Source organism: Oncorhynchus mykiss, chromosome 28, assembly GCF_057628025.1.
Source record: "Oncorhynchus mykiss isolate SJ-2025 chromosome 28, ASM5762802v1, whole genome shotgun sequence".
NCBI classification, from domain to species: Eukaryota; Metazoa; Chordata; class Actinopteri; order Salmoniformes; family Salmonidae; genus Oncorhynchus; species Oncorhynchus mykiss.
In genome coordinates, this window is record NC_143049.1 from 21,396,731 (window position 1) to 21,537,279 (window position 140,549).

The following is a 140,549-nucleotide window of genomic DNA, read 5'->3' on the forward strand; positions in this document are numbered from 1 at the left end:
CTTGAAAGTCAGGACAATCCTTGTCCTAAAAATAAATATAATTTTTATACTTATGCAAAAAATTATTTTGCAAGCAGTAGGCATTTTATAATGAAATGTGTAGTTGAGCTTCATAGTTACACACTGACATCACGTAGGCTACCTTCAAAATGATTCAGCAATCATCATTTATTCGAAAAACAACGTTTCCATCATCATTTAGTTAAAATAAAAAAGTTCGACACAAAAATAATCCACCGCTGTCAAATGGATACATTTTTTTGTCGATCATTAGAAAGTTTCTTCTACATCTGTCGCAATTATTTTTTGTTTTTGCGACATTGCTTTTGTCGAATTAACCCGGGTCAACCTGCCTTATGATGGTCTCGGGTCCCTCTAGTGATAAACGAGGGGACTTGGTCACCCACTCTATATGAGCAGTACAGTATGAAGGAGGTTTGGCGCGGGAGCTGTCCATGGTGCTGAATTAACCGTTTTATGCACTTTAACCAGCATGGATAAATAGCCTACATATATGAATAGTGAAATAATTGACTACTTAACCACAAATCAGCATGTGCTATTGGGTGCGTCACTGCTCCAGTTATTCATCGCTATTGTATTATCTCATTGTGACAGCACGGAAGCCCTATTCCCTCTGGATTAGGCTGTTGTATTTTGAGCATCGTTGGTCAAGTGTATAGTCGACCTGACATATTGGCTATATGCCTACAATTCGTTTTATTGTAGTCCTCTGTAATACATTTTTATCCCCGCACATTTTCATACCAGGTCAGTAAAAATGAATAATATTTTATATATTTCTTTGCCTATTTGGATTAATCGGGCCTGTCAAGAGTGAATTGTAATATGCTGTAGTCCTATTGTGGCTATTGGTGAGAATAGTGAGGTAAGGAGCGATTGTGAAAGAGTTGCAAAGCAATGATGTCATAGTTTTAAGTATGTGCCATGGGAGAGCATATGGTTCGTACCCGCTGCCGAACGGCAGTGTTGCTTTGTTATGAACAGGCGGCGCTGTAGCTGGCGGAAGAGTAAGTCGCCCAGCCCAGTATATCTTCGCCTGGAAAATAGAAGCCGAGGGGGAGACGAGAAAACGGGAGGAGAAAATACAGTGTTGGCAGGAGGAGAAAGAGAAAGCTACGATAATGGCCGCTAAATCGGATGGGGTATTGAAAATGAAAAAGAGCGATGTAGCTTTCACGCCTTTGCAGAATTCGGACCACTCGGGCTCAGTACAAGGACTCGTTCCAGGATCGCAGCCGGATTCGGGAATTGGGGATGGGGACTTCGTGAATGGAGAATCTCGGTGCTGTGGTTCTAAATCGACATGTCTTCGCCTTGGCAGAGAGCAGCAAACTAAATACACGATATGGGACTGTCTATGGATCCTCGCCGCAGTGGCGGTGTATTTCGCCGATGTAGGCACCGATATTTGGCTTTCTGTCGACTATTACCTCCGTCGCGAGTACTGGTGGTTCGGACTCACACTATTTTTTGTGGTGCTGGGGTCGTTCTCCGTCCAAGTCTTCAGTTTCCGATGGTTCGTCCACGATTTCAGCACCGAGGAGAGCTCAAATGCCGCCGGTGCGGCAAACTGCTCATCCCACATGGACGGGAAGCTGCTGACCGGTTCTGCTTCACATGGAGACGTGGGCGCCCAACCGTCCACACCTCAAAAACAGGCATCCACCGCCAGCAAGAGCAACACCACAAGCAACAGTAACAGCAGCACGGCAACCCGGACTAATAAGCAAAGGTCGGCGTCCTGTTCTGTCTTTATCTGGTCCGCGCAATCCGTCATCCACATCTTGCAGCTTGGGCAGATTTGGAGGTAAGCGTTTTATATGCTATTATGAATGAATGGAGTAGCTGCAGCCAATTAGCCTAGTAAGCCTACCTATGTTCTCCACGTAGGCCTACACATTTGGTACACTTGGCTCCCATCATGCCCAAGAGGGTCTATCATTCGTTTTTAGGCACCACCTGCCATTGAACGTATAGCATTTCAGCTTTTACGCGCACTGTAAAGCCCTTTGGGTGCGCTGAGTAGACTCTTGGTGCGGTGATTGGTGTTATGTCTTGAATAAACAATAACTGGGAGAGAAAATAGTCTGTCGTAAAACAAAATGGGATCATAGATCATGATGTGATATCTTTGTGAATGTGCTTGGTCAAATGGCGAACTCAAAGTTGTGTTTAAGTAATTGAATTCCTCACAGCTTAGTGTACAAATGTGTTACTCATTACAGCTAGGCCTATTATACTGGGCCTATTATTTACAAACAAGAAACAGTGTGTGTAAGGAAACCAACAGTAACAAATCACATTGATCTCCCAAAATTAATAATATATCAAATATATATTTTAGACATTTGGGTTCTGAACATTGAGGATGAGGGTATGCTGTGTGCTATATAATGTGTATGTGTCAAGTAGACCTCAACACATGAGGATTAGACATCAATACTGTTCCCCAACTGGTGGTTTAATTTGGTTTTCTGAGCAAAACATATATGTATTATACACTACCGTTCAACAGTTTGGGGTCACTTAGAAATCTCCTTTATTTTTGAAAGAAAAGCCATTTTTTTTGTCAATTTAAAATAACATAACATTGATCAGAAATACAGTGTAAACATTGTTAATGATGTAAGTAACTATTGTAGCTGGAAACATTTGACTTTTTATGGAATATCTACAAGGCATAGAGAGGCCCATTATCAGCCTTCTATGCAGAGTTGCAAAGACAAAGCCATATCTCACAATGGCCCCCAAAAAATAAAAGATTAAGATGGGCTAAGGAACACAGACACTGGACAGAGGAACTCTGCCTAGAAGGCCAGCATCCCGGAGTCTGCTCTTCACTGTTGATGTTGAGACTGGTGTTTTGTGGGTACTATTTAATGAAGCTGCCAGTTGAGGACTTGTGAGGGCCTCTGTTTCCCAAACTAGACACTCTAATGTACTTCTCCTCTTTCTCAATTGTGCACCAGGGCCTCCCACTCTTTTTATTCTGGTTAGAGCCAGTTTGCGCTGTTCTGTGAAGGGAGTAGTACACAACGTTGTATGAGATCTTCAGTTCCTTGGCAATTTCTCACATGGAATAGCCTTCATTTCTCAGAACAATGTTCTCAGAACAATGTTCTCAGAACAAAGTTCTTCAGAACAAAGTTATTTGCTTCTTGCCATTTTGAGCCTTTAATCTAACCGTCAAATGCTGATGCTACAGATACTCAAATAGTCTAAAGAAGGCCAGTTTTATTGCTTCTTTAATCAGTACAACAGTTTTCAGCTTTGCTAACATAATTGCAACAGGGTTTTCTAATGATCAATTAGTCTTTTAAAATGATAAACTTGGATTAGCTAACACAAGGTGCCATTGGAACACAGGAGTGACGGTTGCTGATAATGGGCCTCTGTACACCTATGTAGATATTTAATTTTAAAAAACTGCCGTTTTCAGCTACAATAGTCATTTACAACATTAACCATGTCTACACTGTATTTCTGATCAGTTTGATATTATTTTCATAGACAAAAAATGTGCTTTTCTTTCAAAAACAAGGAGATTTCTAAGTGACCCCTAACTTTTGAAAGGTAGCATACGTAACACCAGCAAATCAGCTCCAAGTTATTTTAAATTTTGGAAATCTGTTCCAAAGTATTGCCACTCAAGTATGTGTGTGTATATATATATATATATATATATATATATATATATATATATATATATTTGATTGAATACAAATGTAAGCAAGGTTTGAAATGATTATGTTTTAGTCAAATATTATATCTGTTTGGGCTTCTTGCGGTCAATTTGCAGTCTGCAAATTATTTGTAATTTTGTTCCGGACCCTGATCATCCGCTCAATAAAAAAATTGGCCCGCGGCTAGATCTAGTTGATGATCCCTGCTGTAGAGACATTAAACCAGCACCTAGCGACCTCGTCAAGGGGTTTGAAGTTCTTGGCGTAATGGTTAAGGTTTTGACTTGACAGTCGCTGTCCCTGGGTTTGAGTCCCAGTTGGGGCTACCCACTGAATTCACTAAATTTGGTGTCAGAAGTGGGATGGCTCAAGGGCAGCCATTGGAGAGGCGTCTACACGTGAGAGGGACATGATATAGAGAAGCATTGGGACCGACACGCTCTCCCGAAGTAATGGATCATGTAGCGATCTTAACCCAACACCTAGCAACCCTGTCAAGAGTTTTGGATCTCTTGGCATAACAGTTGGGTTTTTTGCTTGACAGTCGCAGGACCCAGGTTCGAGTCCCGGTTGGGGCTCCCCCTGAATTTGCTACAATACACACTCTTTGCAAAGAGCACATAATGTCAGAATAAATGTATTGTCATGAAAATGTACCCACATTAAATTCAAGTTCAATACCTAAATAGAAACTTATACTGATGAAGTGGTGATATTGAATAAAACCACATTGTAAATCAATTATTAATGAGATTGAGCTTTAACTTTGAAATGCCCTTCATTAAATAGAGGGGGCGTAACACGCTATTAGTGGATATTGCTTCCATTGTCAATGCAATTTCTCCCTGGTGGCATTCTATTTTGTGCATCCATTGTGTTCCAGTCACACACAGCTTACAGTAGGCCACATGTTATCTGCTATCTGGGCCAATTTATGTGTGTGTGTGTGTGTGTGTGTGTGTGTGTGTGTGTGTGTGTGTGTGTGTGTGTGTGTGTGTGTGTGTGTGTGTGTGTGTGTTTGTGCTTGCAATGCCAGGGTTTTGTGTACTTGCAACGCCAGAGTCAGTTACTTGTTACTCCAAGGGCCAGCCGTGCTGCCCTGTTCTGAGCCAATTGCAATTTTCCTAAGTCCCTCTGTGGCACCTGACCACATGACTGAACAGTAGTCCAGGTGTGACATAACTAGGGCCTGGAGGACCTGCCTTGTTGATAGTGCTGTTAAGAAGATAGAGCAACACTTTATTATGGAAAAAATTCTCCCCATCTTAGCTATTGGTGAATCAACATGTTTTGACCTTGATAGTTTACAAGGGTTACTCCAATCAGTTTATTCACCTGAACTTGCTCAATTTCCACATTAAATATTTTTAAAATTTAGTTGAGGTTTAATTAAATGATTTGTCCCGAATACAATGATTTTAGTTTTTGAAAAATTTAGGACTAACTTATTCCTTGCAACCCATTCTGAAACAAACTACACCTCTTTAAGTGTTGCAGTCATTTCAGTCGCTGTAGTAGCTGACGTGTATAGTGTTACGTCATCTGCATACATAGACACACTGGCTTTACTCAAAGCCAGTGGCATGAAGTTAGTAAAGATTGAAAAAAGTAAGGGGCCTAGAAAGCTGCCCTGGGGAATTCCTGATTCTACCTGGATTATGTTGGAGAGGCTTCCATTAAAGAACACCATATGTGTTCTGTTAGACAGGTAACTCTTTATTCACAATATAGCAGGTGGTGTAAAGCCATTACACATACAGTGCCTTGCGAAAGTATTCGGCCCCCTTGAACTTTGCAACCTTTTGCCACATTTCAGGCTTCAAACATAAAGATATAAAACTGTATTTTTTTTGTGAAGAATCAACAACAAGTGGGACACAATCATGAAGTGGAACGACATTTATTGGATATTTCAAAGTTTTTTAACAAATCAAAAACTGAAAAATTGGGCGTGCAAAATTATTCAGCCCCTTTACTTTCAGTGCAGCAAACTCTCTCCAGAAGTTCAGTGAGGATCTCTGAATGATCCAATGTTGACCTAAATGACTAATGATGATAAATACAATCCACCTGAGTGTAATCAAGTCTCCGTATAAATGCACCTGCACTATGATAGTCTCAGAGGTCCTTTAAAAGCGCAGAGAGCATCATGAAGAACAAGGAACACATCAGGCAGGTCCGAGATACTGTTGTGAAGAAGTTGAAAGCCGGATTTGGATACAAAAAGATTTCCCAAGCTTTAAACATCCCAAGGAGCACTGTGCAAGCGATAATATTGAAATGGAAGGAGTATCAGACCACTGCAAATCTACCAAGACCTGGCCGTCCCTCTAAACTTTCAGCTCATACAAGGAGAAGACTGATCAGAGATGCAGCCAAGAGGCCCATGATCACTCTGGATGAACTGCAGAGATCTACAGCTGAGGTGGGAGACTCTGTCCATAGGACAACAATCAGTCGTATATTGCACAAATCTAGCCTTTATGGAAGAGTGGCAAGAAGAAAGCCATTTCTTAAAGATATCCATAAAAAGTGTAGTTTAAAGTTTGCCACAAGCCACCTGGGAGACACACCAAACATGTGGAAGAAGGTGCTCTGGTCAGATGAAACCAAAATTGAACTTTTTGGCAACAATGCAAAACGTTATGTTTGGCGTAAAAGCAACACAGCTCATCACCCTGAACACACCATCTCCACTGTCAAACATGGTGGTGGCAGCATCATGGTTTGGGCCTGCTTTTCTTCAGCAGGGACAGGGAAGATGGTTAAAATTGATGGGAAGATGGATGGAGCCAAATACAGGACCATTCTGGAAGAAAACCTGATGGAGTCTGCAAAAGACCTGAGACTGGGACGAAGATTTGTCTTCCAACAAGACAATGATCCAAAACATAAAGCAAAATCTACAATGGAATGGTTCAAAAATGAACATATCCAGGTGTTAGAATGGCCAAGTCAAAGTCCAGACCTGAATCCAATCGAGAATCTGTGGAAAGAACTGAAAACTGCTGTTCACAAATGCTCTCCATCCAACCTCACTGAGCTCGAGCTGTTTTGCAAGGAGGAATGGGAAAAAATGTCAGTCTCTCGATGTGCAAAACTGATAGAGACATACCCCAAGCGACTTACAGCTGTAATCGCAGCAAAAGGTGGCGCTACAAAGTATTAACTTAAGGGGGCTGAATAATTTTGCACGCCCAATTTTTCAGTTTTTGAGTTGTTAAAAAAGTTTGAAATATCCAATAAATGTCGTTCCACTTCATGATTGTGTCCCACTTGTTGTTGATTCTTCACAAAAAAATACAGTTTTATATCTTTATGTTTGAAGCCTGAAATGTGGCAAAAGGTCGCAAAGTTCAAGGGGGCCGAATACTTTCGCAAGGCACTGTACGTTTTCCAGCAGCAGACTATGATCAATAATGTCAAAATCTGCACAGAAGTCTAACAAAACAGCCCCCACAATCTATTTATCATAAATTTATCTCAGCCAACCATCAGTCATTTGTGTAAGTGCTGTCCTTGTTGAATGACTTTCCCTATAAGCGTGCTGAAAGTCTGTTATCAATTTGTTTACTGTAAAATAGCATTGTATCTGGTCAAACACCATTTTTTTTCAAAACTTTACTAAGGGTTGGTAACAGGCTGATTGGTTGGTTATTTGAGCCAGTAAAGGAGGCTTTACTATTCTTAGGTAGTGGAATTACTTTTGCTTCCCTCCAGGCCTGAGGTCACACACTTCTAGTAAGCTTAAATTGAAGCTATTGCAAATAGGAGTTGTAATATCGTCTGCTATTATCCTCAGTAATTTTTTTATTAACTAAGTTGTCAGACCCTGTTAGCTTGTCATTGTTGATAGCCAACAATACTTTTTTCACCTCTGACACTCACTTTATGAAATTCAAAATTACAACGCTTGTCTTTCATTATTTGGTCAGATATACTTGGATGTGTAGTGTCAGTGTTTGTTGCTGGTATGTCAAGCCTAAATTTGCTAATCTTGCCAATGAAAAAATCCTTCAAGTAGTTGGCAATATCAGTCGGTTTTGTGATAAATGAGCCATCTGATTCAATGAATGATGGGGCTGAGTTTGCCTTTTTTCCCAAAATGTCATTTAGGGCGCTGCAAAGCTTTTTACTATCATTCTTTATGTCATTTATCTTAGTTTCGAATAGTCACATGATTTCTCAATTTGCAGTATGTTTGCCAATCAGTTGTGCAGCCAGACTTATTTGCCATTCCTTTTGACTCATCCCTCTCAACCATACCCTTTTTCAATTCCTCATCAATCCACAGGGATTGAACAGTTTTTACAGTCATTTTCTTAATGGACACAGGTTATTAGTAACTGGGATGAGTAAGTTAAAAAATGTGTCAAGTGCAGTGTCTGTTTGCTCCTCATTACACACTACGGACCAACAAATATTCTTTACATCAGCAACCTAGGAATCACTACAAAATGTATTGTATTACCTCTTCTACACTATATTAGGTCTAGCCTTTGGAACTTTGGTTTTCCTAGATATGGCTACTATATTGTGATCACTACATCCGATGGATCGGAATACTGCTTTCAAGCTAATTTCTGCAGCATTAGTAAAAATGTGATCAATACTTCCCTGTGCTGTTTGTAAGTTCCCTGGTAGGTTGACTGATAACCTGAACCAGGTTGCAGGCCCTGGTTACAGTTTGAAGCTTTTTCTTTAGTGGGCATCTTGATGAAAGCTAGTCAATATTTAAATCACCCAGAAAATATACTTCTCTGTTGATATCACATACATTATCAAGCATTTCATACTGACTGTAAGCACTTGGTGGTCTATAGCAGCTTCCAGCAAAAATGGGCTTTAGGTGAGGCAGATGAACCTGTAGCCATATTACTTCAACAGTATTTAACATGAGATCCTTACATGAATGTGGTTCTGAATATAAACAGCAACAACTCCACCATTGGCATTTCTGTCTTTTCTGTTAACTTTGTATTTCTACCACTATATCATCAAAGGTATTATCTTAGTGAGTTTCAGAGATAGTCAGAATAGGAATGTCATCTGTTACTAGCAAGTTACTTATTTCATGAACCTTGTTTCTTAACCTACATATGTTATCATGGGCTATTTTGAGCACTTTTCTGGGATGCTTGGTTGTTTTCATTGCTTTACTGGGAAGCTTAGCAGCAGTAGATATTCTCATGTTATTTATGTTAGTGCAGGGTGAGCTGCACACAGTGGACTCCCTACTAGGACACACCGCCTCAGTGCTAACAGCATATATCTGGTTCATAGGCACATGATTGCTGCATACAATAGCTGTAGGATCAGCAGTGGCATTCAGGGCAGTTAGAGGGACACCAATTAGGTTACTTACATTGTCTACCAACGCCCCTGGTATAATGTACATTTACTGAGGCATTATGACATCTTAGCGACACAATGGTAGGGATTAACTGAGCTGGGCTTACAAACTCAGAATGCTCACGAGCAGCCGGCTATTACAGCCGATTGGCTTGTGGCTGCCGAGTTGAGGGGGCAAGCAGTGTTACACACATCCATGCCACTACCCCGTAATCAGTCTCTAATCAAATCAAATCAAATCAAATGTATTTATATAGCCCTTCGTACATCAGCTGATATCTCAAAGTGCTGTACAGAAACCCAGCCTAAAACCCCAAACAGCAAGCAATGCAGGTGTAGAAGCACGGTGGCTAGGAAAAACTCCCTAGAAAGGCCAAAACCTAGGAAGAAACCTAGAGAGGAACCAGGCTATGTGGGGTGGCCTGTCCTCTTCTGGCTGTGCCGGGTGGAGATTATAACAGAACATGGCCAAGATGTTCAAATGTTCATAAATGACCAGCATGGTCGAATAATAATAAGGCAGAACAGTTGAAACTGGAGAAGCAGCACGGCCAGGTGGATTGGGGACAGCAAGGAGTCAACATGTCAGGTAGTCCTGGGGCATGGTCCTAGGGCTCAGGTCCTCCGAGAGAGAGAAAGAAAGAGAGAAAGAGAGAATTAGAGAGAGCACAATTAAATTCACACAGGACACCGAATAGGACAGGAGAAGTACTCCAGATATAACAAACTGACCCTAGCCCCCGACACATAAACTACTGCAGCATAAATACTGGAGGCTGACACAGGAGGGGTCAGGAGACACTGTGGCCCCATCCGAGGACACCCCCGGACAGGGCCAAACAGGAAGGAGATAACCCCACCCACTTTGCCAAAGCACAGCCCCCACACCACTAGAGGGATATCTTCAACCACCAACTCAGCCTTGTCTCTGGATGGTGAGTATAGCCCACAAAGATCTCCGCCACGGCATAACCCAAGGGGGGGCGCCAACCCAGACAGGATGACCACATCAGTGAATCAACCCACTCAGGTGACGCACCCCTTCCAGGGACGGTATGAGAGAGCCCCAGTAAGCCAGTGACTCAGCCCCTGTAATAGGGTTAGAGGCAGATAATCCCAGTAGAAAGAGGGAAACCGGCCAGGCAGAGACAGCAAGGGCGGTTCGTTGCTCCAGAGCCTTTCCATTCACCTTCCCACTCCTGGGCCAGACTACACTCAATCATATGACCCACTGAAGAGATGAGTCTTCAGTAAAGACTTAAAGGTTGAGACCGAGTTTGCGTCTCTGACATGGGTAGGCAGACCGTTCCATAAAAATGGAGCTCTATAGGAGAAAGCCCTGCCTCCAGCTGTTTGCTTAGAAATTATAGGGACAATTAGGAGGCCTGCGTCTTGTGACCGTAGCGTACGTGTAGGTATGTAAGGCAGGACCAAATCAGAGAGATAGGTAGGAGCAAGCCCATGTAATGCTTTGTAGGTTAGCAGTAAAACCTTAAAATCAGCCCTTGCTTTGACAGGAAGCCAGTGTAGGGAGGCTAGCACTGGAGTAATATGATCAAATTGTTTGGTTCTAGTCAGGATTCTAGCAGCCATATTTAGCACTAACTGAAGTTTATTTAGTGCTTTATCCGGGTAGCCGGAAAGTAGAGCATTGCAGTAGTCTAACCTAGAAGTGACAAAAGCACGGATTAATTTTTCTGCATCATTTTTGGACAGAAAGTTTCTGATTTTTGCAATGTTACGTAGATGGAAAAAAGCTGTCCTTGAAATGGTCTTGATATGTTCTTCAAAAGAGAGATCAGGGTCCAGAGTAACGCCGAGGTCCTTCACAGTTTTATTTGAGACGACTGTACAACCATTAAGATTAATTGTCAGATTCAACAGAAGATCTCTTTGTTTCTTGGGACCTGAAACAAGCATCTCTGTTTTGTCCGAGTTTAAAAGTAGAAAGTTTGCAGCCATCCACTTCCTTATGTCTGAAACACATGCTTCTAGCGAGGGCAATTTTGGGGCTTCACCATGTTTCATTGAAATGTACAGCTGTGTGTCATCCGCATAGCAGTGAAAGTTAACATTATGTTTTCAAATGACATCCCCAAAAGTCTCTAGGCTTCATAAGATACCAGAAAAAGAGCTGTCTGACTCCATCTCAGTGCATTCCATTTCTGGACCTCGAGCTAGACTCACTCGCGTATCACGCGTTTCTATCCCCACGGGGTGTGTCCGGGTTCCGGCTCTGCTTCCAAGTTCCGGCTGGGTCACAGAGTGTGTTTTCAACAATGCCTATGCCAACTGGGGAGGATGGCTTCTATGATGGAAGCTGTTATGGTGGGGCTATTGTTGATACGACCCTTCCAATGCTGAGTGCCAGCCGCACCCCTGGGTGCATCTCGCAGCCTAAGCCGGTCGCTTCGGGTGTCCCTGTCAGGCCCACAGGCCATGGCCCATTGGTGGGACCCTCTGCTATTTTAAGGGGGCTCCCAGGGGCTGAGTTGTATCCACAAGGTGATCACGACAGACACGTCCCGTCGAGGGTGGGGCGCACTGTACGATGGCAACTCAATTGGGGGGTATGGACACTGGTGCAGAGTGCAATGCATATTAATTACCCAGAGTTCTTAAAATTGTCAGAGACTCCAGTCACCCAAGTCATAGACTGTCTTCTCTGCTACCGCACGGCAAGTGGTACTGGTGCTGTTTATTATCGCTGTTTATTATCTATGCATAGTCACTTCACCCCTACCTTCATAAACAAATTTCCTCAACTAACCTGTACCCCCGCACATTGAGTTGGTACTTGTACCCCCTGTATATAACCTCATTATTGTTGTTTTATTGTGTTACTTTTTATAATTTTTTACTTTAGTTTATTTAGTAAATATTTTCTTAACTTTTCTTGAACGGCATTGTTGGTTAAGGGCTTGTAACTAAGCATTTCACTGTAAGGTCTACACTTGTTGTATTTGGCGCATGTGACGAACAAAGTTTGATTTGATTTGTATCTGGCACTTGGCACTTCACCCTGCTTTTGTTGGGCCGACTTGTGCTGGTCAGAACCGAGAGTATGTCAGTAGTTGCGTGCATCAACATACAGTGCCTTGCGAAAGTATTCGGCCCCCTTGAACTTTGCAACCTTTTGCCACATTTCAGGCTTCAAACATAAAGATATAAAACTGTATTTTTTTGTGAAGAATCAACAACAAGTGGGACACAATCATGAAGTGGAACGACATTTATTGGATATTTCAAAGTTTTTTAACAAATCAAAAACTGAAAAATTGGACATGCAAAATGATTCAGCCCCTTTACTTTCAGTGCAGCAAACTCTCTCCAGAAGTTCAGTGAGGATCTCTGAATGATCCAATGTTGACCTAAATGACTAATGATGATAAATACAATCCACCTGTGTGTAATCAAGTCTCCGTATAAATGCACCTGCACTGTGATAGTCTCAGAGGTCCGTTAAAAGCGCAGAGAGCATCATGAAGAACAAGGAACACACCGAGATACTGTTGTGAAGAAGTTTAAAGCCGGATTTGGATACAAAAAGATTTCCCAAGCTTTAAACATCCCAAGGAGCACTGTGCAAGCGATAATATTGAAATGGAAGGAGTATCAGACCACTGCAAATCTACCAAGACCTGGCCGTCCCTCTAAACTTTCAGCTCATACAAGGAGAAGACTGATCAGAGATGCAGCCAAGAGGCCCATGATCACTCTGGATGAACTGCAGAGATCTACAGCTGAGGTGGGAGACTCTGTCCATAGGACAACAATCAGTCGTATATTGCACAAATCTGGCCTTTATGGAAGAGTGGCAAGAAGAAAGCCATTTCTTAAAGATATCCATAAAAAGTGTCGTTTAAAGTTTGCCACAAGCCACCTGGGAGACACACCAAACATGTGGAAGAAGGTGCTCTGGTCAGATGAAACCAAAATTGAACTTTTTGGCAACAATGCAAAACGTTATGTTTGGCGTAAAAGCAACACAGCTGAACACACCATCCCCACTGTCAAACATGGTGGTGGCAGCATCATGGTTTGGGCCTGCTTTTCTTCAGCAGGGACAGGGAAGATGGTTAAAATTGATGGGAAGATGGATGGAGCCAAATACAGGACCATTCTGGAAGAAAACCTGATGGAGTCTGCAAAAGACCTGAGACTGGGACGGAGATTTGTCTTCCAACAAGACAATGATCCAAAACATAAAGCAAAATCTACAATGGAATGGTTCAAAAATGAACATATCCAGGTGTTAGAATGGCCAAGTCAAAGTCCAGACCTGAATCCAATCGAGAATCTGTGGAAAGATCGGAATACTGCTGTTCCCAAATGCTCTCCATCCAACCTCACTGAGCTCGAGCTGTTTTGCAAGGAGGAAAGGGAAAAAATGTCATTCTCTCGATGTGCAAAACTGATAGAGACATACCCCAAGCGACTTACAGCTGTAATCGCAGCAAAAGGTGGCGCTACAAAGTATTAACTTAAGGGGGCTGAATAATTTTGCACGCCCAATTTTTCAGTTTTTGAGTTGTTAAAAAAGTTTGAAATGTCCAATAAATGTCGTTCCACTTCATGATTGTGTCCCACTTGTTGTTGATTCTTCACAAAAAAATACAGTTTTATATCTTTATGTTTGAAGCATGAAATGTGGCAAAAGGTCGCAAAGTTCAAGGGGGCCGAATACTTTCGCAAGGCACTGTAACTTTGGCTCACTCCCTATTGCTGGTGAGCAGTGAGCATTATACCAGCAACAGTGTGTGAAAACCTTACAGAAAACATTTGACCTCTGTCATTGCCAACAAAGGGTATACAGTGGGGCAAAAAAGTATTTAGTCAGCCACCAATTGTGCAAGTTCTCCCACTTAAAAAGATGAGAGAGGGCTGTAATTTTCATCATAGGTACACTTCAACTAAAATCCAGAAAATCACATTGTAGGATTTTTAATGAATTTATTAGCAAATTATGGTGGAAAATAAGTATTTGGTCAATAACAAAAGTTTATCTCAATACTTTGTTATATACCCTTTGTTGGCAATGACAGAGGTCAAATGTTTTCTGTAAGTCTTCACAAGGTTTTCACACACTGTTGCTGGTATTTTGGCCCATTCCTCCATGCAGATCTCCTCTAGAGCAGGGATGTTTTGGGGCTGTTGCTGGGCAACATGGACTTTCAACTCCCTCAAAAGATTTTCTATGGGGTTGAGATCTGGAGACTGGCTACGCCACTCCAGGACCTTGAAATGCTTCTTACGAAGCTACTCCTTCGTTGCCCGGGCGGTGTGTTTGGGATCATTGTCATGCTGAAAGACCCAGCCATGTTTCATCTTCAATGCCCTTGCTGATGGAAGGAGGTTTTCACTCAAAATCTCACGATACATGGCCCCATTCATTCTTTCCTTTACACGGATCAGTCGTCCTGGTCCCTTTGCAGAAAAACAGCCCCAAAGCATGAGGTTTCCACCCCCATGCTTCACAGTAGGTATGGTGTTCTTTGGATGCAACTCAGCATTCTTTGTCCTCAAACACAACGAGTTGAGTTTTTACCAAAAAGTTATATTTTGGTTTCATCTGACCATGTGACATTCTCCCAATCTTCTTCTGGATCATCCAAATACTCTCTAGCAAACTTCAGACGGGCCTGGACATGTACTGGCTTTAGCAGGGGGACACGTCTGGCACTGCAGGATTTGAGTCCCTGGCGGCGTAGTGTGTTACTGATGGTAGGCTTTGTTACTTTGGTCCCAGCTCTCTGCAGGTCATTCACTAGGTCCCCCCGTGTGGTTCTGGGATTTTTGCTCACCGTTCTTGTGATCATTTTGACCCCACAGGGTGAGATCTTGCGTGGAGTCCCAGATCGAGGGAGATTATCAGTGGTCTTGTATGTCTTCCATTTCCTAATAATTGCTCCCACAGTTGATTTCTTCAAACCAAGCTGCTTACCTATTGCAGATTCAGTCTTCCCAGCCTGGTGCAGGTCTACAATTTTGTTTCTGGTGTCCTTTGACAGCTCTTTGGTCTTGGCCATAGTGGAGTTTGGAGTGTGACTGTTTGAGGTTGTGGACAGGTGTCTTTTATACTGATAACAAGTTCAAACCGGTGCCATTAATACAGGTAACAAGTTTTCTACAATGTAGAAAATAGTTTAAAAAAGAAAGAAACCCTTGGATGAGTAGGTGTGTCCAAACTTTTGACTGGTACCGTATATATGCAATCTCTGTATACGTTTACTCTTATTTCACTCATGTAATATAATATTGCTTTTCTGTAAGGGTTGTCGTTTTCAATTGCACCTGTGTTGTTTATAATATGGCTGTCAAAACCTCTCCATACAGTATGCCAGATGTGTTTACAGCACATCTTTGGATTGACACATATCTCATTATAGGGTTTGCAAATGAGCAGCCTGGAATCGACCCCACAGTGTTGACCTTGCATTCTAGACCAGGTGTTGCATACATCTCAATGATGAAGAAAGTATTTGCACAACCACAACTGTGAATGCACAGCAGCTGGGCTCATAATTGTAATTCATACTCCTAACGAACACGGACTAAGAGTGTGCACTTAGTGAATTACCTCAGACACACCATCAATTATGGTTCTTCATGAATGCCATAGTGTATTAGTTAAATGAATGGTACTCACATATAACAAATACACTCACCGGACAGTTTATTAGGTACCCATTCCCTAATCTCTACTCGGTAAAGCCCCACCTTATCTCAGCTCACTGGTCACCATAGCAGCACCCACTCGTAGCACGCGCTCCAGCAATTATATTTCACTGGTCACCCCCAAAGCCAATTCCTCCTTTGGTCATCTTTCCTTACAGTTCTCTGCTGCCCATAACTAGAACGAATTGTAAAAATCTCTGAAGTTGGAGACTCACATCTCCCTCACTAGCATTAAGCACCAGCTGTCAGAGCAGTTTACAGATCACTGCACCTGTACATAGCCCATCTGTAAACAGCCCATCTATCTACCTACCTCATCCCCATACTGGTATTTATTTATTTATTTAGCTCCTTTGCACCCCAGTATCTCTACCTGCACATTCATCTTCTGCCGATCTACCATTCCAGTGTTTAATTGCTATATTGTAATTACTTCACCACCATGGCCTATTTATTTCCTTAACTTACCTCATTTGCACTCACTGTATATATACTTTTTGTTTTCATTTGTTCTACTGTATTATTGACTGTATGTTTTGTTTATTCCATGTGTAACTCTGTGTTGTTGTATTTGTCGGATTGCTACGCTTTATCTTGGCCAGGTCGCAGTTGCAAATGAGAACTTGTTCTCAACTAGCCTACCTGGTTAAATAAAGGTGAAATAAATAAATAAATAAATTCACGAAAATGGATTGCGCCAACAGACAGTGAGTCACGTGGCTTGCTGTATAAATCAGGAATCAAAGCATTCAGTTACTGTTTGATTGAATGTTTAGAATGGGAAGAACCTAGAATGTTTAGAACCTGTGACCTATGCTACTTTGAGCGTGTTACGATGATGAGTGCCAGTCTCGCCAGATTCAGTATCTCAGAAACGGCCACCCTCCTGGCTTTTCACGCACGACAGTGTCTTGTTGATGAGAAAGACTTTGAAGGAGAATGGCAAGAATTGTGCAAGCTAACAGGCAGGCCATAACTAGACAAATAACTGCGCAGTACAACAGTGTTGTGCAGAACGGCATCTCGGAACGAACAACTGGTCGATCCTTGTCACGGATCGGCTGTTGCAACAGACGACCAATCTGGGTGCCACTGCTCTCAGCTAAAAACAAGAAGAAGAGGCTAGTTTGAGGTCCAGTTTGAGTGTTTGTTACAGCTGCAGCGACCCAGGGATGTGTGTGCTTTGGGGACCTTTAACAGAATGTGACTGGCAGGACGGGTGTTGTATGTGGAGGATGAGGGCTGCAGTAGGTATCTCAGATGGGGGTAGTGAGGCCTAAAAGGGTTTTTATAAATAAGCATCAACCTGTGGGTCTTGCGACGGGTATACAGAGATTACCAATTTTTAGAGGAGTATAGAGTGCAGTGATGTGTCCTATAAGGAGCATTGGTGGCAAATCTGATGGCCGAATAGTAAAGAACATCTAGCCGCTCGAGAGCACCCTTACCGAACAGCTGGTCGATCTATGAATTACATATCCATAATCTATAATCTAGCATGGTCATCTGAATCAGGGTTAGTTTGGCAGCTGTGGTGAAAGAGGAGCGATTACGATAGAGGAAACCAAGTCTAGATTTGACCTTAGCCTGAAGCTTTGATATCTCAATTATTACTAGATTGCTACAGTAGTTGCCATGGTAACCAAACAAAACAACTTGTTAGTATAGCTAACCAAACCATCAGTCCTAGCTTAGTATTATGAAAATCGAATTCAACAATACCAATAATATTTTCAATTCGGTTTTTGCTGTCAAAAGCCGCTCAAACATAGAACATATAAGTATGAACTATAGCCATTGAATTCTACCGTGCCAATATTCTGTGCGTTATTTAAGCAATAAGGCTCAAGGAGGTGTTGTATATGGCCAATATACCACGGTTAAGAGCTGTTCTTGTGCACGACGCAACACTGAGTTCCTGGACACAGCCCTTAGCCATGGTATATTGGTCATTATACCACAAACCCTCGAGGTGCCTTATTGCTATTATAAACTGGTCACCAATGTAATTAGAGAAGTAAAAATAAATGTTTTGTCATACCCGTGGTATATGATCTGATGTACCATGTCTGTCAGCCAATCAGCATTCAGCATTCAGGGCTCGACCCACCCAGTTTATAAATGGAAATAATGCACATTCTAGAATGCCTGTCAAACCAATCAGAAATGAGTATTCAACAATGCTATAACATTGTTGAATGTTATAGATGGACTACATACATGGTATAATAGTGTTTATTAGTTTTATAGCTTAACTAGCCCATGACCAGGCTTCTGCTATACATATGCTGTGACTTAAAAAATGATTTATACCCCTTCACTTATTCTACATTTTGTTGTGTTAAAGCCTGAATACAAAATGTTTAAAAATGTTTTTTCTCTCACCAGTCTACACACTATACCCCATAATGACAATGTGAAAACATGTTTTTAGAAATGTTGGCAAATATCTCACTCCCCTGAGTCATTACTTTGTAGATGCATTTTTTGGCCACGATTAGAACAGTTTTTTGGGGTAAGCCTTTGCACACCTGGATTGTACATTATTTGCTCATTATTCTTTTTCAATTCTTCAAGCTCTGATAGATTTTCAAGCTGATTTAAGTCAAACCTGTAACTAGGCCGCTGAGTGTCGTCTTGGTAAGCCACTCCAGTATAGATCTGTGTTTTAGGTTACTGTCCTCCTGAAAGGTAAGTTTGTCTACCAGGTTGTGCGCTCGAATTTTGCTTGTGCTTATAGCTGTATTTATTTTTATTAGAACAACTCCTTAGTCCGATGACGAGCATAACCATAATATAATGCAGCCACTACCATGCTTGAAAATATAAACAGTGGTATACAGTGATGTGTTGTGTTGGATTTGCCCAAACCAGTGGAGGCTGCTGAGGGGAGGATGGCTCATAATAATAGCTGGAACAAAGCGAAACCATGTGTTTGACATTGGACGTTGATACCATTCCACTGATTCCGCTCCAGCCATTATCACAAGCTCGTTCTCCCCAGTTAAAGTGCTTCTACCCCCAAGCAATAAGACTGCTGAACAATGAATCAAATGGCCACCCGGACTATTTACATTGACCACTCCTTTGTTTTTACACTGCTGCTACTCGCTGTTTATTATCTATGCATAGTCACTTTACAAATTACTTCGACTAACCTGTACCCCTGCACATTGACTCGGTACCAGTACCCCCTGTATATAGCCTCGTTATAGCTATGTAATTTTTACTTGTATTTTTTATTATTATTATTATTATTTTTTTTTTTTTTTTTTTTCACTTTAGTTTACCTTTATTACTTTATTTACCTAATATTTTCATAACTCTATTTCTGCATTGTTGGTTAAGGGCTTGTAAGTAAGCATTTCACTGTAAGGTCTACCTACACCTGTTGTATTTGACGCATTTGACAAATAACATTTGATTTGAAAAAGTACCACTTTTTTTTACAGTATTACTTAAGTACCTTGTTGCAAACAGGATGCACGTGTACAGAATAAAAATATTCCAAAAGTCTTCCTTCTTTTCACTGTCATTTAGGTTGGTATTTTGGAGTAACTACAATATTATTGATCCATACTCAGTTTTCTCATCATAACCATAACTGTTTTAAAATCCTCATTGGCCCCCTGAGCAGTTTCCTTCCTCTCCGTCAGTTGAGTTAGGAAGGACGCCTGTATCTTTGTAGTGACTAGCTGTGTTGATACACTGTCCATAGCCTAATAAATAACTTGCACCATGCTCAAAGCGATATTCAGTGTCTACCAATCGGTGATCTTCTTTGCGAGGCATTGGAAAAACCTCCCTGCTCTTTGTGTATGAATCTGTGCTGGAATTGCGCTACTCGATTGAGGGACCTTACAGATGGGGTACAGAGATGGGGTAGTCATAAAAAATCACTCATTGAACACAGCGTCCATGGAACTTATTATGTGATTTATTCATCCTTAAGAGTCTAAGTAACATCATTTTAAGATAGAGATATGTCAGTTTAAGCTGGAGATATGTTTATTTGCATGGGCTGCATCTCAATCCACCGCATCCACCTATGTTGGCCGAGCTGTTTGTCAAAAGTTGAGACATCGTTGGTCTTCTCACCAAAATGTCTGTCGCGTCTGAACGGTTTGGTCTACAAACTAATGTGACCCCACTATGGAAAGAGAGATTCTCCGTTTTGCTCTACGACCCCCACAAGTGTCACGGGACTCGTCTGAAGGTAAAACGGTACCGGTTTTTAAAAAATGAATGCAAGTATGGAGATAGTTTTGTGCCAACAAAATAAAAGGGTCACATATGTGTCCAAAAAACACAAATATGGTATATCTCCTAGATATAGGAAAGACACTTCAAAACCTTATTCCTTATGACTTATTTCTGTTTTGCCACTTATGAATGTCTTACTCAATTTCAATACATTTCTATGGGCTATAGTAGTGAAGGCCAAATTCAATATTTTCTTTAAATCAGTAATGATACCTACAGGGGTCCTAAAATTCAAAATCAGATCGCTAAATAATCCATGGTAAGACCATCTTAAGACCATCTTAGGCTTTGACCATCTTAGGCTTTGACATTTTTACTCCTGAACTTATTTAGGCTTGCCATAAATCATTTATAAAATGTTCTACAAACAAAATTCCACTTTGACATTATGATGTATTGTTTGTAGCTCACTGACGCAAAATTGAAATGTTATGAATTTTATATTCAGGCTGTAACAAAATGTTGAAAAATGAAGGTAATCTATTTTAAATTCAGGCTGTAACACAACTAAATGTGGAAAAAGTAAAGGGGTGTGAATACTTTCTGAAGGCGCTGTATTGTTATACAACTCTGTAACTCTGAGTCAGTCCATTATGTAGAAAACTATTGTGCTGTATTCATTATAATGCACATAACACTCTTAATTGAATCCATTACATTCTCTACCTGCATCCTCATTCTGTCAACCACTGTGTGCATGACGAATGTATACTGAATGCTGTCATGGAGACGTTGCCTCTCCTTGGATACATCCCAAATAGCATCCTATTCCCTATGCAGTGCACTAATACCCCCATGGGCCTTGGTCAAAATAAGTGCACTATATAGGGAATAGGGTGCCATTTGGGGTGCAGACCTTGTCTTCTGTTTATGAGGTATGATTGCCAGGATGCCGTGTGTGCATTATGTGATTTATGGCAGGGTAGCAGTGTATCCTCAAGCTGTACTACAGACTCAATGTTGTATAGGATGACGGTAGTAGGATACATTGAGCCTTTCTGTTTTTCTGTGGAAGACTGTCATATTTCTAATCTGTGCAAAGTACGCATTGCGGGTTGTCCTCAATGGTGGTAGTTTTCTGTTGTACAACAATATAATGTAGGACTCATCAGGGGTTACCCCTATCAATAAAGATAAGGTTTCCTCTCTTTCATTTCCACTTCATGTTTTGTTTAGTCCTGTTTTGGACTTTTTATGGACTGTCGCAAGATACATTTCTGTGCTTGTGATTATGCATTATGTACTTCTAGTGCAGCTGTTGAATTTCATTATTGTTCAGTGTCTTTTTGCTGACTATTGGTTGATGCCCTCCCACATACTGAAGTATTCCTGAAGATGCACAAACTGTCTTTCTGTTGTGTAAGATATAGTACAGTCTGTGTCAAACCTATATTACAGAATATCAGTCCATGCCCACTCAATCCCAGCAGACCACACATTATTGTATTTAATTACCTAGGTGTATAGCAATAACATCAGAGCACCATTCTAGAGGGTAACTTACAATACAATGCTGTCGAGGCAGTGAAAACGAAAAGTGTCTGAGATCCACGTGGCTAGTTGAGAGAGAGAGAGAGAGAGAGAGAGAGAGAGAGAGAGAGAGAGAGAGAGAGAGAGAGAGAGAGACACTACTCATATTGCCCACCCAGTGTCAGGAAACAAAAACCCAAACAACTGGTGTCGCTCTATCCTAATTGCCCCATAGTGAAACAGATTGTTTGCACTCCCTTCCAGTACTGCTGTTTGAGGGCCTTTCTTTTAATTAAGGTTGCAAAATACAATTATAGATGGAGAACATGCCTCATTTAACAAACAACATAAAAGTGAATCAGAGCTGCTATGGTGCGATGTGCACATAATAATGTGTATTTCTTCACTGCAGACCCCCAACCTTCCTAGAGGAAGTCTTACCAGGCAAATGTCCTGTTCTGTCTGATTTGTATAGGTCAGCATTTTGACAAAATGAGGATGACAAACCTATTTACCTACCACCTGTGTATTATATTCTGTCATATCCCTGCCTATGTCGGTCATCCTAGATCTACAGAGTGAGGTTGATACAGTACATTGAATGACAGACTGACCTAGTGGGGGCAACATAATAACACCGCAGGTTAACTAACCCTTAATGTGTGTTCCATATTGATCTTCATTTGAAATCTCTACTTAAAGAGGAGCTTGGTCCTGAATGTTTGTGATGCATTACATGTTTGTGATGCCATTGCAGCCCTCTTTAGTGGTTCTGATGGTTTATTGGCGGTTGAATATTTCATTTCTGGATAAGGTTATTGCGCCTGAAGTGTACTGTACAAGGTGGACTATAAAGTATGATTGCTCTATTGACTTCCCTTGTGGGAGTCGTCAAACCCTAGGTGGTGTAGCAATTGAGCAGGGAATGGTTATTCTGTCTATGATGCAGTTGTAAGTGAACTGTGGGCAATAATGAAAACAATATTATACCTCTCCGACATATTAAACCACTCTTTCTTTAACCATATTTGTTTGAATATGGTGTATTGAATAATAACTTGTGTAATTAAAAAGTAAATGGATGTAGATTCAATTTAGAATCAGTACACAAAGGAAAATCCCTAAGTGCTGCATACATCACATAGTAAAGCTGTTTTCTTAAACATAATAAAATAGGCACATTTTAAAAAGACTGTTTCTTATGCCAGTGAATGGCCCAACAAGTAAGCCTCCTAAATGCATTGCTGTGGTCATGAGTGAAGCAGCTAGGCTTTAGCAGCATGGGGGACTGATAGCTGCTACAAACTCCCCATTCAAGGAGTAGAAGGATCTTGTAGGATTGTAACCTACTGATTCAGTCAATAAAAAGCGTGAGCAGGCAGCACACTCCAAGTCCCATAATGCACAAGGCTCCTGGCTGGAGTATACCATCAACACTACTTCTTCTCCAACACCCCCCCCCCCCCTCCCCCACCACTTTACTTACTCCCATGTCAGTTTTTTTTTCACCCACCAGCCAATGAAACACAGGGTTACATAAAGATTACCAAAGTCTATGATGTTCCTTTTCCTCCATTTCCTATAATCAGATCTTACATGACTGAGTCAAAGAGAGTGTGGCGGAGGAAGGAAGGTGGACGCATTTGTTGGGTCATTCTCTCCCACTAATGACATAACACAGCAGAAGAAGAGCTTTAGAGCTCCTTCTTGTTCCTGATGGAACCACAGAGAGAGGAGAGTCTCCATCCGGGAGGGATGCCCACCTTGGATTAATATTTAACCAGGTTGCATGCTGCTGTCTCTATGTTGCCACAGAACTCCATGCCTCCTATTTCAGGGATGTGTGTGTGTGTGTGTGTGTGTGTGTGTGTGTGTGTGTGTGTGTGTGTGTGTGTGTGTGTGTGTGTGTGTGTGTGTGTGTGTGTGTGTGTGTGTGTGTGTGTGTGTGTGTGTGTGTGTGTGTGTGTGTGTGTGTGTGTGTTTGTTTGAGGGTCTTCGTAGGCTCTCATGTTCACATGTTCACTGAAAAACCATCTGACAAAATCAGGAACATTGGTCTGGATGGCGGCTCTTCTGCTCAGGCTTTCCACTCCTTAAAATAGAATGTTTCTGCGATAAACTTAACACTAAAGCAGCTAGCCCCACACTGCTAACCCCTCTCTCTCTCTCTCTCTCTCTCTCTCTCTCTCTCTCTCTCTCTCTCTCTCTCTCTCTCTCTCTCTCTCTCTCTCTCTCTCTCTCTCTCTCTCTCTCTCTCTCTCTCTCTCTCTCTCTCTCTCTCTCTCTCTCTCTCTCTCTCTCTCTCTCTCTCTCTCTCTCTCTCTCTCTCTCTCTCTCTCTCTCTCTCTCTCTCTCTCTCAATTCAGGGTGCTTTATTGGCATGGGAAACATATGTTAACATTTCCAAAGCGAACTGAAGTAGATAATATACAAAAGTGAAATAAAAATTAACAGTAAACATTACACTCACAAAAGTTCCAAAATAATAAAGACATTTCAAATGTCATATGTATATATACAGTGTTGTAATGATGAGCGATCAACAGTTGATTCTAAGATTTGTATTTGATCATGTATGTTTTTGCTGTTTGTTCTTTGTTATAGAGCAAAAAAGATTGGAGATGTGTTTTACCCATACATCTCCATTTTGAATAGATCATTCTTTGTGTTGTTGTTTGTTTAGTGTTTTCCAATTTAGCCCCACACTGCTAACCCCTCTCTCTCTCTCTCTCTCTCTCTCTCTCTCTCTCTCTCTCTCTCTCTCTCTCTCTCTCTCTCTCTCTCTCTCTCAATTCAGGGTGCTTTATTGGCATGGGAAACATATGTTAACATTTCCAAAGCGAACTGAAGTAGATAATATACAAAAGTGAAATAAAAATTAACAGTAAACATTACACTCACAAAAGTTCCAAAATAATAAAGACATTTCAAATGTCATATGTATATATACAGTGTTGTAATGATGAGCGATCAACAGTTGATTCTAAGATTTGTATTTGATCATGTATGTTTTTGCTGTTTGTTCTTTGTTATAGAGCAAAAAAGATTGGAGATGTGTTTTACCCATACATCTCCATTTTGAATAGATCATTCTTTGTGTTGTTGTTTGTTTAGTGTTTTCCAATTTTCCCAGAAGTGGTTAGAGTCTATGGATTGTTCAATTACATTGAGCTGATTTCTGACGTGATGTTCCTTCTTTTTCCATAGTGTATTTCTGTATTGTTTTAGTGATTCACCATAGTGTAGACTCAGGTTTTCTGGGTCTCTATGTTTTTGGTTAGACAGGTTTCTCAATTTCTTTCTTAGGTTTTTGCGTTCTTCATCAAAACATTTGTCATTGTTGCTCATTGTTTTCTGTTAGAAATGTTTTGATTTGATAGAGAAGTTGAGAGGTCAAATATACTGTTTAGATTTTCTACTGCCAAGTTGACACCTTCACTATTACAGTGGAACGTTTTGTCCAGGAAGTTGTCTAAAAGGGATTGAATTTGTTGTTGCCTAATTGTTTTTGGTAGGTTTCCACACTACATTACTTCCATCTATAGCATTTCTTAATATTACTCAGTTCCTTAATATTACTCAGTTGGCTTTAATGCCTCATGATTGAGTATTACTCTGTTCAAGTAGACTGTGTGATTTTGTTGTGATCTGATAGGGGTGTCTGGGCTGACTGTGAACGCTCTGAGAGACTCTGGGTTGAGGTCACTGATAAAGTAGTCTACAGTACTACTGCCAAGAGATGAGCTATACAGTTGAAGTCGGCAAGTTTACAAACACTTAGGTTGGAGTCATTAAAACTAATTTTTCAACCACTCCACAAATGTCTTGTTAACAAACTATAGTTTTGGCAAGTTGGTTAGGACATCTACTTTGTGCATGACACAAGTAATTTTTCCAACAATTGTTCACAGACAGATTATTTCACTTATAATTCACTCTATCACAATTCCAGTGGGTCAGAAGTTTACATACACTAAGTTGACTGTGCCTTTAAACAGCTTGGAAAATTCCAGAAAATGAAGTCATGGCTTTAGAAGCTTCTGATAGCTAATTGACATAATTTGAGTCAATTGGAGGTGCACCTGTGGATGTATTTCAAGGCCTACCATCAAACCCAGTGCATCTTTGCTTGACATCATGGGAAAATCAAAAGAAATCAGCCTAGACCTCAGAAAAAAACTGCAAATGCTTGAAGGTACCACGTTCATCTGTACATAAATAGTGTGCAAGTATAAACACCATGGGACCACGCAGCTGTCATACCGCTCAGGAAGGAGACATGTTCTGTCTCATAGAGATGAACGTACTTTGGTGCAAAATGTGCAAATAAATCCCAGATCAACAGCAAAGGATCTTGTGAAGATGCTGGAGGAAACAGGTTCAAACGTGTCTATATCCACAGTAAATCGAGTCCTGTATTGTCTTAACCTGAAAGGCCGCTCAGCAAGGAAGGAGCCACTGCTCCAAAACCGCCATTAAAAAAGCCAGACTATGGTTTGCAACTGCACATGGGGACAAAGATCGTACTTTTTGGAGAAATGTCCTCTGGTCTGATGAAACAAAAATAGAACTGTTTGGCCATTATGACCATCGTTATGTTTGGAGGAAAAAGGGGGATGCTTTCAAGCCGAAGAACACCATCCCAACAGTGAAGCACGGGGCTGGAATTCTCATGTTGTGGGGGTGCTTTGCTGCAGGAGGTAGATGGCATCATGAGGCAGGAAAAGCATACTTCCAAAGTTGTGGCAAAATGTCTTAAGGACAACAACGTCAAGGTATTGGAGTGGCCATCACAAAGCCCTGACCTCAATCCTATAGAACATTTGTAGGCAAAACTGAAAAAGCGTGTGCGAGCAAGGAGGCCTACAATCCTGACTCAGTTACACCAGCTCTGTCAGGAGGAATGGGCTAAAATTCACCCAGTTTATTGTGGGAAGCTTGTGGAAGGCTACCCAAAACATTTGACCCAAGTTAAACAATTTAAAGGCAATGCTACCAAATACTAATTGAGTGTATGTAAACTTCTGACCCGCTGGGAATGTGATGAAAGAAAAGTAACAAAGCCTACCATCAGTAACACACTACGCCGCCAGGGACTCAAATCCTACAGTGCCAGACGTGTCCCCCTGCTTAAGCCAGTACATGTCCAGGCCCGTCTGAAGTTTGCTAGAGAGCATTTGGATGATCCAGAAGAAGATTGGGAGAATGTCACATGGTCAGATGAAACCAAAATATAACTTTTTGGTAAAAACTCAACTCGCCGTGTTTGGAGGACAAAGAATGCTGAGTTGCATCCAAAGAACACCATACCTACTGTGAAGCATGGGGGTGGAAACATCATGCTTTGGGGCTGTTTTTCTGCAAAGGGACCAGGACGACCGATCCGTGTAAAGGAAAGAATGAATGGGGCCATGTATCGTGAGATTTTGAGTGAAAACCTCCTTCCATCAGCAAGGGCATTGAAGACGAAACGTGGCTGGGTCTTTCAGCATGACAATGATCCCAAACACACCGCCCGGGCAATGAAGTAGTGGCTTTGTAAGAAGCATTTCAAGGTCCTGGAGTGGCCTGCCAGTCTCCAGATCTCAACCCCATAGAAAATCTTTGGAGGGAGTTGAAAGTCCGTATTGCCCAGCAACAGACCCAAAACATCACTGCTCTAGAGGAGATCTGCATGGAGGAATGGGCCAAAATACCAGCAACAGTGTGTGAAAACCTTGTGAAGACTTACAGAAAACGTTTGACCTCTGTCATTGCCAACAAAGGGTATATAACAAAGTATTGAGATAAACTTTTGTTATTGAAATACTTATTTTCCACCATAATTTGCAAATAAAAAATCCTACAATGTGATTTTCTGGATTTTTTTTCTCATTGTGTCTGTCATAGTTGAAGTGTACCTATGATGAACATTACAGGCCTCTCTCATCTTTTTAAGTGGGAGAACTTGCACTATTGGTGGCTGACTAAATACTTTTTTCCCCACTGTATATCTCACTAGGTCAGGGTATTTAAGTCTCCATATATCCACTAATTCCAATATATCCATGACATTCATGACATTCAAGTGCCCGAGGGTGATAGTTTGTAGTGTGATTTCCTTTCCGGTCCCTAGAGGTATTTAAGACCGTATTAAAATCTCCCATCATTATAATAGTCTAGTATCTAGTGTTGCTTGTAGAGTTGATCAATTATTATATATATTTTCTAAGAAGCTTGGATCATCATTATTTGGACCGTATAGGTTAATAGGCCATATCTGTTTATTGTCCAATAACATATTTAAAATAATCCATCTACCTTGATGATCTGTTTGGACAATTTGCACATTTGGCTCAAGATTACTGTTAATTAAAACCATCACCCCTTTTGAATTTCTTTGTCCATGGGATAAATATATTTTGCCCCCCCCCAGTCCTTTTTCCACAAAACTTCATCAAAACTTCATCAAAATTGTTGAATGAGTTTCCTGTAAACAATAGATATTATATTCCTTCTCTTTTGGCCAGGCAAATACTGATCGTCTTTTCTTATTATCTGCTAGGCCATTACAATTGTAACTGGCTATACTTATTTCACCACCTGCCATAATGAGACACAACTTTCAATTCTATTTATCAAAATATATGTTTGTAAACATACCATTAAAAAGTAACATGATGGTGATATATAGCTGTACCATGATATTTGCATTGCTACTAAGTAAACCTCCAATTGGTCCCCACTATTCCACCCGCTGAAAGCCCTCCTTATCCCGAGTTGGGTTGTCATCCCAATGCCCGGCAGACCACCCCCGACCCCCCCGTATCCCATAGCCCTGAAAAGACTGGGATCCATCCTTCGAAAAGAGCACACAGTGCCATTTACAGAACAGAAGTTAACAGAACAAAACTGCCAAATGCATTTCCTTCGCACTCACCTCGATTTGTATTATATATAGCCATCAAAAAAAATATATTTTAAGAATCCTGTTTCTTATATTCCATAATTAGCTATTAATATTTGTAGTAATGTAGGCAATATATGAAAATGATTTTTACCTCTCACCAGTCTCGCCATTACCAAAATTACATTATTACAAGCAATTATTATATTGGCAAACAATCGTTGTGAATCATCCTCTATTGTCCCTAACATCTTTTACTCCTTCGCAACAGTTGTGGGATGCACACATACACCCACACACTCATACACACTCAACCCTTTCCCCCAACACAACCATAGGCTCACATTATCAACAGTTGCGCAGTTGCGCATTCCAGAGCCCAACTCAAGAAAGGTCTTGATTTACAAATGCATATACAGTTGCAGCTGTATGAGAAGGCCTGCAAGACCATGCAAAAAAAATGGGCAGAAATTGAGGGATTTTATTAACCATTGTCACGTCCTAGATGATGGAGGTCAAATGTACACATTTCCCTGAAACACCCACAACACGGTCCCCTGTATTGACCATATTCCCAAGCATCTCCATGCAGTCAGACGTTTGATTTTGTGCCACCAGGACCACAATAATATACCCCCTCTGTCAATGTCCGAGTGTTACCCCTCCCCATGGGTTACTGCAGCTAGTGTTGCCAGCACTGCCACTGCCTGGGTGGGGGCACCCCACCGGAATCCCCACCGGCTAGGTACAAGGGTGTCAAGGTTCTCATTAGAGGCTTTGAGAATTTCCTTGTATAGTATGCTCTCCCTTTAGGGGGCTTTGGCTTTGCAGGACCAACCCTGCCAAGCAGGCTCAGAATCTTGAGGGGGCGGTGCTGCTCTAGGTCTCTGACCGCATTTTGTCTGCATACAGACCGCTTACAGCAGGCCCATAAAACAGTTAGGGTCTTCTCCTTAGTATCTGGGTCTTTCAGGTGGGTGTCTAGGGTAAAGGGTTGTGGACCGTTCCATCAATATAGGATCGTAAATAAATAAATGAAATGTGTTTTATAAATGTGAAATGTGTTTTATTAGGATCCCATTAGCTGTTGTAAAAGCAGCAGCTACTCTTCCTGGGGTCCTCACAAAACATGAAACATAATACAGAATGACATAATACAGAACATCATTCAACAAGAACAGCTCAAGGACAGAACTACATACATTTTTAAAAAGGCAAACAGCCTACATATCAATGCATACACACAAACTATCTAGGTCAAATAGGGGAGAGGCATTGTGCCACGAGGTGTTGCTTTATCTGTTTTTTTTAAACCGGGTTTGCTGTTTATTTGAGCATTATGATATGGAAGGAAGTTCCATGAAATAAAGGCTCTATATAATACTGTACGTTTTCTTGAATTTGTTCTGGATTTGGGGACTATGAAAAGACCCCTGGTGGCATGTCTAGTGGGATAAGTGTGTGTGTCAGAGCTGTGTGTAAGTTGACTATGCAAACAATTTGGGATTTTCATCACATTAATGTTTCTTATAAAAAGAGGAAGTTATGCAATCAGTCTCTCCTCAACTCTTAGTCAAGAGAGACTGGCATGCATAGTGTTGATATCAGCCCTCTGATTACAATTAAGAGAAAAATGTGCCGCTATGTTCTGGGCCAGCTGCAGCTTAACTAGGCCTTTCCTTGCAGCACTGGACCACACGACTGGACAATAATCAAGATTAGACAAAACTTGAGCCTGCAGAAGTTTTTAGAGTGTGGTGTCAAAAAAGCAGAGCATCTCTTTATTACGGCTAGGCCTCTCCCCATTTTTGCAACCATTGAAACTATATATTTGGATCATGATAGTTTACTATCTAAGGTAACGCCAAGTAATTTAGTCTCCTCAACTTGTTCAACAGCCACACCATTCATTACCAGATTCAGCTGAGGTCTAGCACTTAAAGAATGATTTGTACTAAATACAATGCTTTTAATTTTAGAGATGTTCAGGACCAGTGTATTACTGGCCACCCATTCCAAAACAGACTGCAACTCTTTGTTAACGGTTTCCGTGACTTCATTAGCTGTGGTTGCTGATGCGGATATGGTTGATTTATCAGCATACATAGACACACATGCTTTGTTTAATGCCAGTGGCAGATCATTGGTAAAAATAGAAAAGAGTAGAGGGCCTAGAGAGCTGCCTTGCGGTACACCACACTTTACATGTTTGACATTTAAAGACGCTTCCATTAAATAAAACCATTTGAGTTCTATTAGATAGATAGCTCTGAATCCACAATATGGCAGAGATGGAAAAGCCATAGCACTTACGTTTTATCAACAACAGGATATGGTCAATAATATCAAAGGCTGCACTGAAATCTAACATTACAGCTCCAACAATCCTCTTATTATTATCAATTTCTTTCAACCAATCATCAGTCATTTGTGTCAATGCAGTACGTGTTGAGTGTACTTCTCTAGAAGCATGCTGAAAGTCTGTTGTTAATTTGTTTACAGAGAAATAGCATTGTATTTGGTCAAACACCATTTTTTTCCAACAGTTTGCTAAGAGCTGGCAGCAAGCTTATATGTCTGTTGTTAGTACCAGTAGAGGCCACTTTGCCACTCTTGGGTAGTGGAATGACTTTGACTTCCCTCAAGGCCTGAGGATAAAGACTCCTCTAGGCTCAGATTAAAAATATGACAGATAGGAGTGGCCATAGAGTCAGCCATCATCCTCAGTAGCTTTCCATCTAAGTTGTCAATGCCAGGAGGTTTGTCATTATTGATCGTTAACAATAATTTTTCCACCTCTCCCACACTAACTTTACAAAATTCAAACTTGCATTGCTTTTCTTTCATTATTAGTTTTTTATGCATGAATATAATTGCTCACTGTTTGTCGTGGACATTTCCTGCCTAAGTTTGCCCACTTTGCCAATGAAATAATCATTTAAATAATTGTCTAAATCAAATGGTTTTGTGATGAATAAGCCATCTGATTCGATGTAAGATGGAGTTGAATTTGTCTTTCTGCCCATAATTTCATTTAAAGTACTCTGTTTTTTCCATCGTTTGTTATATCATTGATTTTTGCTTCATAATCAAGTTTCTTCTACTTTTTGTTGAGTTTAGGCACATCATTTCTCAATTTGCAGTAAGTAAGCCAGTCAGATGTACAGTCAGACTTATTAGCCACTCCTTTTGCCCCATCTCTTTCAACAATAACGTTTTTCAATTCCTCATCAATTCATGGAACCTTAACAGAAATACCTTAAAGATCAGTTTAACAGTTCAGTTTATTAGTAATTGGAAGAAGCAATTTCATAATTTCACCAAGTGCAACATCCGGATGCTCCTCATTAATCACATCAGACCAACAAATATTTGTAACATCATCCACATAAGACTCTTAGCAAAATCGTTTTTTATGATCTCTTGTACACTATTTTAGGCCCAGCTGTTGGAACTTGGGCTTTCCTGGATACAGCCACTGTATTGTGATCACTGCATCCAATAGGTACGGATATAGCTTTAGAACAAAGTTCTACAGTGTTAGTAAAAATGTGATCGAAGCATGTAGATGATCTTATTCCTGTAGTGTTTGTAAACACCCTGGTAGGTTGATTAATAACCTGAACCAGATTACAGGCACTGGTTACAGTAAGAAGCTTCCTCTTGAAAAAGGCTTTAGATGTGCCAGGTGAGCCTGCAACCATAACACTTGAATAACACTTGACATAAGATCTTCTCTAAGCATTACAGGGATATGGCACTGAATATATACAGCAACTCCTCCCCCATAAGCATTTCTGTCTCTTCAATAAATGTTATATCCTTGCATCAAATTAATTATCTAAGTGAGGGGGAAGGAATGCTGTCACCTCCATGCAGGTGTTTGTCCCCCTGTGTGCTGAGGGTGGTCAGGTTCTTGTCCGGTTCTGGCAATTAGGTTGCCATAGACTTGTACATGTCCCGGGGCCTGGAAATGATAGATTCTCCATCCTGGAGGGAGAAATCAATCTTCATTAAAGTATGGGGATTCTAGTGGGGGGATAGAAACTGTCAACTGCGTTTATTTTCAGCAAACTTAATATGTGTAAATATTTGTATGAACATAACAAGATTCAAAAAATGAGACATAAACTGAACAAGTTCCACAGACATGTGACTAACAGAAATTGAATAATGTGTCCCTGAACAAAGGGGTGTTCAAAATCAAAAGTAATAGTCAGTATCTGGTGTGGCCACCAGCTGCATTAAGTAGTGCATCTCCTCCTCATGGACTGCACCAGATTTGCCAGTTCTTGCTGTGAGAAGTTACCCCACTCTTCCGCCAAGGGTGCCTTGCAGGTTCCCAGACATTTCTGGGGGGAATGGCCCTAGCCCTCACCCTCTGATCCAACAGGTCCCAGACGTGCTCAATGGGATTGAGATCTGGGCTCTTCACTGGCCTTGGCAGAACACTGACATTCCTGTCTTGCAGGAAATTACGCACAGAACGAGAAGTATGGCTGGTGGCATTGTCATGCTGGAGGGTCATGTCAGGATGAGCCTGCAGGAAGGGTACCACATGAGGGAGGAGGATGTCTTCCCTGAGATTGCCTGCAATGACAACAAGCTCAGACCAATGATGCTGTGACACACTGCCCCAGACCATGACGGACCCTCCACCTCCAAATCGATCCCCCTCCAGAGTACAGGCCTCGGTGTAACGCTCATTCCTTCCACGATAAATGCGAATCTAACCATCATCCCTGGTGAGACAAAACCGCGACTCATCAGTGAAGAGCACTTTTTGCCAGTCCTGTCTGGTACAGCGATAGTGGGTTTGTGCCCATAGGCAACGATGTTGCCGGTGATGTCTGAGGATCTGCCTTACAACAGGCCTACAAGCCCTCAGTCCAGCCTCTCTTGGCCTATTGTGGACAGTCGGAGCACCAATGGAGGGATTGTGCGTTCCTGGTGTAACTCGAGCAGTTGTTGTTGCCATCCTGTACCTGTCCCGCAGGTGTGATGTTCGGATGTACTGATCCTGTGCAGGTGTTGTTATACTTGGTCTGCCACTGCAAGGACGATCAGCTGTCCGTCCTGTCTCCCTGTAACGCTGTCTTAGGCGTCTCACAGTACTGACATTGCAATTTATTGCCCTGGCCACATTTGCAGTCCTCATTTCCTCCCCAGTGGAGGTTCCTCGCGGCGAGGCCCATCCGTGCTGCTAGTTGAGTGCTAACGCTGGACATCTGGAGGTCTATGGAGCCCAGAGGGGCTTCTGCTGCTCCAGAAGGCTTCAACACTGCCTAGCTTCCAGACCGGCCATTTAACATCCCCATTACAGCGCTTTCAGAAAGGATTCATACCCATTGACTTATTCCACATTTTGCTGTGTTACAGCCTGAATTCAAAATGGTTTAAATATTGTTTTTCACCCATCTACACACAATAGCCCATAATGTGAAAACATGTTTTCAGAAATGTTTTCAGATTTATTGAACATGAAATACAGACATATCTAATTTATATAAGTATTCACACCCCTGAGTCAATAATTTGTAGAGGGACCTTTGACAGCGATTACAGATGTGAGTCTTTCTGGGTAAATCTCAGAGCTTTCCACACCTGGATTGTGCAACATTTGCCCATTATTATTTTTAAATTCTTTAAGCTCTGTCAAATTGGTTGCTGATCATTGCTAGACAACCATTTTAAGGTCTTGCCAAAGATTCTCAAGTAGTTTTAAGTCAAAACTGTAACTTGGCCACTCAGGAACATTCACTGTCGTCTTGGAAAGCAACTCCAGTGTAGATTTGGCCGTGTGTTTTAGGTTATTTTCCCGCTGAAAGGTGAATTTATCTCCCAGTGTATGATGGTATGCAGACTGAACCAGGTTTTTCTCTAGGATTTTGCCTGTACTTAGCTTCATTACGTTTCTTTTTTTATCCTGAAAAACTCCCCAGTCCTTAACGATTACAAGCATACCCATAACATGATGCAGCCACCACTATTCTTAAAAGTATGGTCAGTTCTACTCAGTAATGTGTTTTACTGTATTTGCCCCAAACATAACACTTTGTATTCATGACAAAAAGGGAATTGCTTTGCCACTTTTTTTTGCAGTATTACTTTAGTGCCTTGTTGCAAACAGGATGCATGTTTTGTAATATTTTTATTCTTTGCAGACTTCCTTCTTTTCCCTCTGTCAATTAGATTAGTATTATGGAGTAGCTACAATATTGTTAATCTGTCCTCAGTTTTCTCCTTTAAGAGCCATTACTCTGTAACTGCTTTAAAGTCACCATTGGGCTCATGGTGAAATCCATAAGCGGTTTCCGTCTACCAATACGTGGCCTTCTTTGTGAGGCATTGGAAAACCTCCCTGGTCTTTGTAGTTGAATCTGTGTTTGAAATTCACTGCTCGACTAAGGGACCTTACAGATAATTGTACGTGCGGGGTACAGAGAAGAGGTAGTCATTTAAAAATCATGTTAAACACTATTATTGCACACAGAGTCCTTGTAACGTATTATGTGACTTGTTAACTAAATGTTTTACTCCTGAACTTATTTAGATTTGCCATAACAAAGGGGTTGAATACTTACTGACTCAAGACCTTTCAGCTTTTCATTTTTAATTCATTTCTAAACATTTCTAAAAACATAATTCCACTTTGACATTATGGGATATTTTATGGGGTATTGTGTGTAGGCCAGTGACAAAACATCTCAATTTAATCCATTTTAAATTCAGGCTGTAACACAACAAAATGTGGAATAACTCAAGGGGTGTGAATACTTTCTGAAGGCGCTGTATATACAGAAACTACTACAGCTACTTCTCCAAAATGGCCTCCCAGAGAAGAGCCAATAATAGAGCAGTTATGGTGCCAACTGGCTCTTCAGGCTGGCCAGCAGGTTGCACCTCTCTCAAAGATTAGCACCCCCCTCCCAGGCTCACACACTCACATATATTGTGTGTGTGTGTGTGTGTTTGTGTGTGTGTGTGTGTGTGTGCGCGCGCGCGTGCGTGTTGGTCAGTGTGCCAGACAGACCCGAGTCAGTGTCTCTACAATCTGCCCACCATGTGGCGGGATGTTGGGATCTTTCTCCACCACCTGGATGTTGAATACACACCAGGCTTAGAGCTGACACAAGATAGTCAGGATGACGTATTTCAGGAGCTTCATTATCTATTAATAAGTGCACACAGATTTTCTGATTATGGGCCTTTACAGAATTGATCAGCTGCAAGATTATTTTAACCTATGTACTGTATTATATTTGCAGTGTACAGATCTAGTGAGGATACAGTGTTCTTTACGAAAAATGAATGAATGAAGTAAAAGTGAATACTTTTACTTAAATATGTCAAACACATGAGCGACACAAATTGGTCTTTATACCTATTACTTATATACTATAGTTTTGGCTATGTGAAACTACTCTTAATTTGGCCCCATGAAACTGGTTGGCTGACATTCTGCAAAAGGAATGCCCTACAGTGTGTCAGGTTAAACCTGCAATGGCACTATAGCTGGACATCTTTATTTAGACTTCCTGGCTTTCTGTAAATGTTTAGTGGTCTCATCATAAAGGGATTTTGATCAAATGGGCTACGTCTCTCCCTGCTGGACATTATGTATTCCTATGGGACTTTACAAAAATTGATGTGTACAGGGCAGGTTTCATGTTACATTTCTTAAAAGTGAAGGGCCTCCCGGGTGGCGCAGTGGTCTAGGGTCTGTGCCACCAGAGACTCTGGGTTCGAGCCCAGGCTCTGTCACAGCCGGCCGCGACCGGGAGGTCCATGGGGGAACGCACAATTGGCCTAGCGTCGTCCAGGTTAAGAAGGGTTTGGCCGGTAGGGATATCCTTGTCTCATCGCGCACTAGCGACTCCTGTGTTGCGGGCCGGGCGCAGTGCACGCTAACCAGGTCGCCAGGTGCCCCAGTATGACCCAATCATATTATATATAATTGTAATCAGTAGACTTCAAGGAACACTTACAGTGCCTTCAAAATGTATTCCTAACCCTTGACTTGTTCAAAATAAATTGTGTTACAGCTTAAATTAAAAAATGAACAAATAATAATTCTCCCCACCTACACACAATAGTCCATAATGACAAAGTGAAAACACATTTTTAGAAATTTTTGAAAATGTTTTGAAAATGAAATAAATGTATATCTAATTTTCATAAGTATTCACACCCCATTGCTATCACACTCCAAATTGAGCTCTGGTGCATCCATTTGACAATGATCGTCTTTGAGATGTCATACAACTTGATTGGAGTCAACCTGTGGCCAATAAAAAATTTTGGACACGATTTAGAAAGAAACACCCCTGTCTGTATAAGGTCCCACAGTTGTCAGAGTAGTATGTCAGAGTAGAAACTATACCATGAAGTCGAAGGAACTGTCCGTAGAGCTCCAAGATAGAATTGTGACGAGGCATATATCTGGAAAGGGTATGAAACAATTTCTAGAGTGTTGACAGTTTCCAAGAGTCCATCATTGGGAAATTGAATAAATATGGATTTACCAAGTCTCTGCCTGGAGCTGGCCATCCAACCAAACTGAGCAACCAGGAAAGAAGGACCTTGGTCAGGGTGGTGACCAAGAACCTAACAACCACTCTGACATAACTACAACTGTACTACAGTTCCTTGGCTGAGTTGGGAGAACCTGCCAGAAGGAAAAGCACTTGACCAATCTGGGCTTTATGGGAGAGGGGCTAGACTGAAGCCACTCCTGAGAAAGAGGCACATAACAACACGCCAGGAGTTTGCAAAAAGAAATGTGTAAGACTTATACTGGGGAGAAGATTTCCATTCCAGCAGGACAATGACCCCAAGCAATACTGAAATGGCTTCAGAACAAGAATGTGACTGTCCTTGAGTGACCCAGCCAAAGCCCAGACTTGAATCCCATTGAGAATCTGTGGAAATAATTGCTGTTCAAAGACACTCCCGTTCTAGCTTATATTTTCTTTAACCTTTATTTAACTAGGCAAGTCAGTTAAGAAGAAATTCTTATTTACAATGGCGGCCTACTCAGGCCAAACACAGACGACACTGGGCCAATTGTGCATCCCCCTATGGGACTCCCAATCACGGCCGGATGTGATGCAGCCTGGATTTGAACCAGGTACTGCACTGAGATGTAATGTCTTAGACTACTGTGCCATTCTGTATGAATACTTTCAGTGTAAATTTTACTTTTGCATTTAATACACCACATTAAAAGAGTTTTCTGATGGCTTTTCATAATTGTTGCGATCATAAAGGACAAAACAAAGACCATATGATTTTGGTTGTTGATTAAATGTGTTCCCCAAACCAATTTTAAACTATTTTGTGGCCATGTAGACCCAACACAGGGGAAGCCATGACCTAAAACATAATTACAGGTATTTTTATTTTCACAATTGACCTTTAGGGGATGCTACAAGCTGACCTGAGGCTTTGCTGAAATGGCAGTATATCAGGTTTTGTTCAGCATGGAAAATGTTATACATCTTGTGCCAATTTTCACACCTCTACTGGACTATATCACATTTATTATCATGAACTGCCTGCATATAGAAGACAGATTTCAGATATTTATATAAAATAAGATGTTTTATTACAGAACTGAGGGGCACGGGGTTGTGCGGTTGGCAGGCTTCTCTCCTGCACACCTCAGATTATGGTCTTTAACATAGGCTTCTACTGACTTGATTGGTTTCCATGGCGATGGAGGAAAATACTTTGATGACATAATGCCTGTGCCTTTTCTTTGTCTTTCTTTCATTCTTCCATTTCTGAGAAGTGAACCTGGCAGTGAACCTGTCAGTCTGTCTGTCGTGTTGGTCTCTCTCTGAGGGCCAATAAGTATTTTATTTATGAATAGTATTTTATGGCGGTAGAATGACATTAGCAGTGATTGTCATCACACATTGTCTGCCGTTTGAGCAATGGTGACAGGATGAAATTTGAGAGAGAAAAAAAATCACAGAAAAGTACAATCACAGATGTCGACAGTGGCTTGCGAAAGTATTCACCCCCTTGGCATTTTTCCTATTTTGTTGCCTTACAACCTGGAATTAAAATGGATTTTTGGGGGGGTTTGTATCATTTGATTTACCCAACATGCGTACCACTTTGAAAATGCAAAATATTTTTTATTGTGAAACAAACAAGAAATAAGACAAAATAACTGAAAACTTGAGCGTGCATAAAGTCAATACTTTGTTGAGCCACCTTTTGCGGCAATTACAGCTGCAAGACTCTTGGGGTATGTTTCTATGAGCTTGGAACATCTAGCCACTGGGATTTTTTCCCATTCTTCAAGGCAAAACTGCTCCAGCTCCATCAAGTTGGATGGGTTCCGCTGGTGTACAGCAATCGTTAAGTCATACCACAGAATCTCAATTGGATTGAGGTCTGGGCTTTGACTAGGCCATTCCAAGACATTTAAATGTTTAGCAGTATGCTTAGGGCCATTGTCCTGCTGGAAGGTGAACCTCCGTCCCAGTCTCAAATCTCGTTCCCTGTATTTAGCACCATCCATCATTCCTGCCGATGAAAAACATCCTTACAGCATGATGCTGCCACCAACATGCTTCACTGTGGGGATGGTGTTCTCGGGATGATGGGAGGTGTTGGGTTTGCGCCAAACATAGCGTTTTCCTTGATGGCCAAAAATCTCAATTTTAGTCTCATCTGACCAGAGTAGGTTCTTCCATATGTTTCGGGAGTCTCCCACATGCCTTTCGGTAAACACCAAACATATTTGCTTATTTTTTTCTTTAAGCAATGGATTTTTTTCTGAACACTTTTCCGTAAAGCCCAGCTTTGTGGAGTGTACAGTTAAAGTGGTCCTATGGATAAATACTCCAATCTCCACTGTGGAGCTTTGCAGCTCCTTCAGGGTTATCTTTGGTCTCTTTGTTGCCTCTCTGATTAATGCCCTCCTTGCCTGGTCTGTGAATTTTGGTGGGCGGCCCTCTCTTGGCAGGGTTGTTGCGGTGCCATATTCTTTCAATTTTTTAATAATGGATTTAATGGTGCTCCGTGGGATGTTCAAAGATTCAGATATTTTTTTATAACCCAACCATGATCTGTACTTCTCCACAACTTTGTCCCTGACCTGTTTGGAGAGCTCCTTGATCTTCATGGTGCCGCTTTCTTGGTGGTGCCCTTTGCTTAGTGGTGTTGCAGAATCTGGGGCCTTTCAGAACAGGTGTATATATACTGAGATCATGTGACAGATCATGTGACACTTAAATTGCACACAGGTGGACTTTATTTAACTAATTATGTGACTCTGAAGGAAATTGGTTGGGTCCAGATCTTATTTAGGGGCTTCAAAGCGAAGGGGGTGAATACATATGCATGCACCACTTTTATTTTTTTTAGTAATTTTTAAAATTTCATTTAACCAATTTGTACTATTTCGTGTATGTACATTACATGAAATCCAAATAAAAATCCATTTAAATTACAGGTTGTAATGCAACAAAATAGGAACAATGCCAAGGGGGATGAATACTTTTGCAAGGCACTGTATGCACTGCTATTCAACAGCCACACACATTTCAAGCTCACAATAGCAATAATGCTCTCCCTCTGATATATCTTCTTGCTCCTACCTGAGACGCAGATGTCTCATCTAGACACCTGGAAATGCAAATGCGCTACGCTAAATGCTAAATGTACTCGTTAAAACTCAAACGTTCATTAAAACACACATGCAGGGTATTGAATTAAAGCTACACTCGTTGTGAATCTAGCCAACAAGTCAGATTTTTTAAATGTTTTTCGGCGAAAGCATGAGAAGCTATTATCTGATAGCATGCAACACCCCAATATACCTGAAGGGGACGTAAACAAAAGAATTAGCGTAGCCGGCGCTACACAAAACGCAGAAATAAAATATAAAACATTCATTACCTTTGATGATATTCTTTGTTGGCACTCCTATATGTTCCATAAACATCACAATTGGGTCTTTTTCCCGATTAAATCCGTCCATGTATGCCCAAAATATCCATTTGTATAGCCTGTCTGGTTCAGGAAAAAAGCTCCCTTCCAACACGCAACGTCATTTTTTAAAATTATATAAGTTGCCTATATTCTTTGACAAAACACTTCAACCTACTTTTGTAACCCAACTTTAGGTATTTGTAAACGTTAATAAGCGATCAAATTGATCACTGGGCGATCTGTATTCAATAGCAGCTACTCAAGAAAACGATGTCCTTTGTCTCTCTTCCAAAATCGATTGCTGTATGCTGGACGAAATGAAGGATCTATTTGTCATTACACAAAGGATTTTTGTCAATGAAAATGACGTTTTTGGCGACATCGTGTGGAAGTTGTAGGAACTGCAACCTCCCTGCTATATATTTTTGCTTGCAATAAACAATTCAGAGACTGGCGGATTAATACTTTTCTGTGGTTTTTGTGACCAGGTTTTTCTTGGGATTTCGCTTGCTGTTCACGTTCTGTTATAGCCACAGACATTATTTAACCAGTTTTAGAAACTTCAGAGTGTTTTCTATCCACACATACTAATCATATGCATATACAATATTCCTGGCATGAGTAGCAGGACGCTGAAATGTTGCGCGTTTTTTAACAGAATGTTTGAAAAAGTAGGGGGTAGACTGAAGAGGATTAAACAGTACCAGTGAAAAGTTTGGACACACCTACTCATTCCAGGGTTTTTCTTTATCTTGACTATTTTCTACATTGTAGACATCAAAACTATGAAATAACACATGGAATCATGTAGTAACACAAAAAGTGTTAAACAAATCAAAAGAAGCTAAAGCCATGACATAATTTTCTGGAATTTTCCAGAAAACCCCCAGTCCCCTAGGACCCCGTTCCACTAGCGGAACCCCTCGCCAACAGCCAATGATATTGCAGGGCGCCAAATACAAATCAACAGAAATCTCATAAATCAAATTTCTCAAACATACAAGTATTAGGCACCATTTTAAAGATACAATTCTCATTAGTCCAGCCACAGTGTCTGATTTAAAAAATGCTTTACAGCGAAAGCTCCACAAACGACTATGTTAGGTCACCACCAACTCAGAAAAACCCAGCCATTTTTCCAGCCTAAGAGAGGAGTCACAAAAAGCACAAATAGAGATCAAATGAATCACTAACCTTTGATGATCTTCATAGGACTTCATGTTACACAATACATGTATGTTTTGTTCAGTAAAGTTCATTTTTATATCCAAAAATCTTATTTTACATTGGCGTGTTGTATTCAGTAGTTCCAAAACATGCAGTGATATTGCAGAGCCACATGAATTCACAGAAATACTAATTGTAAATGTTGATGAAAATTCAAGTGTTATGCATGGAACCTTAGATACACTTCTCCATAATGCAACCGCTGTGTCAGATTTTTTTTTTTACTTTACGGAAAAAGCATAATCTGAGAACGGCTCTCAGCAAAAAGAAATATCCGCCATGTTGCACAGTCAACATTAGTCATAAATAGCATTATAAATATTCACTTACCTTTTGATGATCTTCATCAGAATGTACTACCAGGAATCGCAGTTCCACAGTAAATGCTTGTTTTGTCCAATAATGTCCATCATTTATGTCCATTTATGTCCAAATAGCTTCTTTTGTTAGGGCGTTTGGTAAACAAATCCAAAAGCGTGTTCAGGTCCAGTTGGACGAAAAGTTCAAAAAGTTATATTACAGGTCGAAGAAACTTGTCAAACTAAGTATAGAATCAATCTTTAGGAGGTTTTTATCATAAATGTTCAATAATGTTCCAACCTGAGAATTCCATTGTCTGTAGAAAAGCAATGGAACGAGAGATACCTCTCATGTGAAATGCACGTGACTGAGAACAAGGCTGCTGGCAGACCCCTTAGTCAAACAGCTCCAATCCGGCCCTCCTTCACACGAGAAGCCTGAAATAAGGTTCTAAAGACGGTTGACATCTAGTGGAAGCCTTAGGAAGTGCAAAATAACCCATATCCCACTGTGTATTCGATAGGGTCTGAGTTCAATAACTACAAACCTCAGATTTCCCACTTCCTGTTTGGATTTTTTTCTCAGGTTTTTGATTTAATGACTCCAACCTAAGTGTTTGTAAACTTCCGACTTCAACTGAAGATAGATTTTACATGGCCACTTCATCAGCATACAAACTCTACACTTTCTCTCATTCCATTCGTTACCTGTACTAATGTATGAGGTGTTCATGTGTGTGTGTGTGTGTGTGTGTGTGTGTATGTGTGATAGATGCTCTCTAAAAGATGTCCTGTGCTATCATGCGTTTTGAAGACTCTCACTCACTGACTCCTCAGTGATAGTGAGGCTGCTGTGTGTGACTGTGGCTGTGTGCAGGCCAGTGAACAGTCTAGTGTGTAATGGTGCTCCTAGCACTAACCTACCCCCCTGTGTGTGTGTGCGTGTGCATGTGTGTGTGTGTTCTTGGACGCACACTTTTCCAATATATTAAACTGTTATATAAACAAATAATTCACATTTCTAAAAATGGAAATGTAAGATTGGACCAGTGTAAAGAAAGAAACTAGCACACCTGCACCACACTCCTTCCATTATCAACCAATAGCAGGCGAGTGACAGGGGCTCTGTCACTGCTGCAGTAGTCTAGTTTGCTGCTGTCACTTCTCGTTGATTGTCCCCAGGCGGTGTAGAGGCATGCCGAATCTCACCATGACAGTTCTACAGAGGTAGCTCTGGGTTTGATTATTCAGGCCAAGGCTTTGATGTTGATACATTCACTTCCTGCTAATCCTGCTGCTGCATTCCGACCTCCTCATGCCTGCCTTAAAACCACTTACCCCTACTTCTCACAGTAAACATGACTTACCAAGAAGGGTTCGGTCAATATGTGTATGTAGTGAATCGATAGGCCCTAGTGCTTATTTGATGGATAACGATGAGTTTTCATTGTGAATACAGTGCTAGGGGACGAAGCTCTTTATCTACAATAACAAATGACTTAAACAGAGTGCTGATTCGATGTGATTTTGTTGAAGAGAGAAGGTTTATTCCTTACCTAGCTGAGCCTGATTCACAAAATGCAGTCAACATACCTCAGCTGTCCCTCATATTTCTCGAAGCAATGTACAAGACACTGTCTGTCGTTTACACATGTCCAACAGTCCCCTTGACTAAAACCCATTATCAATTGCAACAACTTTTACATATTATCAAACGCAGCATACTGTAAATACAGTATCTCTCTCTGACATTAAAAGGAAATCTGGTGTTTGGGATTCCTCCCAGACCTAGTTTAATCCCTGTCTTGAGAAGCATTCATATCCCTCAAAGTTTGTCACCACCACGTCGCACACTGGTTAATAAACGCTGCCTGGAGAAAATAGTTGTGAGAGAAGCTTTGAATTGTTTGCTGACAGCCATATCCGTCTCAGGATGACACAAAACCACTATCTTTTAATTCATTTATTATTTATTTGTTTTATCCACGGGAAGGAGGGTAGTAAACTACTTTATTCTACCTCAAAAACATTGAATAAAACTATTTTTCTGGCAACCTCACCCTACTGTAAGTCTAGTTTAGTCAAGTCTTAGGGCTGTGACGATCATGGAATTTTGGATGGCTGTAATATGCCAGCCAAATTACCGTGGTCTCCGTAATAACCACTTAGTTTTTTTTTTTAAATGCAAATGTTTTCCTCTCTTAAAAATAATGGTTATGGCGGTTATTTAATTTTCATCACAGTCTTGATCCATAACCGTCGGTTACACAGTTATACTTAATTGGTCCAGCAATACTAAGGATGCAATACATTTCTCGATTGGCAATTTCAAAGCCATGGACAGCGCCTCATATGTTCCATGGTTCATTGAAAACAAACATCTATTGAAATGTTTAATCTCTCAATTATACGGTTCATGGAATTGTGTACTGCTTCCCTTGAACATCCTTACCTACCCTATAGCTACAGTTAAAGTCGGAAGTTTACATACACTTAGGTTGGAGTCATTAAAACTCGTTTTCAGTCGGTTAAGACATCTACTTTGTGCACAAGACAAGTACTTTTTCCAACAATTGTTTACAGATTATTTCTGTAATTCACTGTATCACAATTCTAATGGGTCAGAAGTTTACATACACTAAGTTGACCTTGCCTTTAAACAGCTTGGAAAATTCCAGAAAATGATTGCATGGCTTTAGAAGCTTCTGATAGGCTAATTGACATCATTCGAGTCAATTGGGGGTGTACCTGTGTATTTATTTCAAAAGAAATCAGCCAAGACCTCATAAAAAAATGTTAGTGCTCCACAAGTCTGGTTCATCCTTGGGAGCAATTGCCAAACGCCTGAAGGTACAATGTTCATCTATACAAACAATAGTACGCAAATATAAACACCATGGGATCACGCAGCCGTCATACCGCTCAGGAAGGAGACGCGTTCTGTCTCCTAGAGATGTACGTACTTTGGTGCGAAAAGTGCAAATCAATCCCAGAACAACAGTAAAGAACCACAGTAAAATGAGTCCTATGTCGACATAACCTGAAAGGCCGCTCAGCAAGAAAGAACCCACTGCTCCAAAACCGCCATAAAAATGCCAGACTACGGTTTGCAACTGCACATGGGGACAAAGATCGTACTTTTTGGAGAAATGTCCTCTAGTCTGATGAAACAAAAATAGAACTGTTTGAACATAATGACCATTGTTATATTTGGAGGGAAAAGGGGGAGGCTTTCAAGCCGAAGAACACCGTCCCAACAGTGAAGCACGGGGGTGGCAGCATCATGTCGTGGGGGTGCTTTGCTGCATGAGGGACTGGTGCACTTCACAAAATAGATGGCATCATGAGGTAGGAAAATTCTGTGGATGTATTGAAGCAACATCTCAAGACATCAGTCAGGAGGTTAAAGCTTGGTCGCAAATGGGTCTTCGAAATGGACAATGACCCCAAGCATACTTCCAAAGTTGTGGCAAAATGGCTTAGGACAACAGCGTCAAGGTATTGGAGTAGCCATCACAAAGCACTGACCTCAATCCCATAGAAAATTTGAGGGCAGAACTGAAAAAGCGTGTGCGAGCAAGGAGGCCTACAAACCTGGCTCAGTTACACCAGCTCTGTCAAGAAGAATGGGCCACAATTCACCCAACTTATTGTGGGAAGCTTGCGGAAGGCTAATTTTTACTAGGATTAAATGTCAGGATTAAATTGTAAAAAACTGAGTTTAAAGGTATTTGGCTAAGGTGTATGTAAACTTCCGACTTCAACTGTACAGCTACAGAATCCTCAGATTACCATCAGTAATGTTCTGAATAGAACTGAATCCTGAATAGAAGTGGAGGTAGCAAGCTTGCTTGTTGTCGTTGTGGAGTATTCTCCAAATACAACTTTAAGGACTTTCGCTAAAATCAATCCAAATCCAATGTTTCGCATTTTTTTCTTCACTCTTTTCTATGTGTTGGTAGCACCGTTGATCATCTTCGGTCTGGGTGTGTAGCAAGCGTGCATTAGAGAGGTGATGAATGTTCCCAAACAATCTTTGGCAATAAACAGATATTGAGTGATACCCTTACAGTGTTACAGCCAAGTCAATGGGGAATCTGTTCTTCAACATTGATCTATAGCTGGAGCAAGCTGTATTTAAAGTTGCACTATGCAGAAATCGCTTTTCCACTTCCTGGTTTCTAAAACTTTAATGGTTGTCCTAATTTCAGTTTTTGTGACAAAATAAACTAATATTGTGTGTAGATAATTATTGTACCATCTAAACCGGTGTGAAATATATTTTCCATAACCCCAAATATGGTTGTTTCAGCTGTTTGAAGCTGTTTGAAGCATATAAATAAAGCACATAGAACATATCTACTGCTTCTTAGACTTGCTTTCAAGTTGAATGATAGCTCTAGAACTCACATTTCTATGTGAATTTGGTCAGGTCGCCCAAAAAGTTACATACTGCCACTTTAATTGAAACTGGAGGGCATCATTATATTTCATCCTGTCATGATGGGGCTCAACTGACTATGGGCCTGTATCTCGGTCTGTAGTACTCCTAATCACTGTTTCCCTAACCGCAACGGTCCTCCACTGATCTCAGATCATCTGACCCACGTCTATTCATTTTGATCCAGGAACTTTCGCTACTCACCACATATGTTCAATTGATGTTCTGTTGTGTATCTTTGTTCCAAAGAAAACACCAAACACATTGCCTCTCTCTGTCGTACGACCATAACCCACACTCATATATCATGCACATAATACAGTATATGTAAGCTGTCTGGCGAAACTGGCAGCCAACTGCAAGTGTTTGTAGTGTTGTCACAATGCCAAGCCTGCCCGCGGAAAGGATCCCATGGTGATAGCACATTTTATCAATGCGCTGCTGAAGGGCACTTAGTGTTACGCCAGGCAAAATCCACCCAGGGAAAGTGCTTACAACAAGGAAATATTGTATGCCAAGTGCCTTATGACCATCTAAGGCCATCTCCTCAATGCCTTCTCACAGATTTAATTTTCAAATACTTTATCGACAAGGGAACTTAATTTCATGTCCCATTAGGTTTATATTTAATGAGAATGAAGTGGAGTATTGATGATATTTCGGAGCGTAACCTTATATGGCCTTTGAAGCTTAAATGGCTCTGCTGCAAGGAAATATATGGGCGAAAGAGTGGGAAATTGAAGCAGAATCTTTAAAGCCGTATGTTCCATTTGCCAAACGTTTCATTGCCTTTGTCTCTACAAAATGTCAGTAGCCTTTATCTATCATCTGTAATTAGACTATCAGTCATGTAGACAGAAATGCAGCATTTGAACAGGTATAATGAACATAAAGGGACCAATTTGTCTTAAGACACTCAGTATCAGGAGTTTTCCCCCTGGTAAAACAAACTGAGATATTCCTATAAGAGAGACCTAGTTGGCATGCTATATGCTTATGATTGTTGTTTAAACGATGTATCAATCAAAATATAGTTCCATTGATCAAACAGGACTAAGTTGCCTACAGTGTCACTTTGTGATGGATGGACCTTGTGGAGGAGCACTGGGCACAGGGACCAGGCAGTGATGGGCCTCCTGTGCAAGACTGGGACATCATCGTCTGGGATCGATGGTCGGAGACCGCTGCTGTAATGTCCCCCAGGGAGGGGAGACTAAGGAGGGAGGGAAGGGGGATGGGGAGGGACAGTGAAATGGACAAATGGAGCGGACGGACCAACATCCTCCAGGGGACCAATCCCTCCCATCCTCTTGAGCTGCTGTAATTTCCCCCAGAGGAGGGCCTCAGCCCAGCCTGTGTGCCGGAAAGGGAGGGGAGACAGAGGAGGGAGGAGAGGAGGGAAGGGAAGGGGGATGTTGGAAGGGCAGTGAAATGGCCAATGGGGCGGACTGACCAACATCCTCCAGGGGACCAATCCCTTTCATCCACTCAGCCACTCCAGCACACACACGTGCGCTCACATACGTATGCACACACACATGCACACACACACACACACACACACACACACACACACACACACACACACACACACACAACATATGACCACTGTAATGACAATGACGTTAGAATGAGATCAGCCCTCGTGGGTGGCCCCATCCGATCACATCTTCTGTCACAGCCGATGGACAGACACCACAACCTGATGTATGAAAATACACTCTGTTTAAAGACATGCACGTCAATGTCATTGTCACCGTATCACTGGTCCTGCAGACAGTATTGAATTTGTGTCGACCTTTGTTGTGCCAGGACAGGAGGGGAAATAATCCATTTTACTTTGTAACGTATTATCTTTCAACAATGAATGGAATTTCTTTGTCTCTGGATAGATTATCTATTAGATAAGCTGCACAGCAAGTATGTACTTTAGCTTGTTCTTTGGCTATGATTGCATTTCGTCAGCCTTTTTAAGATAAATTATACTTAGCAATACATGTACTATATAGACACTGCATGATGTATTTTATTAAAGACCAACGTTCCTTCGCAAGGTAGTATATCGATACTTAATGTTTGGAGGGCAGCACTACATGTTATGACGAAACTTGTTCAATGAAAGATTGATTGCATTATTTTATTACAATACCTGTCCTCAGCCACCCATAGCAGCGCAGGCACCAAAAGGTGTTCTCATCCCTTTAATCTCTATCATTACCATCCAGAGGAAGTGAATGGCTCTGATATCTCATATCTGTGATTATAATGATACTTCAAGAGGAATCGAGTCATTCTGTCTGGGGTTAATAAGCATTTTTTATTCAGTTGACCAGCCATAAGCATGCACAAAACAATGCCAGTGTCCATATTCATACATGACTGAATGTTAAATGCATTATACTGTACCAAGCATGAAGATATTATACAGTAGGCCCTTTGCGGTTGGTATTTCCATTTGGATACAATAACACTCAAATCCATTAAATGCACTTCATGTAGAGTGGAAATCCTGGCTTTAAATGCATCATTATTGGGATTGAGTTAACAAAGGTTAATGCGATGGATTTGGATAATTAAGGGTTGTAATATTAGAATATATGTACTGCGGCATACAAACAGATGCTCTCAGTGATTACAAACATTGAACTCTTGAGTCCAGTAGTACTCATAAGTCACATGGGATACAGAGTAGTTAGTCTATATCATATAGTGTTTAATGTAGTCCTATTGGAAGATACTCAAATTAGCTTTAACCAATAGTTATTAGTTAGTGGCAAAATCAGGAAAGATGGAAGAAACAATGATTTTTTTTCTTTGGTTTCCAAACTCAGATTCTGCAGTTTGCGCCAAAATCTCTCAATATACCCAAGCTATTTGTCATGAAGCCAGTTCCACAGTTACTGATTTGGGCCATCTGTTACATTGCTTTTGTGATACATTTCCCTCTGGTTTTAGGTGTCATTGCTTGCACAGCATAAAAGTGCTTTTCAGGAAGGGCTGTTTGCCATAAATGCTTCTAATGGAAACTGTGGGTGTCTCTACTTGACCCTGAGAACCTACTTTATGTAGTGTTCTCTGTAATGGCTTTACAGTACAGTACTACTACCACAGGCATTAAGCTCCTCTATTTACTACTGTATATTCTATCTCTGCATGAATTTTAACTGGGAATTTTTATCTTCACCAATCTTCTAAGTGTCAAATCTACTCTGTTATGGCCTAGAAAATAAGAAAAGACGTTAACCTTGCGTAGTGCAGACAGGCAGGCTTGAACAGAACGGCTCTCGTGAGAACATCTTTGGCTCCTTGAGGGTGAATCTCAGAGGAACCACAGGAGAGAGGGGGGCTTATGGCTGCTGGACATGCCTGAATGTCACTACGGTCTGAATGTAATCTAGGTTACTCATGTGTGCATTGCTCTTGGTGCATATGCCATGTGCACACTGCCCCTCGCACAGCCAGCCATTTTGTTTCAGGGATTTTAATTGGAATGATAACATGGAGAGAGAGGAGAGGGTTTTGGAGGGAAATTCACAACCACACATCTCCTTTAATGGCATAAAATACTACCGCAGAAAGAAGAAATCTCAAATCTGTATCAGCTGAGAATCGTTATGGTTGAATGATGTCATGCTATGTATGTATATATTTACTTGTGTGTCTCTTCAGCTGCAATGACATAGACATACACTGAAGGAGCATAGTAGCTGTACAGAGTGATAATGTGGCCCATACTGTATAATGATGATGATTGTGCTCCAGATGTGTGCTGAATCACACATAGTTCACACTCAGCAGTCTGGGCCTGAGGGGACAAGCTCACCATGTGCCTAATGAGGGACACATTAACTGGGGAGGAAGGGGCCTTATACAGCTGTGTGTGTGTGTGTGTGTGTGTGTGTGTGTGTGTGTGTGTGTGTGTGTGTGTGTGTGTGTGTGTGTGTGTGTGTGTGTGTGTGTGTGTGTGTGTGTGTGTGTGTGTGTTGAATCACTGTGTCCAGGATGAAGACTGATAGTGGCTGGGCTAGGCTGTTGAGCTAGGCTGGGCCTCTATCTGCCTCACTGGAGAGTGTCAGTCACATGCCGTGCTCTCTGAGTACAGTGTAGACTGAGTTTTACGCGCTGTGACATAGCAGTGACATCCGTGGGTTCCGGCATGCAGCACAGCCTGACAGAAGCACAGGCAGCCTAGCCAGCTCTCTGACTGACAACATGGCTGCCTGTGGCTTCATGGCTACTGCCTCCTCCTCCTGTTTGTGGATGAGACACATTTGGACAAAAATGAAAATGCTGCAGACTACTGATCTGGAATACTGGTGGGAATAGTGTTAAGAATTATTCATCATGGGCAGGAGGCAGGACTGGACTGGGCTGGGCTGCATGCTGAGGAGGCTCTGCCTCTGGCTATGGTTGTGGCTCCAGACTGCAGTGTGTGGAGAGTAGTAACAGCACCCCATAGCCCTGCCTGTCTGTCTGATATGGGCCTCTAAGGGCCAGGCCCAGTGGAACCAAGAGGGCCACACACACACACACACACACACACACACACACACACACACACACACACACACACACACACACACACACATGCCACTTCAAAGATGAGTAGTATTAGAGGTGCAGTATTTCTGTGGTCTTCTAATTGACTGCAGTGGTCACAGTCTCTTTGTGGTGTCTCTTTGGTGAATCTCTCTGTGATATTCTCTGATTGACAATGAGAATGCAGTAATTAGCAGGTTCAGTTGGTCAACTGTGTCCCGGTGAAGCTATGATTTACTGTGAGAGATTGACATTCCATTCACGTTTCTCCTCCTGGCAGTATGGCAATGTAGTTGCTGTGGTTACCAATCAAAATGGTACCATTTGACTCAAGCCCATATTTGTGATGTTTGTTTGCTGTCTCCTCTATGTTCCCACAAGGGTTTTGAGTGGATGCATGAAATCGTGCCTAGGGATCACTATATAATCCACTATAGACACACAGACGTCTAGAGAGAGGACACATACATGCACCTAATGGTGATGGTGGTGCTTATCAATGTGCTTAAAGAACAGGTGTTTTCTGGCACTGCAGCCTCAGCCTATGTTCCAAATGGCACCCTATTCATTTTATAGTATACTACCTTTGAACAGGGCCCATAGGGACATGGTCAAAGAAGGTATTGCACTATAAATGGAATAGGGTGCCATTTGGGAAGCATCCTGTTATGTTACTCCATGGTGAGTCTGTCTCCCAAGTCTTGTAGCCCGTCTCTGTCAGACAGCCTCAGAGCCTGGCTCTTTCCACCTCAGTCTCCCCCATAAAAGCAAAGGCTTGTTCCACTGACCAGTCACCTTTCTCCAGCGACCACTAGCAGGTCAAGTGCTCTCCAACTGTAAAAGATGAGTTTCACTAAATGCTAGAGTGTTGTATAGATAGAATTTCTAGTGAAAATGTCTCAGTGGCTTGATTTCACATAATAAACACTCACATACATACATACATACATACATACATACATACATACATACATACATACATACATACATACATACATACATACATACACACACACACACACACACACACACACGCACAGGCGGTATAAAGTTATCATAGCTGTTGGTCTCTGGTCTGGCTCTTTTGGAGGTGAATCACAGAACCCAGTGCTTGGAGAATATATAAGGCTTTGGCAGCTTTGGCAGCAGAGAGATACAGTATATTGGTGAGGAGAAAGTGCGTACGTGCGTGTGTGCACGAGTATGTGTGTGTGTGTGACATGTCAGTAGGAGCAGGAGTGTGTATGTGCGGGGGAACAAGGTAATAACCACACCGGGCCACTGATGGGAGGGAGGGAGGGAGGGAGGGAAATGACACAGTGATGAAGGGGACAAGGCTGGACCCTACAGTATGATGCCAGAGTGATGTGAAGGATAGAGCCATTGGGAGAACAACTCTGTCACAGAGAGACAGAACAGAAGAGCCATTGCCACTGGCCCCAGAACCCACAGAGAAACTGCACAGAGCCACGGAGGGAGTCGACAGGCAGGACAGAACAGAGCCAGTGAAGGAGTCAACAGGCAGGTAGAACAGAACAGCGCTAGATGCCCAGGCCAGTAGCATGACTAGGAACAAACTGGATGCCCTTGTGAGACAAATTCAAGTAGGACCTCCTCGGTTTAGAAATGTTTTCTCCTGTGTTGTGCCGAATGAGCACGATCATGGTTTACAGACGATGAGAGACATCGAGAGACAAGTGTTCGATTATGCATTTGCGCTATTGTGTTTGAGGTAATTGTGTCTGTGTTTGATCATTGTTTATTCTGTGTTTCAGGGACTGATAGAAACATTAAACAGACAACTAGGTGGTAATTGTGTGACTTGCTTCAAGTGGCAGTGGATAGGATAGCCTGAACATTTGAAAGTTGGTTTGGTGTCTCTAGTTTGAACGGTTCAAGAGTTACTGTTGGCGGGTTATTTTATTCTATTTTATGCTAATTTATGTAGTTATACTGTAGTTAAAGTTTTAAAGAATTTGAAGTTAGGATAGCCTGAACATGTTGGTTTAGTATATCTAGCTTGAAGCGTTCAAGAGTTACTGCTGGTGTGTTTGTTACGTTCCCCAGTTTCTGTGTTGTAGTTTGTGTATTTGAGTGTGTGTTTCAGGAGATGGCTTCCTGAAACCCCCCCAAGCAGCTGATTAGTCGACTCCATGGCTAATTGGAGCTGACCCCGCCCCCTCAAGTTACAGCTGTATCCCATTAGACTCCTTCTGAAGCTATATATGTTGGTTGTGTTCTCAGAGAGAGAAGATGGCAGAAAGATCATTGCTGAGAGAGGAGGCTGAGGGTGATATACTGTGTTGGTTGTTCTCAGAGGGAGATGATTAGTGTGTCCTGTATTGGTTGAGTGAGAGTTGATTGGTTATGTCTGTGTGTCAATAGGACGCAGTGTTTTGGTTATTGAAATTGTTTGTGTTATTCTGTTTCATTTGTACCCGGGGGGGGAAGGGGAAGGCACCTAGGGAGTGCTTAGGCAAGAGACCCGCGGGCATCCATATACCCGTAGTATATTCACTGTCTAGGCACACTAGGTAAGACCTGGGCGGACCACCCCCTGTATTTTAGGGGACCAGGTGGTGCTAAATTAGGTAAGTAGTGGGTAGGCAGGTTAGATAGGAGAGGGGGCTTTGAGATTTACTTTCTTTGCTTTGGTTCCGTCACAGCCCCTTTTCCCCATATTACCGTGTGAAGGAATAAATTCCTAGTAAACGGTAAATTCTCTGCCTTTTGTCATCCTTACTCGCACCTACATTCCATACCTCTTTCACTTCATGGGGAGTTGAGTTGTAGCAGGGTGTTGTGTTCCCTCTTCACAGAGGCGTGCGTAACAGTGTTATTTTATGCGAGTGTAGCATATATTAGTTAAAGTTGATAAAAGGTTGTGTCCAGTATGAAGTTAGAGGTACTCTATAGGTATCTGTAACAGATACCAATTGACTGCCCGCCATTGTGCTAATGCAAGTTAGCATTGGCTCGTGAAACTACCTCTAACTTCCTTAATACTGGACACAGAGTATTAAAAATGGTGTCCAAGAGTTCATTTGACTGGGGAAGTAGATAAGGGCCTCATTGCCAAAATCCAGAAGAATCCCTTTAAAGTATGAAAAATGTTTTTATCTTAAACACTGTAAGAGTAGCGTTGTAAAGAATAATGACTAATAGTCAGAAATCATTTTCACAATATCTAGTGTGGCTGCTGTCACAAGCCACATTAATAATGAAATAGTTGCTTGTGTCACAGCAAATGCAAATCTCTAAGAAATATACAGTGAGCTCAAAGTATTGGGACAGTGACACATTGTTTGTTGTTTTGGCTCTGTACTCCAGCACTTTGGATTGGAAATGATACAATGTCTATGAGATTAAGGTGTGGAATATCAGCTTTAATTGGAGGGTATTTTCATCCATATCGGCTGGACCGTTTAGAAATTACAGCACTTTATGTACACAGTCCCCCATTTCAGGGGACCATAAGTATTTTGACAAATTCACTTATGTGTATTAAAGTAGTCAAAAGTGTAGTACATGGCCCCATATTACTAGCGCGCAATTATTACACCAAGCTTGTGACTCTACAATCCGTAACCATGGGTGTAGGAGCTAACAGACGTTTTTAGGAGTGTCTTAGGAAATCCTACTGATTTGACATATGGTGAGCCAAAGTTCTGAGCCTCACAAAGTCAGTCAGTCAGTCACATAGTCCACATAGTCATAATCACTTTCTCAGGCTGGTGCAATTTGGACAATGTCAGTGTTTGTTATGAGAACAACTTGGGGCATAAGCCCTGTCTGTGCTGTAGCTCAGCCCTTCCCTCTAACATAGACGCAGGTCTATTTTGTGTGTATTCACCTATTTGAATGAGTGTGTATATTATGGGTTTCTACACAGGCAGGCATGTCGTGTGTACAGTAAACTATGGGCCCATCCACAGGCATTGTTGCTCTATGCACGTTTCTTGAGCCACTCTTCAGACTGGCATTGGCTGAGCTGTAGAAATAATCCCATTTCAGGGAAGGAAGCGCAACATCTGCCTAATCCCATTTAAAATGCCGATTATCACCACACCATGCAAAGCCCTGGCTCTCCACTGCAGCATTAACATCATCCAGAGGCCAGTTACCCATCCAGTTATCCATCCAGTTACCCATCCAGTTATCCATCCAGTTACCCATCCAGTTACCCATCCAGTTATCCATCCACAACCAGCGCTGCGCATACTGGGGGGCTTGGTGCTGTGGATGATATGAAATAGGTAGTTAGTTACCATGAGGGGGAGATGTTTTCAAAGGAAATTAGTCATAAGCAAACAAATGATCCTACTGACATCCACTGATTCAGTACTGCAGTATTATTGGCTTTTATGGTATTGCACAGTATTTCATCATGGTAGTATCCTGGTTCAACCTGGAAGATTAGCTTTGTTTTTTTAATCATGCGAGAACATGTGTGGTAATCTGGGAAGATGATCTCTGGGTTAGCTTTGACAATGTGGAGGAGCAGTGAGTGAGTGAGGAGGGATAGTGTCCTGTCTGTCTTCATGACCGTGTTAGGGGGGTGGGATGGGGTGCATCATTATGTGGTTCAGGGCCTGGAGCCCATTCAGTGAGAAAGTCGGGCAGGAAGATCCCACTGAGACTCTGCTGCTTCCCCAATGCAGACCTGGACCTGGACCAGCACACACACACCTGCCTATCCACTGGCCTGAAGACAGAGACAGACCTCAAGCCCATGAAGGGATGGGGTGTTTATTGTTGCTGTTATTTGTGTGTAGTTTTTTTATGTCCAGCTTTTGGGCAGTAAGTGAAGTCAAGATATTTGAAGCATTCCTCTTTTGATTGATCAATCTTGAATAGGTCGGGCCTCCCGGGTGGCACAGTGGTTAAGGGCGCTGTACTGCAGCGCCAGCTGTGCCATCAGAGTCCCTGGGTTCGCGCCCAGGCTCTGTCGTAACCGGCCGCGACCGGGAGGTCCGTGGGGCGACGCATAATTGGCCTAGCGTCGTCCGGGTTAGGGAGGGATTGGTCGGTAGGGATCTCCTTGTCTCATCGCGCATAAAAAAAAATCTTGAATAGGTCATTTGATCATTGACAGCGCAGGACGGAAGTATCCTTGTGGTTTGCATAATACTTTACCACTATCATAATCATGCTTGTCTGTAGATTTGTAGAGCTTCCATGCCAGACATACTAAAGTCTAATAAAGTCTAGTGCATTCAGACCCCTTGACTTTTTCCACATTTTGTTATGTGTAGATTCCACACCAATCTACACACAATACCCCATAACGACAAAGCGAAAACACCTTTTTGCAAATGTATTACAAATAAAAAACAGAAATACCTTATTTACATAAGTATTCAGACCTTTTGCTGTGAGACTTGAATTTGAACTCCGTGGCATCCTGTTTCCATTGATCATCCTAGAGATGTTTCTACAACTTGATTGGAATCCACCTGTGGTAAATTCAATTGATTGGACATGAATTGGAAAGGAGCACACCTGTCCAAATAAGTTCCCACAGTTAACAGTGCATGTCAGAGCAAAAACCAAGCCATGAGCCTCCGAGACAAGATTGTGTCAAGGCACAGATCTGGGGAAGGGTACCAAACATTTCTGCAGCATTGAAGGTCCCCACAAACACAGTGGCCTCCTTCAATCTTAAATGGAAGAAGTTTGGAACCACCAAGACTCTTCCCTAGAGCTGGCCGCCAGGTCAAACTGATCAATCGGGGGAGAAGAGCTTTGGTCAGGCAGGTGACCCGAGATCTTGGTCACCTGCTCTAGAGTTCCTCTGTAGAGATGGGAGAACCTTCCAGAAGGACAACCATCTCGGCAGCACTACACTAATCAGGCCTTTATGGTCGTGGCCAGACGGAAGCCACTCCTCAGTAAAAGGTACATGACAGCCTGCTTGTAATTTGCCAAAAGGCACCTAAAGACTCTCAGACCATGAGAAACAAGATTCTCTGGTCTGAAGAAACCAAGATTGAACTCTTTGGCCAGAATGCCAATTTTCTGGAGGAAACCTGGCACCATCCCTACGGTGAAGCATGGTGGTGGCAGCATCATGCTGTGGGGATGTTTTTCAGCGGCAGGGACTCGGGGACTAGTCAGAATTGAGGCAAAGATGAATGGAGCAAAGTACAGTGCTGAAAACCTGGTTCACCTTCCAACAGGACAACAACCCTAAGCACACAGCTAAGACAATGCAGGAGTGGCTTCGGGACAAGTCTCTGAATGTCCTTCAGTGACCCAGCCAGATCCCCGACTTGAACCCCATTGAACATTTCTGGAGAGACCTGAAAATAGCTGAGCAGCAACTCTCCCCATCCAACCTGACAGAGCTTGAGAGGATCTGCAGAGAAGAATGAGAGAAACTCCCCAAATGCAGGTGTGCCAAGCTTGCAGCGTCATACCCAGGAAGACTCAAGGCTGTAATTGCTGCCAAAGGTGCTTCAACAAAGTACTAAGTAAAGAGTCTGAATACTTATGTAGATGTGATATTTCAGTTTTTTACACTTCCGGTCAAAGGTTTTAGAACACCTACTCATTCAAGGGTTTTTATTTGGTGTTCAACACCATAGTGCCGTCAAAGCTCATCAATAAACTAAGGACCCTGGGATAAACACCTCCCTCTGAAACTGGATCCTGGACTTCCTGATGGGCCGCTCCCAGGTGGTAAGCGTAGATAACACATCCGCCAAGCTGATCCTCAACATGGGGGCCCCTCACGGGTGCGTGCTCAGTCCCCTCCTGTACTCCCTGTTTACTCATGACTGCATGGCCAGACACGACTCCAACACCATCATTAAGTTTGGCTATGACAGGTAGGCCTGATCACAGACACGACAAGACAGCCTATAAGGAGGTGGTCAGAGACCTGGCCGTGTGGTGCCAGGATAACAACATCTCCCTCAGCGTGATCAAGACAAATGAGATGATTGTGGACTACAGGAAAAGGAGGACTGAGCATGCCCCCATTCTCACCGACGGGGCTGTTGTGGGGCAGGTTGAGAGCTTCAGGTTCCTTGGTGTCCACATTACCAACAAACTAACATGGTCCAAGCACACCAAGACAGTTGTGAAGGGTGCACGACAAAACCTCAGGAGACTGAAAATATTTGGCATGGGTCCTCAGATCCTCAAAAGGTTTTACAGCTGCACCATCGAGAGCATACTGACTGGTTGCATCACTGCCTGGTATGGTAACTGCTCGGCCTCCGACCGCAAGGCACTACAGAGGGTAGTGTGTACGGCCCAGTACATCACTGGGGCCAAGCTTCCGGCCATCCAGGACCTCTATACCAGACAGTGTCAGAGAAAGACCCTATAAATTGTCAATGACTCCAGACACCCTAGTCATAGACTGTTGGTACCGGAGCGCCAAGTCTAGGTCCAAGAGGCTTCTAAACAGCTTCTTCCCCCAAGCCATAAGACTCCTGAACATCTAATCAAATGGCTACCCAGACTATTTGCATTTCCCACGCCCACCCCCCCCCCTTTTATGCCGCTGCTACTCTGTTATTATCTATGCATTATCTATGCATAGTCACTAATAACTCTACCTACATGTACATATTACCTCAATTACCTCGACTAACCGGTGCCCCCGCACATTGACTCTGTACCGGTACCCCCTGTATATAGTCTCGCTATTGTTATTTTACTAGTGCTCTTTAATTACTTGTTCCTTTTATTTCTTATTCTTATTCATATTTTTTACTGCATTGTTGGTTAGGGGCTTGTAAGTAAGCATTTCATGGTGAGGTCTACACCTGTCTACGCGCATGTGATTAATACAATACAATTTCATTTGTTTCTTTATTTTTGCTATTTTGTACACTGTAGATTAATAGTGAAGACATCAAAACTATGAAATAACAAATCAAAATATATTTTATACTTGAGATTCTTCAAATAGCCACCCTTTGCCTTGATAACAGCTTTGCACATTCTAACCAGCTTCATGAGGTAGTCACCTGAGTGCATTTCAATTAACAGGTGTGCCTTGTTGAAAGTTAATATGAAGAATTTCTTTCCTTCTTAATGCGTTTGAGCCAATCAGTTGTGTTGTGACAAGGTAGGTGTGGTGTAATAAAGATAGCCCTATTTGGTAAAAGACCAAGTCCATATTAGGTTCTCTTCTCCATACATCTCTGTAATAAGAACGTTTGTGAAAGAAGCTTTTTAGTTATTCTATAAAATAATTGCCTAAAGGACAAAGGAGGTTAGATGCTTGGCTTGTACCTAAAGCAATGGTTGGAACACTTGTTTTATAGCTTATTTAAAACACAACACAGCATCTTTTGATGGGGTTTTATAGAGCAAATGCTCCAATTAGAGAGACCCCAAAGCAAGTATTATGGTAGATCCCATTGTCACAAATTGGCTGTCCTTGTTGTACTGTAGTACAGGCCAGTGGTTGTGATGAGTGGCTTCCTAAAGGGAGAGGCAGGTAGTTCTTGAGGGGATAAGGGCCTCTTTCCTCCTTCTCAGGAAATGAATGGAGGAAAGGAACTAGCATGATGAAGTCCCCTAGATTTCACCTTCTATTGAGAGACAAAGAAGTGCTCAATTTGCGTGTAGCTGGATTCATCATGGGTAAGCTTGGTGGCAATATGTTTCATGAGTTTAGAGATGATAAAATACTGTAGTCTTGTTGTGAGGAACGATGTGATACTCAGGAATTAAATATAATCCATTAGTTTACATCATTGTACAAACATCAAAATAAAATCATTAGCTCAAAAACCATCCTAGGGAATATTTTCACTCAGTACTACAACCATTGTAAACAAAGATGTATGGTCGCTAAAGACTGACACGAAACGTGTCTAGTTAAATAAAGGTTAAATAAATAAATGAAATTAAATAAAAAATGTATGTCATAAAACAAGGGGCTGGTATGGATTTGCCTGACCCATTTAGTGCAAGTCATTGTTGGTTCACCTCTCTGTTGCTTGTGAGTGCGAGTATGCTGCTTTGGTTGGCTGGGTGCCTTGGTGGGTCACGGGGATAATGTGTCTGTGTGAGGCCCCCAGAGACACCCTGGGAATGGGTAATCTGGCACTAGAGCTGGCAGGGTCATATACATTAGGGAACAGTTAGCAAAACTTTTTAAAACGTTCTTCAATCAAAAATGGAAAACATTGGACAAGTTGGACAAGTATTGGGCAAGTTCAGGTTGTCCCTCCCTGTTTCAGTACTTCTATCTTTCATTTGTTGCCAAATGAATACAACGCAGGTGCCAGTAGGCAGGGCCTCTGTTGGAAACTATTTCCAGGGCCTACAGCAACTGCTTCCTGACAAAACAGCCAGTGTAACAATTCACAGTCTGGCATTTCAATTGGGCCATATTCAGTCATTGACCTTTAGCAATGACAGTCAACCTAGTCAGAATTGTTGTTTATAGATCAAATTTTCCTAAGCATCCTGTCTTCGGGGGTTGTTTTGAAATGGGAAATGGGGTTCTTAGAAACCTCTGAAGTGTAGTTACCATAGTGATCCTTAGCTGACCCCAGAGACTTTAAGACAAAAACAGAGTCACAGAAAGTTGAACTCAGCTCGCAAACCTTGAATTCATATCAATGAAATGCATAATGCTCACTGTTTGTATTTGGTTTTTACTAGAGAAACATAAACACGGTATGTTCACAGGTGAGAAGTTGTGATAAGTACAAATCGATAAACAAAATATACAGTCGGAAGTTTACATACACTTAGGTTGGAGTCATTAAAACTAGTTTTTCAACCACTCCACAAATTTCTTGTAAACAAACTATAGTTTTGGCTAGTCGGTTAGGACATCGACTTTGTGCAACAGAATGCATTTAGCAGTAAGAGGCTGCCTGCTGTTGTGTTGTGTTATCCTGTGTGTTAGGTATGCCTAAGGATGCACATGGATTTGGTGTGAATTATGTAGTGCTATTGCAGTTGATCCTGTGAATACTGACAGAGTGTGGCAAGAAACAAACACAGAGACAGTGATGTGATTGTTAAGTCAATTTAATAATGTTTTGATAAACACTACTGTTCAAAAGTTTGGGGTCACTTAGAAATGTCCTTGTTTTTGAAAGAAAAGCCATTTTTTTGTCCATTAAAATAACATAAAATTAATCAGAAATACAGTGTAGACATTGTTAATGTTGTAACTGACTATTGTAGCTGAAAACGACTGATTGTTAATAGTAGATCTACAGTTGAAGTCAGAAGTTTACAAACACTTAGGTTGGAGTCATTAAAACTCGTTTTTCAACCACTCCACAAATTTCTTGTTAACAAACTATAGTTTTGGCAAGTCGGTTAGGACATCTACTTTGTGACACAAGTCATTTTTCCAACAATTTTTTACAGACAGATTATTTCACTTATAATTCACTGTATCACAATTCCAGTGGGGTCAGAAGTTTACATACACTAAGTTGCCTGTGCCTTTAAACAGCTTGTAAAATTCCAGAAAATGATGTCTTGCTTTAGAAGCTTCCGTTGGGCTAATTGACATAATTTGAGTCAATTGGAGGTGTACCTGTATTTCAAGGCCTACCTTCAAACTCAGTATCTTTTTTGCTTGACATCATGGGAAAAACAACAGAAATCAGCCAAGACCTCAGAAAAAAATGCTAGTGCTCCACAAGTCTTGTTCATCCTTGGGAGCAATTTCCAAGCGCCTGAAGGTACCTTGTTCATCTGTACATACAAACAATGGTACGCAAGGTCCACACAGCCGTCATACCGCTCAGGAAGGAGACACGTTCTGTCTCCTAGAGATTAAAGTACTTTGGTGGGAAAAGTGCAAATCAAAGTGCAAATCAATCCCAGAACAACAGCAAATTAACCTTGTGAAGATGCTGAAGGAAATAGTTACAAAAGGTGTATACAGTGCCTTCCGAAAGTATTCGGCCCCCTTGAACTTTGCGACCTTTTGCCACATTTCAGGCTTCAAACATAAAGATATAAAACTGTATTTTTTTGTGAAGAATCAACAACAAGTGGGACACAATCATGAAGTGGAACGACATTTATTGGATATTTCAAACTTTTTTAACAAATCAAAAACTGAAACATTGGGCGTGCAAAATTATTCAGCCCCTTTACTTTCAGTGCAGCAAACTCTCTCCAGAAGTTCAGTGAGGATCTCTGAATGATCCAATGTTGACCTAAATGACTAGTGATGATAAATACAATCGACCTGTGTGTAATCAAGTCTCCGTATAAATGCACCTGCACTGTGATAGTCTCAGAGGTCCGTTAAAAGCGCAGAGAGCATCATGAAGAACAAGGAACACACCAGTCAGGTCCGAGATACTGTTGTGAAGAAGTTTAAAACCGGATTTGGATACAAAAAGATTTCCCAAGCTTTAAACATCCCAAGGAGCACTGTGCAAGCGATAATATTGAAATGGAAGGAGTATCAGACCACTGCAAATCTACCAAGACCTGGCCGTCCCTCTAAACTTTCAGCTCATACAAGGAGAAGACTGATCAGAGATGCAGCCAAGAGGCCCATGATCACTCTGGATGAACTGCAGAGATCTACAGCTGAGGTGGTAGACTCTGTCCATAGGACAACAATCAGTCGTATATTGCACAAATCTGGCCTTTATGGAAGAGTGGCAAGAAGAAAGCCATTTCTTAAAGATATCCATAAAAAGTGTCGTTAAAGTTTGCCACAAGCCACCTGGGAGACACACCAAACATGTGGAAGAAGGTGCTCTGGTCAGATGAAACCAAAATTGAACTTTTTGGCAACAATGCAAAACGTTATGTTTGGCGTAAAAGCAACACAGCTCATCACCCTGAACACACCATACCCACTGTCAAACATGGTGGTGGCAGCATCATGGTTTGGGGCTGCTTTTCTTCAGCAGGGACAGTGAAGATGTTTAAAATTGATGGGAAGATGGATGGAGCCAAATACAGGACCATTCTGGAAGAAAACCTGATGGAGTCTGCAAAAGACCTGAGACTGGGACGGAGATTTGTCTTCCAACAAGACAATGATCCAAAACATAAAGCAAAATCTACAATGGAATGGTTCAAAAATAAACATATCCAGGTGTTAGAATGGCCAAGTCAAAGTCCAGACCTGAATCCAATCGAGAATCTGTGGAAAGAACTGAAAACTGCTGTTCACAAATGCTCTCCATCCAACCTCACTGAGCTCGAGCTGTTTTGCAAGGAGGAATGGGAAAAAATTTCAGTCTCTCGATGTGCAAAACTGATAGAGACATACCCCAAGCAACTTACAGCTGTAATCGCAGCAAAAGGTGGCGCTACAAAGTATTAACTTAAGGGGGCTGAATAATTTTGCACGCCCAATTTTTTAGTTTTTGATTTGTTAAAAAAGTTTGAAATATCCAAAAAATGTCGTTCCACTTCATGATTGTGTCCCACTTGTTGTTGATTCTTCACAAAAAAATACAGTTTTATATCTTTATGTTTGAAGCCTGAAATGTGGCAAAAGGTCGCAAAGTTCAAGGGGGCTGAATACTTTCGCAAGGCACTGTATATATCCACAGTAAAACTATATCGACATAACCTGCACATGGGGATAAAGATCGTACTGTTTGGAGAAATGTCCTTTGGTCTGATGAAACAAAAATAGAACTGTTTGGCCATAATGACCATCGTTATGTTTGGAGGAAAAAGGGGGAGGCTTGCAAGTCGAAGAACACCATCCCAACCATGAAGCACAGGGGTGGCAGCATCACGTTGTGGGGGTGCTTTGCTGAAGGAGGGACTGGTGCACTTCACAAAATAGATGGCATCATGAGGCAGGAAAATTATGTGGATATATTGAAGCAACATCTCAAGGCATCAGTCAGGAAGTTAAAGCTTGGTCGCAAATGGGTCTTCCAAATGGACAATGACCCCAAGCATACTTCCTTACTTGTGGCAAAATGGCTTAAGGACAACAAAGTCAAGTTATTGGAGTGGTCATCATAATGCCCTGACCTCAATGCTATAGAAAATGTGTGGGCAGAACTGAAAAAGTGTGTGCGAGCAAGGAGGCCTACCAACCTGACTCAGTTACACCAGCTCTGGCAGGAGGAATGGGCCAAGATTCACCCAACTTATTGTGGGAAGCTTGTGGAAGGCTACCTGAATCATTTGACCCAAGTTAAACCATTTAAAGGCAATGCTACCAAATGCTACCAAATGCTAATTCAGTGTATGTAAACTTCTGACCCACTGGGAATGTGATGAAAGAAATAAAGCTGAAATAAATCATTCTCTCAACTATTATTCTGACATTTCACATTCTTAAAATGAAGTGGTGATCCTAACTGACCGAAAACAGGGAATTTATACTGGGATTAAATGTCAGGAATTGTGAAAAACTGAGTTTAAATGTATTTGGCTAAGGAGTATGTAAACCTCAGACTTCAACTGTAAGTATTCAAACACAGTCCTTTCAAAGTGGTGTTGCATATAAAGCCCCACAGTGGCGGTGTCATACCCATAAAACCTAGCGGTGAAACAGGGAAATGGTTCCAATCATTTTTCTATCATTCATTTTTTCCATAGGTTATTTTAGAAACACTTTAAACAAGGGCTGTGTTTGGTGCAGGCTTACACTGGCGTGACGTGTTGATAACTATGTACATATGTTTTGGACAAGGGGACTTTTATCAACATATTCGACTCTATTTACTCTGAGATTCCAAAATGCTAATTTGCATCAGACATCATGCAAAACTACAAATCCTTGCATGCTCCCGTCATCTCTAGCTGACACCTTTACCAACAGCTATTGTGTCAATTTAAAGCTTGCACAAGACAGTTCACATAATTGTCCATTTTTAAAGACATGTAGCTAATGTTTTCATGACTCCATTTAGCTAACATTAGATAGTTGATCCAGATATTCTTACCTTTGCCTCGATTCAGCAGTCTCGTCAAGATCATCATGGCATTTGTAGTTCTTTATGATAGCCACATTAGCAGCTAATTAGCATTTAATTTTGGGGGGGTAAATACAGGCAATTATATGTTGATAAGAGTCACTTTTACACGGTTATCAGAACATCAAACCAGGGTAAGCCTACACAAAACACAGCCCTTATTTTAAGTGTTTCTAAAATCTCCTATGGGAAAAATTAATGGTGGATAAACGATTGGAACCGTTTCCCTGTTTGACCGCTAGGTTTTATGGGTATTATGACTCATACTGTGGTACTCTATAACACACATTTACAAATGTAGGATCTTAATTTGAGCCAGTTTCTTATAGCAAGTTCGAAATTTGTGGAAATTACTTTTGGAATTATTTGTGAAATTACAAACTTTAGAAGCCTTTTTATACCTCATACACTACAAGGTTAAAATGTCCTGTGTTGCAGGATAGTTCTACTGCAACAGTGTGATCAAATTAAGATCCATCCTACATCTGTAATGAGGCACATATAAAACATTATTTGTGACAAAATGTGCGTAATATCACTGCTCTTGATTTAGAGACGTACCAGAAATTATACAGTGCATATATTCAGTGGGCAGAATGGGCACCAAAACACAGACTAATTAGTTGCGAAGTTGGCATCCCCTCAACATATTCTCATGTGATGGAGTAGTAGATGCAGTACTGAAATTGCCCCAGGGTGAGACGGTAGATTCTGGGAGGTTATGTTTGGAACGTTGCCCAGACTACCAGTGGAGCATAATATTTTGTGTATGTGTGTGAGAATTTAAATTAATAGATTGGTGTAGATGTAGTCAATAGCTCATATTCATTCTGAACCTCTCTCTCTCTCTCTTTACCTTTAAAAATGTATGTTTGAGAAAAAAGCTCTTTCAAGCCATTTTGTTTAAATAGTTAATTAGCTGGGAATAGCTAGCAGATTAGAGTGGACTCCATCAACTCAAGGGCTGAGTCCCAAATAGCACCCTATTCCCTATATAATGCACTACTTTTTACCAGAACCTTATGGGTAGCCTAGAACAAGTGAACGGACATCTGGTTTCTGTCCGGGGGGAGAGAGATGGAGGGAGAGAAGGGCCAATGCAGAGGTTAACTCATCTTAAGTGCCATTTGAGACATTCTTACTGTGTAACAATTAAGTCCACTTTTTAGAAAAAAATTGGTCTTTATTCTCTTATTTATTTATTCATTTGCAATGACAGGTTAAATGTACATGTACACTACCATTCAAAGGTTTTGTGGGTTTTTGAAACCCGCAAAACACCAGTCTCAACATCATCAGTGAAGAGGCGACTCCGGGATGCTGGCCTTCTAGGCAGAGTTGCAAAGAAAAAAAACATATCTCAGACTGGCCAATAAAAAGAAAAGATTAAGATGAGCAAAAGAACACAGACATTGGACAGAGGAACTCGAAGGCCAGCATCCCGGAGTTGCCTCTTCACTGTTGACGTTGAGACTGGTGTTTTGCGGGTACTATTTAATGAAGCTGCCAGTTGAGGCATCTGTTTCTCAAACTAGACACTAATGTACTTGTCCTCTTGCCCAGTTGTGCACGGGAGCCTCCCACTCCTCTTTTTATTCTGGTTAGTGACAGTTTGCGTGTTCTGTGAAGGGAGTAATACCCAGCGTTGTACAAGATCTTCAGTTTCTTGGCAATTTCTCGCCTGGAATAGCCTTCATTTCTCAGAACAAGAATAGACTGACGAGTTTCAGAAGAAAGGTTTTTGTTTCTGGCCATTTTCAGCCTGTAATCGAACCCACAAATGCTGATGCTCCAGATGCTCATCTAGTCTAAAGAAGGCCAGTTTTATTGCTTCTTTAATCAGAACAACTGTTTTCAGCTGTGCTAACATAGTTGCAAAAGGGTTTCCTAATGATCAATTAGTATTTTAAAATGGTCAACTTGGATTACTTGCCATTGGAACACAGGAGTGATTGTTGCTGATAATGGGCCTATGTACATTTGAAGTCTGAATTTTACATACTCCTTAGCGAAATACATTTAAACTCAGTTTTTCACAATTCCTGAAATTTAATTCCAGTAAAAATTCCCTTTCTTAGGTCAGGTTGGTAGGCCTACTTTCTCTCACACAGGCTTTTTCAGTTCTGCCCTCAAATGTTCTATTGGATTGAGGCCAGGGCTTTGTGATGACCACTCCAATACCTTGACTTTGTTGTCCTTAAGCCATTTTGTCACAACTTTGGAAGTATGCTTGGGGTCATTGTCCATTTGGAAGACCCATTTGCGACCAAGCTTTAAACCTCTTAAGTCTACCCCCTCCTTTTTCGAACATTCTGTTAAAAATCGTGCAACATTTCAGCGTCCTGCTACTCATGCCAGGAATATAGTATATGCATATGATTAGTATGTGTGGATAGAAAACACTCTGAAGTTTCTAAAACTGGTTAAATCATGGCTGTGACTATAACAGAGCGTGTGTTTCATCGAAAAGCGCCAGAAAAACTGGTCACTGAAAACTGAAAAAAATATCCATGCGCCACTTGCATGTATTGTTTAAGGGACATCAAATTAAATAGGGCCGAGGTTGCAATTCCTACAACTTCCACACGATGTCGCCAAAAACGTAATCTTCATTGACAAAAATCCTTTGTGTCATGACAAATAGATCCTTCATTCCGTCCAGCATACAGCAATCGATTTTGGAGGAGAGAAAAAGGGACATTGTTTTCTTGAGTAGCTGCTATTGAATACAGATCGCCCAGTGATCAATTTGATCGCTTATTAACGTTTACAAATACCTAAAGTTGGGTTACAAAAGTAGGTTGAAGTGTTTTGTCAAAGAATAACAACTTATATAATTTTTAAAAATGACGTTGCGTGTTGGAAGAGAGCTTTTTTCCTGAACCAGACAGGCTATACAAATTGATATTTTGGGCATACATGGACGGATTTAACGGGGAAAAATACCCAATTGTGATGTTTATGGAACATATAGGAGTGCCAACAAAGAATATCATCAAAGGTAATGAATGTTTTATATTTTATTTCTGCGTTTTTGTGTAGCGCCGGCTACGCTAATTCTTTTGTTTACGTCCCCTTCAGGTATATTGGGGTGTTGCATGCAATCAGATAATAGCTTCTCATGCTTTCGCCGAAAAGCATTTTAAAAATCTGACTTGTTGGCTAGATTCACAACGAGTGTAGCTTTAATTCAATACCCTGCATGTGTGTTTTAATGAACGTTTGAGTTTTAACGAGTACATTTAGCATTTAGCGTAGCGCATTTGCATTTCCAGGTGCCTAGTTGAGACGTCTGCGTCTCAAGTAGGATCAACAGGTTCTTCCTGACTGATGTCTTGAGATGTTGCTTCAATATATCCACATCATTTTCCTGCCTCACGATGCCATCTATTTTGTGAAGTGCACCAGTCCCTCCTGCAGCAAAGCACCCCCACAACATGATGCTGCCACCCTCGTGCTTCACAGTTGGGATGGTATTCTTCGGCTTGCAAGCATCCCCCTTATTCATCATTATGGCCAAACAGTTCTATTTTTGTTTCATCAGACCAGAGGACATTTCTCCAAAAAGTATATTTGTCCCCCCCATGTGCAGTTGCAAACCGTAGTCTGGCTTTTTTTATGGCGTACTATTGTTTGTACAGATGAACGTGGTACCTTCAGGCATTTGGAAATTGCTCACAAGGATGAACCAGTCTTGTGGAAGTCTACAATTGTTTTTCTGGGGTCTTGACTGATTTCTTTTGATTTTCCCATGATGTCAAGCGAAGAGGCACTGAGTTTGAAGGTAGGCCTTGAAATACATCCACAGGTACACCTCCAATTGACTCAAATTATGTCAATTAGCTATCAGAAGCTTCTAAAGCAATGACATAATTTTCTGGAATTTTCCAAGCTGTTTAAAGGCACAGTCAACTTAGTGTATGTAAACGCCTGACCCACTGGAATTGTGATACAGTGAATAATAAGTTAAATAATCTGTCTGTAAACAATTGTTGGAAAAATGACTTGTGTCACAAAGTAGATGTCCTAACCGATTTGCCAAAACTATAGTTTGTTAACAAGAAATTTGTGGAGTGGTTGAAAAACGAGTTTTAATGACTCCAACCTAAGTGTTTGTAAGCTTCTGACTTTAACTGTAGATATACTATTAACAATCAGTTGTTTTCAGCTACAATAGTCAGTTACAACATTAACAATGTCTACACTGTATTTCTGATCAATTTTATGTTATTTTAATGGACAAAAAAATGGCTTTTCTTTCAAAAACAAGGACATTTCTAAGTGACCCCAAACTTTTGAACGGTAGTGTTTATCAAAACATTATTAAATTGACTTAACAATCACATCACTGTCTCTGTGTTTGTTTCTTGCCACACTCTGTCAGTATTCACAGGATCAACTGCAATAGCACTACATAATTCACACCAAATCCATGTGCATCCTTAGGCATACCTAACACACAGGATAACACAACACAACAGCAGGCAGCCTCTTACATGCTGACCAGACCGGACACGTTGCGTGCACTAGCGTCGCAAAATAAATGTACAAATCCATGTTATTCAATTATTGCACCTACACTGCTCGCGCGCGCCACATGTTTAATGCTTTTCGACCTGTCCCCAAATTAATGTCATTGGTTCAGTTTGTTTTGATATTTTAACCTGCGTGTCGTGATCGCCTTTGGTGTGGGGGGACAAAACACATTTATGCACAATAGCGCACGATGGCTCACGCGCACAGCTGGTTTGGGTTCCGTGTTACTGCTAAATGCATTCTGTTGCATAGGAGCTGTAAGACCCAATATTAGAAATGAATCCTAGTCAAATGAATTGTAGATAGAATTGTAAAAGAATGAAGAGAAATGAAAAGGGCTGCATGAAAACTCTAATATGATATGATTCTTTATATACTGTTTGTGTACAAAACTCTAATATGATATGATTCTTTATATACTGTTCGTGTATAACACTCTAATATGATATGATTCTTTATATACTGTTTGTGTACAAAACTCTAATATGATATGATTCTTTATATACTGTACGTGTATAACCAAACAGGGGATTCTTAGCTGTTACGCCAAAAGATCCAAACTTTTTGACAGGGCCCCTGCTGGTACTTTTCCATCTAGACTTACCCCCACACCAGGGTGTCACCAGTGTTTAATGTTAATGTAAGCTCCAGTGTTATTGTGTTTCCATCAGGAGTGTGACATGACAGAGGAGAATCAACAACATCTGCATCATCAAGACTGTTGTTTTGTAAGAAGGTGTTAAAGTCCACAGTTAGCCTTTGTTATGTAAATGGTGTCTGAAAAGTACACAGGGCCTAGCCTTGGCTCCAAGTCAGAGCTGGTCCGCTGGAGTCATGGCCCAGTGAGACATGGGTGCCAGACAGCGTAGATTGAAAAATAAAAGTTTGAGACTATTGGTTAAAACACTGGGGTAAATCCTCGGTGGAACTGTCATTTGACTCATGGATGTATTGTTTCCTTTTATTCCAGGTATTTCCATGCCATCTACCTGGGCATCCGGAGCCGGCGCAGTGGGGACCATGACCGCTGGAGGTTCTACTGGAGGATGGTGTACGAGTTCGCTGACGTCAGCATGCTGCACCTCCTGGCCACCTTCCTGGAGAGCGCTCCTCAGCTGGTCCTGCAGCTCTGCATCATCATCCAGACTCACAAACTGCAGGCCGTCCAAGGTACTGGCTGGAACCCCACCCTGTATTAACACTCTCGCTTTCACCTCATCTATCTGCCACTGTACACATACTGTAAATACACAGGCCATCCAACATACTTTCTGAAAACCCCACTTTCTAACACTCCATTTTCACTACTCCCGTTCACTATTCCCATTCACTATTCCCATTCTGTCTGTTGTAAAGCTTTTTCACAGGTTGGGATGTATCGGTTGCCACGGTTTCAAAGAACACCCCCCACCCAGGTGTTATATTGTAAGCCAGGGCTGTATGGAATACTTATTTGTCAGTGTAAACAGAAGAAAATGCAGGCATAATGTAATGCACAGTGGTCCTCTCTCCAATGCAAAGAATCATGTTCAATTATATTAACTGGGCTGGCACACAGAGACACGCAGACACACACACACACACACACACACACACACACACACACACACACACACACACACACACACACACACACACACACACACACACAGGGAGGGAAGCTGGCCACATTTAGGCCAGTGGAAGGCTTCCAGGCCTGCTATGGGCTTAAACGATACAACAAGTCTTCTCCTTGTCCCTCATCCACTCCACAGTCTTGCTTTGCGCTGCCTTCTCTGCTGTGCTGAGTCACTGGAAGGAGTCTTTGCTGCACTTAAGAGGCACTTATGCTCTTTTTGCTACGTTAAAGAAGATTTGGCCTCCTCTGACGAAAGGAGAGGAGAGAAGAGGAGAGGAGAGGAGAGGAGAGGAGAGGATGGTTCGGCAAATTCTGTGATCAGCTTGAGAGGGAGAGAAAAAAGAATAGAGAGGATGCTGACATGTTTGTGGATCTAGTCATTGTCAGTTGTATTCCTTCTTGTCAGTCTCTCTCCATACATCATTGCAAAATGATTCTATTCATACTGTATGAGTTGCATCACAAGATTTACGAGTGGACAATGTACATAATGCAAGATGTTAATCACTGTAGCTAGGAACCTTGGGAAAAGGAGAGAGAGTCTATTTTTCCATTTGAAATTCACAAGCTGCTATAGTACAATGTGCCAGCCAGAAAAATGTGGATGGAGCGGATGAGGAAAGTTAATTGATCTGAAAATCCCATCCTCGGCTCACCGAGACTCGAGGACCCTCCCCCATACCGTTTTTCTCATAAACAGTTTTCTATAAAAATACATGAAAATGTGGTTGTTCAATGTTGGCTCCTCTAATGTACAGTGTGTTATACATTTGGTTTCTATCACCAACGAGACCTGGCCATTAGATATCTGGACCCCCTAGGTCTCTCTAACCTCAATTGACCTCAGGTAGCAGGGAGGAACCAGTGTTAAAAGAAAATACTCAATCAATGGTCACTTTTATTACCTGGTCTAAACCCTTGTAGGGTTTTCTTACTTTCTTTCCATTGACTATGTACTGCAACAGTACCGTTCCCATTTGAAGAGAATGTGGAGCTTTCTGTTGACATGATGCTGCATGTTAATCTGTCTCCATGTATGGGTTTTTCAGACCATTCATTTGTTCTCATTCATTTCTCAGGAGACTAGAGACTGTAACAACATATTTACAGCATACAATCATCTTGTCATCTAATAAGATTAGGGCAATATAATTACATTTTTTTCATGACAGTCTCTCTCGCTTGCTCTCTCTCTCTCTCTCTCTCTCTCTCTCTCTCTCTCTCTCTCTCTCGCAGTATTTCTCTCTCATTATTTCTTATAATGTTTCCCTACCCCTCTCTAAGTTTCCATAGCTACTGTGGTTTTATCCCACACTAGCAGTCAGACCGCCCTCATCAGTCGTCAGATTTTCCTCTTTTACACTCTGTCAGAGTGACACACTTCCTTCCTGGGAGAAGAAATATTCTCCAGGAGGCCTATCCTACCAGCTCCTGTAAGTGAGCAATTCTTCAGCTTGACTGTATTTCTTGCAGCACTTTTCCTGAATTACCACCTACTTTGTCTTCACTGCAATCATAAGTACCATCCCCAGGTGAAAAATAAAGGGTAATCAGCAACCCAACTGCCTGAAGTCAAGAGTACAGTGCAGTTGGTTTGCCTATAGTATGAACATGAAAACACATTTCATGTGGTTACTCTTTTATTGGAAAAGAACAGGAGAAATTAGAGATAGTGTTGTAAAATATCAACACCATGTGATAACCGAGCGAGCTACCATTGATAGCTTTTTGAAATGCAAGCCAAGTCCTACCTTCTGTGTTAAGAAACCATTTAACCCAGTGGCATATCACCGCTCATTTGTCTAAAGCATTTAGGTAGAACAATATAGCCTATATAATCTGATAAATTAGCCCCTGTGTTTAAACACCCACCATAGTAAGGATGAGCTTGCTTTCTCCCTTTCCAAATAACTGTGTGTTAATGTGTTTGATAAGGCTCAGGCCCCCTGTGTTTAAACACCCACCATAGTAAGGATGAGCTTGCTTTCTCCCTTTCCAAATAACTGTGTGTTAATGTGTTTGATAAGGCTGGCTCAGGCCCCCTGTGTTTGCTCTTTAAATGACTTGTCTTCATTCCTCTCTCTGCTAGATAAGTTAATTGAGGTAATGTCTTCTTCTTCACCACAACAGTCTGTCTGACTCTCTCCCCTGTTCTGGATTTATTTTAGAAGGCCAATCCTGGCTGTTTTTCAAATCCCTGCAGTTAAGCAAGATGTTATTTTGATCATGCGGCCTTGATCTCCCTCTCTCTCTCTTCAATTTAAGAGCTTTATTGGCATGTGAAACATATGTTTACATTGCCAAAGCAAGTGAAATAGATAATAAACAAAGGTGAAATAAACAAAAAATGAACAGTAAACATTACACTCACAAAAGTTCCAAAAGAATAAAGACATTTCACATGAAATATGTGTCTCTAATATGGTCATACATTTGGCAGGAGGTTAGGAAGTGAAGCTCAGTTTCCACCTCATTTTCTGGGCAGTGTTTTGGGGGATATTTTTTGCAGAATTCTGCATGCAGAGTCCCAATTTGGTGTTTGTCCCATTTTGTGAATTTTTGCCTTGTCACTCACATCTCTCTCTCTCTCTCTCTCTCTCTCTCTCTCTCTCTCTCTCTGATGTCTCAACTCATTGCATTCCTATTTTGACCAATTTATGAGGAATATTTTGGCAATTCTACAATCGCTTCACATTCTATTTTCCAAAAAGGAGACATATTCTTTCCAACCTTGAAAATGCTAGGGATTCCTTTCACATCAGAGCAGCATTCACTTCGTTTGAAGTCAATCCAGGACAAGGAATTCCATTTTGTATGCATCGATAAGGTGCTGTGTGATGTCTCGGGAAGATCAAATAACTTATTTTTGGACATCACAGTCTGAGTAGCGGCAACAGATGTCATATTATTCAACCTTTGAAACCAGATAAGAAGATAAAAGTAGAAGTTGCCCTAAGATTTAAAGACATGCTACGGTACTTTGGCGACTAGTAAGTATTTTTTAAACCTGCTGCTTTGGGCTGGATGTGTCAACGTGTAGTTCATACATGCATAATCTATGGAAAGGTGGAAAGGGTTCTACATTGAACCCAAAGGGTTCTTCCTGGAAACAAAAATAGTTATTCAAAGGGTTCTCCTATGGGGACAGCCGAAGAACCCTTTTAGGTTCTAGATAGCACTTTTTGAAAGGGACTGATTTGACTGGGTCTAATTGTGTTGCTGTACTGGGGCTCTGTAGGGTCTGTTTGTGTTTCTGGAAGCTGCGCAGAGCCATTTTTTCCTATGTTTACCCACACGTGGGGCAGCCCCTTAGCAATTCAAGTTTCAGCCAATGAGCTTCAGCCCCTCACCATTTGAGTGACAACTAATAAGACGCACACACAGTAGAGAGAGAGCATTTGTGACGTAGTACGCAATTTTCAGGGGCCACTTTTGGCTCGTGGTAATAATTTCAGAACTCCTAGCTAAAAAGTATACAAAAGTACCAGAGAATATTTTTTAAGTGTCACCGAGAGAGTTATCTAGAGAGTAAGTTATACAGCTCTATTGCTTGCAGTGAGAAATCCATAGTGTCGTTTTATAAAAGCAGTGACAAACCAAGGAACTATCAGTAACACTATGGTTGCCAAAGGCATGGGTCGATGAGGAGAAAACCACTCTGACAAAGCTCAACTGTACGGTATACCAGGAAGCAGACACTCATGAGCGTTTTATTTCCTATATCCATTTCCCAGTGCTGTCAACAGTGACCTTGCTACTGCTGCTGCTGAAGCAGGTCATTCCCATCAGTTGGTTATTTTACTGTTAAGTCCGCTGTGTGGAAGATACGAAGGAGACACAGGCTCCGTCTGAAAATGACAATTCCCTATATAGTGCTTATACTCTATAGTAATTATATAGTACTTTTGGGCAGATCCTTTGCAGTCCGAAATGGCCCCCAATTCCCTATATAGTGCACTAGTCTGGTTAAAGGTAATGCACTGCATATGGAATAGGGTGCCATTTGGGATGTTGCAGCCCCAGACAGTGCTGCAGTGCTGCTGCTGTGGTTTACATAACCCCCTCTCCTCCCTGGTCCCCAGCCCGCCCCATTCCCCAAATTACTGTAGCTTCTGTGAGCAAGACGAGCAGAGAGGAGAGGAAAGGAGCATTACATGACCAGTCAAATCACACAGCCCAGTAACCAGGAAGCATGCTACTGGACCATTCCAGCCAGGCAGGTTCCTCTGGCTTTGGCTTCCCTCCCCTCATTGAGATGCACTGCACATTTGTGTGTGAGGGCAGAGGAGGGGCTATGCTTCCTTCCGCAGAAACACACACGCACTTGCACACACACACTCACACGCATGCACTAAACTAAACGCGTGCTAAACGTGCACAAACGCATGCACGCAGGGCCTAGCTCCAGAATAAGAATCGCAGCCCCCTCCCAGTCCCCTGCCACTCCTGGCCTCAGCCTGTTAATTATCCCACTCCACACAGTAGTCATTAAACCCTTTCATCATGCCCCAACAGCCAACACCTAATGGCCTGGCCTGCATCTAACTGGGTTTAACACTGTCATTAATCAATGACAAGAAAATACACACATGGAAATAAATAGACCAATCGATATAGTAGATACAGTTGATTAAAAAAAAAAAGCATCTGCTTAAAGGCATAGTTATATTATTGATAGATAGACAGACAGCTGTCTGATTCTCCCAGCTCAATGTACTGTATGTGGTGGACAGACAGTAGTGGTCGAAGAAAGATAATTATTTCCTGCCATGTTTAATGAACATGTTGTCCTACTGTATACATCACACCATCCAGTTCTGACATCCTTCAAAAAACGGACTCGGTTTGACTTTGAAGTGAAATGTACTACAAAGCGCAGGAGTCAGCCATATGTTCACTTCTGATTACAAAATGCAATTGACTGTGATGGTCCTGGGTGTTAAAGGCCAGGAACATGGAGATAAGTCATGCCTGTAGTTCCACGTAGTCCCATAGAGACTTATTTAGGAGACATTACACACAGGGAAGCTACAGAAAGGATAATAGGCTCACACTTTGCTGTACTGAAAGGCTTCTTGAGTAATGTGGCAGGGTTGACGTGGCACCAAAATGCAGGCTCTGAAGAGCCGTGGTGCCACGTAAATATCCTTCCACAAGGAGGCAAAGAGTTTTGAGTGAGGCACTACTAAAAAAAAGATCTTCATGCTTTGATATATGCACATACATTGAAGATGTCCTATATTTTCCACTTCATCTAAGCTCTTCGTTTACATTTGGAAGGGTGTTTTGGTGGCTTTCGTTTTCAACGATTGAAGCAGGATCTACTAATCCATATGCAGGATAATTAATTGATTATGTATGAGGTTGTTTCTATATGGACAGAAAGTGTCTGTAGCAGCCACATCATAACCCAAAATCTAGGTTAGACAGACAAATATCTTTCCCACAACAGTGCAGTCTAGAGAATGTTAAGTTTTTCTCTCACTTTTCCCACTAAAGCACAGCTTGTTGCCAGACCTCTATGTGGATGAGGCTCCACTTCACAGTGGTAGCTCTAACTCTTTATTGTAAGAGGAGCCAAGGGAGCTGTGTTAAAATGAATAGCAATCATCTCCATTTCAATGTGGTCTGATCTGATCGAACCTTTAAAGGCACAACCTAGTCCACCCAGCCAGGCCTTTAGACTATTGGATGAACTGAGGTTATCGGCGCAGCTCGACCAGTCTTCATTCACCAGATCGCTTCACTCTCTCTTTGCTCTTGAGAATGTAATAAAGCAACAGAGCAAGTGTGTTTACTGAGAAGCCTAGCTGCCTCGAATTATGGCAAAGAGTAAGTGACTGTCATGCGCCGTAATAACGACTGTTCCTCACTTTTTATTTGCTCAATGATTGAATAACATGGTTTATTAAGCTTCCCAAAGAAAATGGAGAGTGGGCTGAATGGGGACATTCCATTCTGAACAGGCTGATGGAAAATAAGCCTTAACTTTTAATTGGATACAAAGCTGTTGCAATTAAGATTTCAGAGCCACTCGTGTTAATGGGAAGCCATCTTCGTTTGGCATGGTCCAACAGCACCATTGTATAATTGCCAGAGAGAGGTCCAGGTCTACATCCAAAATGGCACCCTATTCCCTATATAGTGGGGGGCTCTATAGTGGGCTCAAAAGTAGTGCACTATAGGGAATAGGGTACTATTTGGGATGTATACCAGGATTTTATATGGTCCTCCTCCGTGTGATTAAAGGGTTGCATGAACTTGAATGGCTGCCAATTAGCATCTTATTGCTCCTGCTTTCAGTGTTTATAGTCAAATTGTAGTCTAAAGAGTTTCTCTTGAATCCCTAGGGGTTTACAGAGGAATAATAAACAGTAAATGTATTCAACAGAATTTACTTCACAAAGCTAGTTAAATGCAGTCAATTCAGTCTGTCGACTTGTTCTTTCTCTAATGTCTGCTCTAGCGCACGTGTTTGTGTGTGTGTTTGTGTGTGTGTGTGTGTGTGTGTGTGTGTGTGTGTGTGTGTGTGTGTGTGTGTGTGGTGTGTACAAGTGCATGTGTGGGCTGTTGTCTCCCTCTGGTATCGAGGCCAGGAGATGGTCTCCTCTCGCTCTTGATAGAGGACGATCACTCCAGCAACATGAGCACTTAGTAACCATGGCACCCAGCTCCTCAGAGAAACCCAGTGTCATTACTCTCCAGCCAGGATTCCCTGGACCTCTGCCATCACAGCCATCTTTACTGGAGCTAACTGAGTACCAAGTAACAATAAAGTCCCTCAGTTCAGATATTTCAGAGCTAAACACCACCAGTGGGCCTTGTGAATTACTGTATTTTACAGGCAGCTTGGAAAAGAATGGGGTTAATATTGAGCTAATTGTGCAGTGGTGTAAAGTCCTTAAGTAAAAAATACTTTAAAGTACCACTTAAGTCGTTTTTGGGGGTATCTGTAGTACTTTACTATTTATACTTTTGACAACTTTTACTTCACTAGATTCCTAAATAAAAGTATGTACTTTTTACTTTTGTTAGGATATAGCCTTATTCTAATATTGATTAAAAAAAAAAAAAATCCTCATCGATCTACACACAATACCCCTTAATGACACTGGTTTTGAGATTTTTTGCTAATTAAAAAAAGAAAAAAAAAAAACTTAAATATCACATTTACATAAGTATTCAGACCCTTTACTCAGTACTTTGTTGAAGCAACTTTGGTAGGGATTACAACCTTGAGTCTTCTTGGGTATAACGTTATAAGCTTGACACACCTGTATTTGGGGAGTTTCTCCCATTCTTCTCTGCAGATCCTCTCAAGCTCTGTCAAGTTGGATGTGGAGCGTTGCTGCACAGCTATTTTCAACTCTCACCAGAGATGTTTGATTGGGTTCAAGTCCGGGCTCTGGCTGGGACACTCAAGGACATTCAGAGACTTGTCCCGAAGCCACTCCTGCATTGTCTTGGCAGTGTGCTTAAGTTCGTTGTCCTGTTGGAAGGTGAACCTTCGCCCCAGTCTGAGGTCCTAAGTGCTCTAGAACAGATTTTCATCAAGGATCTCTCTGCACTTTGCTCTGTTCCACTTTGCCTCGATCCTGACTAGTCTCCCAGTCCTTGCCGCTAAACAAAATCCCCACAGCATGATGCTGCCACCACCATACTTTACCGTAGGGATGGTGCCAGGTTTCCGTCTGGTCACTCTACCATAAAGCCCTGATTGGTGGAGTGCTGCAGAGATGGTTGTCCTTCTCGAAGGTTCTCCCATCTCCACAGAGGAACTCCAGAGCTCTGTCAGAGTGACCATCCTGTCTCTGAGCTCTACGGACAATTTGGTTTTTGCTCTGACATGCACTGTCAACTGTAGGACCTTATATAGACAGGTGTGTGCATTTCCAAATCATGTCCAATCAATTGAATTTACCACAGGTGGACTCCAATCAAGTTGTAGAAACATCTCTAGGATTATGAATGGAAAGAGGATGTGACTGAGCTCAATTTCGAGTCTCATAGCAAAAGGTCTGATTACTTATGTAAATGACTTATTTTTATTTTACATTTTTTATAAATTAGCAAAAATGTCTAACAACCTGTTATTCGCTCTGTCATTATGTTGTATTGTGTGTAGATTGCTGAGGATTTTTATTTATTTAATCAATTTTGGAATAAGGCTGTTACGTAACAAAATGTGAAAAAAAGTCAAGGGGTCTGAATACTTTTCAAAGGTAATGTATTTTAGCAATTACATTTACTTTTGATACTTAAGTATATTTCAAACCAAATACTTTTAGACTTTTACTCAAATAGTATTTTACTGGGTGACTTTCACTTTTACTTGAGTAATTTTCTATTAAGGTATCTTGACTTTTACTTTTTTAAACTTTTTTTCCCACCATTGGTAGATATTGCTATGCAGTTCCTCCCACTAAGGTCTATGGGCCCGGGGCTGGGTTTCTACTAAGCTAACATATGGAATTGTTTTAAGATGGTCATACCAAGGATCATTTAGCTATTTTATTTAGAATTTTAGGACCCCTGTAGGTATATAAAAAATATATTACAAAATTATTTGATGAAATATTGAATTTGCCCGAACTGCTATGAGCCCATAGAAACGCATTGAAAAACAGATTCATACATGGGGGAAATAAGATAATCCAAAATTAAATAAAAAGGAAGTATGTTTTGAAGTGTCTGTCCTTTATCTGAGAGATATAGGAAAGCTCCAAAACATATATACAGTGGGGAGAACACTGCCGATTTTGCAAGTTTTCCTACTTACAAAGCATGTAGAGGTCTGTAATTTTTATCATAGGTACAGTTCAACTGTGAGAGACGGAATCTAAAACAAAAATCCAGAAAATCCCATTGTATGATTTTTAAATAATTCATTTGCATTTTATTGCATGACATAAGTAGTTGATACATCAGAAAAGCAGAACTTAATATTTGTTATAGAAACCTTTGTTTGCAATTACAGAGATCATACGTTTCCTGTAGTTCTTGACCAGGTTTGCACACACTGCAGCAGGGATTTTGGCCCACTCCTCCATATAGACCTTCTCCAGATCCTTCAGGTTTCGGGGCTGTTGCTGGGCAATACGGACTTTCAGCTCCCTCCAAAGATTTTCTATTGGGTTCAGGACTGGAGACTGGCTAGGCCACTCCAGGACCTTGAGATGCTTCTTACGGAGCCACTCCTTAGTTGCCCTGGCTGTGTGTTTCAGGTTGTTGTCATGCTGGAAGACCCAGCCACAACCCATCTTCAATGCTCTTACTGGGGGAAGGAGGTTGTTGGCCATGATCTCATGATACTTGGCCCCATCCATCCTCCCCTCAATACGGTGCAGTCGTCCTGTCCCCATTTGCAGAAAAGCATCCCCAAAGAAGGAGGTTTCCACCTCCATGCTTCACGGTTAGGATGGTGTTCTTGGGGTTGTAGTCATCCTTCTTCTTCCTCCAAACACGGCGAGTGGAGTTTAGACCAAAAAGCTCTATTTTTGTCTCATCAGCCCACATGACCTTCTCCCATTCCTCCTCTGGATCATCCAGATGGTCATTGGCAAACTTCAGACGGGCCTGGAAATGCGCTGGCTTGAGCAGGGGGACCTTGCGTGCGCTGCAGGATTTTAATCCATGATGGCGTAGTGTGTTACTAATGGTTTTCTTTGAGACTGTGGTCCCAGCTCTCTTCAGGTCATTGACCAGGTCCTGATGTGTAGTTCTGGGCTGATCCCTCACCTTCCTCATGATCATTGATGCCCCACGAGGTGAGATTGACCGTCATCTTGAACTTCTTCCATTTTCTAATAGTTGCGCCAACAGTTGTTGCCTTCTCACCAAGCTGCTTGCCTATTGTCCTGTAGCCCATCCCAGCCTTGTGCAGGTCTACAATTTTATCTCTGATGTCCTTACACCCTCTCTGGTCTTGGCCATTGAGAAGACGTTGGAGTCTGTTTGATTGAGTGTGTGGACAGGTGTCTTTTATACAGGTAACAAGTTCAAACAGGTGCAGTTAATACAGGTAATGAGTGGAGAACAGGAGGGCTTCTTAAAGAAAAACGAACAGGTCTGTGAGAGCCTGAATTCTTACTGGTTGGTAGGTGATCAAATACTTATGTCATGCAATAAAATGCTAATTAATTACTTAAAAAGATTCTGAGATTCTGTCTCTCACAGTTGAAGTGTACCTATGATAAAAATTACAGACCTCGGAGGCTTACACCAATGTGTCGGAGGAAACACTGTGCACCTGGCGACCTGGTTAGCGTGCACTGCACCCAGCCCGCCACAGGAGTCGCTAGTGCGCAATGAGACAAGGATATCCCTACCGGCCAAACTCTCCCTAACCCGGACGATTGCTAGGCCAATTGTGCGTCACCCCATGGACCTCCCGGTCGCGGCCAGCTGTGACAGAGCCTGGGCTCGATCCCAGAGTCTCTGGTGGCACAGCTAGCACTGTGATGCAGTGCCCTAGACCACTGCGCCACCCGGGAGGCCAAACAAAGACATTTCTAAGTGACCTCAAACTTTTGAATGTTAGTGTATACAATACCAGTCAAAACATTTGACTATTTTCTACATTGTAGAATAAGGCTGAAAACATCAAAACTATGAAATAACACATATGGAATCATATAGTAACCAAAAAAGTGTTTAACAAATCACAATATATTTTATGTTTGAGATTCTTCGAAGTAGCCATCCTTTGCCTTGATGACAGCTTTGCACACTCTTGGCATTCTCTCATCCAGCTTCATGAGGTAGTCACCGGGAATGCATTTAAATGAACAGGTGTGCCTTGTTAAAGTTCATTTGAAGAATTTCTTTCCTTCTTAATGCATTTGAGACAATCAGTTGTGTTGTGACAAGGTAGGGGTGGTATTCAGAAGATAGCCCTATTTGGTAAAAGACCAAGTCCATATAATTGCAAGAACAGCTCAAATAAGCAAAGAGAAAAGACCATCCATCATTACTTTAAGACAGGAAGGTCAGTCAATGCAGAACATTTCAAGAACTTTGAAAGTTTCTTCAAGTGCAGTCGCAAAAACCATCAAGCGCTATGATGAAACTGTCAATCATGAGGACCACCACAGGAAATGAAGACCCAGAGTTACCTCTGCTGCAGAGGTTGATTAAGTTAATTAGAGGTACCAGCCTCAGATTGGAGCCCAAATAAATGCTTCACAGAGTTCAAGTAACAGACATATCTTAACATCAACTGTTCAGAAGAGACTGCATGAATCAGGCCTTCATGGTCGAATTACTACAAAGAAACCACTACTGAAAGACACCAATAAGAAGAAGAGACTTGTTTGGACAAAGAAACATAAGCAATAGACATAAGATTGGTGGAATTCTGTCCTTTAGTCTGATGAGTCCAAATTTGAGATTTTTTGTTCTAACCGCTGTGTCTTTTAGAGATGCAGAGTAGGTGAACGGATGATCTCTGCATGTGTATTTCCCACCATGGAGCATGGAGAAGGAGATATTATGGTGTGGGGGTGCTTTTCCGGTGACACTGTCTGTGATTCATTTAGAATTCAATGCACACTTAACCAGCATGGCTACCACAGCATTCTGCAGCGATACGCCATCCCATCTGGTTTGCGCTCAGTGGGACATCATTTGTTTTTCAACAGGACAATGACCCAACACATCTCCAGGATGTGTAAGGGCTATTTGATCAAGAAGGAGAGTGATGGAGTGCTTCATCAGATGACTTGGCCTCCACAATCACCCGACCTCAACCCAATTGAGATGTTTTGGGATGAGTTGGACCGCAGATTGAAGGAAAAGCAGCCAACAAGTGCTCAACATATGTGAGAACTCCTTGAAGACTGTTTGAAAAGCATTCCAGGTGAAGCTGGTTGAGGGAATGCCAAGAGTGTGCAAAGCTGTAAAAATAAAGAAAAACCCTTGAATGAGTAGGTGTGTCCAAACCTTTGACTGGTACCGTATGTACCGTTTAAGTCGGAAGTTTACATACACCTTAGCCAAATACATTTAAACTCAGTTTCACAATTCCTGATGTTTAATCCTAGTAAGAATTCCCTGTCTTACGTCAGTTAGGATCACCACTTTATGTTAAGAATGTAAAATGTCAGAATAATAGTAGAGAGAATGATTTATTTCAGCTTTTATTTCTTTCATCACATTCCCAGTGGGTCAGAAGTTTACATACACTTCCACAAGAAGTTGGGTGAATTTTGGCCCATTCCTCCTGACAGAGCTGGTGTAACTGAACCAGGTTTGTAGGCCTCCTTGCTCGCACACACTTTTTGAGTTCTGCCCACAAATTGTCTCTGGGATTGAGGTCAGGGCATTGTGATGACCACTCCAATACCTTGACTTTGGAAGTATGCTTGGGGTCATTGTCCATTTGGAAGACCAATTTGCGACCAAGCTTTAACTTCCTGACTGATGTCTTGAGATGTTGCGTCAATATATTCACATCCACATTTCCCGCCTCATGATGCCATCTATTTTGTGAAGTGCACCAGTCCCTCCTGCAGCAAAACACCCCCACAACATGATGCTGCCACCCCTGTGCTTCACTGTTGGGATGGTGTTCTTCGGCTTGCAAGCATCCCCCTTTTTCCTCCAAACATAACGATGGTCATTATGGCCCAACAGTTCTATTTTTGTTTCATCAGACCAGAGGACATTTCTCCAAAAAGTATGATCTTTGTCCCCATGTGCAGTTGCAAACCATAGTCTGGCTTATTTATGGAGTGTTTGGATTGGCTTCTTCCTTGCTGAGTGGCCTTTCAGGTTATGACGATATAGGACTCGTTTTACTGTGGATATAAATACTTTTGTACCTGTTTCCTCCAGCATCTTCACAAGGTCCTTTGCTGTTGTTCTGGGATGGATTTGCACTTTTCGCATCAAAGTACGTTCATCTCTAGGAGACAGAACGCGTCTCCTTCCTGAGCGGTATGACGGCTGAGTGGTCCCATGGTGTTTATACTTACGTACTATTGTTTGTACAGATGAATGTGGTACCTTCAGGCATTTGGAAATTGCTCCCAAGGATGAACCAGACTTGTGGAAGTCTACAATTTTCTTTCTGAGGTCTTGGCTGATTTCTTTTGATTTTCCCATGATGTCAAGCAAAGAGGCACTGAGTTTGAAGGTAGGCCTTGAAATACATCCACAGGTACACCTCCAATTGACTCAAATGATGTCAATTAGCTTATCAGAAGCTTCTAAAGCCATGACATAATTTTCTGGAATTTTCCAAGCTGTTTAAAGGCACAGTCAACTTAGTGTATATACATTTCTGACTCACTGGAGGTGTGAATCAGTGCATTATAAGTTAAATAATCTGTATGTAAACAATTGTTGGAAAATGTACTTGTGTCATGCACAAAGTAGATGTCCTAACCAAGTTGCCAAAACTATAGTTTGTTAACAAGAAATGGAGTGGTTGAAAAACGAGTTTAAAGGACAACCTAAGTGTTTGTAAACTTCTGACTTTGTGTGTGTGTGTGTGTGTGTGTGTGTGTGTGTGTGTGTGTGTGTGTGTGTGTGTGTGTGTGTGTGTGTGTGTGTGTGTGTGTGTGTGTGTGTGTGTGTGTGTGTGTGTGTGTGTGTGTGTGTGTGTGAGTTATGTGCTGTATAGACAATACGGATAGTATATGTGTGATGGGCTGTATAGACAATACGGATAGTATATGGCTAGAAATATGTAGTATATCTGAAGAATACTATCTGTACAGCAATAGTTAAATAGGATAGGCTTTGACTAGAATATAGTATATACATATGAAGTGGGTAAAACAGTATGTAAACATGATTTAAAGTAGCAGTGTCCCATTTATTAAAGTGACTAGTGCTTCATGACGATGTACATAGGGCAGCAGCCTCTAAGATGCAGGGTAGAGTACAGGGTGGTAGCCGACTTGTAACAGTGACTAAAGTTGAGGGCAAGGTACTGGGTGGAGGCTGGCTCGTGGTGTCTATTCAATTAACAGTCTGATGGCCTTGAGGGAGTAGCTACTTTTCAGTCTCTCGGTCCCAGCTTTGTTGCACCTGTACTGACCTCGCATTCTGGATGGTAGCGGGGTGAACAGGGTCTTATGGACCAAGCCGAATTTCTTCAGCCTCAAATTCTTCACAATACTGTCTGTGTGGCTGGACTATTTCAGAAGGTCAGCCCATGCAAAGAAAGGGATAACTCTAGCTTAAATAGACAGATTTTGATGTTTCTTTTTAAATTTGATTCCCGTGTGGATGCGGACATCGACACTAGTTAAGGGTTTTTTGTCTCCTAAATGTGCTTTTGTTTGTGTTTGGTGCAAAAATATTTGAGTTTGGCTCCTTGTTCTGTTTGTTGTTGCAATGCTCTTTGAAAAGTGCTCTTAGATACTTCCTGCAAAATATATATTTTTCCATCACACATTTTCTGTGACTCCTCCGTTGGTGACATTATAGTATATTATTTAAGAAGCCGTCACATGGCAGATTTACAGGAAGGAAAACTCCACACATTACTACCAATATGTAATGCCTGTAAATGTGATTGTGACTGTGTCTCTAATTCATTTTTTTTGTCCGTTCTGTGTTTCCTTAGGAATGACAGCGGCTGCCTCCCTTGTGTCTCTGGCCTGGGCCCTGGCATCCTATCAGAAAGCGCTGCGAGACTCCCGGGACGACAAGAAGCCAATCAGCTACCTGGCTGTCATCATCCAGTTCTGCTGGCATTTCTTCACCATCGCTGCCCGGGTCATCACCTTCGCCCTGTTCGCCTCCGTGTTCCAGCTCTACTTCGGCATCTTCATCGTCCTGCATTGGTGCTTCATGACCTTCTGGATAGTCCACTGCGAGACCGAGTTTTGCATCACCAAGTGGGAGGAGATTGTCTTCGACATGGTAGTGGGCATCATCTACATCTTCAGTTGGTTTAATGTGAAGGAGGGTCGTACTCGGTGTCGGCTCTTCATCTACTACTTTGTGATCCTGCTGGAGAACACTGCTCTGAGTGCCCTGTGGTACCTGTACCGCATCCCTCAGAGCACCGACGCCTTCGCCGTCCCCGCCCTCTGTGTCATCTTCAGCAGCTTCCTCACCGGCATCGTCTTCATGCTCATGTACTACGCCTTCTTTCACCCCAACGGGCCCCGCTTCGGACACTCGCCTAGCCTCGTGCTGGACGACCCCACCGCTGCCTTCATGCTGCCCACCGAGGGGGCCACCAACTCGCTGAGGTCCAATCGGGGTGTGCCCCTCATCTCGGGGGATGGCACCATTGGCAGAGACGCCAAATACACTGAGAGGGACGGCTGTATGCCCGTGTTTCAGGTGAGACCCACCGCCCCCTCCACGCCATCCTCCCGTGCCCCACGCATTGAGGAGACAGTCATCAAAATAGACCTGTGTCGGAATCGCTATCCGGCCTGGGAGAGGCACGTACTGGACAGGAGTATACGCAAGGCCATCCTGGCCATCGACTGTTCCCCCACGCCACCCAGACTCCAGTACAAAGATGACACTACTGTTCAGGAGCGTCTAGAGTACGAGACCACATTGTAGCCCTGCACCGCTGCCTGGATGAAGGATCCATGGAAATGCTCAACTGTAATAAAGGATTACCATCAACTTGGATTTACAGCAGGACTGTGGCAATAATACGTTATGAACTCTCTCTATATACATACTAGCATTGAACCATGATGTTGGTTGTCATGGTTACAACTTCAGAATAGAGAAAGTTGCACACTCCATGTATAATTTCCCAGCAATTCAATGGATATTTCCCAATGTTTTGGCATCACTGTGATTTCCTCAGGGGAAGGCACACTTCCTCACCCTGAGGAAGGCACAGTGATGCCGAAACGTTGGTAAATACCCATTAAATTGCTGGGAGATTATACATGGAGTGTGCAACTTTCTTTATTTTAATAGTTTATAGTTTATTCGCCCTTAGTCAGCACCTCCACACAAACTATTATTCGGGGTGTGCGTGCACCAGCTGTTTTTTTTTGTGTGTGTTTTTTTTTTACAACTTCAGAATAGGCACAACTTACTAGTTGATGTGACAGAGGGATATATTCATGTTTTCTAAACAGTTTTTTTTTATTTGGTTGATGTTATTGTTATTGTTCTTGTAGTTTTTACTTACGTCTGTCAGGGAATCTCTTATTTAATAAAAGGCCATTGCACACACAAATACAAATGTATCCCCATAGTCTATCACAATAACAGCAGCATTCCAATGAATGACATCATGCCCCTTCATAGTAGGTGGGTTATGAAGGTTCATAATAGGTTATAACAGGTCGTTATGAAGGTTGTCTGAGCTCTGCCAACCAGGTGGAACCAAGCAGAGGACCATACAAATCCTCACATGACAAAAGTACCAAAATACTCAATATAGGGTCATTGCTTGTTCCTGTTTACCTACGGCATCTCAAATATCTACAATCATCTCTACTACCACCATCTTAGATCTGCAAAGATATACTGTACATTTACAGATACTAGTAATATCCCCTGATATACAGTGGACGTGTTATTGACTTTAAAAAAAAGGTCATCAAATGGTCCTGATACATATTAGGATGGTTCTAGTTACAGTGGGGCTAAAAAGTATTTAGTCAGCCACCAATTGTGCAAGTTCTCCCACTTAAAAAGATGAGAGAGGCCTGTAATTTTCATCATAGGTACACTTCAACTATGACAGACAAAATGAGAGAAAAAAAATCCAGAAAATCACATTGTAGGATTTTTAATGGATTTATTTGCAAATTATGGTGGAAAATAAATATTTGGTCAATAACAAAAGTTTATCTCAATACTTTGTTATATACCCTTTGTTGGCAATGACAGAGGTCAAACGTTTTCTGTAAGTCTTCACAAGGTTTTTCAAGGTGGCTGTCTAAATACTTTTTGCCCCACTGTATTTCTGTGATGTAATTAGCAACATGACTAGAGAGTTGTCTGTCATACTGTACACGTGTACTGGTCCCAAGTTCTGATGTCATCAGCCATGTTGTGCTAGTGCCAAAAGGTCTGAAACTACTGGATTGTGTGAACTGAGTCTGCGGGTCGGTGGCTGTGACTGCCAGTAACTGGACAGTACTAGATTGAGGCTGGGCAGAACTACTATTTACTTGAATACAATGTTGAAGAAAGAGTACTGTACCCGGGTATCATGCTGTTTATATGCTACATAAAACCGAAATGTTCATGTACTGTGGAGAGACTGAAGGACAAACCTCATCTTTGTTCTCGCCTGGATAAAAGGCAGCAGGCCAAATACCTTCCTGGCAGCTCCCATTTACAGTCCAGCCTCGTGCAGCTCTGGTCTGGGCTGCCGTGCGTCCATCCGGCTGATAAGGATCAGTCTACTAGCTGGGCCACACAGACCTGTTCTGTATGGGGAGGAGGAGAGGAGAGGAAGAGACGGGGACACAGACGAACAGCCACTTCAGCCAAACTACTCTCATACCTGAAGCACCTGCAGGATGTACTGTCAGATTCAAGATGCAACATTCTTTTTAACGTTGTACGTAACTGATGTGAAAATTTTATTGCCATCCGTGCGTGTTGGGGGGGGGGGGGGGGGGGGGGTTGTGTGTGTGTGTGTGTGTGTGTGTGTGTGTGTGTGTGTGTGTGTGTGTGTGTGTGTGTGTGTGTGTGTGTGTGTGTGTGTGTGTGTGTGTGTGTGTGTGTGTGTGTGTGTGAGCACACGCGTGTGCGTGTAAGAGAGACACAGCATGGCACAGGAGGGCATGCGTAGATGCTACAATCAGTAGTCATTTTGTCTGTAGCTATATATTGTAGTGCAAGGAACTAGAGATGTGCACTTCAGCCCTATGGTGCAAAATGCTGCTGTAGCCTATACTCAACACAAGATCAGTACCACACAGAGGAATTCTAGGGCGTATACCACTGATATCATTGTAACTGTCAACACCCAACATGAATGGTGTCAAGATGGTGTTTTGAGCAGGAAAAAAAAGTGTTTCACCTTTGTGCTCTGACTTAAGCCCCAGGCACTATGACTGTGGATGTGATATCTAAAAAAGAACATTGTATCTTTAAATCTTGAAAAGGCGTCTGCACAGAAATTAAAGTTTGTTCCTTCTTTTTCAGTTCTAGGTCACAAGTGCTTATTTTTTACGTCTTGTTCATTTGAAGTATGGAGAGAAGAGGGTGACAAAGAGGAGAGAAAAAAACAAGATGAAAACTTGTCAGTGGAATTAAACAGAGCACATTGACAGAAGGAAATCGTGGCATTCAATGTGACAATTTGAGGGGGAAAGCTCCTGATTAGTTCAGTAAGACGTGCCAGTTGTGTTCGGCTAGAGCTAGATTTTTTTATCTCTTCTGAATGGTATAGATATATTTTAGGTCAACTGTTTTTGTTGAAATGTCTTATTATTTGTAGTATTCATATACGTTAGTAGGTGGGTAATTCTTCATTTGAACATGGTTTACTTTGCTTTCACATAATTTGCCTTGTTGCCGCTCCATCACACAAATTGTCTTTGTTACAGTGTCTGTTCCATTGTGTTCTGTGGTATGTTTTAATCAACTCCATTAAATATTCAGAAGTGAATTCTGCTACAAGTTCAAGAGACTCTCTAAAAAGGTATTTTTGTTGGTAGTACATGCAGAAGCACTTGGTAAAATCATGTCCACAGCTCTGTTTACTTCTGAGTTGGATTCAGTGTGGAGCAGCATTCAGTAATTGATGCAGCACTCCTTATCAGAACAACTCTTATCTGTTCTTTTTCTCTCATTAACCGATCTGTTTCCAGTTTCTTTTGAAATGAGATGCTTTGATTTATTTAGAATGAAGACAGAAACCAAATGGCCGCGGTGAAAATGAGGAAAGCACAGGTTTCGAAATGAGCTAATTATCATCAATGGCACAACACTGTGGCTTTTGTCACTCACTGTGGCATGGAGGATGGTGGTTAAAGAACAGGATTCAGTAGTGTGATGACGCACACACAACTTTGCAGATTTTATTAGATTTTTGGACAAAAGGCTTCTTTCTATACGCAGGACTAAACTAATTGACTAATTGGATCAGCACAAACTCATCACATAAACATTTTGTCTCGTTTTAACCCAATTTAAAAACCAAAATGCAACAAATGGCCTCAATGTTTTGTTGACTTTCCACTGCAAATATCAATCAAAGCTGAATGTTGAACTGACATCCGTGCCCAGTGGATTTGGGAGATTGGCTGCATACCCAGACCTATATTTGTCATCATTTGATACAACAGAATATCTTTTAATCAATGGGGAGAGGTTCTTTAATTCAGAGCACACTTTTTAAGTCAATAATTATAAAGCCTTTGTAAGAATAAGGAGGATGTGAGCTACATATTTTGGGGAAGAAACAAAAAACAAGGCTACACTGCGATTTAGGATCTCTTATTTAGGTCTGCCACTGATGATAAACTTATGCAGGTAAAATGAATTTCTCATCATCAACTAGTGAATCGTTGAAGGTCACTTGGCAAGGTTCCATCTCATAAATAAAACATTTTGTATATAATTCTCTTAATGTCACCCTGCACATGTCTCTCTTTCACTGTGCTTCCCTTCACTCAATCTGGTCCATTTTAACATGAGATTTTATCTTGTTTTGCTCATATCATGTTGTTTGCTTTCAACTGCTGTTTTCATTTTCAGTGGGGGTCCCAGTGTTGCTGATTTATTGTGGTCACTGCCTCAACTAGACTAAACTGAAGTCATATTTTGCAGAATATTGGTGTAGATGTGTCCTCATACAGCGATATCCACATAGGCTTCCTCAGTATCAATGTATATTGAGAATAATTAACAGATACGAATAACTGCTGTTAGTCCCATCCACATTAGCACCCAGTGGCCTCCCCTATACATCACCCCTAAAAAGACAAGACTTACAATTTCACCTTTTCTAAATGTTGTTCTATTTTTAGGAAATAGTAGGGTTGAGCTTAGTGTCAAATATGAATATGTGTCAGTGACTTTTATAGGGTCAGATGAGGTCAAATGAGTCATTATCAGTACATTGAAAGTACTTTCCCTGTTGTCACAACTGAGTGAGATAATTTAATTTGGTCTTGTGGGTGATAATGAGGAAATGATTGTTACACCATCTGTAAAACCCATCTATACAGAAACACTCTGAAACATTTCAGGACGGTGTCTTATTCTTTTTATTTTTATTTTTGTTCGTTAGCACATCCAGGGTTGAATCTCAGACTACTATTGTTCATCATCATCTCTGAAATAGTGTGTAAATTGTACATATACCTACCTCAACTTGGTTTCTGAACAGAATACCCTCCTCTGACATCATTGATACATGGTCATGTGTTGATCTTCTTACCAAGATCATACGTGGAAATGTGAAACAAATGATATGGTGTTGAGTGTTTTGATGGTGGAGGGTATTCTGCTTACTACTTGATTTAAGTGTATCAGACAGCAGACTGGAAAAGACACTTGTCAGCAAACCCACTTATTGTTTAAGAGGAATTGATGGTTGTGACGATTTAAGCTGCTTACATCTGTTTCGTTTGCCTTAAGAAAACATTTGTGCTTTTTGTCTTATTTCTTTCATTCTCATAAGGATTTGTTTTTGTGCACCATGTGTGGTTATGATGATCAAAGTGGGCTCTAGGTTTATCAAAGTTCTCTGTTCAGGGCCCAATAGCATTGTGTTTCGATAAAGTTACTGTGCTTATACTATGATATAATTCTCCATGATGCAAGATAAACCTATTAAGCTCACAGTTTAAATGGACACCCCTGACTTTTACCCCAAAATGAACTACTATTATTTCCTGTCTGCGATTTGGGTCCATTATTGTTGTTTGAGTTTTGTTCTGAGGGATACATCAACATTAGATACTGGTAATGTAGATGAATAGCAGTGATATACTGAATGATACTACGCCACCCCTATAGCCTATAGCACATTAGTACAAGCACAGTAACGAATGAACATAGGAATAATGGCATTCCATTTTGTTTGACTTCTAAAGCATAATGTACAGATGTTCTTAGTGTCTCAGTTGCAAATGGAGGATCACAATAGTAATTGAAAAACAAAACTATCTAACTGTAAATAAATGTATGCAAATGTATATGTTAAAAGAACATTCCTCTTGGAGTCCTGATTGTGAAGGGTGTCTGTTGACTGGAGGTCGCCGCCACAAGATGGCAGTTACATATGATGTAATACAGATTCAAATAGTGTGGTGTATGTGATGTATTAAATGACAAAAATGCAAAAAACTAAAAAACTGTTCATTATTGGTCTTTAAGTAAGTTGCATTGTGTGATGAAAGTCTGAAGTGCTTAAAATGCATTAAAATCAGATCCAAACTAATTTTATTGTAAATTGAAGAGTTAAAAAATAACCTGACATTTTGGTATATGTTGGAATTTTGTACATTTTTATTTGATTCTAATGCAACACAAAGTACCAAAATTAATTTAATAAAGTACACTGTGGTGATTTTGTCAGCCTCCACTTAGTTAATTTTGGTTTTGTTAGCACAGGTTGTCACATGATGTGTATGCAACTCTAGAAGATATGGGTAGGCTATAATATGGTAATGTGTATTATACTAGGGTTAATATATTTTCACTAGAGCCACTGGTTATACAGCATTGCTCTTGATATAATGCAGTGCTCGCAGAATGGGCAGAGACTGGGAAAAAGAACAGCACATTTATAGACATTTGAGTGCATTGAGTATGCAAATAGGTAGGTGTAGGGAAATACATGTTCCATTATGACATACTAGATAATAGGTGCAATTTACCTCTTCATTCAGTATTGAAGAGGCTGTATCTCTGCATAATGAACGTGTTGTGTGGGATATCAGTTATATACCAGCGGGGAACAGTTTAGGACAGAGTTCCTCAACTGCCCCCCCCCCCCCCCCCCTCCCTCAAGTTTTCTGAGCTCCCCAAAAAGACAAATGTTTATTTGTAGGCATAAAATACTGTAAAAACACCAGCAAATCAGCTCCAAGTGATTTTTATTTTGGAGATCTGTTCCAAAGTATTCCCATGCATAATAAAGATATATACAGTGCATTCAGAAACTATTCACACCCCTTGACTTTTTCCACATTTTGTTGTGTTACAGCCTGAATTTAAAATTTATTCAATTGAGATTTTGTGTCACTGGCCTACACACAATACCCCATAATGTCAAAGTAGAAAGTAGACATTTTTACAAATGACTAAAAAATGAAAAGCTGAAATGTCTTGAGTCAATAAGTATTCAACACCTTTGTTGTGGCAAGCCGAAATAAGTTTAGGAGTAAAAATGTGCTTAAGTCATATAAGTTTCATGGACTCACTCTGTGCGCAGTAATAGTGTTTAATCTGTAAGGTCCCTTAGTCGAGCAGTGCGTGTCAAACAGATTCAACCACAAAGACCAAGGAGGTTGTCCAATGCCTCGCAAAGAAGGTCACCTATTGGTAGATGGATTAAAAACAAAAACAAGAAGGCAGACATTGAATATTCCTTTGAGCATGGTGAAGTTATTTACCCTTCGGATGGTTTATCAATACACCCAGTCACTACAAAGATACAGGTGTACTTCTTAACTCTGAGAGGAAGGACATCGCTCAGGGATTTCACCATGAGGCCAATGGTGACTTTCAAACAGTTACAGAGTTGAATGGCTGTGAAAGGAGAAAACTGAGGCTGGATCAACAACATTGTAGTTACTCCACAATACTAACCTAAATTACAGTGAGAAGAAAGAAGCCTATAAAGAATATAAATATTCAAAAACATGCATCCTGTTTGCAATAAGGCACTTAATACCTCAAAAAATGTGGCAAAACAATGTACTTTATGTCCCGAATAAAAAGTGTTATGTTTGGAGATAATCCAACACAACACATCACTGAGTACCACTCTTCATATTTTCAAGCATGGCCGTGGTTGCATCATGTTATGGGTATACTTGTCATCGGCAAGGACTAGAGAGTATTTTAGGATAAGAACGGAATAGAGCTACGCACAGGGAAACTCCTATTGGAGTTTTCTAACAGACACAGAGACAAGATCACCTTTCAGCAGGACAATAACCTAAAACACAAAGCCAAATGTACACTGGAGTTGCTTACCAAGAAGAGAGATGTTCCTGAGTGGCCTAGTTACAGTTTTGACTTAAATCAGATAGTAAATCTATGGCAATACTTGAAAATGGCTGTCTAGCAATGATCAACAAGCAACCTGACAGAGCTTGAAGAATGTTATGTGCAAATATTGTACAATCCAGGTGTGCCAAGCTCTTAGAGACTTATCCAGAAAGACTCACATCTGTAATCGCTGCCAAAGGTGATTCTAACATGTATTGACTCAGGGGTGTGAATATTTATGTAAATGGTTATTTCAGTTTTTTATTTTCAATCAATTTGCTAAAATGACTTAAAACATGTTTTCACATTGTCATTATGAGGTATTGTGTGTAGATGGCTGAGACAAAAATTCTGACTGAATTCAGGCTGTAACACAACAAAATGTGGAACAAGTCAAGGGGTAGGAATACTTTCTGAAGGCACTGTATGTATTTGTGTACAAATCTAAGCAAGATTTGAAATGATTATGTTTTGTCAAATATAATATGTTTGGGCTTCTTGTGGCCCCTTGACCATCCACCCAAGAAAAAAATCAGCCCGCGGCTGAATCTAGTTGATGATCCCTGGTATAGGACATAAATATCAAACAGCAAGTCTTCTTCAGTGCCTGATTAAGGGGCTCAGTAGGCTATACCTAGATAATACAATTACAGAAACTAAACAATAGCTAATAGTCCCCACCATTCCAGAGGATGACTGAAGCACTGCAAGCCTCCACAGACAATGTGTGCAACCCAAATTGCACCCGAAAGGACTCCAGTCAAATGTAGTACATTATAGGGAAGAGGGAGCCATTTAGGATACAGACAATGGCTACATCAGCCAACCAGAGGCTAATAAGTTGAACAGGACATCGCACAGGATAGGCAGTGAGAGCTGTACAGGGGGCAAAGCCTAGACAGTACTGGACTGAGATAAGCTGTACAGTACTGTATGTGCTGTAGTGTGGATGCCAAGAATGTTCCATATCTCAGATCTCTTCAGGCTTGAGTTTAAGTTCCAAGCATCTCTTAGACAAACAAAATAAGTTTCGCTCTGGTAACAATGTAGTATAACATTCTTTAAGCTTGTGTTGTGTGTGATGAAGTTTGTCTGTGCTGAGAAATAACCCAAAAAAAGCCATTGGTGAAATCCAATCATTCTTTATCAAAAATATTATTTAATTCTCACTATTGGATTGCCTTCATTGGGCAGCAGTTTAAGTCAAGACAAGTTAGGTAAAAAAATAAATATTGATCTGATTAATTTAAGTGTCATACACTGACCGGTTCCCAGCACACATGGCCTTACAATACGCTACTAAACACAGTACCATTTTCTTTGTACTGAAAACCAAAATAACATTTAACAAAGTATTCACAATAACCATGGAAAGTACAGCTACCATCTAGCCACACTACAAAGTACATTTCCCCTTCTCCTCCAAGAATTGTGAACAAACGGAGCAATCTCAAACAACATTCAAAACTCTGCTCATCCTGCAAGCAGAATACTTCAGTTAGCACAAAAACATTTTAGTACAGAGAAATACATTTTAGTACAGAGAAATACACTAAACGTGTTTTAGAATAGGCTACACATTAGTGAACTTTTGCACATTAGTTCAATTTGATTCACAGGCCATAAATAATTACTTGATTAAAGTCGAATCGAAACATTAAAACACTGAAAAACACTAGTGCAGAAATAGTACCGATGTTTATGGAAGAACATTTTAATAAAATTATTTTTTTTCAAAACCACTTCAAATATCTTGGAGTGTTGCTCTTATCTATGTTGCTAAATTGTTTTATACAAAGTATTGGTAATAACAGAAATGACTTGTAAACACACAAAACTCATAATAAAATATATATTTATTTTAACATTACAAATCATTTCTGTCCTGTTTCATAATGGACCTCAATAGATTTTTAAAAGGTGCATAGGCTACAACTACAGTACATACTTACATAATTCCACAATACATTTTTGGGGGGAAATTACAAAATGATTTAAATAAAATGTCAAACATTTTACCCAGGTGAAAGGAAATAAAGCTGCCCGGTCTTCATACCTATATTGCTTCTTATATAGCAATTGCTATATCGTTTCAATATTTGCAGTTATTAATCAAAATAAAGGCCTCTTAAATATAAATTGTTGGCAGTGGTGGAACTTAGAACAATGTGTGCAAATCAATTGTGGAATCAAAGTATCTACATACTTGCACAAAAAAACACTATACAATTTCAATATGCACATTTGACATTAACCAATTACGGTGTATTATACCATAACAATTTACCTTCGGTACATATTGTTTTGTGACAAAATCTGAGTGCAAAAAGCTCCTGAAAGTACACCTACAATAATAATGTATAGGTGCAGGACCTTAATTTGATCAGCCTATTGTAGGAGAAGTTTGTAGTGTATTTGAGGTTAAAAAGGCTTCTGAAGTTTGTAATTTCCACTTTGATTTTCCTTATGAAAAATTTATCAACCACTACAAAAATGTCCATTAATTATAATCTACAGGATTATTTTCCTGCTATAGGAGACTGGCTCAAATTAAGATGCAAATCTGTAGTTAACCATTCAACAGATCACATGATAATACTTTCAATATGTAACAGTGTCTTAAAAAATATGTAACTGCTTCATATAACAACAAAAAAATGATATTCCTTATGGCTATTTTTCTTTATGCCTCCTGTGGAATCGCTCTAGTAGTGCTCGAAGGACATTCCCAGGAATAATTTGGTGTCTGTCAATGAGTGCTTGAACTGCTTGATTGGTCTGAAAATCAGAAAGAAAGATTAGGAAAATTCACTCTGACCCCATCTTTCCCAATCATTTGACTTTTGTGTACTCTACATTTCAGACAGTAAATAGCCATTGAATTACAGAAATGTGCCACAGTTGCATAATGTCTTACCTTTTCAGCTAACTCTGCTGCACTAATGTTAGGGTCATATGGGATGGGGTCACCTAAGTATGTACGAAACTTCACAGGAAAACCCCCATAGACGGGGGCCATCGGCACGCGGAATTTTTCATACGACCATCTGAAAAAGCCTGAGAAATAACATGTTCAAGTTCATTTATGCTCTTCTGTGAAGTTAAAAAATGTTTTGTCACACTGCAATTAAAATGAATAGTTAAGCATACTTAACCCGCCGAGAGATCGGAATCCTTCCCTGACGTTTTGAGTAAACATGGGAATTATTGGCTAAAAAAATGTAAAGACAAACATGTAAGAGGACTTCAGATAAAGTGATGCTTCTGTGTAAGAGGAAAGTGACATGCACTGTCTGTCTCCAAATGATACCCTATTACCTATAGGGCACCAGACAGCCATAGAGCTCTGGTTAAAAGTAGTCCACTGAATAGGGAATAGGGTGCCATTTGAGAACGAAGACAGAAGGAGACAAAAAAACAACATGTACCACTTTGGAATCGATAGCCACTTGTGCGAAACCCTTTCTCTTCCCCCAGAGCAGTTGATAGGTCTCGTCACTGAGGAGCGCCTCCCTCACGCCTCCAGGTGAGATGCCCAGGAGGTGGCCACTTTTCAGTGCCTTTACACACTCTTGCTGGGGCCCATGGATCACACTAAACACCTCCAACAGCAGCTTGAACCCTACAGAGAAGAATAACAGGTCAGCTTTTAGTGCTCAATTCTGCTCTTTTTTTCCACTATTCAGATATGTCCCATCAGATCTCTGATTGGTCAAAAGACCAATTACTGGAAAAAAAGAGGAGAATTGGGCTGCCTGTGTAGGCGCAGCCTTAGTAGCTCATGTTGTAAGAATGGACTAAGGCAGCTGTAGGCTATATACTGTACACATAACTGTCCAACTACATAAAGAGGGCACATAAACTGAATAAAACATCTCCACCTTTATAATTAGATACTGGGAAATGGATCTGTGAAGATTTTACCTGGAACTTTGAACAGAAAGTGATCAGCGACTGAGTGAACAATCCGTCCCTTCTGAATGATGACATTTGCCAGAAAGTAATAATAGTCGATGGGAATAGCCCCATGATAATAGACTATAAGAGCTGCTCCTTCATCTGGAATCTTCTCCATACCATGGATTTCATATCCTGTCAAGAAAGGGAATATGGTAGCATCCACATTCATGTAGAAGCGTTTAGAAACATATTATATTCTTATTTACAATAGAAGTGACTCCAAAATGGCACAATACATTATTTACCATTCATTTCCATTTGGCACAAAATAATCTGAAACACAACCAAAACAAACAAATGCATCCAACAATTTTGCAGAGTCACAAGCTTGATGTAATCATTGCAAGTTAGGAATATGGGATCAAATGCTAAACTGTTGACTATTTCAATAGACACAAGTGAATTTGTCACAATATTTTTGCCCCCCCTATAATAGGGGGACTGCGTACAAAAAAAGTGTTGTAATTTCTAAACATTTCACACGATATGGATAAAAATACCCTCAAATTAAAGCTGACAGTCTGCACTTTACCCTCATAGTCATTGTATCATTTCCAATACAAAGTGCAGGAGTACAGAGCCAAAACAAAACAGGTAACTGTCCCAATACTTTTGGAGCTCACTTTAAATATGGACCCATGACTGATTGAGAGGCAGGTGAGGCTACAGAGGTGTGAGAATACAGAGATGAGGAAAAAGAGTACAACACTATACTTCTCTATTCCTAAACATTAACACACTCATCATGGCTTACATTGTGGCACTGTGGCACCTAGAGGCCCCGCCTGACAACCTTAGCCTCCCTCCCGGGCAGATCTGCGACTCGTGTTAAAGCTTCAAAGATGACAACATCTGTCATCATTAGCGGTGCAGGGGATGTAAATACCTTGGCTTGACTCGCACCTTACACTCAAATTAAAGCTGACAGTCTGGACTTTAACCTCAGTCATTGTATCATTTCTAATCCAAAATGCTGGAGTACAGAGCTAAAATAACAACAAAATTGTCACTGTCCCAACACTTTTGGAGCTCACTGCATATATATATATATAAATACCGTGCCATATGAACCCGTGGCCATCCCACAACGTTGCCAGAGTTTTCCTAGCACCATCCCACAGGTTGTTGGAGTAGGCCTCCCTGAGCTGGTTCTTGTGTTTGTACACATGGAGAAAGAGTATGGAGAGGTAGAGGAGGATCACAATGAGGAAGGGCAGGATGAAAACAACGACCAGAGGGGTGAAAACCCAGGCCAGGTACTCCAGATAGCTCAGATAGTCTTCCAGGGGTCCTAGTCCTGACCATTCCTCAAATGCGTGAAAGATGCAGGCCACAAACTCGGCTCCATCTCTGAACATGCAGGACTCGTTCCCATCTGACATACTGCCACACAGTTAGCCTCTCCCAAAGGAAGCCAAGTCGAATAAGGATACCATCTGCCAATGGGCAGGCCTGGAGTACAGAATAGAGAGAAGAGGGCTAACAAGGTGATATTTCAGTACAGTCTAATAAATTCATATTAATATTTGTTCTGCGAAGACAGAGAGCAAACATTGTTTAAGTGGGAATCGGATAGAAAAACAACTTTGCCATACAGTATCTATGAAAACTCAAGTATTAAATGTTTTACACACCATGCTGATTCTCAAATAAACAAATCAGCATGCATTTATAAACTGAGCAATCAAGTTAGCTAGATGAAGTGCAGCTACTTTAGAAGCAACACAAATTGCAAGTAATCAAATGGTTGCATTTGTATCATCACTGAATGAATGAAAATGTATATTTTTAGGCGGCAGGTAGCCTAGCAGTTAGAGATTTGGGACAGTAACTGAAAGGTTGCTGAAGGTGAAAAATCTTTCGATGTGCTCTTGAGCAAGGCACTTAACCCTCATTTGCTCCAGGGGCGCCTTAATACTATGGCTGACCCTGTAACATAACACATTTCACTGCAACTATTTTTAAAAACATTTTAGTGATTTAGCACTTATCCAGGATGACTTACAGTTACAACATTTTGGTAGCTGTTTCACAAACCTTTCTTCTTCCAGTGTAAATAGTACTGAGGACAGATCATACCAGGCTCACATGAAACACCTGAAAGACAAAAGTAAAAGGGCAAGCCATTGACACAATCAGAGACAGAAGAGGAAGCAAGACATCCAACGCCCACATTTTTTTCTATCTAGACCAAAGGCCAGCAGATGGCGATATTGAGACGTTTCATCTTACCGTCCAAAGGGAATCCATGCAGCCGGCTATACGTGGACTGGTTCGTACATAAAACATTCTCCATTCGGGCTGCAAAAGCGTACTTTTCCTCCTTAACTGGTTTTAATGGCAATTAGGCGGGGGGGGGGGGGGATATGCTTTCTTTATGAAACACCTTTTTCAATACCATGCTGTGGTGGCTAATGCTACTTCCTGACATTAGGCACAGCATTCAGACCAGGGGAGAACAACTTCCCCCCTCTCATTAAGCCACAGAGGTTCATGGCTGACCGCGCAACTGCACGCATTGTTAGCAGGAAACAGTATAGTGAATTGAAAAACTGCGATCTTTGTGGTCAATCTTCGCGTAAATAAGAAAATGTTTTGAACCAATCATGGTACCAATAATTGCTTCTAATACAGCAGATGTACTTCCTGGAACTGATTATTTAAACATCAAAAACAGAACACAGAATAAGATAAGGATATTTGAGTTGCTAATGGCAGCCTGCAGTACCCAGGTGGCCTTCAACTTGAGTTACTCGATGGGAGGGGGGTACTGAGCTAGCCTGCAATGTCACTTCCCGTAGTAGCTCAAACTGCGTATGTTGTTTACATGAGATGCCACTTTAAAAGGTAGACTCAACGGTTGTCACGATCAGCACCACAGATGAGAGAGATAAAAGACTTCGCTCTCACACAGTATCTGCGCATGTGCACGGATTCGTTTCACACTGTTCACAGCATGGTAGCCAGAGCACGAAAACAGTGGAGAAATTGAGCCCCGAGCGCCAACGTAGAGCACAGCAAAGGCATGAATTTTAAGCCCTACCCATGCACGCAATGTTCAGACCCTACCCAGGTATGATTGCTTCCGCCCAAATGTAAGGCCAGGCCCTGACCGAAACCCCAAATCAGAAATAACTTACTCTGTTAGTAAACCCATTAGCTGCTCCTCTCTGTTTATCACTCGCTCCCTGCGCACAGCTCAGTCTGCATGCGCTCCGCTGGCGGCTCTGAGTCTGTGTGTATCCATAGCAACGGCTCCACTTGGGCTGCTCTGCTCAATGAAGAGACATGAGAGCACTTAGCTGTTAGCTACTTTGTCACTAAAATCTGACAAAACTTTTTTTTTTTCATAATCTCACCTGTTTTATATTTGATGAGGTTGAGGCACCATGTTATGATCTTAATCAGATATGACTGTAGTGCGCTGTAGAGAACAAGCAAATGGCTCAGATTCAAAATGTTAGTGATCAATTTGGTGTTACCCGAGCCCGCCCGTACCCTAGTTATTGATGAGAAAAAAAACAGGCCCTACCCGGCCCTAGCCCGATGTGTAATGTCAGGGCCCGTTGGGCTCGGGTTGGGTAGCATAGCTCTATTTCAACACGCTTAATTGTTGCGGAAACTGACCCACTATAATGTTTACTTTCTGCATCTGCATCATATCGCTGAGTCTACCTTTTAACCGACTTAATTTGGTTTCAAAGAGTCTTCACAGAGGAATTAATGGTGTGACATGATCATATAGTCATTTGTTCAGAGCAAGCGTAAAAAACAACAACAGATTGCTGCAACCTGATCGGCTGAACGCGATATGCCACATCCGGGACTAGCATTTAGCCACTCTAGCATAGTGGTGGAAAATGGTGTTTCATAAAGAAAGTATGCATATACTCCCAGTTTGTTTTCTGCCTTCTCGCTATTTAATGAAGTTAAGGAGGAACTCAACACCTTTGCAGCCTGAATGGTGAATGTTTTATGTACGGACCGGTCCACAGGGTATATGAGTATATAGCCGGTTGCATGGATTCCATTTGGACTGTAATAATAACGCACGGCTTCTGGGCAACATCAAAGATCATTTTCGTAACGTTGTCAGCCAACCCTTTTATGAACTCATGCTGCCCCAGCTAGCAATGAGGAATCGACCCAGAATCGGACCTCTTCCAGGAGGCCGGGATCCTCCTGGAAGAGACTGCCCAGAATATGCTGAATATGAAGATATTCAATTGACATTGCAACGTGGTGATGTGTTATAATGTTCCTTAGCTGGTTATGTGATCACTTTGCAAGTACTACGGGCCGTTTCTGTCTACAGGAATTCAGCCAACATTGCCAGCATCTTACCAGAACCCTCCCCTAACTCGGACGACACTGGGCTAATTGTGCGTCGCCTTATGAGTCTCCTGGTCGCAGCCGGCACGGGTCCCGAACCAGCATCTGTAGCAAGCAGTTTGCATTGCGATGCAGTGTCTTAGACCGCTGCGCCACTCGGGAGGCTCCATCCACACTTTTTGCCTTGCAAAGTATCCAAATATTACACAGGACTCTTAAATAATTTCATTTAAATGTTAATTGTATTTTTTTCACAGAAACAATTATAAAATATGGAAAAATAAATGAAATGTTAATTATATAAAGCAGCCCGTGTAATCATCTACCAGAGAATAGCCCCAATCGGTCCGAGTCCCAAGTAATATATACATTTGAGCCAGATAACCTCGCATCCTTTCCATAAGTAATACTGCCAAAGGAGGTCCAAGCTCGGGCCATATGACGCCAGCCGAGTCTGACTCTCAGCCAGAATCGGCCCAGATCCACTGTGCTAGCTGGGGCGTCCAAAACAACTGCACAGACAATTTGCATTGCCCCCCTCCTCTTTTTACGCCGCTGCTACTCTGTTATTATCTATGCATAGTCACTTTAATAACTCTACCTACATGTACATATTACCTCGACTAACCAGTGCCCGCGCACTCATTACCGGTACCCCCCTGTATATAGCCTCGCTATTGTTATTTTACTGCTGCTCTATAACTACTTGTTACTTTTATTTCTTATTTGTATTTTTCAACTGCATTGTTGGTTAGGGGCTTGTAAGTAAGCATTTCACTATAAGGTCTACTACTGTTGAGCTCCGGAAAATAGTTTGGATACGGAGTTGGATGACCGTTCCAACTCGGAAACTCGGGCCTCTTTCTAGAGCTCCGACTTCCCGACCTGAAGATCACTGATGTCAGGATTTGACCTCGTATTTTTCCGAGTTCCCATTTGTCTTGAAAGCACCATCAGCAGACCACCAAGACCCAGCTGCTATACATCAGCCACCCGGCTGGTTAAGCAGACCGAAACTGACACTTGTTCGCAATTGTAAATGGAATGAGTGAACTATTTTAATGTATCCTCCATATTTAACACAATGTGACAGTTGACTGAGCTAGTTACAGCCTAACTGCTGTCTGACACCTGAGTGCTAGATATCTAAGTAGCTCCAACTTGAAATTAACTTTATACATAGACAGCCTAATAATAAAATATATATATATATATATGTTGATTTTATCGGATCAGAATTTCCCTAGATTAGCTAGCTGATTTGCAAATTACACAGTTAATATATTAGCAAGCTAGCTAGCTACTTCCTGAGATTAGCTATAATAAATTACCACAATTAGCCTTGACACGAGCAAAAGCTAATAACATCCACTGCATAGACACCAATACTAGCATTGCATAAATAACAATACAATATTGTTATGAAATCATTACATACATTTTGATCCCTTTGGTAGGTCGAGGAGAGGAAGATTCCTGATATTTTTTGTCCTGGTTTACCCGGTTCCTTATTCACCCGGTTCCTTATTCATGTGACACAACCAGGAACGGATGTCATTGTAGCCAACACGTGTGTGTATCCGGATGAACTTCGATCGCAGTGAAAGAGCCTTTCTCTATTTACATTTCCCGCTAACGTTATCTAGCTAACAAGTGTGAACATGATGATTGATCATGGAAAATGGAATGTGGTTGCCGACATTATTTTCAGCCAAAGGAGCTTGGCTGGAGATGATGGGACTATACACTGCTTGTGTTCGAGAGCTTTTGTACAGTAAGTGAGCTAGCTACCTATATAGTTACTATACAAGTACAACACACAATGTAAACTGTGTTGCATTGTTTTCACTTTGACTGTGTCCTCTTTTTCTCCCGGTGTAGGGATCGTGAGTTGTACAGATCTGACCGTAAAGCCATCACTAACTTGGCCGAAGGTGAGCTGCAAGGTAGGACATAACCAATGTAGTATACGTCATTGCACATACCTAACCCTAGTCAAGTAAAGCTCAACGACACGATGTACTTCACATCAACGGCGTTGATCAGACTAGTGTGACCGACTGGAGCTCAGACATCTCATACAAGTTTTGATCATAAGTACGGATTTCGTCATCCAGTAAGTAGCCCGCATTTACACAGGTTATTGTCCCATGTAATTGCGGGCTATGGTTACTGAAATCCATAGTTTTTGACACATCAATCATTTTGTGTGACGTGGAGCTCCAGTTTGCCACACTAGTTGCAGGTTAACTCAGTTGTTCTGTAGTATGTCTTGGAGTTGAGTTTCACTTGGCTAACCTAACCACTCCCAATAATTGACATGCATGTTGCCAACCTTTTCTGAAACCTGAAAGTTGTCTGTAACTCAGCCTATTGTTGCACTCAGAGGCAGAGGATGAGCATGGAGAGGACCAGGCAGAAGATGAAGAGACTGAGGAGGAGGAGGATGAACCAATCGATGAAGAAGCCCAGCTTATGGCCAGAATGGGACTGCCTGTGGAGTTCATAAGCTCCTCTGCACAGAGGAAATCTGTAAGTAGTAGCAAGTAAACATTGCCTGTTTATCCTTCACCAGAGAGTCCACCTAAAAGAAAGAAGAGGTCATGTTGACAGCATGCCCAATGTTGAACGTCTATCCTTTTAAGCTTGGAAAGAGACCCTTAAACCCAGACTTGGAACCACATACCCACTCCAATGAATAGCAAGCTAGTGATTGCTCAGCAATCCTTGCAGTTAGCCTCTGTCACTGATTCCTTCCAAACCACTCATTTTTGAATTTGCAATTTCCAACTTGTATATTGTTTATGGCTGATGAGTACCGATACGTTTGATCTATTATTTATCTTCATATGACAAGGATTAAAAAGCATTTGCCAGTAGATCGTAGACTTCATGATGATGTCTGCTAGCTAAGATTTTGAAAGTAAGATGTTGACATGATCAGTCCAATTAAAGCTACGGTAGATAATGTGATTTGACATTTTATCTGTGGCCAATGACCTTGATCCTTCTTGGATGGGCACTTCTAATGTAACTCTTTGGCATCACCCAAAGGGCTTGAATTTTCTAGCTCTACACTTAGATTTGGCGGTGATGTGGTGTCCCCATGAATGGCAGAACACTGAGCCAATCACGGCGTAACTAGAGAACATTACCAACTCCTACGTTCCATATATTCCGCTGGCTGCCCCACCACCACATAATCCACTGAGCTAGGCTGAAACACCTGCATTTTGGAGCTACCTTACTCAAGAAAACAAAAAAGAGACCAAGTTTGTATGCGGCTTTATTAACTCCATTTTATTTTTTATATTGTTTGCAAACTGATTTATTCTGGTAAGCAAAGTTTTTTTAAAAGTCTTCTAAGGCAACATATAGTGACGAAGAGAAGCAGCATGTATCTAATTATAGACAAGTTGACTAACACAGTTTACCAAAATGTCAGATATTCTAAGCAGAAGCATATCTAAATCAGGCAACAACAAAAAAAAATCCTGCACACACACTGTCAAAAAAATCATTCTACCATTTCTGACTGTAGCCTATAGTTTATGTTCTATATTTGTGGGTTAGGGTCACTATCACATGTAGTCCTATGCTCTCTCACCTAGTGTCTTTGTCTCCTAAAAGGCGAGAAAGTTAAGGAGGAAGAATGCCAACCACTGGGAAGCAGCCCCTGAGAATCTGGATGAAGATGATCCACTCCAGTCACAGAAGGATGATCCCAGTGTTGAAAGCACTAAGCCAGCGTTTGATTGGTTTGATCTCAGTGAGAGGCCCGAAGGAGAGACAGAGGCAGAACCTCAACCCTCCCAGGCCCAGGAGGGTTGGGAAGACTACTGGAGCCAGCAGGGAGAGGGGTTGTTGTGGCAGGGCTGGTTGGAGAAGCACCCTGAGACTTCCAGCTGTCCAGCCACAGCAGAGCCCCCCTGGGACTGCCCAGGCACTAAGGAGGCATGGGATAATCACACCAGCCACACCTTTCTCTACTACTGGGAGCAGTTCAACTACTGGGCAGCCCAGGGATGGACCATAGACTACTCAAGCAGTGCACCCATTGAAACAAAGCAGCCTGGACATGAGGGTGAAGCCGAAGGAGAGCCGACTCATTGTTGTGACCCAGGGGATTTAGAGTTTGAAGGAAGGCTGGAGCGGAGTGAGGCGGGCACTAGTGAAGTGGTCGATCTGATTGGGCAGATGAGCCTTCTGTCAGAGGGAGTTGGTCAGTGTGATTTGAGCAAACAACAAGTGGACCATGTCTGTGGAAATGATGAACCTTGTGATGGTGGTAATCATAAAAGAACTGCCTCGTCAACTAAGTCCACTGAATTAAGAGGTGAGACCTTTCATCCGCCTACAAACATGATATTTCTGTCTCTCAGTTCAGGAAACTATCCTATATCGTTGAGGAGACTGACACTATGTTGATATAGCAGTGATTCCCACAGTTCTTGCGCTCAAATCTATTAAAACCTAAATACCAGTATCGTGTTTTTTTTTTTTTCATGGCAAAATGAAAACACTAGTCAGACCTCACTCTTTGGTCCTTTCGAAAAAATGTAAAATATCAGGTGCTTTAGCTTGGAAAGTAAATATACGTGACTCTGGATGACAACATAATGATGTTTGTTTCCTTGACACAATACTAACGAGTATCGCGATACTGGTATCGTCCCGGCCCTACTAAAGATGTCATTAGAGTAGCCTATTGCACTCAGAATGGGTAGGCGATAGCAATGTCCTACACACATCCTTTTTAAAACATATATATTTTAGTCCTTGTAATTTGGGTCTTTTTCCAAACTGTAGGTGACTGTCTGAATATTTTATGCATTGTACTATCAAAAGATGTGTTCCTTTGAATGAAAGGACCATGTGACACAGGTCCATGCATTTTTAATGGTTCCTCTAGTCAGAGCGAGCAAAGAACCACTGCCTGAATCAACGGCCGTCTCCTCTCTGTGACTTTGTAGACCGTGATGGATGCTCTGTAAAAATGGAACTTTCCATCTTGTCTGTGACTGATCCCACACAACACTGCTGTCATTTCTGTTTCATAGTATTTCTGTTTTTATCTGGCTTTGTAGCATTGTTTTACACCACATGCTGACTTCTTGTTCCCCGTTTTATCCTCTTGCAAGGAAAACATGCATGTAGAATGCAATGTTGTAGGGACAAATGATGTACACTTTTTTTCCCCCTTCAGATTCCAAACAGGGCAAATGTCACCAGAAAAACAACGGATCAGGTGAGAGAAGAGCGTCTAATAGTGATGAAGATGATGAACCACCAGATGGAAGAGTCACAAAACTTAAGCGAAGGTAAGCTACATGGCAATTTATCTACATTTTCATGTCTTGCAGTATTTTACAGTATTGTCCTCTTCCTAATGTTGGCATAGCAATGTAGTAGCAAGAATAGTATAACTGGAAATCACTGTTTCAAGTGGCAAGAAAAAGTATGTGAACCCTTTGGAATTACCTGGATTTATGCATAAATTGGTCATCAAATTTGATCTGATCTTCATCTAAGTCACAACAATAGACAAACATGGTGTGCTTAAAATAATACAAATTGTATTTCTCTTGTCTATATTAAATGCATAATTTAAACAGTGTAGGTTGGAAAAAGTATGTGAACCCAAAGGCTAATGACTTCTCCAAAAGCTAATTGGAGTCATGAGTCAGCTAACCTGGGGTCCAATGAATGAGACGAGATTGGAGATGTTGGTTAGAGCTGCCTTGCCCTATAAAAAACACTTACAAAATTTGAGTTTCCTATTCACAAGAAGCATTGCTTGATGTGAACCATGCCTCGAACAAAAGATCTCAGAAGACCTAATATTAAGAATTGTTGACTTGCATAAAGCTTGAAAGGCATACAAAAGTATCTCTAAAATCATTGATGTTCATCAGTCCATGGTAAGACAAATTGTCTATAAATGGAGAAAGTTCAGCACTGTTGCTACTCTCCCTATGAGTGGCTGTCCTGCAAAGATGACTGCAAGAGCACAGTGCAGAATGCTCAATGAGGTTAAGAACAATCCTAGTGTCAGCTAAAGACTTACAGAAATCTCTGGAACATGCTAACATCTCTGTTGACGAGCCTACGATACGTAAAATAAGAATGGTGTTCATGGGAGGACACCACGGAAGAAGAAGCCACTGCTGTCCAGAAAAAGCATTGCTGCACGTCTGAAGTTTTCAAACGTGCACCTGGATGTTCCACAGCGCCACTGGCAAAATATTGTGTGGACAGGTGAAGCTACAGTTGAGTTGTTTGGAAGGAGAACACAACACTATGTGTGGAGAGAAAAAAAGGCACAGCACACCAACATCAAAACCTCATCCCAACTGTAAAGTATGGTGGAGGGAGCATCATGATTTGGGGCTGCCTCAGGGCCTGGGCAGCTTGCTATCAGATGGAAAAATGAATTCAAGTTTATCAAGACATTTTGCAGGAGAATGTTAGGCTATATGTCCGCCAATTGAAGCGCAACAGAAGTTGGGTGATGCAACAGGACAACAACCCAAAAGACAGAAGTAAATCAACAACAGAATGACTTCAGCAGAAGAAAATACACCTTCTGGAGTGGCCCAGTCAGAGTCCTGACCTCAACCTGAATGAGATGCTGTGGCATGACCGAGAGCCGTTCACACCAGACATCCCAAGAATATTGCTGAACTGAAACAGTTTTGTAAAGAGGAATGGTCCAAAATTCCTTCTGACGGTTGTGCAGGTATGATCCGCAACTACAGAAAACATTTGGTTGAGGTTATTGCTGCCAAAGGAGAGTCAACCAATTATTAAATCCAAGGGTTCACATACTTTTTCTACCCTGGAAGGTTAATGTTTACACAGTGTTCAATAAAGACATGAAAACGTATACATTGTTTGGGTGTTATTAGTTAAGCAAACTGTGTTTGTCTATTGTTGTGACCTAGATGATCAGATCAAAATGCATGACCAATTTATGCAGAAATCCAGGTATTTCCAAATGGGTCACATGCTGTTTCTTGCCACTGTATATGCTGACAGTGACTGAAATATTTTTCATAGGGGATTGAATTGAACTACGATTCACCTTGTAAAGGTTCCATTATTTGCTACGATTCACCTTGTAAAGGCTTCCATTGGCTACGATTCATCTTGTAAAGGCTTCCATTATTGGCTACGATTCATCTTGTAAAGGCTTCCATTGGCTACGATTCACCTTGTAAAGGCTTCCATTATTGGCTACAATTCACCTTGTAAAGGCTTCCATTATTGGCTACGATTCACCTTGTAAAGGCTTCCATTGTCTACGATTCACCTTGTAAAGGCTTCCATTGGCTACGATTCACCTTGTAAAGGCTTCCATTATTGGCTACGATTCACCTTGCAAAGGCTCCCATTATTGGCTACGATTCACCATGTAAAGGCTTCCATTGGCTACGATTCACCTTGTAAAGGCTTCCATTATTGTCTATGATTCACCTTGTAAAGGCTTCCATTATTGTCTATGATTCACCTTGTAAAGGCTTCCATTATTGTCTATGATTCACCTTGTAAAGGCTTCCATTGGCTACGATTCACCTTGTAAAGGCTTCCATTATTGGCTACGATTCACCTTGTAAAGGCTTCCATTGTCTACAATTCACCTTGTAAAGGCTTCCATTGGCTACGATTCACCTTGTAAAGGCTTCCATTATTGTCTATGATTCACCTTGTAAAGGCTTCCATTATTGTCTATGATTCACCTTGTAAAGGCTTCCATTGGCTACGATTCACCTTGTAAAGGCTTCCATTATTGGCTATGATGCAGTGCATGTAAAAGTGTCAGCCAGGGGAATGAATGGAAGTGCTTATCATCAGTCTTTTCAATTTCACTTTGATCGAAGGAGATGTTCATGTCCAAGACACAGATTTCGATGCTTCTCCATGTTTCAATAACCAAGGATTTTGTAAATGGAATCTGTATGCAGTAAACATCACGTGATGGCCCATTCCAACCCAAAGGCTGGTACTGGGGACTGATATGTGATTTAGCCTACACAATGCTTTGTGAGACTATAACAATATTTTTCTACATGTTCCTATTTTCTTGTCTATTGCATCTCATAAACGTTCTACTGTTGGCTACACATTCCCTATATAGTGTACTACTTTTGACCAGGGCCCTCCAGTCAAAAGTGTACACTATATAGGGAATATGGTACCAATTGGAATGCAGTCTTGTTCGATCATTGTGATGGTGTGTAAGGCTAATGCTGTGTATCAATCTATCGTCTACTGATCTGTTGACCCAGTCATGAACTGGATGTGGAGGAGAACCCTCAGATGTCTGTGGATGAAGCCTGGGATAAACTGGGATTAAAGCGCAGCCACGACCCCATGTAAGTCAGCATTACTCCCTCAGACTTGGGTCTGCGTCCCAAATGGGAGCCTATTCCCTATAAAGTGCACTACTTTTGACCCAGCCTGGTCAAAAAGTAGTGCACTATACAGTATGTAGGCAATAGGGTGACATTTTGAAAATAAACCAGGTATATGTACAAACGGTTGATTGTCCTCTTAGAATATCAGTCTCTTTATGTTGTGTTTTTTTTAGGATTGAGAGCGTGCTGAAGTTTAAGCCCAGCCCCAGTCACCACCATGGAAGTAGGGCTGGGAGGAATAGGAAGCAACATGGAGGGAAGAAAGCAGCCTGCCACAACACGCACACCTTCTTTACTGAAGAGGGAGATAACACAGAGCCCAAGTTGACTAAGACCTTTCAAAAAGTACAATTTTACAAATTATTTTCACAAACAGTACGATTACTATTGATTGCGATACTAATAGAATCACTCTCGTTTTAATACTGCACACCCACATTTCATAGCAGCTCATGACTGGATTAGCAGGTGGATGAAATGCCCTGTGGTTGACACTGGGGAGCCTTTTCAGAGAGGTCTACCTCATTTCTTACTCTGCCTCAGTCTCCACTGGCAGAGAGAGGAGAGAATGGGAGCACAGCCAATACTCCCATCCTCCCTCCCCTCCTGTCAGTGCTGGCCTCCTCTGACACACCACATCTCTCTTATGCATGCAGCTGCTGTTTCAACCAACTGAATCTATTTACAATGAGCCGCCACGCTGCACTGGTCCGAGGGTAGCCGCACTGTTTAAAGTTCACGGATCATCATTGTTTGAGTCAGTCACATTTCATTGATAAGACTGACCTTGAGGAGTAAAGGAAGAGTGTGTTCAGCTGGTCACTATGAACTCTAACATGCTTATTCAAACCATGGTAGAGAGGCTAGGAAATGCTACTGTTCTGTTTGCGGACTGTGCTGGATTGTATTATCCCAGAGCAATTGAAACTTGTCAAGGTACTGCACTTCCGAAAGGTAATGACTTAGTGTGGCCTACAGGTATAGTGCCTACAGGTATAGTGGACATCGGTGTGTTTCTACGATGTTGAGACATTATTAAGTCATGTGTCGCACTGTGAGAGGACTTAAACCAGTTAAATGCAGTGCTTTTCCATTGATCTTTGTTTTGAGCTCACTGGATTGATCTTCTGGGCAAGACTTGCAGTATTTACTGTCTGCAGCAAATGGCACCATCATCCAGCAGGCACAGTAGAAATGACTTGAGCCCTGTTGAGGCCTACTTTAAAGTATGGTTTCGTTGTGATGCTTCTCTGTTCCTCTAGCGTTCATTGGCCATGCGTGTTTGTTGTATTCACGCACTCACGTGCTGCTCTTGTTTTCAGGTTCAGAGTTTCCTCCAGAGGGTTCAGAAAGACAACGGCACACACACAGCCGTCCCGGACATGTCAAAAGGCCAGTCGCATGAGCACCGGGAGCATGCCGACAAGGAGAGGCCTGCTTGTCCACAGTCAGAGGGAGAAGAAGAGAGACTGGAGGAAGAGATGAAGGAAGATAGTCCTCAACTCTGTTTGGAGTTGGACTGTACTGAGCAGCTCCCTCAACCCTCCCAGCAGAACATCTTCACCAGAGTAGAGGAAGAAGAAGATGAAGAGATTCAATTCAGAAGAGAGGTGTACTCACTGGACATACCAGACTACTTAGTTCCCAATGCACCTGAACATAATAACACAGGTTGGTTTGCCTCAGCCAGTTTAGACCTTTTTCTAACCCAGGGCTTTTTCATAAAGCGTTCATGTCCGATCTATACTTGTTGGGGTGTATTTCTTGTTTGATTGTTGAAGTCTTGTACAATTTACTACTTTTGCACTGCCTATTTCCCAGAGTCTACTGGGAAGACTGGTAAGAAGAAGAACAAGAAGACAAAGAAAAGAGGAAAATGTGGAGTGATGCCAGCTGAGATTGCAGCGGAGCCCGAGCTGGCTAAGTACTGGGCCCAGCGCTACCGTCTCTTCTCCAGGTTCGATGAGGGCATCAAGCTGGACCACGGTGAGTCACGGAGCAAACAGAACACACACACTTTCAATTTGTTCATACAGGCTCCAGCAGAAAGGGTTAATCATATGGAGGAACTACCTGACCTCCATATTGTTGTTAATATTCCTCTAGTTTGAGAAGAACTATTCTCCTATTGTAGTCTCCCAACCACATCTATTAATGCAGCCCAAACGGAGGGTCAAATGTGATTCAGGAATGCACTTTATTCTGAAAAGGAAAGGATTTTCTCAAGGTGACTGAATGTTAAGTATTTTTCTCTGGTTGAGAAATGAATGGCTGTATGTCCAAGGTATAAGATACAGTTTTGCTGCTCCTGAAGTCTAACATCATGTTGTCAAGAGGGGAAGAGAGTCAGGGATGTTGAGATGTGGTGGTGGGGATGTAGAGGGCACATGGATGAGCTGGCAGGCAGGGCCCACCTCTGTCTGTCTTTAGGGAGAAGTGCTGATGCCAGTGAAGCATACCTCACATTTCTCCCTCCTGCATCACATGACACCAGCAGGCTTCCTCCCTGTCTCCCAGCAGAGCAACTCTACTCTCTCTCGCCTCCTCCCTCCCGCCCGCTTCCTCGTTCCCTGCTCGTGCACATGTCCTCTCATTTAAGTGCACCAGACTATGACTCTGTTTTTAAACACGGATGCACTGATAAGAAACTAATGATTGGCACTCTGTATGCAGATTAGGTTCATTTAAGTAGATGACTAGTTTTCCATTTCCAACACAAAGTGTAGATCCTGTAGCAGAAACAGAAGCAACCTTGTACTCTAGAAGGACAAATATTCATACAGTTAGTGATCAGGTATAAAAGCTATTTTTTTCACCTCCACTGAAATCCTCCAAATGCATCCTTTTTGATTTATCATTTTAAACATTGATTTTAACATTGGTTCAAAACGTCAAGTGGTTCTCCAACCTTTTTCTGGCAAAGAGCTTATCTGTTATCAGAGGGCCAATCTTGTCCTGCCGAATCTCTCCCTATTCTCCAAAGTAGTATGACTAATATGTTCCTCCTCGCTCCAATCAGAGATCTTTCACAGTGCATTCCGAATTCTGTTTGAAAATGAGATCAGAGCCTTCGTAACCTCTCACTTATTCATGTCAACAGAGGAGAGCCAGGATACATACCACACCATGGCTGAAACTCAGTCCAAATGATTTACACCTAGTCCTATCAGATTCATATGGTGTCCATTGCTCAATTAGGTACAGGAGGAAAGTCTCTATACAGCCTCATGTAGCAGTGCCTGGCTGATGATAGAGAGCAGAGTGTGAGGAGGGAGGGGTAATCTAGTATTTTGGGACTGAAGTCATATAGGTAATAAAAACTCTTTAACATGGTGTTAGAGGTTTCCTTCAGGAACAGCAATCGGTTTTGAGAATCCACTACAAACTGAAAGGAATATCTCCCATCTCAGTGAACATTTAGGAAAACAAATCAAATGTATCTACGGATCCTCCCTTGAGCTCAATTGGAAAGTCCATCCATGTTTCTTTGTGAAACACCCTCTCCTCGGCCACTTTTCTCAGAACAGAGGGAGGGGTGAGGACTGTAATGAAAGAGAGTGAGGAACGTGAAGCGTTACAAGAGAAGAGTGCACTCCCAGCATTGTTTGCCTTAGCAGGTGTTTATACTCTGAGGAGGCTGTGAAAACAAGCAACTGAAAAGGAACCGGCAATGGCTGCTCGAGAATAAAGGCAGATGTCCTCCGGTCTCTCCTCACCTAGACCGGAGGACGTGGTTGGTCTATGAAGCATCCCAGCCTCGCCACATAGTCTATCAAATATACCTCTATAACCACAGCATACTTATTCAATCGTTTTTGGGTTGTCTTGTATGATATATTCAGGCTATTCTCAATATAATTGAAAATACACACACACCTACTTTATATTCCAGCAGGCCTGATATTTGCCTGCAGTAAAATGTTGTGAATGACAGCCGTTTTAAAATGTAATCGTCACTAATAGTGTTTTGGTTATTTTGGGGAATTTGCGAATGGAACTAGCATGACTTATGAGCCCACAAAAATCAATCAATTAGATATCATATTTCTGGACAAATTTGATAAATCAATAATGAACCAAAATATTTGGCATTGTTTGGACAAAACCATTTTACAGTTGACTGACCTCTGGTGGCTATGCTTTGCATTGGGGATCACCCCCCCAATCCAATAAATTATGATTTATTAAAATATGAATCAATAAATTAAACAATTCTACACTGTGTGTGTGTGTGTGTATATATATAATTTTAAAATGAGATAATATTAATTGCATCATTGTATTCAGTTTGTTAAAGCCTGTCTGTCTGTTTGTCTGTGTGTACAGAGGGCTGGTTCTCTGTTACCCCAGAGAAGATAGCAGAGCACATTGCCCTGAGGGTCCAGGAGAGTTTCCACTCTGAACTCATCATAGATGCCTTCTGTGGAGTGGGAGGCAATGCCATCCAGTTTGCCCTCACTGGGAAGAGGGGTATAGTAGCATCATATTTGAGCCAAGCTTCAGAGGCTCCTTTGCTTTAATATCTTATAAAATGTAGATATTTTTGGTTACTGTACCTGCCTTTGTAAATAGGGCAAGAGTATTCCTGACCCTGTGACGTGACCAGGAAAACCTCTGGGGCCCATATTATATCCTATAGGTTAACAGTTGTGTCATATTGTCCTTAGTGGTTCTCCCTGTGTGTCTGACTCAAGTCTGCGTGTCTTTCCAATAATAGTGCAGTTATGCGCCCTGGTCAAAAGTAGTGCACTACATAGGGAATACGGTGCCATTTGAGATGCCGTCTGTCCCTTTCCCTTCCTCCAGACATTTAAACAGATAGAGCACGTTGTCCTGCGTGGTACTCCCTGTGTGTCTGACTCTCTGTCCTCCATGTCCCTGCCCCCATGCAGTGCTAGCCATTGACATCGACCCAGTGCGTCTGGCCCTGGCACAGCACAACGCCCAGGTCTACAAGGTGGCCGAGCACATCGACTTTGTGCAGGGAGACTTCCTGCAGCTGGCACCTCGTCTGCGTGCGGACGTGGTGTTCCTCAGCCCCCCCTGGGGCGGCCCAGACTACCTCAGCGCAGACGTCTTCGATATCAAGACCATGATGGCGCCAAATGGATATCCTTTATTTCTCACAATGAAGCTGCTCTCCGGTTATTAGTCAGGCAACAGGCCAGACTCCGAGACGGACCCGGACAGAGAGGCAGAGGTACACGCAGAGTGACAAGGCCAGCAGTTTGTTAGCTAGCTAAGGGGGAATGTGAAGACAGGAATTGTGGATGTACTGAGAAAAAAGAAGGAACCCGCACACTGCTCTTGATAGTATCACTGCTCTTTAATAAGCTTTACATATCGACCTCACGTTCTGCCGAGGGCCGTGAAGCTTATTAAAGAGGAGTGATACTATTAAGAGCAGTGTGCGAGTTCTTTCTATTTTCTCATTTGATTCAACTGTTACCATGCACCTGTAAAAAGAGATAGCTCAGATGTGCGAGTGCCTTTTGAATTTTGAGGAACTTGGGATTTGCAGTTAGTTTTGTTTGTGGGTTGGTCTTTGCTTGCCAATCTGAGTTTGCCATCTTTTTATATTCCACTAGTATTTACATGCATTGTAGCATTCTATTATTCTATTATGTTGTCGTAGAAGAGTTGAACACTGTTTTCCTTAACTGTTAATACTTTTGACATTTTCAGGTTGTCCAAAATGATATCTGATAATATTGTGTACTTCCTCCCACGAAATGCAGACATGGATCAGGTAGGTTATATGGACAAGTGGAGGAGTATTGGTGGTTTGCAACTCATGTTTGGATGTTGAGTCTTTGTGCATGCTAGTCATGCTTGGCTACGATTGATTCAAGATACATTTCTATTTGTTGATATTTCAGTGTAAATTAGAGTACAGCAGTACAGTCTGAAGGCCTATAGAAGTGTGAAGTTTCTGCAGGGCTCATTTTATGGAAGAGGATCAAAGCTGCATCCCAATTCACCACCTTTATCCCAAAGTGTGTACTTGCACATTCCTCTTCATTGGATTGGTATAAGGATTGGCTAGAGGGAGTTGCCACCATTTGATAAATCCAGGCAAGAAAATGTGCAAGTGCACACTTCAGGAAAGGTTAGGACATAGTCGTAGTCAGCGCTGATGATGCCAGGCGCCTGCCTGCCCAGCTGAGCCTCTACTGAGCATGTTTTGGGGAATGCCCATACTTCTCCTTTATTTACTTGGTTGCCCATCTCTGTGCTATCCCGTGGCTGTAAGTGTTCTCACTGTCTGATCAAAGGCTCCCAGAGCTGGGAAAGGCTACATAGGCCTTATGATGAATTCATTATGCCATCATGCATGTTATCAGCAGTCTAACAAAGCAGGCTGTCACCTATTTGGTAATCTATTGACTTACTTATTTAGCAGTGGCATATCTAACTATTTTGAGTGCAGGTTTACTACTACTTGCTACTATAAAGCTAAGTCCATGGTGGCTGTTATCAGTAGATAAGTATAATGAGTATAGAAGAAGCACACTCCACTCCGTATTTATTTGGTCAAGGAGGCTAAAATATTTAAATGTGGCTATATTCCCCAGGATTTGGGATTGTTTCATATGAAGCGACAGTACAGAATGTCATCTTTTTATTTTAGGGTATTTTTATACATCTGTTTTACCTGTATCTAGTCCCCCCTTTTGAAGAAGTCATAAGTATTTGGCCAAATTCACTTATAGTGTATTAAAGTAGTCAATCGTTTACTATTTGGTCCCATAGTCCTTGTACACAATGACAACATCACTTGTCACTCTACAAACTTGTTGGATGCATTCACAGCTTGTTTTGGTTGTGTTTCGAGTTATGTTTTGCCCAATAGGAACTGAATGGTGAATAATGCATTGTCACTTATTTTAAGCTAGAATAGAATATGTTTCTGAACACTTCTACATTAATGTTGATGGTACCATGGTTATGCATTAATTGTGAATGATGAGTGAGAAAGACGTAGAAAATAAAAAAGTAGCGTCACTGTCCAAATAAATACAGAGGGGAGTGTATAGAACTACATTGACCCAAGCCACCCAGTTCATCAAAATACTATTTGCGAATTGGCTAATTGCACGAGGCCCCTATTTATTTTAGTCCGAGTTAGTGAGTATTGTTGTTTTTTTGTTTCATTCTCTAGAGGGGTTTGATTGTGGTGGATCTGACTAAGGTTAGTTAAATAAAAAAAATATGTATTTAGGTCTGAGTCTGGCTCTGTTTGGCCTTTACTGTTATTGTCAGAACTGTTACTGTGGTTTAGCAAACAGGGCGGAGTTTATAGGCACCCCAATTCTGATCCTTTTTTCCACTAATTGGGCTTTTGACCAATCACATCAGGCCTTTTTCAGAGCTGATCTGATTGGTCAAAAGACCAATTAGTGAAAAGAAATCTGAATTGGGCTGCCTCTGAAGGCAGCCTCTGTAAATAATAACTTGCCAGCTTTGTGCACCGAACAACAGACAGGGATGTTGAACCATACAGTTTACTAGATTTACATACAAATCTATTACATTACTTTTCATTGAAAAACTTTCTATTATAAATCAAGGTGCTGATTTTTTTTCTCTATATAATAAATGTTCATGTCAATGACTCGGACTTGTAATTAGTATAGTAACAATGTTTTATTTTTATGGTTTGGTTCCAGATCGCCTCTCTTGCAGGGCCTGGTGGGAGAGTAGAGGTGGAACAGAACTTTCTCAACAACAAGTTAAAGACAATAACTGCATATTTTGGTAATTTGATTAAATCAGATTGCTAGTTTTATTTGACCTAATGCTAAACCTGATCTGTTTGAGGCCAGTTTTTGTTTAGTGCATGATGATGTGTAGACATCCCATCGGATGTTTTGTGTTAATAATCTGGCCATGTGGTTATACACGTTTTACTGCTTTTATTTTTCAAAAGACACATTTTGTTGCATTATCTGTTTTTGTATTAAAGCTAACTATGCCATTTTACATTGCCTGGTTCTCAACATTGTCTTTTTTTTGTGGAAATACATTCAAATGTTGTCATCTACACACTAGATATGCATAGATAGATGGGCATCAGAGTATAGCCAGCCAGCACAGAGTGGTACTTGGGTCCACAGATGGGGCTCGCTCTGTGAGCTCAGCCCCCCCGCCCCGCACAGCAGTGACCACAAACGCAACCAGACCTGCTGTCATTCTGTGGCCTGGCCAACAGTTGAGCCCCATTTTTGATTCGGCTTCAGTTGAGCTGATGTGTTGATATCCTAGTAGCTCCCTCTGTCACACTGACACCCAAGCCTGGGCCTGCCTACCGAAGGATATATCTGGATGCATATCTAAGCAGACAATCAAAATGTTTGGGGCGGCTATTCCCAAACTGGTGTACTCCAAATGAAAATGTGATTTACATTTTCAAACAGTCCATTTAGATTTAAAAAAAAAATATATATATATATGTAACGGCACAAAAAGCTACAGACAATGCATTCATCAATAAATACTGCTTGACGATGCATCAGTGACATGGCTGCTTCGCATACAAGCCAGTGAATTCTATGTGTTACAGCTGGATGAGTCAACAGACGTGGCAGGCCTGGCACATGTCCGTTACATTTATGTGGGGTCAATTAAGGATCATCCTCTTCTACAAACCACTGGAAACCAGGACAACAGGAGAGGATATTTTTACTGAACAGCTTTGTGACATCAAATGGACTTTGGTAGTCAAGATGTGTTTGGATCTGTACTGATTGCGCAAAATCCATGACAGGGAGACAGAGGATGCCATTTGGGTACACTGCAACATCCACCGAGAGGCTCTTGCTGCCAAGGGAATGCCTGACAGCTTGAAAGATGTTTTGGACACTACAGTGAAAATGGTTAACTTAAGGATCGGACCCTTTTTTTCTATTTTTCGCCTAAAATGACATACCCAAATCTAACCTCCTGTAGCTCAGGACCTGAAGCAAGGATCTGCATATTCTTGATACCATTTGAAAGGAAACACCTTGAAGTTTGTGGAAATGTGAAATTAAGGTAGGAGAATATAACACATTAGATGTGGTAAAATATATATTTTTTGTACCATCTTTGAAATGCAAGAGAAAGGCCATAATGTATTAATCCAGCCCAGTCACAATTTAGATTTTGGCCACTAGATGGCAGTGTACATGCAATGTTTAGACTGATCCATTGAACCATTGCATTTCTGTTCAAAATGTTGTATCAAGGCTGCCCAAATGTGCCTAATTGGTTTATTAACTCTTAAGTTCACAAGGCCCCTGAACTCTCGTATTTTCTGCATTATGCAATGATATGGGCAGCAACCATGTAACGCTTTTACAACATACAGAAGTGCGCTGGTTATCAAGGGGAAAAGTATTGACACTTTTTTTAAATTGAGAGAAGAGCTTAAGGTTTTATTTACTGACCATAATTTTCACTTGTCTGACCACTTGCGTGATGAGTTTCACACGACTGGCTGATCTTCATGATGTTTTTTCTCGCCTGAATGATCTGAATCTAGGATTGCAACTATTCAATGTGGGGGACAAAATTTAGGCTATGATTAAGAAGTTGGAGCTCTTTTTCTGCATTATCAAGGACAGCACACAGGTTTTTTCATCATTGTATGATTTAGTGTGTGCAAATGAACTCAAGCTTACAGACAATGTCAAATGTGATATAGCGAAGCACCTGAGTGAGCTGGGTGCGCAAATATGCAGGTACTTCTCCGAAACGGAAGACAAACTGGATTCGTTATCCCTTTCATGGCCTGTCTCCAGTCCACTTACCGATATCTCAACAAGAGAGCCTCATCGAAATTGCAACACACGGTTCTGTGAAAATTGAATTTAATCAGAAGCCACTGCCAGATTTCTGGATTGGGCTGCACTCAGAGTTTCTTGCCTTGGCAAATCGCGCCGTTAAGACACTGCTGCCCTTTGCAACCACGTACCAATGTGAGAGTGGATTCTCAGCCCTCACTAGCATGAAAACTAAATACAGGCACAGACTGTGTGGAAAATGATTTAAAACACTCTCCAATACAACCCAACATTGCATTGAGTTATGTACATCCTTTCAAGTGTAACAGTATTGCTTCTGTCCCTCTCCTCGCCCCTACTTGGGCTCGAACCAGGGACCCTCTGCACACAACAACCGACACCCTCGAAGCATCGTTACCCATCGCTCCACAAAAGCCACAGCCCTTGCATAGCAAAGGGAACAACTACTTCATGGTCTCAGAGCGAGTGACGTCACCGATTGAAACGCTATTAGCGGGCACCCCGCTACATAGCTAGCCATTTCACAACGGTTACTTACACAAGCACACCCTTCTCATTCACTATTTTTGATGAACAAATAAGGTGTATATTTAAGTTGACTATATAAAGAGCAAAATTATTGATTATTATAATATTATTTTTGCCCTGATCCTATAAGAGCTGTCACTTTCCACAAGACGGGTTGTGACAAACTCACTCATTCTTATGTTTAGTAAATGTATCGTATAGTATTTGTGTGGCAGGCTTACAATGATGGCAAAAAACAACATTGAGAGTGCGCTGACCCTGGTGCTAGAGGGGGGACGCAGCTGGAGGTTGACTGTTTTAAGGGGTACAGACTATAAAAAGTTTGGGAACCACTGTTCTGGGAAAATCAATAGGTTGTTTTGACTGTTCAGTTCCACAATGTCCCCTCAGTCCATTTCATACATTGTAGTACCTGTGATTTTATAAAACAAAAAAATGCATTGTACATAAAGATAATGTAATAAATATGACTGACCTCAAATGACCTCGACTTTCAAATGTGTTCAGTTGGTAAGCAATTATGCAAATACATTGGACAAAACGGAACATTGTACCAGGAAGTTACAGTAAAAAAAACCCAACCATTTAACATATGAAGTTCCTCATTCTGTTGAATTTCACAGTCCATTGGCAGCTCTAATAACGAGCAAGTTGAGGATTACTAACATTTGTCTTTATTTTAATTAGCCGCTCAGCCGCTTCTCCAACTAGTGAAATTTGACAGGTAAATCTAGCCTATATTATTATATATTATTATGTGTTCTATTAACCTATATTATTTATTTTCTTTGTCTATAGTTTTTTTTATCAAACAAGTCTTAATTTTATTTCTATAAACATTACGCTAGTCAATTTGTTTGGGAACGTTGTCCACATTTCGCTATAAAAAAATGTAAATACGGTCCACTGAGCCGAATGCACAAGTTAAAATTGTTCTTAAACATCTGTCTAAAGAAATTGGTCTGTCTGTACAAACCAGGGCGTTGCCTATGTTTTAAATGTTGCATGTTTTAGGAAGTGACACATTATTCCCGAAAATGTGGGGGTTTAAAAGCATGTTCCCATCACCTCCTCCAGCCGGCTCAGATTTCCCGATGGTGTGGTCTGTGACCACGTTTACATGCGCACAGCATTCTGAATAGTAGTTCATATCCCGCTTAACGTCTTATTCGGGATAAACGGTTTACATGCAACTTTGATATCCCGCTCATGAGTATCCCTGTACCATGAATAAACAGAATATTCATAATTTAAGTTCATATGGGTTAAATGGCATAGTAACTAAAATATGAACACTGACTAAGCCTAACTCCTGCATATTAACTCCTGCAGAATTATGCATTTCTTGCAGTAAATGTATATAATAAATGTTAATGTCTCAGGAACAGGAGTGGAGAATGATTTCTTTCATCATCTCTTGAGAAAATGCTGAATGCACTTGTAATGTGTTATCTTTGACAATGCTGTGCAAGCAGACAGTATTTCAAACACATAAAATATGCACCCAAGACAAACTGAAGTCTTATCAGAAACGTGTTTAATTGTAGGCTATATGGTCCAGTAAGGAGTATCAGCAAAATTCATTGTAATGGAATTATGGTGGATCAAACTGTGCAGGTAGCCTACTTTTTGAAGTAATTTGTTTGACAATCAGATGAAACATCACATAACACCCATGATATGTGTAACTGAGCCTGCGTAAGATGTCTAAGATCAGAATATCCCAGGCATTTTATCCAGGTTTCTCATAACCGGGATACAAGCTTTTTGGGGTAATTGTTTATGACTACTTTTACTTCACTACATTCCTAATTCACTTTATACATTTTCCCTGACACCCAAAAATACTCATTACATTTTGAATGCTTAGCAGGACAGGAAAATAGTCTAATTCACACACTTATCAAGAGAACATCCCTAGTCATCCCAACTGCCTCTGATTTGGCAGACTCACTAAACACACATTCTTCATTTGTAAATAATGTCTGAGTGTTGGCGCATGCCCTTGGCTTTCTGTAAATGATGTCTGAGTGTTGGAGTCTGCCCCTGGCTTTCTGTAAATGATGTCTGAGTGTTGGAGTCTGCCCTTGGCTTTCTGTAAATGATGTCTGAGTGTTGGAGTCTGCCCCTGGCTTTCTGTAAATGATGTCTGAGTGTTGGAGTCTGCCCTTGGCTTTCTGTAAATTATGTCTGAGTGTTGGAGTCTGCCCCTGGCTTTCTGTAAATGATGTCTGAGTGTTGGAGCCTGCCCCTGGCTCTCTGTAAATGATGTCTGAGTGTTGGAGCCTGCCCCTGGCTTTCTGTAAATGATGTCTGAGTGTTGGAGCATGCCCCTGGCTTTCTGTAAATAATGTCTGAGTGTTGGAGCATGCCCCTGGCTTTCTGTAAATTATGTCTGAGTGTTGGAGCATGCCCCTGGCTTTCTGTAAATTATGTCTGAGTGTTGGAGCCTGCCCCTGGCTTTCTGTAAATGATGTCTGAGTGTTGGAGTCTGCCCCTGGCTTTCTGTAAATGATGTCTGAGTGTTGGAGTCTGCCCCTGGCTTTCTGTAAATGATGTCTAAGTGTTGGAGCATGCCCCTGGCTTTCTGTAAATAATGTCTGAGTGTTGGAGCATGCCCCTGGCTTTCTGTAAATTATGTCTGAGTGTTGGAGCATGCCCCTGGCTCTCTGTAAATGATGTCCGGGTGTTGGAGCATGCCCCTGGCTCTCTGTAAATGATGTCCGGGTGTTGGAGCATGCCCCTGGCTTTCTGTAAATGATGTCCGAGTGTTGGAGCATGCCCCTGGCTTTCTGTAAATTATGTCTGAGTGTTGGAGCATGCCTCTGGCTCTCTGTAAATGATGTCCGGGTGTTGGAGCATGCCCCTGGCTCTCTGTAAATGATGTCTGAGTGTTGGAGCATGCCCCTGGCTCTCTGTAAATGATGTCCGAGTGTTGGAGCATGCCCCTGGCTCTCTGTAAATGAAAAAAAAACTAGAATGGTGGCATCAGGTTCTCTTAATTTAAGGAATTTGAAATGATTTACACTTTTACTAAACTTTTAGTATATTTTAGCAATTACATTTACTTTTGATACTTAAGTATTTATAAAAAACAAATTATTTTAGACTTTTAATCAAGTAGTATTTTACTGGGTGAATTTCACCTTTACTTGTATCATTTTCTATTAAGGCATCTTTACTTTTACTCAACTATGACAATTGGGTACTTTTTTCCACTAGTGTGCACATGTAAACATGGTTATCGAGATAGATATGGGTTACGGAAGGGTCACATAATTCCATCCAGGTCACCAGGAGGGATCAGCAAATTAATTATACTCATGAGCAAACATTTCATAACTGCAATTGCCAGTAAATCTCCACACTTGGCTTTATACCTGTTCAAACAACCCACTCCAGGTGACAGTATACAACCTTTCAGTTTGTTTGCCAACTCAGAAGTAGTAGAAGAATAAAATGGACTACTTCAAAATGGAGATGGCCTCAGTGGTGCTGCCTGTGCTCTCATAAACACCATATTGGAACAGGTACAAGGATGCGAATTCTATGGGTGTGATTGACACACCTGCCGTGCACATGCCCACACGCACTGTGCCCTCCACTAATCTAGGCCTATCCAAGTGTGTGAGGCATGGTTTACAGCTGGAATCCTTAATGGTGAAACAGCCATGTCCGTTTGCAATATTAAAACAACAAAAGAAGTTACTGCAAACAACAAACACTGTTTTTTCCCCTCGGACATCATTGCTCGCGCGATAGACGAGCACAGTAGGTGCTGCGTTTGTTTTACCTGCTGTGTAATGCTCCTCAGCTCGGCAGCAAAAGCAACAGCAGTGGTGGGGCGGCCAGTGGCGCTGTTTCCGCCAACTGTGGATTCCATCAATACATGCATTTATTCAACATTATTCAATGTAATTCAACTTTTTGCATGTTTAACTAAATTAATTCCTAAAGAAAATAGAATAATAGTTGACATGAAACCAAAACCCCAGACTTGGTTGAGAAATACATTACGCAGAGAGGGTTTTTCCTTGCAAAAGGCAGTTGCTTGTCAAATGAGGAAGTGTGCAGAAGCCACAGTAGCACGTAGCCTCTGTATAGTTATTTTAATCTGTCTGGAGCCTTAACCTGTATCCTGTCCATCATCTAGAAATACAGCCACAGCAGTGTGGCACCTAACAGTGGTCGGGTTTGTTTTTCAGCATTTGATTCAGAGCACTAGGAGGTGTTGAATTATTTTTTTTAGTCATAGATATATATTTGCTCAATGGTCTAATGCATTGTCCTCATCATTCAACAACAGTACATTAGTACAACCAAATGCCATAGTTCGCAAATCAGATGTTCATTATTGGAGAACAATGCAAAACAAGGACATTTCTAATTTGAAAGGTACATCTAGTTTCTGATTTAGTTTCCATTTGGGGTACATGAAAGACAAGACTAGGTCGAATGAATGTTGTGCCTTTCAGCTGTTATTTGCCCAGAAAGCAAAACTGATAAGCATTGTTTTAGGGGTCCAAAGTTTGAGGAAACATCAAATGTGTTCAGTTTCGTCAAGGAAGAAGAATACCTTACATCAGTCTAATTTTTACTGGCCTAGATCCATATCCATATAAATACATATTTCTCTCTCCCTCGGTGTTAGTAACACAATAGTTTAAGATCAAGCAATAGGCCTACTGTGTTAATTATATTACTTTGTAGCTCATGATGTGACTATTTATAACTGAAATCGTTGGAGAATTCCCCTGGACACGGAGCATTGTCATTGGAATGTGTGAACGTGTTGTGACAGAAAATCATGAGTTACCCCTGGCCTCAGTGAGCTGGCTGTACAACCCTGTTTTCTGCTGTTAGATAGACAACTGCTACCTGTATCTTATGTCTGTGGTATTAATCTGCACAGCAGACAATGTAACATATCTAAGATTGTGACCTTTACAGTATAGTGCTCCAAACTCCACTGTGTGAGTGAGTGAGTGAGATTCTGTACACGACCACTGCTGCTCAAAACCCACTTGCTTCTATATTGCGGTGTAAATTAATTTGCAGACACAGCTGCATCAAGTGGTGTAGTACAGAGGTTAACTCCCGAGAGACCACGTCTAACTGAGCCCAGTTGTTCAGACAAAGAGCCTAAATCAAAGATCCATACTTAGTTTATACAGGCTTGTTGCTCAGATTCTGTATGTGCACTGTCTGAAAATCGAATCATTTGTCATCTCCAAGCCTAACAATGCAGAAGGACATTTAAAAAAACAAACAAGTAAACACTTGATAATGCCTGTTAATGTTTGTGAATGAATAAACGTTAAATGAGTGAGTGAGGCTTTGATCTGTGCTAGGTTGTGTGCTATCAATACTACAGCAAATAAATAGTTAGATATTTTACAGTGTATTGGCACAGTTGACTCCTGATCAGTGCACTGTCAGAAACTCTGCTGTCCACTGTCATAGTAACTTAGTCCCAAACTACTGCAGTTCTACTTTACTTAATAACAAGTCATCTGTGTTTATGAGCAGTGGTCATTTGTGTACAGTCGGTCATGAACACTTCTCACACACACACACACACACACACACACACACACACACACACACACACACACACACACACACACACACACACACACACACAGTGTTAATCTTCTGTTTGATGTATGAGTCTTGATATTCATCTTCGTTATGTTTCCCATCCCTCTTTCCTTATGGGCCTTTTGCAGGAATATAGAGACCATGAATAGTTAAGCCTTGTTCCGAATGCTGTGTGTCTGTGGTGTGAACCAATGAGAAAGATGAGGTCAATACATTAAAGTTAGCTTCTGTGTCTATCCCAATAGGCAACATGGGTTGTAAAAAATCCAAGCTGAATGCCGGTCTGAATGGAGGTGTGCTTGATGGCAAGAACCGACAGCCAGTACATCCCGATCAAACTGTAAATCTGAAAGATCGCACCTCCATTGAAGCAAGTGCTACAGTAAGTAGTAGTTTCAGGGGAAACAGTATTTTTGTAATCACTACCAAAAATCCCTGACCTGGAAACTGACAAAATTGGTTCAAGTGTGTTGTTGATGAATCTTCAAATATTGAAAAGTGTACCCGATTATTATTATTATTATAATTTAAATGGGTGAAATAGCACACATTTCTCTCTTTCACCATCTCTTCACCTTAGATGCAAACTATTTTTCATAGATTAGCACAATAACGCCATAACATTTTGTCAAACTACTGTCCAGAAGTTCTGATATGAAATGATATCTTGATACAGCGTAACTCACCTCCTGGAGGTCTCCTGCCTGGTCAGGTATTCATGAAAATGGAAGGTATGCTTGTTGCATTTCTTTATCGCACATTGTTACAGTAATGATGCAGAGCAAATATTGTATGATGGTTCCATTTCTTTTGTAGTGCATTGCAATATTCCAATAACATTTGATTGCAAGAGAAGTGTGTTCCCACTGTCTCTCTTTTCTAACACAGAGCAAAGCGAGTCTGGTAAAATAGCTATTGCAATATACCCATATGATGCAATACATGCAGACGATTTGGGATTCAAGAAGGGCGAAAGGCTTAAGGTTCTTGAAGAGTAAGTGCCTGTTCTCCATATATTACATTTGAGTGTGTTGGATTTTATACATAAAAACCAACACAATGTTGGACTAAGAGGAATATTGTTTGCGCAAGCATTTTATACAAAGATGATTTACAGTGTCATCATTGAATAGTACACTATCTAGAACCTTCGGATGTCCCCATAACAGGACCCTTTTTGGTTCCAGGTAGAACCCTTTGGGGGTCCATGTAGCACTCTTTCCACAGAGAGTTCTACATGGAACCCAAAAGGGTTCTCATCGGAACCAAATAGAGTTCTCCTATGGGGGCATCCGAATAACCCTTTTGGAACCCTTTTTTTCCCCTAAGAGTAGATTGTTGTGTCCCTTCCTTCATTGACATCATGAATCATAACGGTTTTCAGGCATGGTGAATGGTGGAAGGCTAGGTCTCTGACCACTAAGAAAGAAGGGTTCATACCCTCCAATTATGTTGCAGAGGCCAACACCATGGAGACAGAGGAGTGAGTGTCGTTATCATATTGACTTTTGCACATTTCTCTTAGAGCCAACAAGGCTTTCTATTCACCGTTAATAGAAGCACATAGCTGTTATTTCATTCATTTCAGGGGAAGATTGGATATATAAATTGTGTCACTATAATATTGTCTTCCGCGTAGATGGTTTTTCAAGGATATTACAAGGAAGGACGCAGAAAGACAACTTTTGGCCCCTGCTAACAAAGCAGGCTCTTACCTCATTCGTGAGAGTGAGACATCAAAAGGTAAGGACCCACTGGATAACCTATGTCTCTCTAATGAAAATAATTTATGCACACTTGACTAAGTCGTTTTGGATAAAAGCAGCTGCTAAATGGAATATATTATTATTTGACATATTATTCACTGTATTGCATTTGGACGTCTGAATGTATGAGTGTGATAGTGATTGTGTTTCTCTTCATCAGGAAGTTATTCCATGTCTATCAGAGATGTGGATGCCCAGGGAATAAACGCTGTAAAACATTATAAGATCCGCACGCTGGATAATGGCGGCTTCTACATCTCTCCTAAAATCACATTCCCTGACATTGGTAGCATGATAAAACATTATTACAGTGAGTACCACTGTATTTGAGCCCACCTGTAATGTTGCACAAAACTAAGACATTTCATTTTCTCTTGGCTTCCTTCAACTTCTCTATTTACTAAAATAATATAATGTGTGAATAATATAGTAAGGCCATGCTGCTATGTCTCAACATCAGTTTGTGGTGTGATTGTCAGAACAATCAGATGGTCTCTGTCGAAAGCTGGAGAAGCCGTGTGATAAACCCGAAGCTCAGAAGCCATGGGACAAAGATGCCTGGGAAATCTCCAAGGAGTCCATCAAGATGGTGAAGAAGCTGGGAGCAGGACAGTTTGGAGAAGTGTGGATGGGTGAGTCAATGAAAGATACACTATATACACAAAAGTATGCGAACACACCTTTAAATTAGTGGATTCGGCTATTTAAACCACACCCGTTGCTGACAGGTGTATAAAATCGAGCACACAGCCATGCAATCTCCATAGACAAACATTGTCAGTAGAAGTGCCTTACTGAAGAGCTCAGTGACTTTCAACATGGCACTGATCATAGGATGCCACTTCTCCAACAAGTCAGTTTGTCAAATTTCTGCCCTGCTAGAGCTGCCCCGGTCAACTCTAAGTGTTGTTATTGTGTAGTGGAAACGTCTAGGAGCAACAACAGCTCGGCCAAGAAGTGGGAAACCACACAAGCTCACAGAACGGAATTGCAGAGTGCTGAAGTGAGCATAAAAATAATCTGTTCTTGGTTGCAACACTCACGACCGAGTTCTAAACTGCCTGGGGAAGCAACGTCAGCACAATAACTGTTTGTAAGGGAGCTTCATGAAATGGGTTTCCATGGCTGAGCAGCCGCACACAAGCCTAAGATCACCGTGCCCAATGCCAATCGTCGGCTGGAGTGGTGTAAAGCACAACTCCATTGGACTCTGGAAAAGTGTAAACTTGTTCTCTGGAGTGATGAATAACGCACCACCATCTGGCAGTCCAACAGACAAATCTGGGTTTGGCGGATGCCAGGAGAATGCTACCTACCCCAATGCATAGTGCCAACTGTAAAGTTTGGTGAAGAAGGAATAATGGTCTGGGGCTGTTTTTCATGGTTCGGGCTAGGCCCCTTAGTTCCAGTGAAGGGAAATCTTAATGCTACAGCATACAATGACATTTTAGACGATTCTGTGCTTCCAACTTTGTGGCAAAAGTTTGGGGGAAGGCCCTTTCCTGTTTCAGCATGACAAATGCCCCCGTGCACAAAGCGAGGTCCATTCAGAAATGGTTTGTCGAGATCCGCGTGTAAGGACTGGCTTGCACATTTATTTTCTCCCCAATTTCGATCTTGTCTCATCGCTGCAACTCCCCAACGGGCATGGGAGGTGAAAGTCAAGTCATGCGTCCTCCGAAACATGACCCGCCAAACTGCATTTTGTAACCCAGAAGCCAGCCGCACCAATGTGTAGGAGGAAACGCTATTCCCCTTACGACCGAGGTCAGCCTGCAGGTGCCCGGCCCACCACAAGGAGTCGTTACAGCACGATGAGCCAAGTAAAGCCCTCCCAGGTCAAACCCTCCCCTAACCCAGATGATGCTGGGCCAATTGTGCGCCGCCCTATGGGACTCCCGGTCACGGCCGTTTGTGATTCAGCCCAGGATCAAACCCAGATCTGTAGTGATGCCTATGGCACTGTGATGCAGTACCTTAGACCGCTGCGCCACTCGGGAGGCCCACTCCATTGCTTTTTTTAATAGAATTAAACCACATTAAAGTGATAGTATCAGGGGTAGGGCAGCTGAGACAGACAGCTATAGTCAAATGTTGATCTTTCTGTCTCTATGAGATTGTTAGCAGCCTTAGAGAGAGGAGGGATGGGACTGGTACTAGGAACTGTTGGCGCTGTTATCAGAGGCATCTGTAGAGGAAATGAGTGTGTCTGACTTCGAATTTGCATTGGATTTCGTTATTATTCATGTGTTACCTTCCCGCACCTCGGCCTTGATGAATTGCAGGAAATTGTTGGCATTTCAAATGGACTGTAGGGCCTCCTGTACTGCGCGAAGATGTTTGCTTCGTTTTCTTTGACCTCTTTGGCATTAAGGGTTTTTCCTATGGCACAGTGAGCCAGCCAGCCAGCCAGCCAGCCAGATGGAGCCGTCGAAAGTCCTGTTTCCTCTCATTCACCTCCTTGCATTTATTATGTCTCTGGAGAGTTTAGTCTCCTCTTCTCTATAAAAAAAACAAGGTGGAATTAAAAGAGGCTTAGAAGGGGGTGTTCAGGGCTTGTTCAGCTAGCACGGTGGAAACACAGAGTTGAAGGAGAATTATGTGATAAAGAAATGCTATTCTGGATGGAGGGTTCAAAATGCTCAAACTTGGACTGAACTCCACTGGTTAGTCAGTAATATACTAACTTTATTAGGATGCATCCCAAATGGCACCCTATTCCCTACACAGTGCACTACTTTTGACCAGAGCCTCTTTTAGCTCTATGGTCACTGGTCAGCAGTAGTACACTATATAGGGAATATGGTGCCATTTGGGATGTAAACTTAAACAACTCTTCAGTAGAATCAGCAAAATTGAATAAAAATGTATTGGTCATGTGCCGAATACAACAGGTGTAGACTTTACAGTGAAATGCTGACTACAACAGGTGTAGACTTTACAGTGAAATGCTGAATACAACAGGTGTAGACTTTACAGTGAAATGCTGAATACAACAGGTGTAGACTTTACAGTGAAATGCTGAATACAACAGGTGTAGACTTTACAGTGAAATGCTGAATACAACAGGTGTAGACTTTACAGTGAAATGCTGACTACAACAGGTGTAGACTTTACAGTGAAATGCTGAATACAACAGGTGTAGACTTTACAGTGAAATGCTGAATACAACAGGTGTAGACTTTACAGTGAAATGCTGAATACAACAGGTGTAGACTTTACAGTGAAATGCTGAATACAACAGGTGTAGACTTTACAGTGAAATGCTGAATACAACAGGTGTAGACTTTACAGTGAAATGCTGAATACAACAGGTGTAGACTTTACAGTGAAATGCTGAATACAACAGGTGTAGACTTTACAGTGAAATGCTGAATACAACAGGTGTAGACTTTACAGTGAAATGCTGAATACAACAGGTGTAGACTTTACAGTGAAATGCTGAATACAACAGGTGTAGACTTTACAGTGAAATGCTGAATACAACAGGTGTAGACTTTACAGTGAAATGCTGAATACAACAGGTGTAGACTTTACAGTGAAATGCTGAATACAACAGGTGTAGACTTTACAGTGAAATGCTTACTTACGAGCCCATTCCCAACAATGCAGAGTTAAAAAGTAAGAAAAATGATATTTTTTTTTATCATTAGGCCTACGTTTTAATGTTTTTATTTATCCCCCCAAACGAACAATAAGAACAGAAGTTGAGCACGGAGAAACAATTTGAACTTCATGGGAAAGTGTGTGTATAAATACCCACGTTTTTATATTGATAAATGAGTCCCCGCTGTCTACTTTTAGCTCTGTCAAAAAAACTGTTTTGTGAACTGTTACAGCTTAAGTCCTCAATTATAATTTTTGAGCATTTACTATGTGCACTACTCGAGTCGCGTCCCAAGTCCCTAGTCTTCGAGTCAGAGTCCTTTATACTCAAGTCATGAGTTGAGTCACAAGTTCCTTGGTAGTCCCATACGTTGCTGTCCAACCATTTTATACAGCTAAATTTCATTATACTGTTGCACATTTGTAAGGCTAAAATATATAATACAGCTCTCTAGCATTTGCTGTTGTAGCTAGTAGGTAGCAAGTCGAGTTACGAGTCATAAAAATCTGGACTTGAGTCCAATAACACTGCTTAGTACTGGCATTGGTTCCCTTGTTGCTAAATCACGTGAGACAGTATGCATTCAATGTCACCAGTTTATGTCAAATCTTCCAATCAAAATGTCATTCAAATAAAAAAGACAAAAAGATACAGCAGGTGACCCTAGAGGTCAGAAAACAGTGGTGGTACAATTTCTATCTAGCTACACTTCATACTGAGCAAATCCCTCCTGCAGCGTTCTACAACAACACGACCAAGGTGGCAGTGAAGACGCTGAAGCCAGGCACCATGTCAGCGGAGGCGTTCATGGAGGAGGCTAACCTCATGAAGACCCTGCAACACGACAGACTGGTGCGCCTCTACGCCGTCGTCACCAAGATCGAGCCCATCTACATCATCACAGAGTACATGTCCAATGGTAACACACACACACTGAGTCCAATTCCTACAAGACAGACCTCTTGGTTTCAAACACTGTTATGTGGCCAGCATGGACTGTTTTCATCAATACATACCATTTGATGCTACATAAGTTACATAAGTGTTCTGTAAATCACCTATATTTTCATTGGTTTGGTTTCTATCCCTCAATTTTGTTTCTTTACCTTTTGTAGGTAGCCTCTTAGATTTCTTAAAAAGTGAGACGGGCTGCAAAGTACAGCTACCTAAGCTAATCGATTTTTCTGCACAGGTAATGCATGTTCTTCTTACATCTCTCGGTCTCAGTGATTAAGCGCATTGCTCTTTATAGACTGTTTCCGTTTAAGAAATAGATGCTGATGTCACTATTTCCATTGGTCAACCAGAAAGAGGAACAGAACACCATGGTTTTTGTTTCACTTAACAAATGAGTTGCAACAAACTAAGAACATCCACACTCACACACACCGATCAGAGTATGTCTCTCATGGAAGAAGAAGAAATGTGCTTCAATCAAAGTCAATACACAAAAGGATGATTAACATGTATCATTGATAACGTGCCTCCCCAAAGAAGTAAACTACCTAAAAAGAATATGAAAAATAAACCAAAATTCCTCATGCCATGTCAGTACACCGGTTGTGGTCAATTCAGAATAAACTTTAAATTAGATCATTGACAGACATATGGTCAGTTCTGGGGAAAACTGCATCAAACCCCAGTTGCATATCCTCTTAGACAAAGTGAAAGAGGATGCCAGTTATTAAATTAAACAGTCGTCCCTTTCCGCAATTGGACAACCACTCAGCTCAGCTCACTTAAACTTGTTGAGTACTAACCAAGTCAAATGGTTTGTAGCTAATTCAATTCTAACCAGACGTAAAACACATACATTAACTATGTTATACAGCATTGCAAATTACCATACTGAATTTTTATCAGAAGAGGAGGAGTCTAATTAATAACCATTTGTCAGTATTGTTTAATGGGAACAACAACAACACAAGTCAGAGAGTCTGAAAGCTCTACCGAGATGGCTAGAGTGCTCAATTGAGTTCCATTTTAGGTACTTCATTAATTAATCCCTGGGGGGAAATGTCATCCTTTTTCAGATTGCAGAGGGCATGGCGTACATTGAGAAGAAGAACTACATCCACCGTGACCTGAGAACAGCCAACGTCCTGGTGTCTGAGAGTTTGCTTTGTAAAATAGCTGACTTTGGTCTGGCTAGAGTCATTGAGGATGACCAGTATACAGCCAGAGAGGGTAAGCTTCCAGTCTGTGCATGCTAGAATTAGTCAGTACAGTATTACACTGGCCAAAATGTTTTTATGATAGCCAGTGTTGACTTTGTGGCTGTGGTAAAGAAAAAAAATAATAATCATGCCAATCAGGAAGCAGAGGTCAATATCAGCAATGTCAGAACTAAAACTGCTATCAGCGCATATTGCATAGTTAGTACAGGCCTGGTTTGTACAAGAATGTTTCTGTCAGCAATCTAAGCATGTAACGTTACTTTGTTTTTCCTCCTGTATCAGTGTCAGAAACTCTTTCGCCATCTGTTTGTCCATTACAGGAGCTAAGTTTCCCATCAAGTGGACAGCACCAGAGGCCATCAACTTTGGCTCCTTCACGATCAAATCAGACATGTGGTCCTTCGGAGTCCTCCTGTATGAAATCATTACCTATGGAAAAATACCTTATCCAGGTAATTACATGCAACCTTAGACACAAACACGTTCATATTTAAGACTAGCTACTCAAGACTGATTTCCCCACATGCTGCAAAATTTGGAGCTTGAATGCACTCAATAATAGGTGAGCACAGATATTTATCGCCATCTTCTGGTTAATGAAAGATGTTGCAAGAGAGCAGAGATTTTTTCTCCAGAAAAAGACCTCGGTCTTTGATGGCATTTATTGTGATGCCTTAACAAATACCAAAACTCTGACTATTGCTCAACCATATTCCCCACATAAGAATCGGTCATGTTTGCTTCTTTCAATTTAGGTCGACCTGCTAGTCAGAGTTACTGCTTCTTCTCACTGTTCCTGTTTTCCTTTTTCAGGGATGAGCAATGGTGAAGTGATGACATCAGTGCAGAAAGGTTATAGAATGCCCCGCCCTGAGAACTGTCCCAACGAGCTCTATGACATCATGACCACCTGCTGGAAGAGCAAGCCAGACGACAGGCCCACATTTGACTACATCCAGAGTGTCTTGGATGACTTTTATACCGCCACTGAGGGACAGTACCAACAGCAGCAGTAGGAAGTCAATGTCTGAGTCCCAAATGGCACCCCATTCCCTTAATAGTGCACAACTGTTGGGCACAATGGTCAAAAGTAGTTGACTGTATAGGGAACAGAGTGCAATTTGGGGTGTAAAATGTCTGCTAATGTGCTGGTTTCTTCAATCCACCAGCAAAACAATCGGTTATTCCGCAGAGAGAGATATTGTCGGACATGTTTACTGCTTACTTATTTGTTAAGCAAGCTAAAGATTCACCTTTGAGTTCAACTTCATATTGAAGTATAAACCTACTAATGTAACGCAGGCTTTTTACAGAGAATGATCACATTAATAAAATGTACTGAATCTGTTGCAAACATGAAAAAGAATCAGCACATTGAACAGCACAAAATGTACAATTTACCACAAATTTATTATAACTTTAGCCATAGCTTGTTGAATTCAATCAGCAGATTGACCAGTACTATTAAAGGTCTATTTTTATTTGAGCTGTTACATTAAGGTACATTAATAGATATTAAGCAGCGTATCTTTTGGACTATGTTCATGTTTCTGTTTAATCGTATTAATATTAAGGCTGTCACAAGAGTCTAACAAGTTACTAATGTGACGTATATTTCTTGTGTTGTTTTTTTTTACAATGAGATTGATGTGAGTGACATGACCATGTGTGTGATTACTGTGCTCTGAATAAATGCAAAAAGACCTAAATCAATAAAATGTCAACCATTTTTGTCCCGGTCGTGGTTTAAGTAGTAGAGCGTGTCAGCCGTTTCAAAGGTCTCCAGGGATTGTGTGTGATGTCATTTGAAGATGGAATTGATTTCCGGAGCAGATCATTAGAGTTGATGGACTTCAAAAACACGGAAGATGATATTGATAGCAGGGCGTTCAGTACGAAGAAGAAAAACAAAACAGAGATAGTTAGACGACGCAACATTGTATCGGTCCCATTATGACGTCTGTGTGTGCATGGGCAGCACCATCGACCTCGCCAGCTTGTAGTCCTAAAAAACGGAAATGAATACCTCTGGTTCGTTCAGCCATTCCTATGTGGGAAATGAATGGGGTTTTGGAAATAAAAAGCCAAAAATAAGGTTAACACAGACTTAGGAGATCTGATCCACTGAGTATACAAAACATTAAGAACACCTGCTCTAGACTGACCTTGTGAATCAAGGTGGAAGCTATGATCCCTTATTGATGTCACTTGTTATTTCCACTTCAAATCAATGTAGATGAAAGGGAGGGGTCCAGTTAAAGAAGGATTGTGTATGTGTGCCATTCAGCCTGAATGGGTAAAACCAAATACTTAAGTGCCTTTGAACAACGCATTGAGGCGGTTCTGGGGAGGGGTGCAACTCAATATAAGGAAGGCGTTCCTAATGTTTTGTACACTCAGTGTACATTTTGTTTTATGAGATCATATCAGTCAGTTAACATGACCTTTATGAATTATGAAGACTGTGCGCTTTATGTGCTTGTTTTGATTACATAAATGAAGATCATTTCATAGAACAAAATATATAAGATTTCCTAAACCTGTCTTTACCACAGACCTTTTTTCCTGAGTTTAAATGAAACCATGCAACAAAAACATTTCCCCATAGGCTTTGGCCAACAAGCCATGGCGAAGTCAGCTTCTGTTAGTGCCCACAAAAAGACACCATTTCTATTGCTCTCTCTAGAGGCCATCTCCATTTTTAAGAAGTCAATGTTATTTTCTACTGCTTCTATGAGTTGGTAAACAAACTGAAAGGTTGTATACTGCCCCCTGGAGTGTGTTGTTTGAACAGGTATAAAGCCACCTGCAGTTATGGAATGTTTGCTCGAACTAGTATAATTAATTGTCGGATCCCTCCTGATGACCTGGATGGAATCATGTGTTCCTTCCATAACCCATAGGAAGTCCCACCCAGTTGACAACTTCAAAATGGTCAAAGTCCTTAATGGTGCTGCCCATGCTAAAACAGGCTTTTGGGCAATAGAGTCCTCTATTATTCTCGATGGGAAAAAAAAGTAGGGTGAATTCAGAATAAGGGGGACAATTTTGCATTTTCTTTTGTAGCCTCTTGACATCTATCCAACATATTAGCCAAACACATGATACATTTCTGAAATCGTTAAGATGTTTTCCTAATCACACACAAAACATTTATATCAGATTCACAGGAGGCATGACGTGTCCACTGAGTCAAAACCAGATTTTCAGTTTGCATTTGGTAGACTGGGACAGCAGGTTAGATAAACTGGGACACCATTATTACAGTCCTAATTGTACCCCAATGACAATTATATTCAATTTTGTGTGATTACGAAACATCTGAGAATTTCAGAATTGTATCATGTGTTGGGCTAATTTGTTGGATAGATGTCTGAAGAGGTTACAGGAGACCGAAATATAAAAAGTGTCCCACTTTTTCTGAATTCACTCCAATAAACAGTACTACGATAACAAATGTATAGGATATAGTACTACAATAACCAGAGCCCTGTCTTACCTAAGAGGAGAGGGAGGGTCCCTATTGTAAACTGGATGTCTTTCCTCCACTGGAAAAGCCTCTAAGACTGTCCCATTTCAGCTGTTCCATGCAGTCCTACTTTAGCTATCAGCTTTGGTTGGTAAAGCAGGACAAAAAAAAACTGAATTTCAAAATTGAAACATAATATTGGCAACTTATGTATGTTGATGCACCGGTACAGAGTATGCACATTTACATCACATTATTTATGACAGTTTCATAACCTCAACCACAGATGTTCCATTATATTGACCAGATATTCCATTGGCCACTATGACAATGAAAATCAATGTTTTCAAAAAGGCAGTTGGGGGGTGCAAGATCAGCTGGGACCATTCTAGCCAACGAGAGGCCAGAGACGCGTGTGAACACTTACAACGGTCAATGGTATCCGGGATCCTTTGGACTTCTCTACCCCCAATAAGGCTGACATTTAAAATGGTTAGCCAGTTAAGGTGACAACCGCTTTGCACTGGACCGTTTGTTTCCGATACCTGGAGGGGGTCGTAAGAAGAGCGGACCGGGCTCTCTTCCAGGTATGCTGACAGCGGCAGACAAACATCTGGGCCTAGGGTATGCTGACTTCCTCTTGCTCAGGGAAGAGCAGAGGTTGGTAACCCAAGGAACACTCAAAAGGGCAAGAGACTAGTGGCCGAGCAAGGAAGTGTGTTGCGGGTGTACTCCACCCACACGAGTTGCTGGCTCCAGGTGGTGGGGGTTGGCAGAGACAAGGCAACAAATAGTAATCTCCAGGTCCTGATTGGCTCGCTCCGACTGGCCGTTAGATTGGGGATGAAACCCGGAGGACAGGCTGGACGATGACCCAATGAGGGTGCAGAACACCTTCCAGAATTGGGACGTGAACTGAGGACCACGATCAGAGACCATGTTGACCGGAAGTGCATGGATCCATGGTACCATGAACTGGACCGTTTCCTTGGCTGAGGGTAACTTGAGAAGGGGAATGAAATGGGCGGCTTTGGAAAACCTATCCACTCCGTAAGGATGGTGGTGTTGCTATCAGACGGAGGGAGACCAGTGACAAAGTCCAGGGATATATGGGACCAAGGGTGGTGAGGAACAGAGAGTGGTTGAAGGAGGCCTGCTGCAGCTTGCCGCAGAGTCTTACTCTGTGCGCACACAGTGCAGGTGGCGATGAACGTGGAGATATCAGGAACCATAATGGGCCACCAAAACAGTTGTCGGAAGAAAGCCACGGTCTGGTGGGAGCCGGGATGGCAGATAAGGATAGAGGAGTGAGCCCATTCCAGGACCAAGGACCGGGCAGAATCTGGGAAAACTACATTTCATTCTAAAAGAAATGTGAGATCATGTCTAGATGCTTCTTATAGTGGAGATCAAGTTTCTAAATTACCTGGCTGGGCTGATAAGACAGATTGTAGTCAGATGGAACAGAGTAAATAGGCATGTGGCATGGCAGAATGCATTTATTTAGTAAAACAACATTTTTAATTTAGATGTGTAGTTCCTTGCCTTACTGTGTTGGCAACCGGTTTATAAAATAAATAAGTCACCTCGGGGTTAGTGGTATATGGCCCATATGAATGAGATGTGCGTTGTTAGGGTAGCCTAGTGGTTAGAGCGTTGGACTAGTAACCGGAAGGTTGTGAGTTCAAACCCCCGAGCTGACAAGGTACAAATCTGTCGTTCTGCCCCTGAACAGGCAGTTAACCCACTGTTCCCAGGCCGTCATTGAAAATAAGAATTTGTTCTTAACTGACTTGCCTGGTTAAATAAAGGTAAAAAAAAAAAAAAAACCCTTAGCGAGGTATATTGGCCATATACCACAGCCCCTATGGCCTTATTGCTTAAACACAGAACACCATAATACTATTTATTATCCTGATCATCATGTCAACTTTGGTTCAGCATCCAATGTGTTATTTCTACTGTAACTTCAGAAATCTCCAGAATGTCTTTAGCTGCCTTCACTACTTTTATTTGTGCAGCCCTGCTCTTATGCGGAGCGGTCATATTGATCGCCCTACACATGAAGGCCAAGAAGTCTACATGATCTACTACCGTGGTTCTCTCTAATCAAGCATTTATGCTCGCATGTCACATTAACAATCGGCTGAGGTTCCACTGCCATCCTCTGAGCAGCCACTAAGTTGTCTGGAGTATTTTGTATACTTGTTATTCACTTTCCGAACAGCCTCAGCATAGCATACATTGTGATTTTGTACTTCTGTGCTTCCGTGGCTTTGTTGTACTTCACGCCCTCCATACGCAGCACTATGTTCACAGTCACAACATTTACCTTTAGAGTCAGTCCCACATCTCCCATACTCATGATCCCCACCACACTTTGTACATCTCATTTTACCTTTGCACACATTAGCAACATGCCCCATCCGTTGGCACTTAAAAAACCGAAGTGGAGGCGGCACGTACTCTCTAACCTGATAAGTGAGTGATCCGAGCTGCACCCTATTCGGTCGATTCACCTCAAATTGTAAGAACTCAGTTTTAGTGTCCACTTGGACTGCCACTCTTCCTGCTTTTCATCCTCTTCACATCAATAACTTTTCCTCCTTTAGGGCAAGCCTTAACGTCTTCCATGGTCATTTCCAATGGCATCTGATCAATTACTCCTCTCATTTTAATCATAGAACCTTGAATGTGACATTTCACCCGACCCCCATTTAGTGTGTTCAATTTCAAGACATTCTCCTGCTGAATTGTACTATTTGCAATTATCAGGACCTTCCCATAACCGATTGGTTTGGCATCCTTAAAGCAACCCAATGTCTTCCCTAATTGCTTTCGTCAAATGCAAAGGATGGAAGTACTTACTTACTGGTTCTGGGAACACTGCCATGACTTTAACACCTTCTTC

General features: G+C 41.4%; 4 protein-coding genes across 12 annotated transcripts; 3 read left to right on the top strand and 1 right to left on the bottom strand.

Annotated features, from left to right (window-relative positions):
* Nucleotides 1-659: 659 nt before the first annotated feature.
* Nucleotides 660-86,486, top strand: LOC110508710 (XK-related protein 4). The gene is made up of 3 exons (XM_021589450.3): nucleotides 660-1,831; nucleotides 70,225-70,424; nucleotides 85,448-86,486. Exons 1-3 carry the CDS (start codon nucleotides 1,146-1,148, stop codon nucleotides 86,404-86,406), a joined length of 1,845 nt encoding a protein of 614 aa, XP_021445125.3. The 5' UTR covers nucleotides 660-1,145; the 3' UTR covers nucleotides 86,407-86,486.
* Nucleotides 86,487-95,122: 8,636 nt separating this feature from the next.
* LOC110508714 (DGAT1/2-independent enzyme synthesizing storage lipids) lies at nucleotides 95,123-103,837 on the bottom strand. 8 transcript variants are annotated; one of them, XM_036965892.2, is made up of 10 exons: nucleotides 103,727-103,822; nucleotides 101,316-101,380; nucleotides 101,097-101,227; nucleotides 99,994-100,053; nucleotides 99,014-99,408; nucleotides 97,921-98,088; nucleotides 97,425-97,618; nucleotides 97,147-97,207; nucleotides 96,914-97,053; nucleotides 95,123-96,774 (listed from the first exon to the last, which is right to left on the bottom strand). In XM_036965892.2, exons 5-10 carry the CDS (start codon nucleotides 99,336-99,338, stop codon nucleotides 96,670-96,672), a joined length of 993 nt encoding a protein of 330 aa, XP_036821787.2. In that variant the 5' UTR covers nucleotides 99,339-99,408; nucleotides 99,994-100,053; nucleotides 101,097-101,227; nucleotides 101,316-101,380; nucleotides 103,727-103,822; the 3' UTR covers nucleotides 95,123-96,669. The 8 variants fall into 8 exon arrangements, 5 of the variants coding, with proteins under 5 accessions (XP_036821787.2, XP_021445133.3, XP_021445131.3 ...); XR_016493047.1 differs by lacking the exons at nucleotides 101,097-101,227; nucleotides 101,316-101,380 and adding an exon at nucleotides 102,301-102,471 and having other exon boundaries at nucleotides 97,152-97,207; XM_021589458.3 differs by lacking the exons at nucleotides 101,097-101,227; nucleotides 101,316-101,380 and adding an exon at nucleotides 102,301-102,471 and having other exon boundaries at nucleotides 99,962-100,053; nucleotides 103,727-103,834.
* On the top strand, nucleotides 103,156-118,693 carry tgs1 (trimethylguanosine synthase 1). Of its 2 annotated transcripts, none has more exons than XM_021589451.3 (13): nucleotides 103,156-104,062; nucleotides 104,170-104,234; nucleotides 104,675-104,820; nucleotides 105,919-106,624; nucleotides 107,495-107,609; nucleotides 110,577-110,663; nucleotides 110,879-111,050; nucleotides 112,028-112,376; nucleotides 112,527-112,691; nucleotides 115,032-115,175; nucleotides 115,598-115,814; nucleotides 116,376-116,454; nucleotides 118,376-118,693. In XM_021589451.3, the coding sequence occupies exons 1-13, from the start codon at nucleotides 103,950-103,952 to the stop codon at nucleotides 118,487-118,489; spliced, it is 2,472 nt and encodes an 823-aa protein (XP_021445126.3). In that variant the 5' UTR covers nucleotides 103,156-103,949; the 3' UTR covers nucleotides 118,490-118,693. The 2 variants fall into 2 exon arrangements, with proteins under 2 accessions (XP_021445126.3, XP_021445127.3); XM_021589452.3 differs by having other exon boundaries at nucleotides 103,746-104,062; nucleotides 104,170-104,222.
* Nucleotides 118,694-121,581: 2,888 nt separating this feature from the next.
* On the top strand, nucleotides 121,582-135,898 carry LOC110508715 (tyrosine-protein kinase Lyn). Its single transcript, XM_021589459.3, has 13 exons — nucleotides 121,582-121,742; nucleotides 126,865-127,001; nucleotides 127,296-127,350; nucleotides 127,508-127,613; nucleotides 128,004-128,102; nucleotides 128,259-128,362; nucleotides 128,546-128,695; nucleotides 128,865-129,017; nucleotides 132,729-132,911; nucleotides 133,108-133,184; nucleotides 134,026-134,179; nucleotides 134,490-134,621; nucleotides 134,983-135,898. Exons 2-13 carry the CDS (start codon nucleotides 126,870-126,872, stop codon nucleotides 135,183-135,185), a joined length of 1,548 nt encoding a protein of 515 aa, XP_021445134.2. The 5' UTR covers nucleotides 121,582-121,742; nucleotides 126,865-126,869; the 3' UTR covers nucleotides 135,186-135,898.
* The last annotated feature ends 4,651 nt before the right edge of the window (nucleotides 135,899-140,549 follow it).

Excerpts from the sequence above, each read along its gene's own strand:
- LOC110508710 (XM_021589450.3), top strand. The coding sequence starts at position 1,146 with ATGGCCGCTAAATCGGATGGGGTATTGAAAATGAAAAAGAGCGATGTA. Across the intron at positions 1,832-70,224 it reads CAGCTTGGGCAGATTTGGAG|GTATTTCCATGCCATCTACC; the intron begins GTAAGCGTTTTA and ends CTTTTATTCCAG. Across the intron at positions 70,425-85,447 it reads CAAACTGCAGGCCGTCCAAG|GAATGACAGCGGCTGCCTCC; the intron begins GTACTGGCTGGA and ends GTGTTTCCTTAG.
- LOC110508715 (XM_021589459.3), top strand. The coding sequence starts at position 126,870 with ATGGGTTGTAAAAAATCCAAGCTGAATGCCGGTCTGAATGGAGGTGTG. Across the intron at positions 128,696-128,864 it reads CATGATAAAACATTATTACA|AACAATCAGATGGTCTCTGT; the intron begins GTGAGTACCACT and ends TGTGATTGTCAG. Across the intron at positions 129,018-132,728 it reads GTTTGGAGAAGTGTGGATGG|CGTTCTACAACAACACGACC; the intron begins GTGAGTCAATGA and ends TCCCTCCTGCAG.
- LOC110508714 (XM_021589454.3), bottom strand. The coding sequence starts at position 99,338 with ATGTCAGATGGGAACGAGTCCTGCATGTTCAGAGATGGAGCCGAGTTT. Across the intron at positions 97,619-97,920 it reads CTTTCTGTTCAAAGTTCCAG|GGTTCAAGCTGCTGTTGGAG; the intron begins GTAAAATCTTCA and ends TCTTCTCTGTAG. Across the intron at positions 97,054-97,146 it reads CCGATCTCTCGGCGGGTTAA|GCTTTTTCAGATGGTCGTAT; the intron begins GTATGCTTAACT and ends GTTATTTCTCAG.
- tgs1 (XM_021589451.3), top strand. The coding sequence starts at position 103,950 with ATGATGATTGATCATGGAAAATGGAATGTGGTTGCCGACATTATTTTC. Across the intron at positions 104,063-104,169 it reads TGTTCGAGAGCTTTTGTACA|GGATCGTGAGTTGTACAGAT; the intron begins GTAAGTGAGCTA and ends CTCCCGGTGTAG. Across the intron at positions 116,455-118,375 it reads GAAATGCAGACATGGATCAG|ATCGCCTCTCTTGCAGGGCC; the intron begins GTAGGTTATATG and ends GTTTGGTTCCAG.